Source organism: Canis lupus, chromosome 10 (assembly GCF_048164855.1).
Source record: "Canis lupus baileyi chromosome 10, mCanLup2.hap1, whole genome shotgun sequence".
In the NCBI taxonomy this organism is placed as follows: Eukaryota; Metazoa; Chordata; class Mammalia; order Carnivora; family Canidae; genus Canis; species Canis lupus.
The window spans coordinates 27,345,379-27,454,890 of NC_132847.1; the positions used below are offsets into that span (position 1 = coordinate 27,345,379).

Below are 109,512 nucleotides of genomic sequence, written 5' to 3' on the forward strand. Positions count from 1 at the left end.
TCATCACTTATAAAATGGGCACACCATCTACCTCCATGAAATCTTGAGTTACAGGGATAATGTAAATTGAAACAGCTTTTTAAAAAAGGGACAGGTTTCCCTTTGGTGGACATGTGGAATCAAGGAAACTACAGACTAGTTTCACCCCAGCAACGTGAACCTTCACCTTCTGATGTTAACTTTGGGATCATGACCTCAGGCATCTTTTGCATATATCCTTCCAAAGGCAAATGCAACGAAGACAACTAGAATCACACCTTGGAGAGCTCACTCATACTCTGTGGTTCAGACCTCGCCAGGGAACAATCCTAAAGAATCTCAAGCACACAAAGTATATTCTTAAATATGGTTTAATACTCTTCTCCATTTCTGTACATCACAACACCAAGATTTCGCTGCTTAGGATCTCTCTGTAGAGGCTATAGAGAATGCAAAGGCTACGGTTTTCACCCCCTCTTATTTATGTGTTTGTATGTGTAAGTGTAATACATATCAGTATATATTGATACACACATCAATATATAATGCAATATATATCACCAAAGAGAACACATTGATTAAAGAAATACAAAAATTTGGCATCATTTCCAAACTTAAATAGTAAAAATAAAAACTACAAAAGGAGCTGCATACCCTAAATGTATCATGTGAAACAACAAGCATATTCAAAAATGTAAATTTACATCCAATTTCTCTGGTCTTGTCATATCACATTAGACCCATTTACAATGGCAAAACCCTAAGGTACTGCTGTGAAGAGAGCATGTTTGCTCGCTCTTGGGTGTTCTGCAAACAAACAGCAGAGCCCAAAGCAAAAGCCTGTTCCGGTGAAGCCTCCCACGTTGGTGAATACCAAAGAATTGACTCTTCTCACTGGGGGTTGAGACATCAGGTTATACATTGAAAGACAGTCATTTGGACCTCAGAGTACAGTGTGAGAACCAGAAGCTTTACATTTAAGACATACTCCCTTCATTCAAGTGAAACAGGATTATTGGAACGATAGGCAGGTCTGCAACCTGGGAACAAGGAGCTGGTTCAGACCAATAAAGCTACGAGTGACTGAGTCAAGTCAGTGAAGAACAGCAGTCAGGCACTAAAGTGTTAAAAGTACCCAATTTGAAAACCAAATGCACCCCACTACCCTATCAGTGTGGGAATGATACCAATTGACTTTTAAAACCTTTGGTCCTTCAAAGTCCATTTGGTATACTTTTTTTCCATTGCTACCACTGGGCACATCCTATACACTTTATTCACTGTCACCACCTTGGGCATGCCATGACCTTGCATGCCAGCTGGGGTCAAGTCCCACTTAGAGCCCAGCTGTGAAGCATAAGCTTCAGGTTTTCAGGCCCACTTTTGGATCCACCATATAGTTAAGTCCTTGGTGCCAGAAGCTGTGTCCCATCCCTTCCCACCCCTGCCCTCCCCACCACCCCCCTCCCATAATTTCTCATATGAGAGGTGCTTGTAAGTCCCATATTTGAAACAGATGCTCCAACCCCACCAGGAGGCCAGGGGTTTATAATTACATGCACAGTCATACATGTCTTGTCAGTCGTTCCTGTGAAAAACCTTGCAGTTCATTTAAAAAAAAAAAATCAAAACATTCACATAATCTCATGCCATCCAACACAAGGAAAACACGACCACCTCCCTTTTACCAAGGACAGACCCAAGCAAAATAAAATATTCTTTAAATTTCTTTGCGTCCACTTAAATTGCATGTTTTATTTCTCCCAATCCCAGCAATAGCACAGAAGCCCCATCATATCCATCCCAAACTGGTTTCTAGTAGGCTAAGATTATGGGAACCCTTGTCAATGCAACTGCAAAACAGATGGAAGCAAACAGTGCACTTGGCCCAAATGCTTCATGTGTCAGTTTTGACTTTGCAATGCAGTTTGCATCCTTGAAACTGACAGTCTGGAGGGGGAGGAGTAGTGTGAGGGAGTGAAGTTGAAATTGCCTCCTATTAGCTCACCCTTTCAACATTAAACAGACCAAGAGAGAAACGGTTCCGACATTTCACCGCGTGTATTTCTTCTTATGCAGTCTAAGCTGAGAATGCCATGTAAATGGGTCACTGCGAAATGCAGCAATTTAATTTTTCTCCAATCAAAATAAGAAACAAACCAGTATGATCTCATTTCTATTAACTTTTGAAGGTTTACAGCAGTTAAAGTATTTTTGATTCTATGTATGAAGGTTAAAAAAATCATTTTTTTTTCATAAAATACAAGAGCAACCAATTTCACCATCGAGTAAAAGTAAAAACTGGGATTCTTTTTTAAATTAGTCCAAAGTGGGATTTTAGGAACTTAGTTGTAGGCTGCTGCGCTGACACCATGACAAACCAAAGTGTAGGGTTGGGTCTCGTTTTGTTTCGGTTTTCTTTTCAATATCCAATGCTCATGGATTAAGTTCTGGAAATGTTCCAATTGTAAGGCAGGGATCTGTTTGGATTCCACCACGGGTATGCTCCTTGGGTTGGATGCTGGAGGGTGAGGCACATTTTGCCGGACCCATGTCGACTACCTAGTAGTCATCAAGGTCAAAAAATTCATCATCTCCTCCTTGGTATTCCATTCCCTGGAAATCTACTCGGTACCGCAAGATACCTGGGGAAGCAAATCAAAGAGTCAATCATCTGTGTCTGTGTTCTTGCGATGGGGAGGGTTTGCTTCGATAAGGAAAGCCCAATTCCCTTGTAGAATTACAGGAAACAAAGAGATGGTAATAAAAAATAGTCCCAACCATAAGGCACCTGCATGGCACAGTCGGTTGGATGCCTGACCCTTGGTTTCGGCTTAGGTTGGGTAGTAATCTCAGGATGGTGGATTGCGCCCCATGTCAGGCTCCACACACTCAGCACAGAGAAGGCTTGAGTTTGTCTCTCCATCTGCCCCTCCGCACCCACCATGCATGCAGACTCCCCCTCCTCTCTAAAATAAATCAATCTTAAGAAAAGGGTCCCAACCAAGGAACCCACGACCATGCCAAGTGTTGCCTCCACCCACCTGCCTTGGTGGGTGATAAGGACACCTTGCCTGAAGTAACTTGATTTTGGGATAGACAGTAAAGCTTTGACCTGAGACCCTGGACTTTAACTTCCTTCCTTGCTACTCACCTCCAATTCCACCAAATCCTTTCACAAACTGGGATCCTTCTTGTGACTTATCTGTGACAATTTCCAATGTAGCTCCAAATTTTTTATAATTGTTAGCAAACCACTCCAGCAGGGGCATACTCTCAATCAGCTCATGTTCTTGTCCTGTCTACAAGGGTGACCATGAGATACAGAAAAAATGGGATCAAGATGTATCAAGACTTAGCGATCCTAGCTTCCCCATCCGCCATCATTCTCATTCTCCCTCTCATTGAGTGGGTATACAACTTTCTATATGAGTTCTGGTTTCTAGTGACATAATTCTGATAGGACAGTTCTTTTTCTTTCTTTTTTTATTTTTTTTATTTTTTATTTATTTATGATAGTCACAGAGAGAGAGAGAGAGGCAGAGACACAGGCAGAGGGGGAAGCAGGCTCCATGCACCGGGAGCCCGACGTGGGACTCGATCCTGGGTCTCCAGGATCGTGCCCTGGGCCAAAGGCAGGCGCCAAACCGCTGCGCCACCCAGGGATCCCCTTTCTTTCTTTTTTTTTTTAAAGATTTTATTTTTTTATTCATAGACACAAAGAGAGAGGGGCACAGACACAGACAGAGGGAGAAGCAGGCTCCATGCAGGGAGCCCGATGTGGGACTCAATCTCGGGTCTCCAGGATCACACCACAGGCTGCAGGCGGCTCCAAACCGCTGCGCCACTGGGGCTGCCCAGGACAGTTCTATTTCCAATAACATTCCTCCTAAGTCTCTGGTTTAGTGATGAAATGTCAACACACACTTAGTTTTTCAGCTTCTAGTTCCTGTTGTTTCAGAGTCAGACTGTAAAGTGTCTCTAGGCAGTACTCGTTTAACAACCCAGAAGAGACACAACAGAACTGCTTTGGGAATAGCCTTGTAAAAAATAAAGTCCTTCAAGACACAATTTGAGGAAGCTACTACCCCTAAGGGATCTGTGCTGGGCAGACGACACTTTAAGCTATGGTGATGGCATTTAGACCAAACCTATAGAAGCTGTTTCAGTGTAAGAGCTGATAAAGTCAGTGAAGCAAGCAGCAGATTCACAGTGCAAAAGAGATTTGACTAGTCAGTCAAATCTTCCTCTCTACTACTTCAAGAACGAGAATGCTTAACTAGGGATGCCTGGGTGGCTCAGCAGTTGGGAGTCTGCATTCAGTTCAGGGCGTGATCCTGGGGTTCTGGGATTGAGTCCCACATTGGGCTCCTTTGCAGGAAGCCTGCTTCTCCCTCTGCCTGTCTTTGTGTCTCTCATGAATAAATAAATAAAATCTTAAAAAAAAAAAATGCTTAACTACTTTAAAAATCCCAAGCAACAGTAACTATGGCATAGCCTCCTTTCTTAGAATCAGACTGGCATGTTGGAGAAAAGAGGTGACCACGTCCTGTTGCCCACCACTTCCCAAGTGCCAACAGTATGAAGTTCAGTTTCCTAAGGCAGATACTCTACACTGTCAGTGCTCTAACATGGATTTTTTTTTAAAGATTTTATTTATTTATTCATGAAAGACAGAGAGAGAGAGAGGCAGAGACATAGGCAGAGGGAGAGAAGCAGGCTCTCCACGAGAAGCCCGATGTGGGACTCGATCCCAGGACCCTAGGATCATGACCTGAGCCAAAGGCAGATGCTCAACCACTGAGTCACCCAGATGCCCCTCTAACATGGATTTATGTTTCCATGCATGTATCACCAAACTAGGAAAACAACCACATACCTCTTTGTCTGTGAAATGAGATTTATCCTTCTCTTGTTCTGGAGTTAGATAGAGAATTTTCTCTTCTGTAGTATTGGGGAAAAAAAGGTGTTAACCTGGTTCTCATATAGTAACAGATCTAAGTCTCATGAGAAAAGTCAGGTTAGGTGAAAGGGATTCTGAACTCCCATAAACCTTCTTTTCATAAACATTAGTCCACATGCACTGAATGGCTAACAGGTACGCTGCTCCTACTATAAGTAAACACCAAAGACATTCAAGATTCTTGTTCTCAGGAAACCTAAGTCTTAAGCAGACATTTATCACTTCAAGCAAAACAATTTATGAAAAATGAAGCCACCTCTTCCAAATCGCCACCCAAGGTTTCCAGAACACAGAGGTCACTAAGAAATAGCAGTCTTATTTTATTTTCTAATTCACATACCTTCTGTGCCTTGGCAATGAAGAACATATCTCATTATATCCAGATTTTCATAGACTATTAGAATCTCTACAGCTCCCATTTCTAAAGCCTTTAGTGTATCTTCAACTCCAAAACAGTACTTGCCCGTGTCCTGGCTGATTTCATCAAAGTATCGTCCTGTGATTAGGGAGAGGTAAGTACATATGTTAAGGTTTCCTTTGTAGATACAGACTTTCTTGCTCAAAATCCAAGAGAGAGAGAGAGGGGGAAAAAAAAAAAAAAAAAAAAAACCTTAAAAAATGAGTTATGTGCCAAAAGTCAGTGAAAAATTATTACTACTCTAGTCAAGACTCTAGAATTTGACTCAAGAGGTTAAGAGCTGGACCAAAAACACAACTGTTTGTAAAAATATGTGTGCTGTTAAATCAGAAACGAGGCCAAATAATGGCCAGATTAATCTCTAATTAAGGGCCTCTATTTACCACTCTCTTACAAGGGATAATCTGCAAAATAAGACTGAAGTTTGGTTCCTGTTGCCAAAGGGTAGAAATAGTAGAAATGTGAACCCATTTATTAGAACCCATGACTAAAAAAGATGGGTTCCACTGAAGAATTTTTTTTTTTTAAAGATTTTATTTATTCATGAGAGAGAGAGAGGCAAAGACAAAGACAAAGACAAAGGCAGATGGAGAAGCAGGCTCCATGCAGGGAGACTGATATGGGACTCGATCCCGGGTCTCCAGGATCACACCCCAGGCTGGAGGCACTAAACCACTGAGCCACCGGGGCTGCCCTGAAGAACTTTTTAATACAAATGCTAAATCTAACTTTTCCCTTTTCACCATCTTGTTACATACATAAAATCACGTACACACAAATATACAGATAAAAACATTTCAAAGAGGAAGTAAATAAATTGTATTTCACTGATACCTATTAATTTCTTCTCTTGAATGAATTTCACGTTGGAAAGGACTTCAGTAGATAACTCAATAGCTTGGTTGAATCCATTTTCGCCACCATAGGAAATATCAACTAATTTTAAAACTTTTGATTGCAACCTCTGACAAAGATATACATTAAAAAAAAAAAAAAACAAAACAGCATCATTAGTACTTCAAAACTCTTTTACCAAGATCCACCATTTTTTTTTTAAAGATTTTATTTACTTATTCATGAGAGAGAGAGAGGCAGAAACATAGGCAGAGGGAGAAGCAGCCTCCATGCAGGGAGCCTGATGTGGGGACTCGATCCCAGGTCTCTAGGATTACACCCTGGGCTGAAGACTAAGTTTCTTGGTAAGGAAAAAGGAGACTGTTCCTGCCATCTAAGTTGGTAGCGTACACCACCATTTTGGTTGAGACTTCTATCATAATGCTGCTCCCTCTCCAGTAGAGCAACTTGGAAATGTGATTATGTCCCAGCCCATGTCATAAACCAAAGATATTTCTGGATCAAGTCAGCTAATCAGCTCTGTCATATTGCTAAGAGTTTTAATGCTTTATTTACCTCAACAAATAAATCAGAAAAATCAGCCCTTAGTTTCTTTGAAATCATACTTCATTTGGAGGCCAATTATCCACTATACTAGGAGCTGCCATAGGACCAGAATGATTCTATCTAAAATGGCTGGTTTTAAAAGAGAAAAAATACCGAGAAAAGTACAGGAGAATGTTTCTTCACTCCCTGCTCAGGAACATGATGTGGGGCTCGATCCCAGGACCTCAGGATCATGACCTGAGCTAACGGCAGATGCTTAACCGACTAAGCCACCCAGATACCCCTGGGGGAATGTTTTTTTTTTTTCTTTTAAAAAATATTTTATTATTTATTTTTTCATGAGAGACAGAGAGAGGCAGAGACACAGGCAGAGGGAGAAGCAGGCTCCCAGTGGGGAGCCCAATGTGGGACTCAATCCTATGACCCTGGAATCACGACCTGCGCCGGAGGCATACGCTTAACTACTGAGAGACACTCAGGCGTTCAGGGGGGCGGGGAGGGACGGGGGGTGTTTCTTAATAAACACCTTAATTCTGCCAATTAGAGCTAGGTTCTTTTTTCTTTGTTTTTTAGAGCTAGGTTTTTAAACACGAAATATATCATTTGAAAACCCAAAGAGATGCACGTGTTCCAGTACTCAAAAGACGCACTTACTACCGCCTAGCAATTAAAGCATCTACTTCTCACTTACCTGATCAAACATATCAGATTGACTTAGTTCAGTTTTAAAGTCCGCTGATCCAGCTAAAACAAGACCAGCCACATTCACTTTGTCCCCAGAAATAAACAGCTGTACAGCAGTCTCAGCTACTTTCCGAACATAGTTATGTCGCTTTTCCATTCTTAAACGAGCAAAACGCAAGGCTGATTGACCTCCTCTACCTTTGACACAAAAAGTGGGGGGAGAAAGGGCAATCATTAAAAAGCATAAAATAACTTGCTAAATAAAAACTAAGCAATCATGCTATTACCCAACAAAAGTACAAAGAGAAAAATTACTGTTTCCTTAACTAAATGTTTGGCATAAACTGGTAATAGTTACCCGCTTAAAACGTTTAATTATCTTATCAAAAGAAGGAGCCAGAGGCACCAAGGAGTCATGAGTCCTTTCATGATGTTTATCCTATCACCTGGATTTATTAAAAAAATATATATTAAAGTAATCTCTACCCCCAATGTGGGGCTTGAACTCAAAACTTGGAGATCAAGAGTTGCAAACTCAACCAAATGAGCCAGTCAGGTGCCCCTACAGGCTGACCCTTAAATAATAAAGGTTTGAATTAAACTGTGTGGGTTCACTTATATGTGGATTTTTTCAATAAATACAATCTAGTTCTGTAAATATATTTTCTCTTCCATATGATTTTTAAAATATTTTTTCCTACTTTAAAAATATAGTAAAAAAAAATAGTATAATATAACATTTATAATGTGTTAATTGATGGTTTATGTTAATGCTAAGGCTTCCCAGTAATAGTTTATTAGTAAAGTTTTTGGGTAGCCAAAAGTTACATGCCGATTTTCAACAAAAGCTATGTGTGTGTGGGGTCAGTGCCCCTCACTCCCATGTTGTTCAAGGGTCAACAGTACTATTTGTTTCTTTATTGCTAGACACAGATAAAATGGGCTTGTGTTCTCTTCTTGTGTTACCATGTTTCTTTGGGAGATCCACAGTGAACTTGTGCAAGACTTCTCTTGTGTTTCCTTGGAGTGTGCCAAAAAGTGCACCACTACCATCTATTACAATGAAGCCAAACTTGCTGTCATCTGAAAGTAGTGCTGTAAGAGCCTGAAAAGCAAACATAAGTACCACACAATAAATACCTAAGCTTTGCTAGGGTAAAGACAAAACCCAAAAGCAGGTATACTAGCCCTTTTACCCCACCCAGAATGGTATGAATACTTAGAGAAAAGCCATTTTATGGAAGAATCTGGAATTCAGCTATAAATATGTAACCCATATGTACAATTCTGAACCAGCTGCAGGGGAAAAAAACCCAACAATATTGACGTGAAGCCTTTCAACAAACCTGACCTGGACACATGAATACAAACCCAAAAGAGATGGAGGATTCAGGTTCATTCTAGTCTTTGATTTAATTTAGAGTGATGGCAATTCATGAAACATAACAGTTAGAAGTCTAACCTAACAAAATAAGTCTAACCTCCAAAAGCTGACTTTCTGTAAAAGCCCAGCATCAACAGGCAGTATTCATCATAGCAAAGAGTATCTTGTAAATCAACTCTAGAGTAGGAGTATATGAGTAAAAAACCCGGAAACAAAGTCTATAAAAAGATCTAGTTTGGAAATTTTTCATTTAACTCCTATGTCTTGAGCCTCCTTAATGGTATCAGGATATAAAACTCAATCTTCTTTTAAAGGTATTATATAGCTAAATGATTTGGGTTTTATGGGGGAAAACCCTCCTTCTGGGTTAACATATAACTGTATCCCCATGGTTCTGCCTCCTGAAAGAGCAAATATTTAAATAGTCCTGGGCAAGAGTTTTCATGATGGGAGTCTACACCTGATAGATGACTAAATGCTAGATGCCAGGCTTTTCTGGAGCTAAGAAATATCCATTCCATTTTAACTAAGGAAGAAAATTTCTTTTAAGAATTGACCAGAAAGCAGATTAATCATTAAGGGTCAATCTTTATTTTTTTAAATTTAATTTTATTATTTTTTTAAATTTAATTTTATTTTTTTTTAATTTTATTTATGATAGGCACACAGTGAGAGAGAGAGAGAGGCAGAGACACAGGCAGAGGGAGAAGCAGGCTCCATGCACCGGGAGCCTGACGTGGGATTCGATCCTGGGTCTCCAGGATCACGCCCTGGGCCAAAGGCAGGCGCTAAACCGCTGCGCCACCCAGGGATAAGGGTCAATCTTTAACCAAACCATGTCTGATCATTAGCATTAAGACATGAATGTTATACACATTATGTCACAGTGTTTGGTAGCTTAATTTAGGTTTTCAGGAATTCTCATTGGGGAATACTTATCCCTCATAAGAATGTATAATCAGGGCAGCCCGGATGGCTCAGTGGTTTAGCGCCACTTTTCAGCCTAGGGCGTGCACCTGGAGACCCAGGATTGAATCCTACATCGGGCTCCCTGCATGAAGCCTGCTTCTCCCTCTGCCTGTGTCTCTTGTGAATAAATAAAATCTTAAAAAAAAAAATTGTATAATCATCCTGATTACACGGAACATAAATTGTGTTGTGCAGTAGGTCACATTCATATGTACTTATCAATATATCAATTAAAAGCCAAAATAAACAGAGCTAACAAGATTAAACAGTACCTTGTAAGAGTTAAGGTTTAGAAATACTAATGAAGCTAGCTTAATAAGTTAAAGCTAAATAATATGCATACCAGGTAGCATTTAAATTAACAAGACTTAAAATCTGCTTTCATGAAACTAGATACAGGTAAATGGGACTAGATAAGAGCCTTCCCAATGAAGCTTTTCCCAGAAGGAGACTGACAAGATAGCCAAGAGAACAATCTCAACCATCTATGCAACAAACCAAGATTCAACTGGAACTGGACTTCCTGTCAAGTTAGCAGAAATCATCCATTGTAAACTGTGTCGACAAATGTCAGTTCTAATTCCACTGTAGAGGTTTTTCCCTAGGTCGATGAAAAGCAAAAGACTGAACTAGGAGCCAGCTGTGAATTCCTGATTGTTCTACTGTTGACTGATTTAGGTCACTCTAATGAGGCTTCCTTTCCACCCTTAAAATTTTATCTTATGGCAGCTCTGTCACTCAAAAGTTTTATTGGGGTGGGGGGGAAGCTCTTATAGTCCTAAAGATTTTATCATTTGTGAGCTGATAACTAAGGGTGCTAGAAATACAACCAAGTTCATGTGTGTATGTATACATACATACATATATATAAATATAAATATATATATACATATATATATATATATATAGAGAGAGAGAGAGAGAGAGAGAGAGAGAGATGGAGATCAGGTGGGCAGTTACATCTTTACCTCTAACTAGTTCTCCAAACCCAATTTAGCACTTTCCTCAAACATGCTAAATGCTTATGTCATTAAGTGTGTCACAAAGTATTTTTATTTTTTGCTAATAGCCAGCCTTGTGGTACAATGACTTAGAATCAGTCTGACGATTCTCCAAAAGCTTAAACAATTACATTACCCAGAAACTCCATTCCTTTTTTTTTCTTTAAAGATTTTATTTAAAAAAAAAAAAAAAAGATTTTATTTATTTATTCATGAGACACACACAGAGAGGAGAGAAAGAGAGAGAGGCAGAGACACAGACAGAGGGAGAACAGGCTCCATGCGGGGAGCCTGCTGTGGGACTGGATCCCAGGTCTCCAGGATCACGCCCGGGGCTGAAGGCGGCGCTAAACTGCTGAGCCACCAGGGCCGCCCAGAAATTCCATTCCTAAGCATACACCTGCCCCTCCTCCATGAAAACACACTGTCATGCAAAAATGTGTACATGTTCAGAGCAGCATTATTCCTAATAGCCAAACAGTGGAAATGACACAAATGCCCATCAAATCATGAACAGATACATAAAATGCAACAAATATCATTTCATAACAAAAAGAGATGAAGTACTGATGCTAAGTTAAAGAAACCAGTCACAAAAAGCTACCCACTGTATGAAATGCCCAACATAAGCGAATCTAGAGACAGTAAAGATCAGTCATAGCCTAGAGGTGAGAGGTCTTGAGAGGGTGGGAAAGAAGTGAGGATTGGTAATGACTTCTAATGGGTATGTGGTTTCTTTCTAGAATGATGAAAATTTTCTGTTTGAACTTCTTACCTCTGTATGGAATTTGTTGTCACACAAATACAATGACGTATTAATTGGTTTAAAAGGTTCAAAGTCAATGTTGACTTTCTTTTCCTTTCCTTCTTCTGTTACAATTGTACCACAGTAAACAACCAGGCCATTTGGAGGTACTGCAAAAAAACACAATTTCTCTACTTAAACCTGCAGCTAATTTTCCTCAATTAACAGAAAATATTCCAACAGTCTACTGTCCCTGGTCCTTTATTTTCAAATATTTTTTAAAAAATTTATTTTTAGTAATCTCTACACTCAATGCGAGGCTCAAACTTACAACCTGGAGATGAAGAACTGCATGCTCTACTGACTGAGCCAGCCAGATGCCCTATGTCCCTGGCTCCTTTAAAGCTTAATTTATATAAGGCAGAAATATTTGTCATCTTTCCTGCAGAATCCTTTCCCTAATTTTGAAAAATTCTGAAATGTTTTAAAAAGGAGGATTTATGTCTTTAACTACTAAAGAAAAGTAACTTAAAAAAAAAAAAAAGGTTAAATTCCAAGGCCGAAGGGACATTGCTGATAGATGTCTGAAAAAAACAAAAACATTAGTAACCAAAGGCATCATGGCAGGATCACAGTGGAAAATATAACCAAGATAAAGTAGAGGAGGAAAATGATTAAGCTCTAGATTACCTTTGTTATAAAGTTTGAGTCTTTGTTGTACAGATGTAATGGCTCCCAGGACTGAAAGGCGGTTTACTCGTGACTTAATGTTAGATGCAGTTCCAAACTCATCTGCTAACATTTTTGCCACTCGTGAAATCTGGTCTTTGGGAGGAATGATCAATGATATCATGCTTGTGCCATTGCTGTGGAAGAAAGAATAACATTAGAGGTTCAAGTACCACATTAGTGAAGAGTTTAAATTCATGTTTATCATTGTTCAGAATATGGTAGGCACTCAATTATTTGTTTTATTTTATTTAAAGATTTTATTTATTTATTCATGAGAGACACGCAGAGAGAGGCAGAAAGGCAGAGGGAGAAGCGGGCTCCATGCAGGAAGTCCGATGTGGGACTTGATCCCAAAGACTCCAGGATCATGCCCTAAGTCAAAGCCAGATGCCCAACCACTGAGCCACCCAGGTGTCCCATGTTTGTTTATTTTTATTTATTTACTTTTAAAGATTTTTAATTTATTTGAGAGAGAGAGAGAGAGAGAGAGGCAGGCAGAGACAAGCAGAGAGAGAAGCAGGCTCCATGCAGGGAGCCCGAAGTGGGACTAGATCCTGGATCTCCAGGATCAGGCCCTGGGCTGCAGCTGGTGTTAAACCGCTGAGCCACCCAGGCTGTCGCCGTTTATTTTTATTTTATTTATTTTTTTTTATTTTTATTTTTTAAAGATTTTATTTATTTATTCATGAGAGACACAGAGAGAGAGAGAGAGAGAGAGAGAGAGAGAGAGGCAGAGACACAGGCAGAGGGAGAAGCAGGCTCCATGCAGGGAGCCCGACGCAGGACTCGATCCCGGGTCTCCAGGATCACACCCTGGGCTGAAGGCGGCGCTAAACCGCTGAGCCACCAGGGCTGCCCCCTGTTTATTTTTAAATAAATATTTTATTTGCTAGAGAGAGAGTGTGTGTGTATACATGTGTGCGGACAAGCAGGGGGGAGGGGCAGAGGAGAAAGACAGGCAGACTCCCTGTTGAACCGGGAGCCTCATGCTGGGCTCAATCCTAGGACCCTGAGACCATGACCTGAACTGAAGTCAGTCGCTTAACCAACTGAGCTCCCCAGATGCCCCCGTACTCAAGTATATGAATGAATTTTAGCTATGTAAAGAAAAAGACAGCCCTCTAAGAGATGCTTGGGAAACACCTCATTCTTCAAGGGTCAAGAGAGAAACATTCATTAGGGGGTGACAACAGGCTGGAATTTGACAGAGTCCATGGCAGAGGCCTAGAATCTTGTGGTTCTTCAGTGGGAGAAGCTGTCACAGGATGATGTAACCAGTTTTTACCAAGCCCAGATGAAATAACAAATGAATATTATCCTGTCTGCCCTTACCCCCTTTAAATTCCAGGCTCACTATGAATTTATAATCACTAATTTAGCACCCTAAGTAATCTGATAATGGGAGTGTCTTGGAATTCACACATATTCCCAATTAAGAAATCACACACATCTATGTGTATCTCTAAATGTGCTTTACATATTAATCACTTAAAAAATATTTTATTTACTTATTCATGGGAGAGACAGAGACACAGGCAGAGGGAGAAGCAGGCCACACACAGGAAGCCCGATGTGGGACTCGATCCTGGGACCCCAGGATCACGCCCTGGGCCAAAGGCAAGTGCTAAACCGCTGAGCCACCTAGGGATCCCCGTATTAATCACTTTTGATTTTGAGAAGATACACGCGCGCGCGTGCACACACACACACCATACACTAAGAACCTGGTCAATTCTGGGTGCTTAAACAAATTCAAGCTTTTTAAGCTTCCAGAATGAAAAATGAGGACCAAACTCTGAACTATGGAGGACAAACACTATTACCAAGGCCTTGCCACATGGACGGACCCTTAGGAGTAGCCACCCACTTCTAACTGATGCTGATGCCAATGACATCTTTTTTAGCTACGTTATCTGAAGGTACATTAAAAAGTTTTTTTTTATTTTTTATTAATTCACGTGAGACAGAGAGGGAGGCAGAGACATAGGCAGAGGGAGAAGCAGGCTCCATGCAGGGAGCCAGATGGGAGACTCAATCCCAGGACCCCAGGATCACGCACCGAGCCAAAGGCAGACGCTCAACCACTGAGCCACCGAGACGTCCCTTTTTTAGTTCCACTTTATTTTTTTTTAAAGATTTTACTAAAATTAAAAACTTTTATGCTTTAAAGGACACCATCAGGAGTGCCTGGGTGGCTCAGTGGTTAAGCATCTGTCTTTGGCTTAGGTTGTGAACCCAGGGTCCTGGGATCAAGCTCCCAGGCTGAGCCTGCTTTCTCCTTCTCTCCCTTGCTCGAGCTCTCACTATCTCAATCTCTTGCAAATAAATAAAATCTTAAAAAAAAAAAAAAAAAAGATAAAGGACACCATCAAGAAAGTAAAAAGCCAACTCAGAATGGGAGACAATACTTGCTAATCATTTAAGGTTCAACAGTTAACCACATGATACAACCAATCCATCCATACCATCTGAGGTATATGCTCAAGAGAAATGAAAACAAATATGGGTATGGGGAACCTTCTTTCTGGGTTGATAAAAATGTTCTCAAATTAGATAGCGGTGATTGTTGCATAACTCTTAAGAAACCAGTATGCTGTGTCCTTTAAAAGGGGCCTAATTAAGAGGTTGACCAGCTGGCTCAGTCAGAAGAGAGTGCAACTCTTGATTTTGGGGTTGTGGGTTTGAGCCCTGCTGGGTACAGAGATTACTCAAATAAATAAATCTTTAAAACAACAAAAGCAGGAAAACCCCATCCTGCCCCTAAATGATGAGGGGAGTAATTAGAGGTGCCTGGCTGGCTCAGCTGGTGAAGCATGGGACTCTTGATCTCAGAGTTGTGAGTTTGGGCCCCATGTTGGGCACAGAGCTTATTTACTTTAAAAATAGATATTTAAAAAGGGAATAATTTTTACAGTATGTAAAACCGTGTATGAATAAGGCAGTTTATAAAAAAAAAAATCGGCAGCCCCAGTGGCTCAGCGGGGGTGTGATCCTGGAGACCCGGGATCCAGTCCCATGTCTGGCTCCCTGCATGGAGCCTGCTTCTCCTTCTGCCTGTGTCTCTGCCTCTCTCTCTCTCTCATGAATAAATAAATAAAATCTTAAAAAAAAAAAAATCTATAGGAAAGACTCAGAACAGGTTACTCCTTTTAAAATCTCTTGGACTTTTAACCTGACAGCTTACTAGAAAAGCCAAGGTTTCTCTGAGAAATGTTAATTTGTGTTTACTAAATTAACAATAAATTGTTATTTTTGTTAAAAAAACTAGGTCATCAGTATTATTAGGAAGAGTGGCAATATGAACAGAATCAACTCTGTAATACATATATATAGGAAGTTATGAGCCCCATATCTAATAGCTGGCTTTCTTACAATAGCTACCTATAAACTGAACCAATTTATATTATATAATATACATAACTGTATTATATACAGTAAAACGAATTTCACAAATTTATTTTTCCTCAGTATTAGTGATAGAAAGGGACCTCATTTACAGAAGACCCTGCCCTTTCAAAGTTTCCTCCTAGTGGTAAATACCACAGGTTCTCTTGACAGGTTTTCTCTATAAGCAGACAGGCTGCCTATCTAGCCTTTCCAACTATCAAATAGTTACTCTCAGATTATCAGCTTTTTTTCTATCTCTGAAACTGGCACTGTTTCTGCTGAGGTTTCTATTCAAAACCCAGAAGGCATGTTCATAACTTCCGCAATACTTTCCTCAATGAACTACAAGTTGATCAATGACAGTACACAGTAAAGTATGCTATGTGCACTGCTGCCACCCCTCGGGTAGGGGAGCAAATATTCTAGCCAAACCAGACAATCAAGCCGTCTTACAGAAGAGCAGCTTCACTTGGCATTACAAACATAATCAAAATGACCACAAAGCAAAGATGCTTCAAAACAACCCTTTGTGGGCTCCTGGGTGGCCCAATTGCTTAAGCATCTGCATCTGGCTCAGGTTATGATCCCAAGGTCCTGGGATGGAGCCCCACATTGGGCTCCCTGCTTGTGGGGAGGGGCGGGGGGCTTGCTTCTCAGTCATCCCTCCCCCCCCCGCTTGTGCTTCCCACTCTCAAATAAATAAATAAATAAATAAATAAATAAATAAATAAATAAATAAATAAATAAATAACTTAAGAAACCAAACCAAAACAATCCTTTGCTCATGTGCAAACACACATTAAGTCAGGTTTATCACTCTCTTAAATGTTTTTCATATCAATTTTCTCAGTACAACTACAAAAAGAAACTTTTAAAAAATATTTTATTTATTTAGGGACACCTGGGTGGCTCAGTGGTTTAGTGCCTGCCTTCGGTTCAGGGCCTGATCCTGGGGTCCGGGGACTGAGTCTCACATTGGACTTCCTGCATGGAGCCTGCTTCTCCCTCTGCCTGGGTCTTTATGTATTCATGAGAGACAGAGAGAGAGAGAGAGGCAGAGACACAGGCATGGGAGCCTGATACGGGACTCGATCCCAGGACTCCAGGATCAGGCCCTGGGCCGAAGGCAGGCACTAAACCACTGAGCCATCCAGGTGTCTCAAGAAACTTTTTCTAAAGGAGGACAAAGTGTCTAGAAATAAAAATTTCTACGTACTGATCTACCTGTGGCCATGTTCCAGTTTCTGAACTAGATGGAAAAAGAATTCCCAAATGAAACAAAATTGGTATCTTGTATTAAAAAAAAAGAAAAAAAAAGCTTTTACAGTGAATCTGTTGGATCCTATTTTTATTTTTAAAGCAACCAACTGTAACAAACTGCTATTCTTCCAATATTTATCTTGCTAGGTTTCCTTCCCTTTCCTTTCTTTCTTTCAAGATTTTATTTATTTATTCATGAGAAACACACAGAGAGAGAGAGAGAGAGAGAGAGAGAGAGAGAGGCAGAGACACAGGCAGAGGGAGAAACAGGTTGATGCGGGACTCAATCCCGGGTCTCCAGGATCACACTCTGGGCTGGAGGTGGCGCTAAACCGCTGAGCCACCTGGGCTGCCCTCTGGCTAGGTTTCTAAGAAGGAAATTTCCAAAGAGCCTTTCTGATAATTTCTTATGACGTTATGTCAAACTCTACAGATCAAGGAGGAGACGAGGTGTTTCCTCTGGGAGGGCGTGGAAACATTAGGCAGGTAAATTTAACTTCAAATATGGCCTCTTATCGTAGCTACCACCTACCTGTCTCTACACAGGAGCCTGTCAATTTATGCACATGCACAATATGAAAATATAGAAGATGGGGAAAAAAGACATATATTTTAATACCGACTTTTACTAGCTTGTGCTAGTTTTTAGATTAATAATTCTCAAGAGAGCATATTTCTCTACCCTATAAGCTCTTGGAAATCTTTACAGACTAAGAGTTATTTCTCAAAAGGGCTCAGTTTTTAAAAGCTTACGTGCTCTGATTTACAGAGTAGTTTCCTAGGAGATGGAACTAGCAAAGAGGCAATCAGTAGGGAATGGAATGAGAAGGGGCTCCAAGGATAGCAGGGGTGAAGCTCACTCAGCTCAGGAAGCAAACAGGCACCAAACCCCAAAGGATGAAAAGTTTGACGCTAAAGAGGATGTTGGGACAAATTCACTGAGTGAACTCAAAATGCCTGAAGGAAATCCTTAAAGCAAGATAATCATGCAGAGGACAAAGCAATGACCTTAAGATAAGCAGCTATTTACTTTCCACTGCAGATAGGTTAAGCAGATAAGCATTCATTAAGCAACTTCACTGTATAGCACCAGAGCTGGACAACCAACTTTACACTTACATCCACGTAACATTCTAGAGAGTACAAAGTAGTGAAGATTCCTGAGGAATAGGTTTCTACTTAACTAATTCAGAAATGTAGCTTGCAAAAAAAAAATCGTCGTATTTCTGCCAAGTTGCTCAATCTCAAGCACCACCTGAAAGTTAGTTTTGGCTTCTTACTCCTTTGGATTTTGATTAACACTCAAAAAAGTACCTTTCACTAGTTTCCGTGAAACTATCCTATGTGGGATGGTGGTGGTGGAAACAAACACCTAAAGTTTTTATTTTATTAATTTTTTTAAAAATTTTATTTATTCATGAGAGACACACACACTGAGAGAGAGAGGGGGGGGGGGCGCAGAGACACAGGCAGAGGGAGAAGCAGGCTCCATGCAGGGAGCCCGATGTGGGACTCGATCCCAACTCCAGTCACGCCCTGAGCCGAAGGCAGAGGCAGACGTTCAACCACTGGGGCACCCAGGTGACCCCACCTTTTAAAGTTCCTCTTTATTTGAAGGCTACTTTATAATACCTGGTTTTTTGTTGTTGTTGTTGTTGTTTTTTTTGTATATTGGCTTTAAGAGAAATAAAGTTTTTCCAGTAAAGCTTCCAAACAAAATAAGCACTCATTTACCCCCAAGGCAAGCCAATCAAAGCTGTTAGACCAGTTTGTGTAAACACCAAAATAAAATCAAGGAAGTTGAATATTTTATTTTAAAGCAACCCAAGCAACCCACAGGGAAGAAGGAGAAGTAAACCTTTCACCAAGGAGTTGCTGGACACATCTGCAACATATCCTTTTAAAATTTTAATAGGTTTTCATCTACTGTTCTGCTTTGTCACTATATCCTTTACCAAAAATCAAAAGGCTCTCATTCAAGAGTCAGTGAATTATGCAGCACAGCAATGATTCACATGCAGGTTGTAAAGACTGGGCAAAGCAAGACAAAGCATTTAACAATGTGGTACATAAGGCTTTCTGGGGCCTCTGCTCTTCGATTCCTTCTTGTTCTCACCATATTTGGGGCACTTTCCCTTATCAAAGAAGGGTTTATCAATGCTTCCAGAGGACTAACTTCTGAGCAACAAAATAGCTGGGAGACAGAAGGAAGAAGTAGTTGTAAATAGACTAAATGCAGACAGTAAATAAAGCCAGACAGAACTCCGGAAGGAAGAGAATTTAAATAAAGAGCTGACAGCTCTTCCTTCCTTCAGTCTCACACCGCTGAAGGAAAAGTTTCCCTTCCTGATGTGGGAAGTTACGATAGTGCCACCAGTTATTCATCCAAGGTTTCCTGAACCCTGAGCAATATGGACAGGGCAGCATTGATAAAGTCACTCTATGGGCCAGGTCTGAAATACCTGTAAGGTAGAAAAAGCAAGGTGAGCAGAGCAGAGCCTGTACTCCGGGGTGTGTAGAACTTCAGGTATCACAGAGTTGCAGACTTTGGATTCAAGGTACCTTCTGACAAAAGACAGGCAAAGACAATCTAGGCACTCTGACTTGTATAAGTTTTATCAAGTTCATCAATGATGCTCAACACTTTAGAAAGGTAGCTGGAAAAAAAAAAAACTGTGGTTCATGCAAGGCTGTCTACTGAACTATTTGCACTTCAGTGCAAGTTTTCCTTGGGAAAACTTTCTAAAAGAGCAAAACAAAAAAATAATTCTCATACACAAAAAGATCTCCCCTTCCTGGGCAGCCCCAGTGGCGCAGCGGTTTAGTGCCGCCTGCAGCCCAGGGCGTGATCCTGGAGACCCTGGATCAAGTCCCACGTCGGGCTCTCTGCGTGGAGCCTGCTTCTCCCTCTGCCTGTGTCTCTGCCTCTCTCTCTCTCTGTGTCTCTATGAATAAATAAATAAAATCTTAAAAAAAAAAAAAAAGACTGATTCAAATACAATCATATCAATTCTGATGTGTAATAGGGCTGAGAATCACTGGGTCTGGCTTGCTTTCTGCAACTTGAAGCAGAATTTCTTGGCCAGCTGAAGCCAGGGATTCTAGGACTCTGTCCCCAACTAGAGAAGAGAAACTCAGAAAGCCACCAGCTGGAGGTAAGCAGATGTCATTTGGCCTAGCAGCAGTACAACCACAATGAACTGTCCAACTTTTCCCTGACAGAACACCCACTACCCCCAAATGCCCTGCCCACCCATCTCATCACCCCAACTTAACAGAATTACTTTCAGTTTAGGACCAGGTAGTAGACTGCCTAGTATACTCTGTAGTTGGGATTTAGAGTGTGTGTTCCCCAAGGAGCTATCATATCAATGTTTGATGACTGGGATTGTGCCTAGGAGATGAGTAGCCAAAGCTTCCCACCATCCTTTTTTAAGCTCAAAAAAGCTCAACTTAAATCTTATTCAAATCATTTTTGGGAATCGCTAAGCTAGCCACATTATATGGATCATCGGGTATAAAGCAACGAGTTCCTCTCTAATTTCTACTGCCTTTGTCCATATGTTGTTTTTTTAAGATTTTATTTATTTATATGAGAGAGAGCTAGAGCAAGCATGAGCAGGGGGAGGAGGAGAGGGAGAGGAGCAGACTCCTTACTGAGTGCAGAGACCGCAGGTCAGGAGCCAAAGTTAGATGCCTGACCGACTAAGTCACCTAGGCATCCCCTGTCCATATTCTTTTTTTTTTTTTTTAATTTTTTATTTATTTATGATAGTCACAGAGAGAGAGAGAGGCAGAGACACAGGCAGAGGGAGAAGCAGGCTCCATGCACCGGGAGCCCGACGTGGGATTCGATCCCGGGTCTCCAGGATCATGCCCTGGGCCAAAGGCAGGCGCCAAACCGCTGCGCCACCCAGGGATCCCCCCTGTCCATATTCTTTATTCACCATGGGATTTCTATTTTTCTTTTACCAAACATGCAAAACTAAGTTTATTATTTATTTTTTTAAGATTTTATTTATTGATTGATGAGAGACACACAGAGAGAGAAAGAGGTAGAAGCAGGCTCCATGCAGGGAGCCTGATGTGGGACTCGATCCCAGGACTCCAGGATCACGCCCCTGGCTGAAGGTGGCGCTAAACCGCTGAACTACTGGGGCTGCCCGCAAAACTAAGTTTAACTTTGAAACTGTAGATATCTTTTTGATATGGGCCTAATACAGAAACAATGTGGGAGGTTGGTTAGGAGTATGGATTTTTGTTTTATTTTTTTATTTTTATTTTTTATTTTTTTAAAATTTTTATTTATGATAGTCACAGAGAGAGAGAGAGAGAGGCAGAGACAGGCAGAGGGAGGAGCAGGCTCCATGCACCGGGAGCCCAACGTGGGATTCGATCCCGGGTCTCCAGGATCGCGCCCTGGGCCAAAGGCAGGGGCTAAACCGCTGCGCCACTCAGGGATCCCGTGTTTTATTTTTTTAGATTTTATTTATTTATTCATGAGAGATACAGAGATAGAGAGAGGCAGACACAGGTAGAGGCAGAAGCAGGCTCCATGCAGGGAGCCGATATGGGACTCAATCCCGGGACTCCAGGATCACGCTAAACCGCTGAACCATCCAGGCTGCCTGGATTTTTGTTTTTTTAAATAAGATTTAAAAAATTTTAAGTAATCTCTACACCCAATATGGAGTTCGAACCCATGATCATGACATCAAGAGTCACATGCTCTTCTGACTGAGCCAGCCAGGCACCCCAGGAGCACAGATTTATAAAATCAGATTTGGGTTCATGTCATGTATTATCTACATAACCTACAGCAACTTACATAAATCTCTTTGGGCCTGAGTTTCTACTTTCTTCACAAGGTCATGAGGATTCTGTAATATATGTCAAGTGCTTAGCGTGCATAACAAATATTAAGGGCTCACTAAAAGGTAACTACATGGAATTCTAGCTCCTTGTACCCTATCCCTCTGTTCTTTAATAGTATAGTCAGAAAGAATTAACATCACAGCAGAGGGAGGGGGGAAGCACGTTAGATGGTGTGGTAAGTCTTACTAGAGTCTGAGTAAGTCCAGAGATAAAAGGGGACTTGGTAGTAGGTGGTAATTACCTTTCTTGGATTACAGGTCTTACCAAATCTTCCAATAGAACAAATAACCAAACCAAAAATGCAGTTCAAGATAATATGGCAAGAACACTAGTTACAAAATGGTTTTGTAACTTATCATAAGAAATACAGAAATCCATTTCCCTCTGAAACTTTAAGTAACTTTATCGTACAGCTGTGGCATGGGTTTTCATTATTGTGACATAATCCAGAGTCAGTCACCACTTGTCTGGTTATCAGTCACTTCAAAGATCTGAACCCATTTTCTCTTCCACCAAGTATCAAAAAGTGAAATAACGTGTTGCTTACACTAGGTCTACATAACCTTAAGGGCACAAAAATTTTAGAACATGAATTTGATGAATACAGTTAATTCCTAACATCAGAAATAAGATCTTCTCTACATAGTCTCTTCTAAGCAAACACCAGAGATTTATTCTAAACTACCATACAAAATACCAATTAAAATTTTGCTAGTCTTTGGAGAGGAACTAACACTCCCCAAGAAATGACTGTCTCAGCTTTACCTTTGCCAAACCCCTCAAACCATTGTTAGTCCTTAATATAACAAAACTAATACTTCCGAAGTGTCTTCTTTTGTTCACCCTCAACTTGATGCCCTGCCCCATCATCTCTTATGCTGGTTGGAGGTGGATGGGGCCGTCTTTTATGAAGAGCTTGCAGAATATCAAACTAGGAGGGAGGATTCTGTTACTGTTCAAAAGGCTAGACAGTTACCTGAAATTGATTTATGCAATTGACCTTAGGGGTCAGATGCCATTACCAGATGGGACAAGGTCCAAGATCTGAACATACTGAGACATTAAAGCAGCCTCTGTCATAAAGAGTAACTCACATGTCCCAGCAAAAATTTCCAGCACAAAGTTTACAAAGGTTCATTTTCATACTTTACCTTCAACATTAGGATTAGTCATCCAAAACAAAAATGTATATATCTGGTGTATTACTTTTTCTACAATTTATAGGCATTTACTTGGTCTCAGAAAAACTATAGGGGCACCTGGGTGGCTCAGTCAGTTAAGCATCCAACTCTTGATTTCAGCTCAAGTCATGATCTAAGGGTTGTGAGATCAAGCTCCACATCTGAACTGGGTGTACAGCCTGCCTAAGATTCTTTTTCTCCCTCTGCCCTTTGCTCCAAAAAATTTTTAAAAATACATATAAAAAAATTATAACAACTTCACAAAGCTCACCTAGTGGAATGTTCCACCAGGAAGCAGCAGCTGGAAACTTTCTCTAGCATTCTTTCATCAAGGCAAAGCCTAGAGATATCAATCACAACCAGCATTAGTGATCAGCGTTCTACATGGGACCTTATAAATGAGACAATTTACCTGATATTTATCACAATGCAAGTACTTTTCAAATAAAACAAAAGCCACTGCCTTCCTGTTACTGTTCTTTCTAATACACAAAATGAGCTTCTGGAGAAGGATTTCAAAGCAAGTTATTTCCCTCACCAGTGATGCTCATTAAGAGTATGTTTGGTACCCACGTTCTTCCTTGGGTAGATTTGCAAAAAGCATGCCTGTTTTCCTTTTATCTTTGTTTCTGGGTCTCAGCACACCTGCTCCCTCTAGTAAATGCAAATCTCCTTGGATAAGAGTCCTTTCAGAAGGGAATGGGAGATGTTTTTACTTAGCAGAAAAAACACTAATCAAAGAGCAAGGCAGTATGGTATAACAGGATTACAGGCTCTGAAATCAGAAAAGTAGGAACAGAAAATCTAACATTGCCCCTTATGTAAGGTTATGATATCATGAAAGCTACTTAATCTCTATATTTCAATTTCTTCATCCATGAAATGGTCATAGTTTCCTCAAAAAGCTGTTATGAGTCAAAATGTATGCTATTCAACTCATCTTCAGAAAACTAGTTTTATAACTTCATTAAAACATATCCCAGTCCTGAACCTCTAACCTTGTCTTTCCTGAGGCTGCTCCTTGCTTAAGTGAAGTCATCAAGGCCAGAAGATGCCAGAGAATGGGGTAGCCAAAAAGGGAAGAAAACGCTTTTTCAGTAAAAAGCTAAAGATATCCAGAGGGTAATTGGGTGATGGGCATTAAGGAAGGCCCTTAATCACATCATGATGTGATGAGCATGGGTGTTATACTGCATGTTGGCAAACTGAAGTTAAAAAAAAAAAAAATCCAGAGGTATTAAGGAATTCATGTTTGGGAATCAGCACATTTTCATTACTTGCAAACTAAAGTTTATTTAGGTTGAAAGGCAAACTGTTGGGATTGTCTTCAGCTATGTCATGCCAACTTTATGAACAAGGCACACATGCACAAATGCTCTGCGCTATTTCAATACCCCGACAGCTCACCAACCATCAACCAACACAAAGCTCTTGGATCTAATTTTAGGCTAACTGGCTTTCAATCAAGAATGAATTTCAATTTCAATTTCAAAGCTGCAGATCAGTTACAGCTCCACTCCACCACTGTATCAAAGATACTGTATCAGCCAAATAACACTTCCCTAGGTGACATTCTAAAACGCTACTTGCCACCCCTAGGAAATCTGCCTGAATAGTTATACAATGTCTTGTTTTTTTGACAATGTCCAATACCTTGCTCAAGACCCTATTCATCTGCTTACACCATGTCCCACTTCAACATTTACTGTGTTGTTCTGTATTTACTAACATGGATCTGGAAATGATTCATATCAATCCAGGGTTGTGTGAGACCATGTTCTCATTGTATCACACGTTTCTTCCAAATGTCCTGTGTCCAACTTATGGAAGATATTTGATGAAGCTTCTAAGCTGACTGGTTAGTAGTTAAAATGCATTTATGGGCTTCTTTTTCATATACTTAGATGTGAGTTTGAGGAAAAATCTAATTTAAAGGCCCCAAATACAGCAGGGAAAAGACAATCTTTTGTTTTGACTGGGATCATTCTCCTAAAGGGGACCTTAGAGGATATCAAATAAAATGAGAAAACAAAGGAGCATATGCCCAATATTCCTGAGTTATCTGCATGACAAGAAGTTATCAGGCATCTGAAAATGGAAAGATAGTGACAAAAGACAAAGCATAAACTGGATGAAAACTTCATGTCTGAAAATTACTGTTAAGAGATACAGAACAGGGCAGCCTGGGTAGGTCAGCGGTTTAAGCGCCTGCCTTCCACCCAGGGCGTGATCCTGGAGTCCTGGGATTGAGTCCCACATCAGGCTCCCTGCATGGAGCCTGCTCCTCCCTCTGCCTGTGTCTCTGCCTCTCTCTCTGTGTCTACCATGAATGAATAAATAAAATCTTAAAAAAAAAAAAAAAAAGATACAGAACTTGGAGGGTTTAAAAAAAAAAGAACAATGCAAACTTATAAAGCATCCATTAACATACAAATTAAGTAGATAAAAGAGAAAGGGCTGGATCACAGAAAATGTGATCAGTGTATAATGTATAAGAATGAAATCTGTTTTCATCTTTGCATCTATGAGAATGATAATAAATAAAATCTTAAAAATAAAATAAAAGTTAACAGATAACATCCTCTAGGTGCCTGGGTGGCTCAGTTGGTTAAGTGTCTGCCTTTGGCTGGGGTTGTGGTCCTGAGGTCCTGCAATAGAGCCCCTCATGCTTCCTGCTCAGTGGCGGGGGGGCGGGGGGTCCTGCTTCTTCCTCCCCCTCTGCCCCTCCTCCCCACTTGTGTTCTCAAAAACAAACAAAACAAAACAAAACCTGTCTGTTCAGAAAGTGACAAAAATATGAAAAAATGGATGTTTCCATCTTAACAGACAGCAGACAGGGTTTAAAGTGTGTCCAGTGGTATAAGATAAAGCTGCTATCAAAGGGAACCTTCATGTTCTTTGAGGAAAGTACCCACAAGAAACCTTTTTTTTTAAAAGATTTTATTTATTCATCACACACACACACACACACACACACACACACACACACACACAGGCAGAGGGAGAAGCAGGCTCCATGGAGGGAACCTGACGTGGGACTGGATCCTCTGTCTCCAGGATCACACCCCAGGCTGAAGGCGGCGCTAAACCACGGAGCCACCCGGGCTGCCCAAGAAACCTAATTTCCAACCTGTTGGAAAGGAGAGGAGAGCCTTGAACCCCTATAATCACTTCTCCTCCTCATTAAGATAAGAGACATCTATAGAATGTAGCCTATGAGAAGGTTTTATTCTGAGATTGCTAGAGAATTCATTGGACTCTGAAGAAATTTCTGCTCTTCACCTTCTCAGTTAGACAGTTCCAGCAGTGGGTCTAAGGAAAAGAGGCACATTTCTCCTGAATCTTCAAATACGATTTAAGGCCATTCAGCCCTGCTGCCAAACTTATTTAAGTTTTCTCACAACAGAGGCAGAGACAGGTAGAGGGAGAAGCAGGCTTCACGCAGGGAGCCCGACATGGGACTCGATCCCGGGTTTCCAGGATCACGCCCTGGGCTGAAAGTGGCGCAAAACCACTGAGCCACCTGGGCTGCCCAGGTGAATGTTCTATTAAACAATAATTTTGGGATCCCTGGGTGGCTCAGCGCCTGCCTTTGGCCTGGGGTGTGATCCTGGAGTCTCTGGATTGAGTCCCGTGTTGGGCTCCCTGCATGGAGCCTGCTTCTTCCTCTGCCTGTCTCTGCCTCTCTCTCTCTCTAATGAATAAATAAAAAAATCTTAAAAAAAAAAAAAATCAACAATAATTTTCACTTGGAGTAGGTATTCAAACACATTTAATATAAAACCATATTAATAGCCTGTCCATCTTATTTGTCTCTATGGTTAAAATAAGCCCATTCATCTCACAAAATTACTTTTTTAAAAATTAGACTCAACACCAGGGCATGGAGCCTTATAAAAGGGCTTGAACTCATGACCCTTAGATTAAGAGTTGGATGCTTAACCAACTGAGCCACCCAGGAGCCTCTCACAAAATTACTTTTAATCCAACACAATGTGAAAAATTCTGTATAGATTTTAAAAAATGGCTATGTGCTATAAGAAATGTATTTGGTCTTTGTCCACAGCTTTTTTTTTTTTTAAGGTTTTATTTATTTATTCATGAGAGACACACACAGAGAGAGGAAGAGACAGGCAGAGGGGGAAGCAGGCCCCATGCAGGGAGCCTGATGTGGGACTTGATCACGGGTCCCAGGACCATGTCCTGGACTGAAGGCAGGCGCCAAACCGTTGAGCCACCCAGGGATCCCCTGTCCATAGCTTTTGACAAAGCTTCTAAAGCCCTTAAAATGTTCTGGGTGATGGGTTTTGCTATTCATAAGGAATATCTATGGAGTACACCTGAGTTTATGATAACAAAGTGACTTAAGGGTGGGGCCACTGGGATCACCAGGAAGACTACCTAACTGAGGGCTGGAACTTTCAGCTCCATCCACAGATCTCTGAGAAAGGTCTGGTGTGGAAGGAGAGTCTGCAGATTAAGTTTTACAAACTCGTAAGTAAGATTTAGTGAACTTCTAGGTTGGTAAACCCAGGCGGTATGCCCCAGTTCCACAGCAACAGAAGTTCTTGTACTCAGATGCTTCTGACCCTCACCCTATATAATCTTCATTTGTATTCTTTATAAAACCAGTCAATGTGGGGGCACCTGGATGGGTCAGTGATTGAGCCTCTGCCTTTGGCTCAAGTCGTGATCCCAGGGTCCTGGGATTGAGTCCTGCACCAGACTCCCCACAGGGAGCCTGCTTCTCCCTCTGCTTATGTCTCTGTCTCTCATGAATAAATAAAATCTTAAAACAAAACAAACAACCCTCCCCCCAGTCAACGTAATAAAGTGTTTCCCTAAGTTCTGTGAGCCACTCTAGCAAATTATTAAATCCCCAATTTAATGCCCATAGGTCAGAAATAGGGGAGGCCCAGACTTACCATAAAAGGGGGCAGTCTTGTGGGACTGAGCACTTAACGGGACAGATGCTAACTTTATGTAGTGCCAGAATTAAACTGGAGGACACCCAGCTGTTATCCTCTAAGAACTGGAAAAATGCTTAATGTGGGGGAACCCCCTTTGCCCCATCTGTTATCAGAACTACTTAGAGGAGAAAAGAAGCTATGTATTTCAGGAGAGGAAAAGCAGTCAGTAAGCTAGGTTGTTTCTATTTCCTTCAAAGTCAAAGTACCTACAAATTGCTTCTAACTAAACAGTAAGATTTTAAAATGCCCAAGACCACCACAGAAGACCCAAATAAAGTCTACAAACTGGGCAGATCTTAAAACATGGGTTATCTGACTAAGATTATTTCTGAAATATACAAGGTTCCTTGGTCAAGTTAAGTAAAAAAACATTCGAACACTCACAGATGCAACTTAGCCCAAATTATCCTTGTCTGTCACATTTACCACTGCTCTTAACTAGAACAGGCTCTGGCAATGATTTTATTACATGAAAATTATAAATCTCCCAGCCTTATATTTGGAGCTACTTCTTGCTGGTTCAGAAAACATCAGCAGGAAAAAAAACACCAAAATTTCCCACCCATCTTTCTTTTAAGATATATTCACCTGCTTTAGTTCCTTATCCAAAATATCCACAACCACAGTTCCATTCACGTGGCTCTAGTTCCAGTTCTGGCTTATGTACACATTTGTCCTCATTCAGCCAACGGTGAAGAATGTACCAGGAGCAATCACACACCAGGAAGAACTTCCACTAAACCTTAAGTGGGATTTATGTATACCAAAAGTAGTGGCAGGTTATTTTATTAACATACAACCTAACATTCTATTAGACTTACATGAGACTAAATAGGTATGTTCCACAAACCGAAATTTAAGTTATACGTGTAATACTTCTTTCAACTCAGAAAATTAAGTATGACGAGGGCTACAAAAGCCTCCACCAAGTTCCCTATTTTAGCCATTTTGGCTCTTACGAATGCTCTTCCAAAGACATGACAACATTACGATAGTCTGTTATACGCGCCTGGGTGGCTCAGTTGGCTGAGCACCAGACTTGTGGTTTCTGCTCAGGTCCTGATCTCAGGGTTGAGATCTAGCTGAGCCCATTGTGGACTCTGCTCAGTGGGGAGTTTGCTTCTCTCTCTCTCTGCCACCTCCTCCCCCAACCCATGCTCTCTTTCTAAATAAATACAATCTTTAAAATAAAATAGTCTATTATAGCTTAGATTACAATTTGAGTGAACCCAGCCTTGTGTTTTTGGAAAAAAAAAAATATATTCAATGCATTGTGTAACACAATGCTTCAAGTCCTGAGCTCTGCTACACTTCAGACACCAAGTTATTTCCCTCTCAGCCTCAGTTGCCTTGGCTATCAAAAGGTGGCAATACTTCTTGTGAGGATTAAATGAAATAGTGTCTTAACAGTGTCTATAATATACTACACACTTAATAATTATTGTGCTTAGCAACTTCATTCTGTTCAGATGTACTTAATTACTGGGTCCATTTTGCAGTGGTTCCCTTTCAAAGCTACATTTGGGTGATATTATCAAGAGATAGTCATAAACCGACTCTGAATTTCAAAATTACTCTTATCCCAGCATTTCTTATAGTTACTGTTAAAAACAAACCAATCTGGTTTTCGTGCCCAGAATTCTATACTGCTGGGAGAGTTAAAAAAGAAAACAACAAACAAAAACCCCACAAAACTTTATTTCAAAAACAATTCTATAAATCCAACACTAAGTTTTACTAGTGCTAATAACCATGCTTGAAGACCTCAGTTTTCTCCTTCAGCCCAAAGGCTACCTGCAAACACCAGCACACAGATTGTCATCCAGTTTTTTAAAGGTCATGACATTTCTCCTTAAAATATTTTAGCATTAGGTAAAGAAAACATTTCTCATCATACAGTATGATGATCTGAGTCTGATTTTAATACAATATAGCCATGAACACGCAATCTTCCTATTTCTGAAAAGAAACTGATATGTACTGGGAAACTTCAGAGCCAAACTGAATACAGTTGTGGCTCCTTACTGATACCCAGAGATGGCAAAGATTTAAAATTTTCATGGGATCAAAATGCAATCAAACCCTGAATAAAGGCAAAGCAGGACATGATTATCAACCACATTATTTGTTTAAATGAAGACTACTCCCAGATAGTTTAGACAGCTTAATCCTTATCTAAAATGTTCAAACTAACTCCATCACTTAGAAGAAAAGTTATGCATAAGAATTTCATTTTAAGTGTGCTTAAAACTTTACTAATCAAAGGGATAAAGCCTCTAAAAGCCTTGAAGAGGAGCTTAAAAGTTTCAGGTAGCTAGGTAACATGGCTAGGGACAAATATGAGAATGAGCTTCCTTAAGCAGAAGGGAATACTGTTACTACACAGTGTTATTTTTTAACGTCACTACACTCAGACAGCAGGGAAACTACCGTCGTAAATGTACACTTTAGACTTCTGCAGAGAATATCAGGTATGCAGATTCTAATGCCCCCAAAGTAAAGTAATAAGAGAACAAATATACAGGTCATATCCAACTTTAAACACTGCAACAACAATCCATAAAAGCCATACTCAATTGAAAGTAACACAACAGAAGATCCTAGTGAAATAAAAGAATCTAATTCTTGGTAGTGCATCATACATAATGGGTCATGACCTGTACTACCTACCCCCCCTTGTAAAATATGCTCACACTTGGGGACTAATTATTCAATCTAACATATATGGCAGAGAACCACTTGTGTTCAAGTTCCTGTAAGATTATTAAATAGGTCTGAGTATTTTATTAAATTCAAAGAAACAAACTTAAGAAGTAAAAAATAAGCTGCTACTTTCAATTTGTACTAGGGAAAGGGTTAGCAAAAGCCCAAGTCGCTAAACTGAGAGCCAAACTTTCAGGAGCTTCATCTCAAGCAGGACTGTCACTAATTTAGTAAGTACAAAACACAAGGCAAAACCAATCTATTAGCTCAGGGCCGTCCATGTAACTAAGTACACCTTATTTCATATAGTAACAATTAAAAGCTTGATTAATTCTATCACTGCAAACCAACCAATCAAGAACAGCCCTGGGATGGAAACCAGAATGTCCAATTCCTGCCTTGAAAACAAACTTTCAACATAGCCTGGAGCAAGGCACTCTGCTATTCTAAGAATGCTCAGACATACAAATATGTAATGTTCCAAACGCCTTTTTTTTTTTTTTTTTTTGGGCCACTTCCTGTAAGCAAAAAGTTCCTATAACCAGGAAAGGAACAAAATAAGTAAACTAAAAAAATGGGAATACCTCTGACATACATTCCCAAAACAAGTAATTCTTTTTTAATCTAAAAAAAAAAAGCACATACAGCCAGTTTCAATGTAATCTTCCCCTGGGCCCACCCAGAAAACTTACAAAAGGAGACCAAAAGCCCACCTAATTCAGTTCTAAATTTCAACAAGCATTAGTACATCAGGCACCTCTATCCCTGGAAGTTCCAGAGAAAGGCCGAAGAGGACCCTGTAGTTAACAGTTCACTTCAACGGCCTCACAATCCAATTTCTCCTGAATATACAGATACGCATTCGTCAACCAAAATCTTCTCTCTATCCCCCCCTTCCCCCCGCACACGTTGGCATTTTCATTTCATAGGTGGATACTGTAACAGCTAACACCAGGAAACTCCGGGATAATTAGAGGATTTGGGGGAAGTCATCTTGGGAGTGTTGGAAGACCCAGAGATATCAGGAAGAGTCATAAAGAGGTTGTCCCTCACCACCTCTCCTTCCTGTCCCATCCAAACTTCACCCATACCGGTATTAGAAGACCGGGAGGGGGAGGCCATTTTAATGAGACCTGGCTAAGAAACGTGAAGGAAGAGAGGAGGAAATCAGGGAGGGGCGTTCGGAAAGGAAGGCCGAGCCCTTTTCCCCAACAGCACCCGGGCAGGGTGGCAGCACCTGGAGCTAGAAGAGAGAGGTGCTGGATTCAAGGGTCTGGGAGAGATTCAAAAGTATCAATGGCCTTCCACGAGGGGGTCAAGTGGTCCGAGCCCCGGGAGCGGGGCCCCTTACCCCGAAGCAGGGGAAGGACCCCCTTCTCCCGCCAACCGCGCAGACCCTCGCCCCTGGGTTGGGGGCTACTACCCAGAGATCCAGAAGGCGGGAGTTGACTAGTGCCTGGTTCTCATCCGGCCATGCGGCGCGGGGGCGGCCATCCTGAGGGGTCCGGGAACCAAGAGGGCACGGGGGGGCCGGACGCGGCGCTCACCCGCGGGCCGCCTCCAAGCTCTTGATGAGCTTCTTGATCTTCCAGATCTCCACGTTCCTGTCGGCAGCACTGGGGTCGTCCGCCATCTTCTCGCCTCCTCCTCCCTAGAGCGGCCCGGCGGGGCCCGGAGACACCAAGACCACAGAGTTAGCGCCGCCGCTGGGGCAGAGCGGCCCCCTTCCTTGCCACCCCCAAGAGGCCCTCTTCTTCCCGCCCTGCGCGGTCCGCCGCGGCGGTCGCTGGCCTTTCCCTCCCTCGGCTTACCTAAGGGCCCAGTCCTGGGCGGCAGCGGCTGCTCCTCCCCGGCGGCGGCTCCGCGGCGGCGGCTCTGACGTAGGACACCGGCTCCCTCTCTCCAGGCAGCTGCATGTGTTGCAATCCGCTCACATGGGGCCTGTGACATCACTTCCTCCGCCAGAGGCTGAGTGGAAGTCAGCGGGCGGAAGGGAGGGGGCCGGTGCGGAAGAGAGGAAGCTCTGAGCGCGCCGCGACTTGCCATTGGCTCTCTGCGCCGCGGCCTACAATAAGCTCTCTGATTGGCCTCAGTGGGGCCGCGCTGCCTTGTGAGGTAGGGCCCGGGGCGGGGAAGTACCGCCTTCCTTCCGGTCCGGCGAGCCGAGCGGAGGCAGCGGGCGGAAGCCGGTGGCTCTCGCGAGGATTCATTCAGCTACCCGCCAGCCTCCAATGGGGGTGTTTTTTTAAAGGGCGAGGCGCCGGCGTCGTCGTCTTTTCGGTCTGTTTTTGGTGAATGGAATGGGCATCTGGAAGTCTACGACGCACGGCGAGGCGCTCGGGCCGGGACGCACGGTTTGAGTTGCGCCTACGAAGTCTCGAAGAAACGCCTCAAGCTTCGTGGGTTGATAGCTGACGACGTGCTCCGGCCGACGTGCGTCAGTCAGTGTTCGCGGACTTGTGCCAGGCTCCCAGCATGGGTGTCTGGGTCAGGAAACTTTCCCCGGGTGGTCTGGGACCCCGCCACCCGCAGGGGCAAAGGAGGCGCGTTTCGTCTCTCCTCAGGGCTAGGATTGTTCAGTTTGGACCTGGAACCTTGTGGGGGCGGGAGGGGAGAGTGGGGGCTGCGGGAGGTTGGAAACCTTGAGGTACCTGAATAGGTCACCAAGGGTTTAGGTTTAGTCTGAGCTTTTGAGAGTGAAGGTGGGACGGTGTTGAAGCAATATGGGCAGCTGTATAAATTAGAACTTTATCTTTTTGAGTTAGGGTTTTTAGTTGACTGTGTGTGAATTTGTTCAAATATTTGGGCCCAAACTGTATGGCAGACCCGGTTTCTCTGAGGATGCTGAGGTGAACTGTCTATAACGGTGCTTACCTCCGTGGAACTTTCAGTTTCGTTGCGACGGCACTTGTGATTGTATACTTTTGTATAATAAATTAGCTGCATAAAAGCGTAGTTACTGTAGTAAAAGAGGGCCTAATTTTGGAATGAGACCCAAAGAATGAGTAGGGGTTTATCAGGAAGGAGCATAACACGTTTTAAAAAAAAAAAAAAAAGTGTGCATAAAAAGCCAGTGTGTTGAACAAGAGCAGGAATGGGTAAAGTGGCTTGAGGAGCAGAGGACAGTCATTTAGGGCCTTGAAAGCCAGGTTTAGGAGTTTGGCCTCTTACTCTTGACCTTGGACAGCTTAAAGAATTTAAGAAGTAGGGAGATGACATGAAGATATGGTTATGTTTTTAAGGAGATGGTTCCGTTTGGATTGGAAAGAGCAAAAGTGGAAGCCTAGGGATCATTTTGGCGGCTGCAGTCATTCATGTGAGATAATTGTAGCTTAGACTAGGGTGAGGATAGTGCAGACAGAGGTCAGTGATACACAGAGGGTTAGAATGGATAGGACTGGATGATGGATTGGGTGTGGAGAAAGCAAGACTGGGGGCAGCCCGGGTGGCTCAGCGGTTTAGCGCTGCCTTCAGCCCAGGATGTGATCCTGGAGACGCGGGATCGAATCCCACGTCGGGCTCCCGGTGCATGGAGCCTGCTTCTCCTTCTGCCTGTGTCTCTGCCTCTCTCTCTCTCTCTCTCTGTCTTTCATGAATAAATAAATAAACCATCTTTAAAAAAATTAAAAAAAAAAAAAGAAAGCAAGACTGTTTCCAGAGTATGAAATGGTTACATTTACTGAGAGGGGAAAGATGAAGAGCAGGTTTTGGGGGATGGTCGAAAGTTTTTTCTTGGGCCTGTCAAGTTTGAGATTGGTGATGTCAGGCAGTTGGATTTGTGTGGACTTTGACTCCTTTTTCCATCTTACCTCTACTTTGCTCACACCTTGGAGATGGGGGTATCCCCATTTAATCGATTGGGAAACTGAGGCAAAGAAAGGTGAAAGGGATTTACTCAGAGTCACACAGCTAGTTTATGGCTTCTAGACTCCACGTTCATTGTCCAGTGCATTTTATCATGCAGCAGCCCCATTACCTCTTTTGCCATAAGGTGAGGATGCATTTTCTACATGGGTAAGTCTCTTCCCCAGCAAATTAATTCCCAGGGTGGAATCTTTTCTTTAGGAACCATTTTGTAATTCATGGCATATGTTCATTTATTACATAATAGTTACTGTACTTCTGTGTGCCATTTTCTGTGCTTAGTAGTGGACTTTCTTAAGGTAAATCATCATAAACACTGTTACTGACTGGGTGTGTACTATGTCCCAAGCTTTTCCCTGCTTTGTTTCCCTTGCCCGAATTCCTACTTTCTTCAGTTGGTTGCCTTGATCTACCTCTCTTCGTTTTTATGTTTATAGGATTTCTTCAGGTCCATGTCTCATGCTTTATAGGCTTTCTAGACCAACTCACAGGCTTGCTTTTATATGTGATTCACCCTGAAGTAAGATGGTGACATCTCAGAATTGCTGTTGGTCAGCCTTTAAATCCTTCAAACTTGGTAATCACTGAGATATGTAGCTTGTTTCTTGGAAACTTTAGTCCCAGGTAGTTTAACTGTAGCTCCGGAAGCTTACTTGCCTAGTTGCTGTAAATTCACCATCTCTGCATTTAGAATTGGAAACCAGTGTCTTAGAGGCAAATCCTGGCATTGAGCTCTAGCAGAAGGGTTTGGAGGATAATAGAATAGGGATGCTGTTTCCTTCATCAAAGAAGAGGGTTTGAAAATGCAACCATGACCATCTGTGTTCAGGAAGAACCTCCTGTGACATAAGAGTGATACAGATTTTATCAAAATGTCATATGATGAGAATAGAGTATATAACCTCTCTAGACAAAGGTGGTCCTTTTCTGAAAAGTGAAGGATTTGTACTTGACCTCAGAACTTCTTCTCCAGGTTTAATGTTAGATAATAAAGTTAAATATTGAGATATAGATAATATTCCTAGTTAGTGGTGCAGGTCAGGGAGGGAAGGAGAAATGGATTGTTTTGATGATGTTGAAAATATCAATAGCAGCTTGAGAACACAATGCCATTAAGTACAGAATGAGATAATTGGTTGCCAGTGTGCAGACCAGTTTTAAGAGTAGCCAAGGTGAAGAAAGCAGAGGAGGAATGGTTGTGGAAAGACTTACTAAAGGCTGTACCCTTTGACTCTTCTGGAAGTCAGTGGGGTTGTTAAAGGAAAGATCTCTGGAGCTAGGAAGCCTTAGGATTGAACCCTGACTTTGCTCCTTACGTTGGGCAAGTCACTTAAATCTTGCAGAATCTGTGTTTTTAAAGATGGGGATGCTGTCTGTTGTGTGCAGTACCTATGTCAATAGTGGATGTTAGTTCTCTTTTTAGTTTCTCCTAATATGTTCTGTCCTGTTCCACTGTTTTCAGTATCCATCTGTTGACCTGTTACACTACTTCTAGCAAAAATTGAAGTTGAGAGCCTAAAGGTAGAGCAGGTCCAAATTACAATTCCTAGGGATTTTTTTCTCCTGGTGAAAAGAGGAACCCAATAAAATGGTCTGTGGGATCTTTTTCCCTGTTTCAGTGGCTGGTGTGTTAATAAGTGTTAGAAATTTGGAACTTTTCACAGCTAGAGGGTAAAATATTGGGGATTTATGTGGGGAGGGTTGTGTGGGTGCCAAGGAACAATTGTGGTGGTTTAGGGCCTAGAAATTGGGCCTTAGGCTGGTCAGCATCTGATAGTTCTTGGATAATGCCTCCTTTATACTTACTGTGGCCATGATATCAATCACAAGTGTCTTGTTGCTTTGTGGCAGGATTTTTATGTGATTTGGAAACTATTCTTGGGCTGCAGCAAACTTTTTGAAGCCTCAACATTGTGTTTGTCTTAGCTATCACAAGGGTCTCTAACTAGATATACTTATCCCTGTTTGTTCCTTCTCTGTTACTGTTAAACATTGTCAATTTGCCCAGCTTGGAGTTGTCTGTTATATACAAGGGTCCCATGGTTATAGATAGAAAAGCAGGAATTTCCTGATGATGTTTAATATTTAATAGCTTAGGGCAGCCCCGGTGGCTTGGCGGTTTGGCACCGCCTTCAGTCCGGGGCGTGATCCTGGAGACCTGGGATCGAGTCCCATGTTGGGCTCCCTGCATGGAGCCTGCTTCTCCAACTCTGTCTGTGACTCTGTGTCTCTCAATAAATAAATAAAATCTTTAAAAAAATATTTAATAACTTAAGGAGAGAAGGTCTTTTTTTTTTGCTATTGCCTAGGTGAGTAGTCTGAGGAGGGCACAGGTATCATCCAACCCAGGTAAGACTTAGGGAAGATTCCCCTTGGAATATCCTTAATGTTTATTGGCTTCTAACTACTGTGGTGGGTACAATATTAAAATTTGGAGATCTCAAGTTCTATGTTCATGGCTTTTTATTTACCCTAACTAATAAACATCCTGATAACTATTTATAGTATAATGAATTATTTTTTCCTGGGTATCTTCTTAGTTATGTGTTTTCCCTGTCTTTGATCGATCAGAGTTCCATGTAAGATTTATTTAGGGGCTCCTGGGTGCCTCAGTCAGTTAAGTATCTGCTTCAGTTCAGGTTGTGATCCTGGAGTCCTGGGATCCAGCTGCATGTCAGGCTCCCTGCTCAGTGGGGAGCCTGCTTCTCCCTCTGCTGTTCCCCCTACTTGTGCTCTCTTGCACTCTCTCTGTCAAATACTTAAATAAATATCTTTTTTTTTAAATAGGATTTTATTTCAAAAGAAAAAAAATTGCCTAAAAATAGTTAAAAATAATTTCTGAGTTAGGCTATCTGTGAAGTGGGATGTCTGGATGGCTCAGTTGGGATTAAATGTCTGACTCTTGATTTTGGCTCAGGTCATGATCTCAGAGTTGTGAGGTTGAGTGGGGCTCCTCAATTAGTGGAGGGTCTGCTTGTCCCTCTCTCCCTCTGCCCTCCCCCACCTCGTCTTGTGCGTGCACTCTCTCAAATAAGTAAATCTTAAAAAAAAAAAAAAAAAGTGTGTAAGTGCTTACCACTTCATGAAGTAGGTGAAGATCAATAAAGAACATGTCTAATCTGCCCTCAAGGGATCCCTGGGTGGCGCAGCGGTTTGGCGCCTGCCTTTGGCCCAGGGCGCGATCCTGGAGACCCTGGATCGAATCCCACGTCAGGCTCCCGGTGCATGGAGCCTGCTTCTCCCTCTGCCTGTGTCTCTGCCTCTCTCTCTCTCTCTGTGACTATCATAAATAAATAAATAAAATTAAAAAAAAAAAATCTGCCCTCAAGTTCTTGGATGTACTTAAGCATGATGAATTTGAAGAATGCAGTTCCATCCCATAGATTCCATCCTTAAATAAATGAAATCTTACAGTAAGTAAAAGCCAATGAAGAAGACATACTGGTGTAATTTAAAGCTCAAAGGTTTGTGTAAATTGGCGTAAGATCCAGTTGCTTAACTGGATTACAGTGTATGAAAGTGACTTGAAATGGTCAAGTATAAAGTACCATTTATACTTGAACACAGGAGGTATAATATAACCCTTTAGTGGGATGGGTGCTACAACTAAGGAAGAACAGTAGTTTCTTTTCTAAATGATCAAACATCTGTATGTGAATTTGTAATCTTGTTTTTGTTTTTTCTTTTTTTTTAAAGATTTTATTTATTTATTTATTCATAGACACAGAGAGAGAGGCAGAGACACAGACAGAGGGAGAAGCAGGCTCCACGCAGGGAGCCCAATGCGGGACTCGATCCCGGGTCTCCAGGATCACACCCCAACTCTAGGAAAAAAATGCACATAGAAAATACTCATTCTTTCTGTTCTGGAATTTTTTTGAGTTCCTGTTGAGGGGCGCCTGGGTGGCTCAGTGGTTGAGCATCCGCCTTTGGCTTGGGTCCTGATCCTGGGGTCCTGGGATTGAGTTCCACCTCGGGCTCCCCGCAGGGAAGCCTGCTTCTCCCTCTGATTGTGTCTCTGCCTCTGTCTCTGTGTGTCTCTTGTGAATAAATAAAATCTTAAAAGAGTCCTGTTGAAAGGAGCACTCACTAGCTGATACACTATCTTCCTATAGCATCAAAGAAAAATTAGCAAGGTGAGATTGAGTCCTGCCCTTTGGATCATCTGGGGAGGAGATAAGTAAGTGTTTAATGTTTCCAGTGGTGCCTTTCTTGACTCAGTAGACATTGGTAGAATAGTGAGACAGATGATAATTTTTAAAAATATTTTATTTACTTGTTCATGAGAGACAGAGAAAGGCAGAGACAAGAGAAGCACAGGCTCCCTATGCAGGGAGCCCAATATGGAACTCAATCCTGGGACCTTGAGCCGAAGGCAGACATACTCAACCACTGAGCCCCCCAGGTGTCCCCAAATGATAATCCTTTAGTTCAATTCCATAAATACTTAGTGGATACCAGTTTTATCTATAATGTGGTGAAAAACTAGATGTAGCGCAGTCCTTATGGTCTCTTTTAAGGGGAAAAAGAACAAAGGAATATTAAATAGGTAACTGTATGAAAAGAGAAGTAGCTGTTTACAAGACTGAGGCAGAAATGATCAAGATGAGCCCGAAATACCTTTTTATATGTTTAAGAAAAGAAATTATCAAAGACTACTGGGGCCTTTTTATTTTTTCTTCTTTTTTTTTAGATTTTTATTTATTCATGAAAGACACAGACACAGGCAGAGGAAGAAGCAGACTCTGCGGGGAGCCTGACGTGGGACTCGATCCCGGGTCTCCAGGATCAGGCCCTGGGCTGAAGGCGGCGCTAAACCACTGAGCCACCCTGGCTGCCCCCCTTTTTTTTTTCCTTCTATGTAAGTATTTGTAACATCTTAATAGACTTTGACATATAATTGACATAAAACATTGTATTATTTTAAGATGTACAATATAAAGATTGAATATATATATTGTGAAGATGATCACCATAGTAAGTCTAGTTAACATATATCACTGTACATTGTTTCCATTTTTTTTTCTTGTGGTGAGAACTTTAAGATTTACTCTCAGCAAGTTTATTTTTTATTTTCTAAAAGATTTTATTTATTTGACAGAGAGCATAAGCAGGGGGATGGCAGGCAGACAGAGGGAGAGGGAGAAGCAGGCTTCTTATGGAGTAGGGAGCCAGATGTGGAGCTCAATCCCAAGACCCTGGGATCATGAACTGAGCCAAAGGCAGACTCTGAGCCATCCAGGTGCCCCTCAGCAACTTGCAAACACGCAAAAATTATTTTAACTATAGTCACCATGCTTTTCATCCCTAATATGTAGTTATTTTATAATAGGAAGCTTGTAACCTTTTTCATCCACCCCCACCATGCCCCCCTTTTCCACCCCTGCCTCTGGCAACCAGCAATCTGTCCTCTGTATGTATGAGCTTGTGATTTTTTTTTTTTTTTAAAGATTCCACATGTAAGTGAGATCATATATTTGACTTTCTCTTATTTCATTTAGCCTAATGCCTTCAAGGTCTATCCTTATTATTACAAATGGGAAGATTTCATTCTTTTATGACCATAGAGTGTTTTATTATTTATATATATAGTATAGGTGTGTTCTTGCTCATGCATCACAGATCTTCTATATTCACCACCAGTGGATGCCTAGACTTTTTTTCATATTTTGGCTGTTGTCAGTAATGCTGCAGTGAACATGGGATGCACCCCCCCCCCACCGCCTTTTTTCAAGAGTGCACATGTGGCACATATGCCAGGCAGGGTGGAGAGGGGCAGAGGGCGAGAGAGAATCTTTTTTTTTTTTTTTTTAAGGTTTTATTTATTCATTCATGAGGGGCACAGAGAGAGACAGAGACACAGGCAGAGGGAGAAGCAGGCCCCATGCAGGGAGCCCGATGCTGGACTCGATCCTGGTTCTCCAGGATCACGCCCTGGGCCAAAGGCAGGTCCTAAACCGCTAAGCCACCCGGGCTGCCCGGCGAGAGAGAATCTTAAGCAGGTTCCGTGCCAGTGCAGAGCCTGACCCCAGTGCGGCGTTGACTCGGCTCCATCTCATGACCCTGCAATCATAATCTGAGCAAAATCAGAGTTGGACACTTAATTGAGCCACCCAGGTGCTCCTGCAAGTTTTTTGAATTAGTGTTTTCATTTTCTTTGGGTAAATAACCCAAAGTGGAATTCCATGGATTATATGGTATTTTTGTTTTTAACTTGTTGAGGAACCTCCACACTTTTCCATGGTGGCTGCACCAATTTACATTCCCATCAGCAGTGCACAATGTTCCCATTTCTCCATATCCTTGCCAACACTTGATATATCTTGTCCTTTTTTTTTTTTTTCCAAGAAGGGGAGAGAATCTTTTTTTTTTTTTTTTAAGATTTTATTATTCGGGACACCTGGGTGGCTCAGTGGTTGAGCATCTGCCTTCAGCTCAGGGCATGATCCCAGGGGTCCTGGGATCGAGTCCCACATCAGGCTTCCTGCATGGAATCTGCTTCTCCCTCTGCCTATGTCTCTGCCTCTCTTTCTCTGTGTCTCTCGTGAGTAAATATATAAAATCTTTTAAAAAAAGAAAAACCCTTTTCAGATATTTTACTTATTTTATATTCATTAGATTGCCTTTTTATTTTCTTTGCTGTGCATAAGCTTTTCAGTTTAATGTGGTCCCACTTTTTTCCTGTTGTATTTTTGTTGTTAAATCCAAAAATCACCAAGACAGATGTCAAGGAGCTTAAGGCCTTTATTTTCTTTTGGGAGTTTTATGGTTTCAGCTCTTAGAAGTTTTTAATCCGTTTTGTGTATGGTGTAAGATAGTGGTACAGTTTCATTTTTTTTTTCTTAAAGATTTTATTTACGTATTTATGAGAATACACAGAGAGGAGAGAGAGAGAGGCAGAGACACAGGCAGAGGGAGAAGCAGGCTCCATGCAGGGAGCCCAACCTGGGACTCAATCCTGGGACTCGATCCTGGGGCTCCAGGATCACCCCTGGGCTGAAGGCGGCGCTAAACTGCTGAGCCACCCAGGCTGCCCAGTTTCTTCATTCTTTTGCATGTGGCTATCCAATTTTCCCAACACCATGTTTTTTTTTTTTTTTTTTTTAAGATTTATTCAGAGAGAGAGAGAGAGAGAGGCAGAGACACAGGGAGAAGTAGGCTCCATGCAGGGAGCCTGACATGGGACTCGATTCTGGGACTCCAGGATCACACCCTGGGTTGCAGGCGGTGCTAAACAGCTGCGCCACCGGGGCTGCCCTCCCAACATCATTTATTGAAGAGACTTGTTCTTGACTACTGAGGTCCTATCAAAAGAACTTAAGAGTCAACATGAAGAGCTTCCACAGGCCAAAAATAGAACAATTTCAGCATCATTATGAACTACAGTGAATTGAAACACATAAAATCTGTGAGCTCACACTGACACCTAAGAAACCTCATTGGTCTCACCTTTGAATAATACAAAACCAACTCATTCTTAAAACCAATACATAAAGAATCCTGTATGAACTGTACCTCAGGGTAACTAAGTACTTCTTATGAGGGCAAGTTTCTCACTACAGACGTATCCCAACTAAAAAGTGAAGATAGGATAGTCCTACTTTTTAAGATTTTATTTAGAGAGCACGCCCACGAGAGCTGGGAGAGAGGGAAAGGGAGAGATCAAGATCATAACCTGAGGCAAAACGAAGAGTCAGACACTTAAACAACTGAGACACTCTTGTGCTCCAGGCTACATTACTTTTAATGAAATTAGAGATCTAGGTTAATAGTCATCAGTGGCTAACATCACGTAAGAACCAACCAGAATTATGTACCCTCTGATGGAAATATGCAGCACCTATTCTTGTCAGGAAGCTTGAATCAGTTCACAGTTGGGGATGGAAGAACATGTTAAATGTCATCACAGGGATGCAATCAGTAAAATGTACTATGTGGGATATTATAGGACAGGTGGGCCAGTTTCTTAACTAAATTGCGGGTCATGAGATTGAGCCCTGTGTCTGGCTCTTTGCTCAATGGGGAGGCTGTTTGAGATGCTCTCCGTCTCTAGAATATTATAGAGTAATCCCTCCCCCTTTAGAATATTATTTTAAAACAATAAATTTTTATAAATAAATAGCAAAGTTGCGGGGGGAAAGGAAGCAAGGAAACGTATAGTCTGAAAGTCTTCAGGAACCTATCAACCAATATAGGATGTAGCCTTTATTTGGTTTCTGGTTTAACATTTCAAAAAGCTGTGAACCAGGCGTCCAGCTGGTTTAGTAGGTACAGCATGTGAATCTTGATCTCAGGGTTTGAGCCCCACATTGGGTGTAGAAATTACTTAAAATAAGCTCTTAAAGTTGTGAAATGGGTAAATTTGGACATTTGGTTGCTATTAAAGAGTTGCTCACGTTTTTTTATGTGATCATGATTTTTTTTTATAATAATCCTTTTAGAAATATTAGAGTAAAATTATGAGTACACAGCCAGTGTGGTTAAGGCTTAATGAAGATGGATAAGGATGCTTAAGAAATACAAAAGCAAAATTGATGAACTGGCAAATGCAAGGGGGACATGGACCAGAGGAGTAGGTCTTGAATTTATTAAGCTAGACCAGTAAAGGTGGAATGAGTTCCCATCGAGGAAAGCAATGGTCTTAACCCATTTTGGTCAGGTTCCCAAGAAATCAGTAAAAGCAACAGACCATTTCTTCAGAAATATATTGAATTCTAGAATTAGTGTTTTATGGACTCCCAGAAGTCACTCATGTGGACTCCCTGTTTCCCTATTACTTCAAACCTCCACCTGTTGGGTCAGGAGTACAAGAACGAACCTGTTTAAGAACCTGTGATTTAAAAAAAAAAAAAAAGAACCTGTGATTTAGGTTGAACTTTTTCTCATTTTTAACTAGGCTCCACACCCAGTGTGGGGCTCAAACTCATGACCCCTAGATCATGGTTGTATGCTTTGCCACTGAGCCAGCCCATTTGTCCTAGGTAGCAATGTTCCTTTCCTGTTGCCTGATCTCAAACTTGAAGCTCATAATTATTAAAGGCTGATTCAGCTGCCAGTTCTCTTTAGAGTCAAAATTTCTGCTTCTTGGAGCACCTGGGTGGCCATCAGTCAAGCATCCAACTCTGATTTCAGCTAAGATCCCAGGGTCATGAGCTCAAGGCCAGCATTGGGTTCTGTGTTTGAGCCTGCTTAAGACTCTTCTCCACCCTTCCCCCCAAATTTCAGCTTCCTGACTGTGCTGCAGCAGAAATGGGTTTGAGGATGGTACATTGTATTAGGCTTAACCATATCAAATTGTTGATATTCAGTGTTTTTTAACCTATGGAAATGGCTGTTTCAGTGGTTCTGTAATTGCTAAATTACCTCCATGCTGTACAGATTAATGTAGGTCACCCTATAGTTCCTCTATCTAAAGCTTTCACCCGTTTCGTTGTTCTGATACTAGAGGAGACATAGCTCTTACAAAGCAGTCACGGTGGTATCTGAGTTTCCAAAATCTGGCTCGTCCCTTCATTCTATCTCATGTGCCATCTATAAGAATTCACTTTTATTCTTAAAGTTTCTTCTTGCTATGGAATCTCTAGTGTAAATGTTATACTGAAAATCAAGCCACCGTAAAAACTTATTAAAAGTAGTTTCATAACGAACAGGCGTGGAGCATAGCAGTTTATCCTCCCTGGTAATGAATATATCGATACACCTAACGCCTATGTGGTATTTCTACCAATACTACGTACAGGACTCCGAACTCAAGGAAATCATCAGGTGAATACAAAGGGCCATTCTATAAATGAAATGGCCTATACTCAAAAATCAGTGTCCTAAAAAAGTAAAGAAACTATTATTACCTAAAAGGACAGATGCCACATGGTTTTTAAAAGATTTGACAGGGGGCGGCCCCAGTGGCACAGCGGTTTAGCGCCGCCTGCAGCCCAGGGTGTGATCCTGGAGACCCTGAATCGAGTCCCACATCAGGCTCCTTGCATGGAGCCTGCTTCTCCATCTGCCTGTCTCTCTCTCTCTGTGTCTCTCATGGATAAATGAATAAAATTAAAAAAAAAAATAAAATATTTGACAGGGTGTGCATGTGTGTAAGGGGAGATGGTAGGCAGAGGTAGGGGATCTCATGCAGACTTCCCACTGAGCAGAGCCTACTGGGCTTAGGGTTTGATCCTACAACCCTGAAATCATGACCTGAGCCTTAAGTGACACTCAGGCACCTGGAAATGCCACGTATTACTTTTGATTTGAGGACTACAGTGGGAAATCACCAGTGGCAAGGGTGTGACTTTATTTTTTAAAAAGACTTTATTTATTCATGAGAGACAGAGAGGCAGAAGCAGGCTCCATGCAGGGAGCCTGACATGGGACCAGATCCCGGGTGTCCAGGATCATGCCATGGGCCAAAGGCGGTGCTAAACTGAGCCACCCAGGCTGCCCCAAGGGTATGATTTTAAATGGGGAAAACTACTAACCAGTAAATTACACTCAGTGGTAGGAGGATGGTTCTGGGTGTACTTGGGGCAATGACTAAGATTTGACGACTTTGTTTAGGCATCTATAAGCAGCTTATTTAACTGGGAAGACCTCTTAGCAAGGTAAAGAAGTCCTTTGGTGCCCAAGCAAGCAGTTGTCACTACAGAAGGGACAATGGATCTGAAAAATAAAAAAACTTTGTCTTTCAAGGTTGTCTGGACCACTATCATTTTTACTGGTAGGTAACTGAAATACTGTCCCATGTGTTCACTACACATGGGGTAGCTTGAGATGTTATTTGAGTACCTTTCCAAGCAGCAGTTTTACCTGATAGCAAGGATGAATCTGTAATAAAAAGGCACTGGTTTATAACTGGGGTGCTTTAGAAGTCCTTGGAGGCGGGGGTGCTTATTATCACAATGATTAGGATACTCTAGAGGCATTCAGTGGGGAAAGGCTGACAAAAGATGCTACAATATGTCAAAAAATAATCTTTTACAAAGAGTTACTGTGCATCCCACAAGGTTCCCAAGTATTCATGTAGCTGAAAATTTGAGCCTAGGATTTATTTTTCATAGGAATCTCCACAAGTGTTTACATGGGTGTTAAGGAACACTTAAAGTTTCCAGGAATGTAATTACTGTGTAAACAATCTCCTTCACATTAAAGCACTAACTATACTGACTTAATTGTACAGCAATTTCTAGATATCACAAAATAAAAGGAGGCATTACATCTAACAGGATCTAAGCCCATGTTCTTGAACAGTAGATTCCTTTGAGCACAGTATATGGCAGTAATCCATGAAAAGGGGGGGGGGGGATCTGCTGGAAAACTTTTGGAAAGAATTCTTCACATTTAAATAAATAGGAAAGATATTCACCCTTCTTCTGAAGGTGTCCGCATGTAATTCCAACTACATGACAGGATATGGGACAAGGCAACTCACTCAAGATTAAACAGGAGAAATGTTGGAAGCATCAGTTCCTGATGGACTTGTTCTTGGTAATTAATGCATATTATTTCATCAACCAGCCCTTCCAAATCCTGAATTTGTATTTTCAGCTGATGTTAGAAAATCCTGTATTCCACTCGAATGGCTTTAGGTCAGAGAACTTGGGGAAGTATTCATGTCCTATTCCTGAAGCTAAATCTCAGAGCCTCACTTCTCACAAACAAGAGATCAAGATACTTTTTCAGATTTATTAAAAAAAAAAAAAAAAAAAAAAAAACCAAAATGATCAAAAAAAGCCATCAACAAGGAAGCCAGACACAGGCCAGAAGGCAGCTAGAAAAATATGCCTTAGGAAAGTCAGGGAGCCCTATTACCTTTAAAAATACAAAGCTGTACGTAACAGCTATTTTTCTGTTGATCTAGCTACTCCTGCCCTACCCTCCAACATGGCACTGCTGGCTTGCCTTGTAAGGCCTCAGTTTCATGAAGAATCCCATGTACACATAGGCTGGTGTAGTAGTTCTTAATTCACTAGAAGATCTCATCCCCATATAGTCTCATTCCAGGTGTGTGGCCGACTACCTTCATCGTTCTCAGAAATGGTATGGTTTCACCTCTTGAAAATACAGCTACTAAAGCACAAAACATTGTTTTTATAATGATCAACAAATCTTCCCCTCCCTTTACATGCAGATGATAAATGACTACAGAGTACTCTGAATTTTGTACGGTTGAAATTCTCATTAAATGATCATTAGCTTATGGTCACTAAATTTACATATTAAGGAAATTATATATAGAATACTGCAAAAACACAGTAAAAGATTGAAGTTTGCCCATTTCTGCTCAGAAGTCCCTTCACTCCCAAGCATCATATTTCGACTCCAAAGTTTGGCATTACTGTTTTTCCTCCTTTTGATCTTCCTTTTGTTCCCCACTGCCAGAACTTCCAGAGCCTTCTCGCTCAGATGCCATCTGTTAAAATATTTGAGAGCAACTCATTTAATGTTAAGGCTGACAGTTTGCACTTTGATAAACTAAAAAATGGAGGCATATCCTGCCTCTTCCACTCCCTCCCCTCCTTGTACACACACTACTTTTGGCTTCTGTGTGTCCTTCCCTTTGGCTGCTATTACCCTCCCTTCCAAAGCAGAGTCAAGAAGGCAGGAAAAGTATTTCCAACTCCAATACTGTTTCATAAATGGCCATATACAGTGCCATCAATGATAATAATCAACAGCAGTTCTGTTGAAATCAAGTTAGGGGCAAATTCATTGCGCAAAATGCCCTTCAGCCCACATACCTTTTTGTATGCCATTTCAAAGAGCTTCAGTGATGCTTGCTGAAGGGAAGATGCTGCCTGCCTTATGTTTTCTCCTGTTTCACTGTCTTTTCGAGCCAAAAGTTCCCTCATTTTGGAAATCTCTTCTTTCAGCTTGTTGCACTTAAAAAAAAAAAATTTTTTTTTTTCCCTGGGTTTCTTATCCCATTTTATGTAGCAGTAATACTCAGAAACATTAAAAAACAAATTCCTAGGGCAGCCCAGGTGCCTCAGCGGTTTAGCGCCGCCTTCAGCCCAGGTTGTGATCCTGGAAACCCGGGATGGAGTCCCATGTCTGGCTCCCTGCATGGAGCTGCTTCTCCCTCTGCCTCTCTCTCTCATGCTCTGTGTCTTTCATGAATAAATAAAATCTAAAAAACAAAACAAAAAAAACCAAAAAAACCCCCAAATTCCTATCACTGACAGAACTTGTCCTTAGAATTCTATCTACATTTTCTTATTTTTAAAAAAAGATTTGGGAGTGAGAGCAGGCATGCACGTATGCGCCCACGTCCATGCATGAACAGGGGGGAGGAGCATAGGGAGAAGCAGACTCCCCGCTGAGCAGAGATCCTGATGTGGAGCTCAATCCCAGGACCCTGGGATCATGACCTGAGCTGAATACAGACACTTACCCAACTAAGCCACCCCAGCGCCCCTCCATTTATTTGTGAAATGGCCCCAAATGAATAAACATTCATGAAATGTGAAAATATGAAAAAGAAATATAAAGCCTCTCAGAAACAAAAACTACTGCCAAATGCCTATCAAGACCCACACAGAAAAACAAACTTCATTGACACTGGTGACACTACCTCTTAACTTCATTTACTATTTTAAAAGAAGACTCACTTCCTCAGCAGGCAATTGGTCCTTGAATTCTTCCATTTTTGTTTCTGTGTCATGAATGATTCCTTCAGCCATATTAACTGCTTCAACCCGTTCCTAAGAGAAATTAGAAATTTAGTATAAAGACTTCCCAAACAACCAGTTGGCTGAATGTCCCCATTGAGCAAGACCACATGCTAAATGATGCATACAGTTACAGAATAAAAACAAATTACTGTGGTCTGAAGTAGTCTAGGATGTCGATAAGGGATTTTAGCTGAGATAGTAGAACATAAGAATTCTGATACGGAAAGACTGAGAGAAGCATTCCACACAAAAGCTTCCAGCAAAGAGGGAAGGAGGATAGATTCCAAGAAAGATTACAAAGATGATCAAGGATACATCTCCAAACTCCCACTTTCACCTCCCAGCTGCAGAGGCAGAAAGTAGTTACCTTCTTTCGCCGGTCTTCCTCAGCATACTTTTCTGCATTTTTAACCATATTTTCAATATCATCTTTGCTTAACCCACCGGAAGACTGAATCACAACTACAGTGAGGGAAAAAAAAGGCATCCTGTTATTTTCCAAGTAAAATCTTCTGCTTCTTACTCTATCGTATTAAGAAAAATGAGTATTTCTGTTCAGAGTAGCCGATTTTGAGGTGTATTATAAAAGACAGGAAAACTTTGTACTCCTACAATAAAAAGAAAATGAAGGGTCTGAAATACACAGACCAAACTGACCTGCCTGCTTACCAAAACTTCAATAATCCAGAAGCCCAGTGTTTGCTTATCTGGGGTAATAAACATCACACTTGTTAATTTGAACCTGCCAATCCAAGAGAAAAGAGGCAAAAAGGACTGACTCCTCTCCCCTAAGGCTGGGGGTAAAGATATGTACAACCTATTAGGTGTAGTTCTCAACCAGAGGAACTCCAAGGTCCCTCGCCTCACTCTAACACTCTGATAAATAAGAGTACTTACTCTGCTGCTCGCGTCCTGTACCCTTATCTTTGGCTGAAACATGTACAATCCCATTGGCATCAATGTCAAATGTAACTTCAATCTGAGGGACTCCACGAGGGGCTGGGGGAATTCCAATCTAAAATAAATACACAGTATTAAGTTTCCCCCTAAGAGGTCCCGTGTTCTTTTCCATATCTGTACAGTTTTCTGGGTAAACAAGTAACTTGTTCCTGGGAGGAACAAACAACAGTTAAAATAAAATGTACAAAACCACAAGTTTCTAATAAGGGTAGAAGTTTCATTGCTACCTGAAATAAACAGGGCTCAGTAAAAGATTCACCACAGCAAGTAACCATAATGGCTTTATGTACCCAAGGACCTAGTGAATGAAAGGAAAAGTCTCCTAGACTTTTCATCTCCCAAGAACTAATAAACAATGCTGACAAAAGCCAATAGCATATATCTTAAATTAGCAATCAGGAATTTTTCCTGATTAATATTGTTTATGAATATTTTCCTGGCTCTTGTATTTATCATCTTCTTGATGAAGTTCCTAAGACACAGAGAACAAACAAGACTTTCAGGTAAAAATTGAAGCCATGGGTATCCAGCTGCAGAATTCATCTGTACATTGAACTAAGGTAACAGACTAGGTCCTTGTGTTTTAGTGTTTTGGTTATCATTAAGGGTTAAAATATAGTTTAATTGTATAGTAAAAGGAATGAGCAATATATTATCCATGATTCCTCATACCCACCAAAGTAAATTGTCCAAGAAGTTTGTTGTCTCCAGCCATCTCTCTTTCACCCTGACACACTTTAATCTCCACTTGAGTTTGACCATCAGCAGCTGTAGAAAACACCTAGGGAGAAAGAAATTCTCTGGATTGGCAGTCTGATCAGGCTAATTCCCTTATATGAAGTGCAAGCCAAAGAAAGAAATTCACATCTCAACACTTTAGAGTCCAAGGCGCAGGATGTTCCGAACAAAGGCTTATTAAATCTTTGCAGGGAACAGGAGTAGGATTAATTAGCATAGTCAAAGGGTATACAATAGCTACTGTTTCAACTAAGTAAATGCACTATACAAAGCAGGAGCATTCACAAAAAAGGCTTCAAGAGGAGGAGCTAAAAAGATGAAATGTTGAAACATGCTCATCTGAAGAGATAGATCAGAGACCATGTCATTTATTTTATACTCAGTCACAGAAGTCACCACAGTTTTCTTCAGAATGATGTGTTGGCAATATATCACTGAACAAATAGCAATATCCGTTAGATATTAACAGCTTTTCAGAAAAACTTCAAAATTGGGAAAGGCAAGAAATAGTTCTTAATCTAAGACAGAAAAAAAAAAAAGTGAGCCACTGTCCAACTAGCCCTGCTTGGTATCTAAGGAACCCCCGCCATCACTCACCCATAAAACAAGTACACTCCCCTAATCTTGGCCAGTTCCTTCTCTTTACTGCCTTTCAGAACAGTACAGAAGAACACAGGGAATTTAGTCCCAAATGATGAAGTTCCTTCTGTAAAGTTATTTTAATCTGGTGAAGGAGACTACTGATACCCTCCCTACAATCATCACTATTGACAGGTAATAACTTTTTCAGGAACAAAAAAAAAAACCTCCCAAAAAACAAGATTCTTAGCACCCACTCAACTATTATGGGCTCTCAATACAGAAAGCAAAGTATTCTAGGAAAAGCTCCACAAGAGGGGGTGCAATCACATCTATCAGAGACCCTAGTATCTCCATGACAATGTAGGAGTAGGTGACTCTTACCTGGCTTTTCTTGGTTGGAATAGTGGTGTTTCTGTTGATAAGTTTGGTAAAAACACCTCCCAGAGTCTCAATACCCAGAGACAGAGGAGTGACATCCAGGAGCAGCACATCTGTGACATCACCAGCTAACACACCTCCCTGAATGGCAGCTCCGATGGCCACAGCCTCATCAGGATTGACAGCTTTGCTTGGGGCTCGGCCAAAGAGATCCTGTACAGTCTGCTGAACCTGAGCCATCAAGAAAAAAGAACCTGTCATTCATTACTAAGTGGCAACTACTCAAGAAAGGAAGAGTACACGTGTCCCAAAAATCACAGCAAAATCTCAGGACAAGCTGCTACAGATCCAAGAATATTCACTCAAGTTACTATTTCATATTTTAGTTTTTCTTAAATGACCTAAATGTGCCAAGTGGGTAACACTCAAATATTTGACTATCATTCATAGCCCTTTTAAGATTTGAAAAGAATTTTTGTTACTAGGTTTCCCACAGAACACATTAAATTAGAAACAGAGGTGAAGGGATGCCTCGGTGGCATAGTACACCAAATGCTGGACTGTTGATTTCAGGTCAGGTCATGACCTCAGGGTCCTGGGATAGGCCATGGAGTCTGACTGTCCCTCTCCCTTCGCTCTTCCCCCAGCTCATGTGCTCACTCTCTCAAATAAAATCTTAAAACCAACTCCTGATCTCAGCTCACTCAGGTCTTGAGCTTCACTCTGGACAGGGAGTCTACTTAACAAACACCAAGAAAAAAGAAACAGGATACAAGACACTAGAATTCAGATATACTCCAACTCCTCTTTGTACAGTTCAACTAAAAACTAACTTAGGGATCCCTGGGTGGCGCAGTGGTTTGGCGCCTGCCTTTGGCCCAGGGCGCGATCCTGGAGATCCGGGATCGAATCCCACGTCGGGCTCCCTGCATGGAGCCTGCTTCTCCCTCTGCCTATGTCTCTGCCTCTCTCTCTCTCACTGTGTGCCTATCATAAATGAATAAAAATTAAAAAAAAAAAAAAAAAAAAAAACTAACTTAAAAGCACCAGCGGGGATCCCTGGGTGGCGCAGCGGTTTGGCGCCTGCCTTTGGCCCAGGGCGCGATCCTGGAGACCCGGGATCGAATCCCACATCGGGCTCCCGGTGCATGGAGCCTGCTTCTCCCTCTGCCTGTGTCTCTGCCTCTCTCTCTCTCACTGTGTGCCTATCATAAATAAAAAACAAAAAACAAAATACAAAAAACAAAAAACACCAGTGGTTGGGGCAGCCCGGGTGGCTCAGTGGTTTAGTGCCACCTTCGGCTTGGGGTGGGATCCTGGAGTCCTAGGATGGAGTCCTGCCTCAGGCTCCCTGCGTGGAGCCTGCTTCTCCCTCTGCCTGTGTGTCTCTGCCTCTCTCTGTCTCACATGAATAAATAAAATAATTTTTTAAATTTATTTATTTATTTATTTGAGAGAGACAGACAGACACACGCGCACAGAGACAGGCAGAGGGAGAAGTAGGCTCCATGCAGGGAGCCCATCGGGAGACTCAATCCCGGGACTCCAGGATCACGCCCTGGGCCGAAGGCAGGCGCTTAAACCGCTGAGCCATCCAGGCTGCCCTAAATAAATAAAATTAAAAAAAAAAAAAAAAAAAAAAAAAAAAAAAAAAAAGCACCAGTGATTAATTTAATAATTCAACACTGGTGCTAATGTGAGGTTTGTTCTTCCCTCCTGCTTATTTTACTAATGCTAGAAAAAAGTGCTATTTAAATAGCTTCTGGGATAATTTGTTAACCCAAAGATATCTTACTGGTCCAAAGCCTCTTATTCTTAGTGTTTATTCTTTGCATATTTTCCTAAGCCCAGAAACCCCAAGAGAAAAACTACTACCAAGGCCCAAGATAATTCTATTCAAGCTATACAAGAATTACATCTTCAACAGGTTCTGTGCTCAGTCATTAGTTTTCCACACACCTATCTTATCAGAATGATGTGTTGATAAATAAAATCCATCATTGCACAAGTTTCTGTTGAAGAGATAGTTAGAAACCCCAAACACCATAGTGCAAAGACACTCATGCCCATAATCGCCTCTACAGGCTAGATAACTACCAGTTTTAAGCTATGTCTGATCTCAAACTTTGTTTCATTCCTAAAAATACTCCAAGAATGAAGGCCAGGATCCTCCATGCTACCACCTCAAAGACATCCTTGCCCTTCCCAATCCTTTTTCTGACACCTTTTAATTAAAGAGAAAAAGAAAAAAAGGCTAAAAAAGAACTGTAGTGAGGGCACAAATTCATCCTTTCAGCTCACTGTGGCAGGAACACCACATACTCATGTCCCTACACAAACCATTTGTCTAGAAAAAACATGTGCTTGCCCTCTCTGCTTTTCCATGCCAAGGATTTTATGGGTCCATACCTTGGGCATCCTAGTCATGCCACCAACAAGAATCACTTCTCCAATGTCACTCTTGCTGACTTCTGCATCTTGCATGGCTTTTTGGCATGGAGCAATGGTTCTCCTGATTAGATCAGTGACAATGCCTTCAAACTGAGCCCGTGTCAGCTTCATATTCAAATGCTTGGGTCCAGAAGCATCCATAGTTAGATATGGCAAATTAATGTCAGTCTGCAAAGGAAGCAGAGAGAGCATGCGTAGTGGTGACGTTTCTATATTACTTCAAATAAAGCAAGACCACAGTCCCACATTAGGAAGACTTTCAAAGTTACTGGGAGAGTGATACCCATTTTGCATGAATGGCCACCAAAGACAATGACTCTTTAAGAGTCATTAAGATTCGAGGTCTTCTATTCCCAAAGGCAAAAATTCTAGAATCTGTTACCAACAATGAAGATTTTGATAGCAAGGAAAATCCCCCTTCAGGACACAAAGAACAGTTCCACTAAACATACTTTAAGAGTCATACCACTGTTTTCTGTAACCATGTTTTCAAAAACTCTGTACACGCACACAATAAAGTCAAAGGCATACTTTGAACCAAATATTCTCCCCACGCCAAGGCTTTTTAGTTTCAAGAATATGGGAAGAAAGCTGTAACTGAAATGCTAAAGGTAACTCCAAGGACTGACTTTACCACCATCGCATTCATGGTAAGCAGTATACCTTGCTACAACCATACCAGGTAACAGCCATTATTTAATAAAACCCAAATCCTAAAAAGGCCTGGATTCAGAATATTTAGACTAAATAAAACTCATCACTAAACATGCCAAAACCTGTCTCAAGGTAGACCCTCAAACAAAATTACTTTCTACCTCCCCTCCAATTTCACATCAAAGCATGGCCAGGGAGAAAGAGAGAGGAACAAATCCTTAACCATCTCTCATCAGGTGAACTACCCTAGCTATTTAAATGCTTAATAAATAGCAAGACTTAAAACACAACCTTCTGTAGAACACTGGTACTGAGTACTGCTTTAAAGAACACCACGGACAATTTCCTTCTTTCTCTTGCAAAATGTTAATAAACCAAATAAACAATTTAATGATCTAAACCAATGCAATCTGGGACTCCTGGGTGGCTCAGTGGTTGAGCGTATGCCTTTTGGCTCAGGGCTTGCCCCAGAGTCCCGGGATCAAGTCCGACATCCCTGAATGGAGCCTACTTTTCCCTCTGCCTGTGTCTCTTATGAATAAATAAAATCTTAAAAAATCAAAAAACCCCACAATGCAACCTAATACAACTTTCTACAATGGTAATTTGTGCTGTTCAATTCAGCAACCACTAGCCACATATAGCTCAGCACTTAAAATATAGGCTGTACAAATGACAAACAGCATTCTAAAACTTAATTTTAAAACCCTCACATGGACACTATTAATGACAGTTCAAACGCTGTACATTAATGACAACCTGAACTCCAGGACTTTCACCTCTTTAAAACCAGTTTGTCACGAACTTTTGTCCCCCCCTCTCAAATTCAACACATTCTATCACACTCTAGTCCCAGTCCTTCCTCTCACCACCAGCTGATCGTGTACCACAACAGCGTCTCAACCTTGTACCACCTCCACCAAGGCTGCCTGTGCCACAGGACCCCTCCCAGAACAAACCTCTATTCCACTTCTAACAGAGCACTGCTCATAATCTCTTATCTGACCATATTACTGCCCCTAAATTAAGTTTTCACCAGGGTGCCTGGCTGGCTAGGTGGCTATGAGTCTTGAACTTGGGGTCAGGAGTTTGAGCCCCATGTGGGGTGTAGGGATTACTAAAAAAAATTTTTCCCCGCTGGTTTATACTCATTCTTCTCAGGATAGACCTAAATCCCATCTATAAAGCATCTAGTCTCATGATGTTCCATTTTCCCTGCCCTTCTGCTCTTCACACACTAGCCCTTTCTCAGGTCACTGCAGGGCCTCATACTTCCTTGACCCTTTTTTTATCTTTTTCTGATCAACTCATCTCTCAGCATCTGTCAATTACAAATCTAACTTTGCTCTTTTACCATATTAATGACACTTTACAGTACTAGTTAAGATACGTCTTAACCACATATCAATTCAGGAATCCTTACAACTCTAAGAGAGAAAGCAGCACCATTATCCTCATTTTAAAAATAAGAAAAAACAAATGCTAAATAATTTATCACAGGCCACACAGCTATTAAGTGATAAAATATGACTTTAATCCCAGCACTCTGTCTACAGGGCCACTCTTTTTTTTTTTTTAATTTTTTATTTATTTATGATAGAGAGAGAGAGAGAGAGAGAGGCAGAGACACAGGCAGAGGGAGAAGCAGGCTCCATGCACCGGGAGCCCGACGTGGGACTCGATCCCGGGTCTCCAGGATCGCGCCCCAGGCCAAAGGCAGGCGCCAAACCGCTGCGCCACCCAGGGATCCCTACAGGGGATCTTAACTTACTGCCATTACCTTTGGCTTGACAGTTATTAATATAATGTCCTAATTAGTATCTACCTCTTTGGGGTGCCTGAGTGGCTCAGTTGATTGAACATTCAACTCTTGATTTCAGCTCACAATCTCACAATTGTGGTGGACTTCCACATTGGGCTCTGCACTCAGCAGGGAGTCTGTTTGAGATTCTCTCTTCCCCTCTCTCCTCCCCCACATCCTCTCTAAAGTAAATAAATCTTAAAAAAAAAAAAAAAAAATCTATCTTTCCAAACCACTCTGTAAACCCCACGAAGGTGAACACTTCTAGGAATTTATTCTATAGATTTATAATCACACATGCACAAACATTAATATTCAAGAATGCTCAACATATTTTGCTTCAACAGCAAAATGGCAGGAAACAATTCAAATGCCCATTAATAAGAATCACGCTAAAAACCACCAACCTCTCCCTTCCAAAGTGTCAAACTCGTGGGAAGAATTTTAAGCGCTCTTGCAGCACTATGAACTATGAACTACGTCACATAGTTCACCTCTAACCCTAACCATCACATGTTGCAGTTCTGCCACTCTGTGTGACAGCAGGGATAAAGTAACACCATCATCCTGGAGGACTATATGACTTTGTTACTCCTCACAGCTACTTTAAAAAACTTTTTTAAATCCAAGTCTCCCCACACTGGATAATCCATGGTCAAAGTAAGAACTAAAGAAGTCACAGGTTCTGCTTTCCTGCTGCTGTGGCCTAAGAACCAAGAAACAAATCTACCTTCCATCTTGTTGCATCTCTGACCCAGACCCAGCAAGCTTTATACAGTTCTATTCCTAGTGGTTAAGGCAAAGTGAAGCTTCACCTCTCAGACTGGAACAACACAGGCTGATACCTTCAACAGATGCCAACAGAGAGAAATGTATGTAAGTGTATACACCCCAGCCTTCAGCCAGGTTTCATAGCCCACTTTCTGGATTGGTGATCCAAATAATCATGAGACAATTAGAGACTCCCACAAAGAGGGATCTTAAGACAGTAGCAGTTCCTAGAAGCTCCTATTATTTCTAGGCTAATGATTCTAATTTTGCACAACACCAGTATAGATCTTAAAAATCAGTATGTTAATTTAAGGCAAATAAAACATATTCAGTGTCATTCAAATCCTAATTATTTTTTGGCTCTGGTATATAGAATCTTACTTGGGTGGTTAACAAATTCTAGCTCATCCTTAAAGAAATACTACTTTGTTTCTGGAAAGCCTTTTACTACTTTATGAAGGTTTTTATACTTTTACCAGAAAAGTCTAAAAAGATTAGATGGACATTACACTAATCAGAACATGCTTTTCAAATAAACTAAGGCTAAAAACATCAAGACTATTAGGATTTGTCCACATCCCACCTGCACAGATGAGGAGAGTTCACACTTAGCCTTCTCAGCAGCTTCTCGAACCCTCTGAAGTGCCATGTTGTCTTTGGTTAAATCAACCCCTGTCTACAAAATAAAAACACACAATACTAATATTAGCAAGGTGATAAATACTATTTCAAGTATAGTGATAACATATAACAACATAAAACAGAACTGTACCTTTATAAACAAGCATGAATCATTTACTACCCTTAAAAATCAGTAAGGAAAAGAAATCTTATTTTGCAAAGCCTATCTGTGCCTGGAGTCAGAAGGCTGAACTAATCATATTTCTTCCCAACCACCGGGTTCTGGCTCAAAAGAGGAGTTCCCAGAATTCCTTTGCGAACATTATACAGAGTACCATATCCTTTTTAATTTGTTTATTCCCAAACTGAAACTACAACAACCACATGTTTCAGTACACCCATGAAAGTGAAAAGCAATTATTTCAGCATTCTAGTCAATGTTCTATTAAGAGCAAAACATAAAGCAAAGATCCATCTGAATAAAGAAATTCTCAACATCCCAATGTCTACATATTAACTATACTGGTAACTAACCTCTCTTTTGAACTCCTTCACAATGTGTCGTAGCAAGGCCTGGTCAAAGTCCTCACCACCTAAGAATGTATCTCCATTGGTGGACTTCACCTCAAACACTCCTTTCTGAATCTCCAGAATAGAAATATCAAAAGTCCCACCACCTAAATCATATACAGCAATGCTAGAAAGAAAAAAGACCGAAAGGAATTAACACCTGCTGCAAGGGTATAAATTTTAATAACCAAATGAACATAAACTTGATGGTTTCCCTGAAGTATAATAATGAAATCCAAGTTTTCTTAGGCAGTAACAAGTATGTTAAAATGTGGGCCTAAGAGCTATTGGTAAATACACAGTTAAAATACATTTTTAAGGGAATCCCTGGGTGGCTCAGCGGTTTAGCGCCTGCCTTTGGCCCAGGGCGTGGTCCAGGAGTCCTGGGATCGAGTCCCGCATCAGGCTCCCTGCATGGAGCCTGCTTCTCCCTCTGCCTGTGTCTCTGCCCCGCCCCCATGAATAAATAAAATTAAAAAAAAAAAAAAAAAAAAAAAAGCTTTTAAAATATTTTTTTAAAAGCAAAATTGACAGTACTTTTTTTTTTTTTTTTAAAGCAGTCTCCACGCCCAACTTAGGTTTGATCTCACCATCCTGAATTAAGAGTCACATACTCAGGGCAGCCCTGGTGGCTTGGCGGTTTAGCGCTGCCTTCCGCCCAGGGCGTGATCCTGGAGACCTGGAATCGAGACCTAAATCAGGCTCCCTACATGGAGCCTGCTTCTCCCTCTGCCTAATAAATAAACTAAAAAAAAAAAAAAAAAAAAAGTCACATACTGTACCGAATGGGCCAGACAAGTTCCATTGACGGAGTCTCACAAACCTAGGTGGAGTTTACTACACAAACTTACATCTTGTCTTCTGATTTATCTAGACCATAGGCCAGCGCAGCAGCTGTGGGTTCATTAATTACTCGAAGCACATTTAGTCCAGATATCTGGCCAGCATCCTTAGTGGCCTAAAGGAAAAGAAAAAAGCATTTTCCACCCTGTGTCCTAAGTACCATTACCTTCCTGAATAAGAACACCAACTGAACTCACCTGTCTCTGAGAGTCATTGAAATAAGCTGGAACAGTGATCACAGCATTTTTTGCTGTATGCCCAAGGTAATTTTCTGGAAAAGAATTAAAAAATGAAATACAATCATGAGACTCTGTCAGATGAAACAGCTAATACAATTACTAATGCAAGCTAACAATCTGTCATCCTCTTGGAGCCACAGACAATACTCATGAGTTTCTTTGTATGTGACCTAATACAGAGAGACCTTTTAGGAAAACACTCAAATTAGATAGTAGTTGAAGACCCAAGATCTCACCTTTAACATTAAGTGAAGGTTCACCAGCTACAATGACCTACTCTTAAGACTTAAAACAGCCACTGGTTTCTCCAAATGAGAAGTTTTATCTAACAGAGCCCAAAGACTATTATGTAGTCTTTCAGCCTTCAATACAGAATACCACCCCTCTATAGTGGAAAAGATAGACAAATCACCATCAGGAAACTCTGAAGATAAACTCAATATGTACGGTAATGTGTAAGCAATAATAGTTTCCCCATTTCTAGGTTTTCTGTACAACACCCACCATAGTCATCAAAGGGACATAGGGTATTTGAGGAACCATCCAGTTCTTTAAACTTTCCCAGATGGGATCTAAACCTTCTCACCTGCAGTCTCTTTCATCTTCATCAACACAAATGCTCCAATCTGACTTGGAGAATAGAGTTTTCCATGAGCTTCAACCCAGGCATCTCCATTGGAGGCACGGACAATTTTAAAGGGCACATTTTTACTGAAAGATATAAAAATTGTATTTGAAAAAATGTGCCCGCACAACCTACCATGACAAGGTGACCATACACCATGAACGTCCATCCTCTATCCCAAGAGATTCATGGCCAACAAATGAAAATTTCAAGAATCCATTTAATGAAAACCTTTAGAAAGCAGTCATTAACACGTAGAAACACCCTGATGAAACCTGAACATTCTTTACTTCCTGCCAAACACAAGATTTGTGCCCCTGCTCTGGAAGTGATTAGAGAATTACCAATGGACCCAGCAAGTCCATTACTAGATATCTAGCAGAGAGAAACAGAGATCCTTACAAAAACTACATAAATGTTTATGCAGTATGCTTTCGAATTTATTTAAGATTTTACTTATTCATGGGGGGGGGGGGGGGCAGAGACACAGAGAAACAGGCTCCATGTGAGGAGCCTGATGCGGGAATCGATCCTGGGACTCCAGGATCACACCCCAGCCATGAAGGCAGGTGCTCAACTGCTGAGCCACCCAGGCGTCCCTCGAGTTTATTTTTAGTAATCTTTACACCCAAAATGGAGTTTGAACACCCACAACCCTGAGAGATCAAGAGTCACAAGTTCTTTTGACTGAGACTGCCAGGCACCTCTGTAGCAGTATTCTTAATAGCTCCCAGATGCCCATTAACTTACAAACCAATAAATAAAATGTAGTATACAGCTAACCCTTACACCATGGGTTCTAAATGCACTGGTCCACTTATATGTGAATATTTTTGGGTAAATACAATACTGTAAAAAGATTTCCTCCTCCTCATGGCTTAACATTTTTTTTTAAATCCTAAGGTAGTTTACTAAAACATGATAAACAATACACAATAAACATTCGAAATGTGGTATCAACTGCCTATGTTATCAGCAAGGTTTCTGTTCAACAGTAGGCTATCAGTACTTTTTGGGTAGTCAAAAAATTATACACAGGTGTTCAAATGCATGAATGGTCAGCCCCACAATGCCCTGTGTGTTTAAGGGTCAAATGTATATGCATACGATGTAAATGTAATCTGGCCATAAAAAAGATACGAAGTACTGATACATATTACAGCACAGACAAATGCTGAAAACATCGCTGAACAGCACATGATGGGGCCTAGGCCTTATATGCCATCAATTTATGTGGTCCCTAAATGACTAGCCAAATCTTCACGTCATGCCAATACATAGTGAAGACCTATTATCTGAAGGCAGGAAAAACGTTTTTGAAGGAGACACCCTTTTGGTAGGGGCAGGACATGCCCGCATGGACAGTATGTAAAACTCCAAAATTCTTAGATGCTCCAAGAATCTTGGTGAAAAGATTCTCCTCATAGCCTCTAGAAGTAACTATGCTTTTCCTATTACTCACATGTCTTTCTGTACTTCAGGGTCATCATATCGCCGGCCAATGAGACGCTTGGTGGCATAGAATGTGTTGTTTGGGTTGGTGACAGCCTGTCTCTTGGCTGGCATGCCAACAAGTCGCTCACCATCTGATGTAAAGGCCACAACTGAAGGGGTGGTTCTTGCACCTTCAGCATTCTCTAGCACCTAAAACTCCCAGAGACAGACAGAAAATGAGGTTCCAGTCACCACTAGTCTTGCTATTGTTTTAAGACACAAAACATCTGTCAAATCACAAAACAAATGTTCAACAATAGTACTAATGGGCATGCTTTTATGCTGTGAAAGCTCCTAAATACCTCCTCTTTGAGGTACATGTTTTAAGTACTTTTCTTTACTTTTTAAAAACAGACTTTATTCATTTAATGTATTTAAGAGAGAGACATACACATGCACACACAGCTGAGTACAGAGCCTGATGGGCTCCATTTCACATCCCTGACACCATGACCTGAGCTGAAATCAATATTTGGGACACCTAACCAACAGAGTTACCCAGGTGCCCCTAAAAGTATTTTTAATTCTTTACTTTTTATAACTAAAAACAAAAACACGAATAAATATCAAATCTTTCACACTAAGATAATGGAACAAGGTACTCTTTCCTTTTGTAGGGAAAATTAAATCTACTTCAATTTTTTTTCATGCTGCTACAAGTTTCAGGCATTTAAAAAAGAAATTGCCAAATAACAATTCAGGAATACCAGGTGCTCTGCATCTTATAAAGAAACCAGTGGGAATAAAGGTTTTATGAACAAACCAAGGAGGTCCTTCAGGAGGAACAGCCTCTATCACAGTAAAAGCTCCTAAGATGCAGCCTACATGTTATGTGGAGATTCACTTGCTTCTAGACTCTTCTTGCACCTTCAGCCATGGTTCATCTGACTTATAAAATGCATGATTCTGATGATAGAAATAATCCACAGAGCAAGTCATCCCAATTGGTCCTAAATGGGAACAGTCCTATCTCTATGCTAGGACACCCTTAAATCCTGGTGTCAAATCCATGCACTTTACAGCATCTTGCAATTAAGTACATAGGTTAGCCTCAAAAGAAACTTAGGAACTTAGAATCAGCTTTTAGAATGTCCCTTATCTAAGCCAAAAGGCACAGAATCCCAGATTGGATACTAACTCCTATTTGAGATCCAGAGCTTCCAAACATGCTCACCTTTGCTTGTTTACCTTCCATAACTGCCACACAGGAGTTGGTAGTACCCAAATCAATACCGACAACTGCTCCCTTGATTGCTTCTGATCTGTAAGACATTTAAAAAAATACTATGGTTATTGTTATCTTAAGTGGTCTCCAGAATGGTTGCAAGAATACACACACACAAAAAAAAGACTACTTGATACCATGGAAATAGTTGTGCCTTAAATAATGTACAAATTAAAACCAATATGTCACTTTTTCCTTGGTGGAAGAGTTAATCACAAGTTTAGAGACCACTACTCTAGAGTTTAGTATTTTATTATTTCTCAAAGAAAGTAAGTTACACTTACGCATAGTCCCGCCTTGAAACAATTCTAAAAGCCTCATGACTAAGGCCATTCCATCCATCCTAAAAAACATCAACAAAGACATGAAAATTTGAGCTGCTTCTCATTATTTTCCTGAAGAACAAAAAAGTGTTAACTTTCATTCTGGTAACCACATATTGAAAAGAAAATCTTATATGAGTTATTGTGGAGACAAACTTATTTGAATAGAATTCCCCAAATAATGAGGGATAAAAATATAAAATTGTGTCGAATGACATTATTACAGAGCTTCTCAACCTTAGCACTACAGATTTTTTTAACCAAATCTTCGTTGTGGGGGGCTGCTCTGTGCATTGTAGGATGTTTAACAGCATCCCCAGCCTCTACTGCTAGAAGCCAGTAGGCCCCCCAAGTTTTTACAAGTTATCTCCAGATATCCCCTTGGAAGGCAGAGCTGTTCTCCCTCGAAAATCACTGCTTACAAAATACTATTCAGATACTTCTCAATTTCATAATCAGCAGCAGGGTACAGTTATCTAAACCCGACTAGGTGTGTTCCAGCTGCAGATCTCAATCATCCAAATGTATTTCCCGATCTAGTCAAGCTAACACCGCAAGGGAACTAGGATCGGCAACAGAGGGGAGTCACTTTATAAAAACACTTTATGAATGGCTTCAAAGCAGGATCAAACCTAATTTCAGAAAACTTTCAAGCCTTCTTTTTTTTTTTAATATCTTATTTATTCACGAGAGAGAGAGAGAGAGAGAGAAGCAGGCTCCATGCAGGGAGCCCGATGCGGGACTCGATCCCGGGTCTCCAGGATCACGCCCTGGGTCGAAGGCAGGCGCTAAACCGCTGAGCCACCCAAAGATCCCTTCTTTTTTTAACCCCACGTTGAGTGCGAAGAGACAGTTCCCGTTCTCCAAAGATATGTTCGGTCTTACACGATAATGACGAAAACTACTACTTGGCCATTTCCCGATCTTATTTTTTCTTTAAAAAAAAAAAAAATCTTACACCAAAGATTCTTTTAGAACTACAGGCAAATGTTCCTAAGTAAGAAAATCTGTGCTTGACTTTCACTTTACTAAGATGCTTTTCTTCTTTCTTTCCACAATAACGGGATCTTTGCACAGTATTTTAGAGAAAAGTAGCAGTCACCCTTCGTCTTGTAGACGTAAACGAAACCTACAATATCGGTTCCCTCCCAACTAAAATCGCGTCCCTCGCCCGCACGGCCCAAACCGTACAATCAGCCGCTGAACGTCCGCTATCCGCTACTCCCCAAAGTAAAACTACATGCTCGTAAGGGGTGTGACTCAGCAGAGCCCGAGACACGGAAGCCGAACCCTGAGGTAGGCCCTGCAACGGTAGCACTAGTTACTGGAGGCTGCGTATCTCCTTCCACATCCCACCACTGCCGGCTAATTCTGTCTCTGAAGGGCGAGACCTGCCGCGGGAGGTCAAGGCCGGGAGCTCCTCGGAGAAGGCCCGACAGTTCCTTACCTTGTGGCGGGCGGCTGTGGGGCCCCGGGAGGCTGCCGCGCCGACAAGACGAGCTGCCGCGGCTCGGCTGGCACTTATCATGGCGGCTGGACGGTGGAAGTATCGAGGGCAACACGCGACCGGACGGACAGGAGCTGCGCAGCGAGACGGCGGTAGCGCTTCTGGAAACCTCCAACCACGTGGGGTGGGGGGCGGGGGCTAGTCGCTGAGGCCCGGAGGACCGCTCTTCCGCTGAGACGCCGCCCGCGCTGCCTGACCGGAGACTACCTGACAGCCACTCCCGGAGTTAGGGTACATGGCTGATACACATCGCGGCATGACGGCTGGAAAAAGCGTATCTTTTCGTTCCGGCTACCACAAGCCTGGGCTCGGGGAGTGGCGAGGGGGCTAAGAGAGGTGTACAGGCAGTACGCTGGACAGCCCCGGGCCTCGGCGGCAGGAAAGACTCAAGGTCACACGACTAAATTACGGCCCCGATTACAGTGTCCTTGCGTCAGTTGCGTGAAAGGAGGAGCATGCTGCGCCTGCGCAGCTGGCATCCTGCTGCGTGCCTAAGGCGCATGTGCGCAGGGAGCGGCGGAAACCGGGATGGAGCCTAATCGCATCGCTCATTGGCCGTTCCAGCGCACGTGAGCTGGCCCGCGCGTAGCCCCGGGGAGCCCTAGCCCGTGCGTCACCCGCTCGCCTTGGCGTTCTCCTCGCCCGGGCTTTTGGAGGAGGGCGCGGTCGAGTCCTGGGCCTTCGTCCAATGAAAATCTCTGGCTCAGAACGTTGGTTGCCTGGTCTGTGCTCGTCTTCTGGTGGCCTGTTGCGGGGGTTTGAATTGCGCCTGTTTACCGCAGGGCTCTCTGGTTTCGAACTATGAAAGACGCCTTTCGTTCCTGCGGAGTGTTAGGTTGAGTTAGGCTAATTATCGTGCAGACTCTCGAGAGAAGAAAATACTTGAGGCTCTTAGGCATCCAAGCTCCTCCCCTGCATCTCAAACCGTGTGCTGGTTCCCAGGGGCAGAGCTGGGGGGGGGGGGGGGCTCTACAAAGAGATGGTAGTGGCCCACTGAACTGTGACCACTTCTGTTTGTTTGTTTGTTTTTTAAGATTTTATTTATTCATGAGAAACACAGAGGCAGAGACATAGGCAGAGGGAGAAGCAGGCAGGCTCTGCGGGGAGCGTGATGCAGGACTGGATCCCAGGACCCCCCGCAGGTCAGGACCTGAACTGAAGGCAGGCAGGTACTCAACCACTGAGCCATCCAGGTGCCCCTGGTTTTTTAAAGAGATGTGATTTGCTGATTGAAAAAATATGTACTGGAGTGTCTACCATGTGTCGGACATGATTTTAAGTGGTGGGAATACAGTGGAAGCAAAACGTGAATTCACTGATAAGGTGACAGTGAGATTGTGCTTGATTTTAAAGGTGAAGCAACTTGTCCGTTAAGTCCTATTTCGAAAGAGAAGGATGCTCCCCCCTTAAGTGATCACGACTGTGTGAGGAATTCTGGAGGGACTGTCAAGGCAAATTTGGGAGGGAAAGTAAGTACCCAAAGACTTTTCATTGTAAGGGGATGGGAATAAGAAACAGAAAAGCCAAACACAACATTGTAGGTGAAACCGTCTTTAGAAAAAAGTTACCCCACATTCTTACTTAAGTCTTATCTATTATGTTATTATTCTTACTAGCCTGCTTAATATCTTTTTATTTCTCTTATATTTTAATTCCCTCGGAGGTAGGCATTTATGGGGCCTTCAAACTTACAAGCTAATGACCCCTATTTGTAGACATTTATATGTCTACAATATACCAGGGGTGTCTGGGTGGCTCAGCCCTTTAAGCATCTGCCTTTGGCTGGGGTCTTGATCTCCAGGTCCTGGGATAGAGCCCCGCGTGGGGCTCCCTGCTCCTGGCGAAACCTGCTTCTCCCCCTCCCTCTGCCTGCTGCTTCCCCTGCTTGTACACTCTCTCCCTGCCAAGTGAAAGCAATCTTAAAAAAATTTTTAATTTTCTTTAATTAAAGTAAGACAATATTCTGTTGGAAAATAATGTAGAGAAGAGGGCAGCCCGGGTTGCTCAGTGTTTTAGCACCACCTTCAGCCCAGGGCCTGATCCTGGAGATCCGAAATCGAGTCCGGCGTCGGGCTCCCTGCATGGAGCCTGCTTCTCCCTCTGCCCCACTCCCTGTCCCTCATGAATGAATAAATAAAATCTTTAAAAAAAAATATAGAGTGGGCCGACATATAGTATTAAACATTGAAGAAAAATAGAAATGGGTAACTTTACAACCTTGTGTTGTTTATGACAGGGAGGGAGGAGTTCAAGTGGAATAATTGGAGTACCAAATTCTCAGTTCCTTCTTTTTTTCAACCGGTTCACTTAAGAGTTATTTTTCCCCCCTGTTCCGTATACCTGAAATCCACAAAGTATTAATTAAAAGAGTCCTGGAATCAAATGATGTCGGCTGTGGAGTGTCTGAGATGATTGATTCTGTGGGTACTAGAGGTTCCTGGTTTTCGCTAAGAGCCTGGCGAATACTCTCCATGACCACCAGGGGGATGTGGTGAGCTCTAGATGATTCAAAGCTACAGCTTGAGAAAGGGACTGTGTAGTCTTTGCCAGTGTGAAGGACAGGTTTCTGGACTGCTTTGCAAATTAACATGGCCTACAGCCTGAAGGCTTGAAGAAATGAGCCTGAGTCTAGAAGGAAATAGGGTGCAAATGAATAAGAATGGACAGTTAGATCCACAGCCAGGTGGTGTAATTCTTCACCATACGGCGCAACACTGTATTTCATTTCTCTGTTGTCATCTCAGTGTCACACTGGAAAGTGAAAGGAGCCAGAATATAACTTGCATGTGGGTGAATGTTTACCAGACAGAATAGGCAGCTGTCCAATACCTGTGTGTACTATATTTCAAATTATGTTCTAATTGGTATGTTATTTTAGAATATTTGAAGACTGGAAACTAGTTACAATTTTTAAGTGTTTGACTCCCAGCAATTAATAGGAATTGTTACTAGAGAGTAATCATTAATACTTGTTAAATGTTCACTTAAATGCTGCATACTGTCCTAACGCTTGATATACATTGTGTAATGAGCCCTTACCACAGTGGTTTCAAGTAAAATTCTATCACTATTGCCATTTTGCAGATGGCAAAACTGAGTTTTATTTTATTTTAAGATTTTATTTATTCATGAGAGAGACACAGAGAGAAAGAGAGGCAGAGACACAGGCAGAGGGAGAAGCAGGCTCCATGTAGGGAGCCCGACGTGGGACTCGATCCCAGGCCTCCAGGGATTGACCCCGGGTTGAAGGTGGAGCTAAATCGTTGAGGTACCCAGAGATCCCGAAATTGAGTTTTAGAGTCATTGATGTGTTATATGACTCAGATAAAATTTCTGGTAAAGCCAGAATTTGGAACCACATTGTCTGACTCCAGAACCTATGCTGTGAACCACTAGGCCCAGCTGACAAAATGGGTCTCATCTTTTATCTCCACTTAGGTAGAGAAGTTGAGTTTCATAATACTGGCCTAATCTATTATTAACAGCAGTTATTTTAGGCAGTGGAATAACAGAGTTAGAAATACTTAAAGAAATTTTTATGTAGTTTAGGTTGCAGAACAACTATAAAATTCAATCTGTAATAACACTCATAGAATTAAGTTTATATTTTTATTTGTTATTTTAACTCAATTTGCCAACATAATGAGCCTTCCTTAATGCCTGTCACCCAGTCACCCCATCCAACTCCCCCAAGTTTCTATTTTTAAAACAAAGTGTCTTTAACCTGGTGACTCAGATGACGTTTTATTCACTTTTCCCATAGATGAATATCTTGCTGTGGCACCTTCCATCTTCATGAAATAAAAATGTGACATACTTTTGTCACTTTTGTTCTTCTTGTCACTTTTGTTCTGGGAATTTTTTGTTCACTTTTGTTCTCCTTGGAATTTTTCATGTGCCTGCAGCAGATTTCAGGAGCCAGTTCCCATTTCTCCATGTTGGCATTAGCTACGCTGTATTGCAGTATACTGCGCGGTGTCACTCCACTTAAGTTTGATTCAACAGAGATTGCCCCACTGAAGCGTAGGAAGTGTTATGTCAGGTAATGTCTCTGTCCCCATGGGTGGTGACGATTCACAGGTTTTACTTTATTTCAAATACCTGGGTAGCCACCAACCTGCCCACCTTCCAAAAAGAGAAAAGAGAAATAGAGGATGACCCTGAAAGTGAAGTAAGGCAGCAATAAATAAAAAAAAAAAAGATTAAATAGGACATTTACATTCCATTGATACTGAGGTCTCATTGCACAGGGTAAAAATCAGTCACCTTCACTCTGGATTTTCATTCAGGTTTGGGAGACAATTGGCTTTAGATAGATCAAGGACCAATGTTTGAAGTTCCCTATTTGGAGAGGGAGGAGAGATGACAAAAGCAGAGATTTGCTCTTCGTGAAGATCAATTTAATAGTTAATTTTTAAGGATATAGGAGCATTTTCTGAATTTTCTAGTTGAAAGGGCCAGAATTTTAGTTTATTCTTAATCAGCATGGTATAGTGGAGGGAACCCTGAGCTAGAGGTTGAATCTGAACTTGGGTTCTAGAAACACAGAAAAGACCTTAAGATGCCATTTAAAATCTAACCTTTCATTTAATAGACAAAGAATAGAAAGAATAAATGAGTTGTCTGAGGTCACAGGGACAATGTTAGCTTCTGCTCTAGGGCCTCCATTTTTACTTTTTAAAAATCACCCACATAAGGGGCCCCTGGATGGCTCAGTAGGTTAAACATCCAGCTCTTGATTTCCACTCAGGTCATGATCTCAAGGTGGTGAGATCAGGCTCTGTGCTGGGCATGGAGTCTGCTTAAAATTCTCTCTCTCCCTCTGCTCCCCGTCCCACGCCAGTTACCCACATGATTTCAAATTAAATGTTCAATCAATACAAGCCCCCTTTCAAATGCTCACAGGTAACTCTTACTTGTACATTCTCCTATCTCATCCTATTCCTTGAAGTACGTAATTAGTGAAATTATCTTCCCTATCTTTTTGTTTCGCCTGGATTGACAAGCTACGTGAGGGGCTGTTGGTTTCTAAGGTTTCCAACCCCTGCTCAACAGCCATCACGAGAGGAAGTGCTTAGATTTCCTTAGGTGATGAAGGTTTCACTGAAGCCTAGTTGGGGGAAGTACAGGCATTGTTTCAGCATTCGCAGAGCCAGGGTTCTGAAAGAACAGGGAGGATGACTCTCTTCCTTGGTCAGGCCCCAGTAGGACCTGACCTATAGTGACGACCATTTATTGGTCTTTCCTTCAGGAATAGGCTTCTGATGTTCCGATCTGCACTGATTCTGCCCTTTCCGCAGCTTGGCTTCTTTATCCCTGCTTCTCTAACTTTTCTTTCTTTCTTTCTTTCTTTCTTTCTTTCTTTCTTTCTTTCTTTCTTTCTTTCTTTCTTTTCTTTCTTTTCTTTCTTTTCTTTCTTTTCTTTCTTTTCTTTCTTTTCTTTCTTTTCTTGATTTTATTTGACAGAGAGAGCAGGCATGTGAGCACAAGCACAGGGAGCAGGAGGCAGAGGGAGAGAGAGAAGCAGGCTCCCTGCATGAGACTCAATCCTTGGGGTCATGACCCAAGCCGAAGGTAGACGCCCAAATGACTGAGCCACCCAAATGCCCCTCCCTAATTTTTCTATTGTGCTAGTTCCCAAACTTCAGTAGGCATCAAACTGGGAAACTTTAAGCATTCCACTCCTAGAGATTCAGGTCCTGTAGGTCTGGGGTGGCTCTGGGAATCTGTGTGTTCAGGTTCCACAGGGAATTCTGATAGGGGTAGGGGGGAGTTTAAGGACCACACCCCAAGCACCATGGTGTCCTCTGGTCTACAAACTTTTTTGTCACACATCCCTATTAAAAGAATATTTGGGGGGTACCTGGGTTACTCAGTGGCTGAAAGTCTGCCTTCAGCTCGGGGTGAGATCTCAGGATCCTGAGTTCGAGTCCCACATCGGGCTCCCTGCATGGAACCTGCTTCTCCCTCTGCCTGTGTCTCTGCCTTGCTCTCTCTGTCTCTCATGAGTAAATACATACATAAATCTTAAAAAAATATTTGAGCACACACCTCCATTATGTATTTATGTCTTTATAACCTGTATCAGTACATAGATATGATACTATTATTGAACATATATTGAATAGAAAATAAAAGTGGAAAAGAAAAAAATACATTTGAATATTTTCTTTCTGTGCCCCAATGTATCCCTGGGGCTGCTTGTACTACCCTGGCTACCTTTCCATGTGGCTGGAACTACACCATTCATAGGGAGGATCTTTATTGTGCAGAGGCACAGAAAAGTGCCAAACTGTCTCAAGGGGCACTGGATGAGTTTGTAGACCTTTGGTTTAGCTGTCAATACCTTGTTTTATTTAACCAGCAGTTGAAGTGGGGTGGAGATGGTGACTGTGCATGTGACACGGTGGGAAACAAGCAGGTTTACCTGAGAGGAGCCCTGAGACTGTTTCTTTAGGGGCAAGGGGGAATCTGTGAGCATGGTAGCTTCTGTGGGTCCCATGAACACCTGTCTTCCACCATGGAGTGAGGAACTCTTTCTGAGCCTGGCAAAGTACAAAGCTAACTCTCAGCTGTGGATGAGGCCACCGTGTGTGTGTGGTGCTTGCCCACTTCTCTCTTATTCCATTTATTGCATGACTCCCTGGCTTGAGCTTGGGAGGCAGCCCTCAGGATTAGAGGTAGTCAGTGGAAGCCCAGTGCCCCGAACCCTGGAGAACAGCACCTGTGTCTGAGTGGTTGCATGTCTACAGGCAGCTTATTTTTTTTTAAAAAGATTGATTGATTGATTGATTGATTGATTGATTGATGATAGAGAGAGAGAGGCAGACACAGGAGGAGGGAGAAGCTCCATGACGGGAGCCCAACGTGGGACTCGATCCCGGGACTCCAGGATCACGCCCTGGGCCAAAGGCAGGTGCCAAACCACTGAGCCACCCAGGGATCCCTACAGGCAGCTTAATGAGAAGTGTTAACTGAGTCTCTGAGCTCCAATGCCGTATTTTGGTGTGCATCTACTCTGCTCTTGGATACACTCCCAATAGCCAAAGAGGCTTCACTTCACCTGATGCATTTGTGGTTCTTTGATACTGGTCTCTCATCCTAGGGCACCATTTTGTGTGAAGAGCATCATTTCCCTGAGTTAGAGCAGCTGCATTGGGACAAGCAGACATAAGTTGTGATTAGAACTGGACAAATCCAGGATCCCTGAGTGGCTCAGCGGTTTAGTACCTGCATTTGGCCCAGGACACGATCCTGGAGTCCTGGGATCAAGTCCCATGTTGGGCTCCTGGAATGGAGCCTGCTTCTCCCTCCTCCTGTGTCTCTGCCTCTCTCTCTCTATGTCTATCATAAATAAATAAATAAATCTTAAAAAAAAAAAGAACTGGACAAATCCCAGATGCATCTCAAAAATTAAGTGACTTAACTATTAAAGTTGGAAATGGGTTCCCCACATTCCTTTTTTTCCAAGTAATTTTCTTACACCTCCTTGGAGACTCTTCACATTTTCAGCTTTCTTCTGTTGCCTTAAGTATTTGATTGCTGGGTGTTTTATACTCTCAGAGGCCTGGAAGTGTGGAACTGTTTAGAGCTCTACGGAGAGAAGAGGGATGGAGTACTTCTTGCATTCAGGGCAGTTAGCAGCATGTATATGTCTCCATTTCCTGATTGATGGGGTTATTTGAAAATACGCTATTTAGAATTTCATTATTTTTCATTTCACTTTATACTATTGAAAATCTCTAGGCTGGAAACACTGTTTTCCCTGTCGCTTTGCCTTTTTCCTGTCAGCAGGTATGCTTACCATTTTTGTATTCTGTTTTTTTTTTTTTTTATGCTTATCTTGTCTAAAGATGTTTGCTTGTCAACCTGGTCCCATATACCTGTCATCTTTAATGGCTGTCTATATAATCTGATTCTTTCTTGAGATTCATAAGTTTATTCCACTGAATCCTCTCTGCTCCCACTTTTTTTGCAGAGTTTGGGGAGAGATCTGCTACATTTCTAAAATATCTCTGAAAACAGGCTGCGTTTCAGAACCTGCACCAACATTGGCTTTTCTTCCCTTTGAGGGTGTTGGCAGGAAGCCACTGGGCACACCGGGGTGTTGAACTGCCTTCTCTGAAGTCCATGTCTGTAGGTCTGGCTAGGCTACTTGATAAGAAATCTAGGAAGAGATCTCAGACACCAAACCGGGGAAGAATTAAGCTAACAGACTACCAGATATTTCCGAAGAGTCATTTAGGCTCCGTCTATTACTACAGTGTTCACAATGTAGACATAGTTCAGTGCTGTGATTAAAGTGACTTTTGGGATCCCTGGGTGGCGCAGCGGTTTGGCGCCTGCCTTTGGCCCAGGGCGCGATCCTGGAGACCCCGGATCGAGTCCCACGTCGGGCTCCCGGTGCATGGAGCCTGCTTCTCCCTCTGCCTGTGTCTCTGCCTCTCTCTCTCTCTCTCTCTCTCTCTCTCTCACTATCATAAATAAATAAAAAAATAAAAAAAAGTGACTTTCACCGTTAGCCTCTTTGTTCCTGTACGACAAAGTGGTGAGCTATGGCCGGTTCATCATATGAGGGTGTAATGGTTAGCTAAAGCTATTTTTCTCCAAAGGGCCGGTTATTTTTTTTTAGTTTTTCTTCAAAACTTCAGCTTTAGCAGGAAGGAGCCATAAATTCTGTGACATAGCTGCCTCCTTATCTGTGTCAGGAGTTATAGACGGCACACATAAGACAATTCATGTACCTCTGCATAATGAAGTAAGTTTTATAAATCATAAATCTTCACTTAACATGCAGGTGGTGTTGGGTGCCAGGTTTAGAAAAACTGATGTAGTTGCCAAGTTCATGAATGTCATAAATCATTCATGCTAAGGTAGCCCAGAATCGTGCTGTCCTCTGAGGGAGACTAATTTCAAGGTGGTTGTTAAACACAAAAATGTGAGGATCGGTGATTGTTCTTCAAAATCAAATGCACTTTTTATTTGAAGGGTAAAACCAGATTACCTTTCTTTTTTTGTAGAAGTCAGTTTTCTAAAATCCTACCTTTACTCTAAAAAAAAAAAAAGAAAAAAAAATCTGTCAATAATAATACCCTGTCTTCCGGGATTCCTGAAATCTATCAGAAATACATCGCAATATATTACCTGTTCCTTTGCAATCCAGATCTTTAATGTGCTGAAAATGAGATTCAGATGTTTCAATAAATCTTCAGACGCATTTAAGAAAAAACTCTCTGAAGTTCCTTGGCAGGGGTGGGGGGTGTTCTTGTGCCATGTTTCACATGAAGTTACTGTGGATAGGAGGGAAGCATAGCCCTCTTTCACACTGGCTTTGTCTTCAGGGCCAAAGATGGGGAAAGAGTGGGGCCTAAAGCGAACTGACCCTCAATACAGAAGCTTGAAGCTATGTGGTGGGGTGTGCCCCTCTAAGTTCTCAGGCTTTATCCAGACTCTTGGAATATGGGTATTAAACTGTTTTCTTTATAAGTTGTTCATGTGATAGATGAAGAAGGCTATGAGGTTGGGTATTATTGAGGAAGGAAAACATGCTAGCAATTTTGGGGAGAAGTCTTCAGAGAGGGGCACCTGAGTGGCTCAGTTGGTTAAGCATCTGCCTTTGGCTCCAGTCATGATCCCAGGCTCCTGGGATGGAGTTCCACATCGGGATTCCTGCTAAGTGGGAAGCCTGCTTCTCCCTCTCCCTGTGCTGCTCCCCCTGCTTGTGCTATCTCTCTGTCAAATAAATAAATGGACTCTTAAAAACAAAAAACAAAACAAAACAAACAAAAAAAAAAAAACAGCCTTCAGAGACAAAAATGGAGTTTGGTCTCAGGGTATTAGGTTCTCTACAGGTAGTTAAGTGTCTGTATCCCCTAGTATCCACATGAGGCCATACACCAGATGACATGTAATTCTCTTTGGTATATTTCAGAAGTCCTTTTGGGATGAATATGTTAATGACTACCCCTCCTGAGTTCATCATGTGAGTAGCCTGCCCTTGGTTAAAGATCATAGGGTCCGGTTCTAGGCAGAACAACTTTTTCACAGAATACAATTGAATTTTCTTCTTTGATGTGATAACCCCACTAACTCTGTGAGTCTCCACTCTGAGGCTTAGAAATAGGTCCTAATCTCCTAATGAATTTGCCGAATCATTTATGTGATCTTTGTAATTGAATTAATCTTGTGAGAATACTGGGGGGCTCATTCTTAGGAGTTCTTTTTCATCCCTTCTCATCTGCCCCTACTGCAAGCTCCCTATTTCTTTACGCCTCCATGCCTTGTGTATACTTTTCGGCTTACCTGGAGTGCTTTTCTTTTCCTAATCAAAATGTTGAACTCCGGGCAGCCCGGGTGGCTCAGCAGTTTAAGCGCCTGCCTTTGGCCCAGGGTGTGATCCTGAAGTCCTGGGATCGAGTCCCATGTATGGAGCCTGCTTCTCCCTCTGCCTGTGTCTCTGCCTCTCTCTCTCTCTCTCTCTCTCTCTGTCTATCATGAATAAATAAATAAAATCTTAAAAAAAAATGTTGAACTCCTACTCATCCTGTAAAACCCACTTAAATCTCACCTTTGTAAAACCTTCTCTGGCTTCCTGAAACAGAGCTTGTTACTCGATTCCTCTACAGCATTTATCCAGTTCTGCTATGACATGCACAAGGGGCAGTATGCCCATCCTTTCTGCTAGATCATATTGCTGGTACCTACCATATCTACCATTTGACATGAAGTGGAAACTCAGTGACTAAATCTCATATTATTTTTATTACCCAAGCACTAACATACAGCCTTGGGAGAGCACAAAGCTTTTTTTAAGTTGCATTTCATCATAACTTACGGATGCTAAGACTAACTCGTAAAGCATTTGCTTGAGTCCCCTATAGGAATGCCTAAGGGTAGAGAGTGACAGGGGCAAAGAGAAACTTCCTGCATTCTCAATGTGCCCTGGGATTTTCTGGAGATTCTGGGCAGATCAAGTCCTGTTCTTTATTCCTGCATATAATATCTCTAGGACTTTTATGTCTGCCTTTTCATTGCAGTCATTCTAATCTAGGTGTCATCCCTTCACACTTGAGCTATTACGCTTAAACAGGTATGACTCTTAGTTGATAAATTCATGTGTGTGGGGAAGTATCACATTTATTTATAATCTTAAATAAAAATACACTCCAATTATATGCTTCTATCCTATCTGACTGGTGGGAAGTTTAACCTCACCTATTTCTCATCTTCACGTTTGAATTGTAGTTCCAGGGTCTTATATTTTGCCATGAGATTAGAGAGAACTTTGAGTTACTGGTTATCTCTAGACACCCACTGTCCAGTCATTTGGACAGTCCCTTCCGGTCCAGGTACTGAGTGTCCACTCTTCATGCTTGACTCACAAGATTCTTGTGAGGCTCTGAATCCTGCAGCCTAGGGTCCTGTCTCCTAGTTGTGTTACGTTGGCCAGTCTTCTTTAGGATCATATTCCCACCTCAGGTGCTTGCAGGGAGCAAGGCTTAGGCCTCCCTTTTCCAGGTCCTACAAACCCATCTTCATCTGCAACCCAGGGGACTCTAATTCTAGTCTGCTTGGAGCGCTTCCCTGCATCATGCTGCTTTGAGGCCAGTTTCTTCAAGCTCTAGCTTCTAACTTACTCATTTACAGAAATCTCAATGGTCTTATAAATCCCAAATCCCTATCACTGCAACCAAAACTTTTTTTTTTTTTTTTTTTTTAAGATTTTATTTGTTGTGACGCCTGGGTGGCTCAGCGGTTGAGCGTCTGCCTTCAGCTCAGGGCATGATCCTGGAGTTCCTGGATGGAGTCAAACATCGGGCTCCCTGCAGGGAGCCTGCTTTTCCCTCTGCCTGTGTCTCTGCCTCTCTCTCTGTGTCTCTCATAAATAAATAAGTAAAATCTAATAAATAAATAAGTAAAAACAAGATTTTTATTTATTCAAGAGAGAGGGAGCATGAGGGGTTGCGGAGGGGGCAGCGAGTCTGAGAAGCAGACTCCCCACTGAGCAGGGAGCCTGATGTGGGGCCCCCGACTCCAGGATCCTGAGATCATGACCAAAGGCAGATGCTTAGCTGACTGAGCCACCCAGGCACCCTACAATCAAAACTTTTATCTTTTTCTTTAAATTTCAATGGGAGGTTAAGGGAAATGTCTGTAATCCAGTTCTCTTAGGGAAAAAAAAAAAAGAAGAGAAGCTAAAAGTTATCAAATCCTGCCATATGCTGATCTGAAACTGGCTTCCTTGCCTTTTTTCCTCTTCTCCATTCAAATTATTTTGCACATTCCAATCACAAGAGTTATTCTAAAACTCTTGCCTAAAAACTCAGTGGCTTCTCACTATCTGCAGAATAAAATCAAAGCTTTAAGCTCTTTATTCTACCATTAGGGCTTTTCATGATTTTCTTCACCTTTCAAATCTGACTTCCCATTACTCCTTTGTCAGAAGTCCCTGGTCTAACCCTGTCCTTCTACCCCCATGCCTCCCTTCCCTCCCTCAACATACACACCTTTCCCATCTCCTCACCACACCTGACTTTGATGCGACACCCAGATCAGTACCAGCTCCTTCAGAGAGCTTGGGGCTCTCTAGTGATCTGGTTCCACAGTGACCCTACAGTGATCTAGTTTTCCATAATGCCTGGGTTTTTCCTTATGTACCTATGTAGTACTATGTAGAGGTTATGGTTTATCTTCTGGTGCATATTTCTACCTTCCTCCTCTAGGTTTATGAGCCTCTCATGTATAGAGACCTCTGCTTTCCTATACTCTGAGCCACTATGGAGGTCTTCATAGTGTGGAGTGCTTACTAATTGCTGATTAGTGATGATGATGGCAAGGACTTGGGACCCTTCCTGAGCACACCAAGCCATGCCATATAATGAGAAGCAGGAAAATGAAGGAGAAAGGGGGGCCAGGTTTCCCTTCTGCCATAGAAACATGAAGGTTCTGTTGCTTTGTAGCACCCAGGAGTAGCCTCCATGTCCTGTGTCTGGTACAAGAAGAATCATTTGCCCTAACAGTGATGAACAAAGTCCAGAATTAGAGTGATGGGCAGTCTGCCCAGGTGGTGGGCACTCTGGCTTTGCTGTTCTCTGGCTTCTCTCCAGGTTGCTTTGCCTGGCCCTCCTCAATGGATTTCTCTGTCCTGAATGTAAACTAGCCAAACTCTCTTGAACAAACTGCATTCCTGAACCTGCTCAAAGTAATTCTCCACCCACCAAGCTGTGGTTAATAAACGTGAATTGCGGCTTTCCGCTTCACCTTGGCTGATGCTGTGAGGGTGTCTGCACAAAAACAGGCAGGCTGATGAACCTGGCAGCCTGCATACAGAGAAATGGAGCCAAGAACTTTCTTACCTCAGCCCTCAGGGCTCCATGGGTGTTTCACTTGCTCCCTTATACCAGTCGCCTGCAACCCCGTGGTAAGCCCTTTCTGGCCTCCATTGATACTGATCCAGGAGGAGGGAATGGGCAGACAGGATTCTAGCCTCATCTGTTTGGTTGCACTAGATAACCTTTAAATTTCCTTCCAATCCTCCAGATCTTTGATCCTATAATTCTCACTTGCTTTGTTCTGAATCAACATTTAAAATTCCGAGCTTGGTGCTGATTCCTCCAACCTCCTCACCCTGGCCCCATTCCTGCTGCTTCGTAGATGGAGTCCTTCTAGCCACACAGGCCTTCTTTCAGTTCCCTGGATGTGTTGTTTCTGCCTTCCCATTTGCCCTTTCTTCTCACTAGTTCCCTTTTCTCCCCACCAGCCATCTCTCTAATGCTACTTAGCTTTCAGGCCCCCACTTGACATGTTACTGGTATAGGCAAGCCTCTCAAACCCCCACTAGATTAAGTTCCCCAGAGCAGTCCTGTGTATTATCTTCTACTGCATCTCTCACATTTATATTCATTAACCTACTTTTTAGTAAGTATTTGTTTAGCATTTATTTTCTCTGGCATTTTGAAAGCTGCGTGTGTGTGCAAGCCACGTGTCTTTTGTTAAAAATTTTGTTACCAGAACCTAGCCCAATGCCTGACATCTAGTAGCTCTTCAGTAATCACACACTGACTGCCTGTTTTTGCTTCCCATCTCAATCATGCATCTCCCCTGCTGTTCATTCATGGATTCATTTCTGTTATTTACATATTTATGCTTGTCTGTTGAATGTTATCTGTCTCAAGTTGTACTTTCCTGGAGGGCAGAGAATCCATGTATACATTCTCTTTGTATGTGGGTGTATGAGTATGCATCTCGTCCACCCCAGACTGCAGGGGGAGATTGAGAAGATAAATGTTACCATGGAAGAGACTGTGAAACTGTCGAGATGGCTTCTAACCCCGTGTTGTCCCCGAGGATAAGCAGGCTATGGGACGGACTGCAACAGCACAGGGAATTTTAGGACACTGTTAAAAGTATTTTCTCTCAGGAGTGCATGGCTAGCTCAGTCGGTAGGGCATGTGGCTCTTTATCTAAGGGTTGTGAGTTCAAGATCTCAGTTAAAAACAAAAAACAGGGCAGCCCGGTGGCTCAGCGGTTTAGCGCCTGCCTTCGGCCCAGGGCCTGATCTTGGAGACCTGGGATCGTGTCCCATGTCGGGCTCCCTGCATGGAGCCTGTTTCTCCCTCTGCCTGGTTCTCTGCCTCTCTCTCTCTCTCTCTCTCTCTCTCTCTCTCTCTCTCTGTCTCTCATGAATAAATAAATAAAACCTTTAAAAAAATAAAAAATAAAAAAAAATAAAAACAAAAAACAAAGGAAAGTAGCTTCCCTCAGAACCGTGGTATATAGCGCAGGGTGACAGGAGGGAGTAAGGGATGCTTTGGGAAATCAAGAGGAAATGGACAAGTCGGCAGAGCTTGAATCCACAGGCCTCATTTTCCACAAGGACATTAGTGTGCTGTTAAGCCAAGGAGAACTATTAGGCCTGAGAATAGCTCCTCTTGTTATGATCCCCTTGGTGGTATTTTTATTACCTTTAAAAATAGAGATTGAAGAATAACTTTTACAGTTGTGACTGGAACAATGACAAGCAGGACTCATGATGTGTAACCATAAAAGAAACTTTGTTTTTGGCTCCCACTATTACTTTAAATTGGCTCAGTAGTGGGGCGCCTGGGTGGCTCAGTGGCTGAGCATCTGCTTCGGCTTAGGTCATGATCCTGGGTCCTGGGATTGAGTCCCACATTGGGCTCCCTGCATGAAGCCTGCTTCTCCCTCTGCTTGTATCTCTCTATGTGTCTCATGAATAAATAAATAAAATCCTAAAAAAAACAAAACAAAACAAAAAAAAAAACCTCTGTTCAGTAGTGATGGTTCTAACTGCTCCTGGACAAATGCTTTTCTTGCAGGTTAACCAGGAAGCCCCACAGTGACTATATAGTAAAACATGATCTCAATTAGGTACTTAACATGTTCAGCCCAGGTATTATCAGTGTTTCCAAATTTCTTGAAGATTAGCTATTTGTCCTCCCTGATCTTGGGCTTACAGCAAGTGAAGGGAGGGAGTGTGGTCCTTGTTTCTTTCCTGAAGTTTCTGACCCACCAGGACTAAAGCAAGGAAGTAAGAGGTGGTAGGAAATACTGTACTTGTCTCATGTTGTTGAACCAGGCCTTTTTAGATTTTCAATTTTTAAAAAAAGATTTTATTTATTTATTAGAGAGCACAAGCAGGGGGAACAGCAGAGTGAGAAGCATGCTCCTCTCTGAGCAGGGAACCCTGGCCTAAGCTGAAGGTAGATGTTTAACCAACTGAGCCACCAGGGGCCCCAAAGCTGGCCTTTTTTTGAAACTAGGAGAGGCCAATATTTAAATCTGGCTTTTTCCTGGGGCACTCTTGTGGATTCTTCAGAGATGTAAACTCTCCACACACATGCACCCATACTTGACCTGGGCGAATACATTCTTCTTTGTCAGCTGCTTCCTTCCTCTAGAGCCCCAGGTAATTCAACAGTCCATTTCCAGTTTCTCCATGAGAAATAAGTTCTTTGCTCACAGAAGCCCTAAGACTACGGGCAGATCCCAACACTGCCAAGCAGCTGCCAGCCTATACAGTGTTTTTTCTTGGGCTGGAGTCAGAAATTGGTCCACTTTGTCCTTCTAACTGCAGAAGACACATATCCTGTCCTCTGAGGGATCCCCTCCTTTAAAAAAAAAAAAAAAGATTTTATTCATTTATTTATTTGACATACACAGAGAGAGAGAATATAAGGGGGGGGCAGCAAAGGGAGAGGGAGAGGCAGACTCCCCACTGAGCAGGAACTCTAGAGGGACCACAGGCTTCAGGGAATAGTTAAATAATCTGTAGAAGCAGCATTGTTCATACACAAGGCAAGTAGAGATGAACAGTTTGATAGAAAGAAGAAAAGAAAATGCCCATTTTCATCAGCATTTTACTAAACTCCATTCTAACTCCTCCCCTCCTGCCTCCGTTCAGAGCTGTCTTCTTGCTATATGCAGGTCCCTGTTACAGCCCCAAAGCAATGCTTGCTCACAGCAGGGCCAGCTCCTGTTAGATCAATAATCCTTGACTCTGTGTTTTCCAGCTGTATTTGTGTCTCTGTCTGTGGGTTTAAGTTTGGAAGGGTAGATGTCATCACTTTTGACAAAATGGCTGAATATCTTTACTCTATCATGATGAAAAGACATCTTGGTCTCCTGGTTTAGAGCCAGAGCCTGCCTTGCAGGAAATTCAAAGGCTGGACCCCAGAGCTGCTGTCAAGCCAGCAGATGGAGTTGCAATCCTTTTCTGTTTATCTCTGGGCCTACACGGGCTGGTGAGCTCAGTGATACTGGACCCCGCTCTGTGGCCAGGGGGGACAGGGAAATAAATACAAATGATGGCACCCTATTGCCATAACTGTTTGTCTGCAGAGGAGTTTGGTAACATATGATCCTGGGAAAGTTGTTTTCATGTGTGTCTCTGGAGCTGCTGCAGAAGCAGTTGTCAGGAGTGAGTGCTTGTGTGCCCGAGACAACTGTAGGGCATAAGGGAAGGGAAGATGTAGATATCAGAATGAAGTTCTGGGCAGTGGGGGAATATGGCACAGTCCTCTCATTCTGGGACACCTTGGGGAGAATCCAGGAATACAACCAGTGATTCTTGGTGGGAAAGGGCAGCCTTCAAAGGAGAATTTAAACAATGAAGCTGAGTTATTATCTGCCAAACTCTTCTGGCTGAACTGTGAGCACTGAGGTCCCTCTTACTGAAACCTGGAAATTGCTACAGGTTTTTACTTTGGGGCCAGTAGTGGAATTTGAGTTTCCCTGAGATTAGTTCTTTATATTTTTCTAAGAATCCACCCCACAGCTGTATGTATGGCTGCACTTAATAAATAATGGAGGCATGAATGGTGCTTTCATTGGGAACTCTTTTCTGTGCCCTAGGGCCCCTTCTGTGAAATGGAGAGTCCTCCCCACCTCCTGCCACGGGGCTCCAGAATGGAGGATGGGGCGAGGGTGGATGCCTACTCTCAGGGGCAGGGCCTGTGACCCTCCCTGCTGACTATCTCTATAAAATAATCCAAATTTGGAAGTAGGGGTGGATTGGGGGAACTAAGCAGAATAGCCTCCATAACCCAAGGCTTAATCCTTGCAGACTGCCCAAAAGGAAATCGACTTCCTAGCTGGTTTTTTGCTCAGTCTTAAAGTGACCAGAGTCAGAGGTGCTTGGGTTCTTGGCCACAGAGCAGGTGGCAGTCTGTTCTTCATTGGGAATCCAGAGGTGTCTGGCAAGTGTCTTGGCCACATGCTTCCCTGGAGCCCAGAGCTCTTTAAAGAGAAGAAAAGGTTCTAGGAACAAGAAAACTGCTGCTCTTGATGAGGAAGTCAGAAGGGAAGAAAATGAGACTAACAAGGGCTGAAGAGAACGTTCTGTGACTGAAGAGAATGTAAATGGCTCTGCTTGGGAACTTCAAAGCCTTAGCTGGATAGTGTGGCACACAGATGCCTCTGCTGTCACCTACAAAATACTTAACCAAGGACTGAGGCTTGCAAGCAATCACAGACTGACTTTCCCAGGGCAGGAAGCAGTGCCTGTTGAGACCTGGAAAAGAAGCTGTTGGGAGATCCCAGGCCTGGCTCAGCCCATCAAGGTATAACTTTTTTCTTCTGCATCAGTCCATAGATGGATTTCTGGAAGATCTAAGGTGCAAGTGAAATGGCCCTTCTAGAACAAATCTGGCTTACAGTTGTCTCTTTTCCCTGTTTACAAAATGGTTGTGCTATGGACTGAATTGTGTCCTGTCAAATTCAGATGATCAAAGCCCTAACCCCAATGTGATGGTATTTGGAAGAGGGCCTGTGGGAGGTATTTAGGTTTAGATGAGGTTAGAGGGAAGGCCCCTCATGATGGAATTAGTGCCCTTATAAGACGAGACATCAGAAGACTTACCTTGTGAGCCTTGTGAGCACACAGCAAGAAGGTGGCCATCTGCAAGACAGGAAGAGAGCCTTTATAAGAACTCAGCTACTCTTGTACCCTGACCTCCAGCCTCCAAAACAGTGAGAAAATAAACTTAAGCCCCCCAGTCCATGGTAATTTGTTATATCAGGCAGAGCTGATTAATACAGTAGCCCAAATTCTCTTTACCACATCAGTGTGTCCATGTCTCCGGCTGCTGCATTGGGTTCCAGTAGGTCACAGAAAATTGCTCTTGGTGGATGGGAGACCCCCTCTTGCAACCCACTCTATCTTTCAGCCAAGGGATTATGAAGTCCAGCCCCTTTTACCCCAAAGAAGGACCAATTCCTTGGTGCTCTTCATGCTCCTGAGCTCCCCCATGGGGTCAGGCTGAGGCCAAACACAAAGCTGCAACCACATTCTTCTTTCCTGCCATCTCCTGTTTTCTTCATTCTCTTTCTCCTGAAGGCACACCTCAATAATTAATATGACCTGAATCCTGTCTCAGACTCTGCTTCCAACTTAAGACAGCACCTCTCCCAAGTGGTAGAGTATTGAGTATACAAATGGGTTTGTGAGTATAGTGATGATGATTAATGCCCCATGATTATGGAAACTGGGAACAACACCCCATATTCCTGTGTCCAAAAAGTATAGATGAATAAAGGTCTACCGAGAGAAGATGAGGATGTGTTCTAGCAATCAATAGATGGCTTCTTCAACAGGCATCTGGCAGACAGCATTGTTCTCCTTGCCAACAGGGTTTAAATAGCCTTGTTAGCATAGAACCACAGGCTGAGGTTCCATGGGTTTAACCAATTATGAAAGCATCTTGACTACAGGAACCCTTGAGCCATGAATAGACAGCATAGTGAATTGGGCAGGTCTGTGCTCTTTTTGGGAGTTAGCCAGGCTCCACCTCCCCTGGGCTGCATCCAAAGTTGTCTGAAAGGAGAAAGTCAGCACCTGCCCAGGGAACTGCCAGCTGTAATGGGGGGCTTCAGATGCTCAGGTCCTGGTATGTTTTGCTCAGTCTGTTGCCTTCTTCATGTTGCTATTTTGTGCTTGGGAGATTATTTTTCACTCATTTTGTAATAGTTCCCCTTGGTTTCCCTCTTTCTTCCTTTTCTACTCCCTGCTTTCTTCTCTGAGATCAGGCTTCATCATTAGAACCTATGAGATTTGGAACTGGCTCCATCTTGGGAGGATGAGGGTGGATTCTTACATTCTTGCAAAGAAACTTCTAAAAGACAATTCCTTAACTGTTTCCAGTTACCTCTTGGAGCTTAATTTCCTTTACATTAACAGTGAGGGTAGGGAGGGATGGAGTAGGCAAAAGAGCAGAGAACTCTCTGTCAAATGTCACTGGGTCCTGGCATGCCACTGCCATGTCTTAGCCCATCTATTTTGATAGTGGATGCAGGAAAACATGAGAACACAGTAATTTCTTTTCCAATATTCCCTGCCTCAATGTTGACTCACTATTTTTAGAATGAGAGTGGTTCCTGATTCTTGTTCTCAAGAGATCTGGGATCTTTTAGGTCTGGAGGTGAAAGGGGAATTTTCTCCCAATATATTTTGTGGGAGGTAATAAAACTGAGTTAGTTTAAGGACCTTATATCAGACCAATGAAAGGCAGCTGTTTTATTTCCAGACATCTCCAGTGAAGAGTAGACTTGCTTCAGGAAGAGTAAGTCCATGAGATCAAATGATTCGTCAAGGTGTAGACTACTTCCATCATTTAGCTTTGCTTGCTGCTGCATTGCTTTATTCTTAGGTAGGCTCTCTACATGTGGCAACCAGATGACCCCCAGAAGCCCCAAAACAGTACTATGCTTAGAACTCACCATTCTGGAGGGAGAAAGCATGTATCTTTTCCCACAGCTCCTACAAAAACACAGAGAAGACTGTGACTGGTATGGTTTGAGTCCTGTGTCCTCTGAACCAGTTGCTGCAGAGTAATCTAATGAACTAAGCTTGGGTCGTGTCCTTACTCCTGAGATTGTAGGAAGCATCTTGTGCCTCCAGAACCATGTGGTCTTAGAATAACTAGGGAATGGGAGAAATTGATTCCCTAAGGAAGTGATGTTTGAGGAGGAACCTGTGTCCCTTATATTGTGTTGTCTATTCTCCTCTTTAACTGTAGAGTACATGTAGCTCATACAAATGAAATTTCTTACAAAACAGATGATAGGTTCAGCAGCTAATTGTGAATGGCACTTTCTACACTCAGGTGTGAAGAAAGGCAAGCTCAGCTCAAGAAAGGCTCAAATCAGTCTAGCTCCTTGGAGGAGCCTCTGGTTACAGTGTCTAGGGAATCAGGTGGCGATGTCCGAGAACCACCAGGAAGAGGCAGTCTTGGCATGAATCCAAGGGCTATGCCAGGAGGAGCAGCCTGGCACATGGTGGCACTGAGTTAATACTTGTGGAATGGATGCTCTGAGAATTGTAGGTCAAAGAAAAACCTGGGAGAACCGAGAGCTGAAACAGACTCCTGTGGTAAACCAGAGTTCCACCCTTGACCGTGTTGTGTTCCCATAATTTGCTGGATTGTTTATAGTGGATATTCTAGGATTTTCCCCTACTATGATTAAAGTTGTTTTGTTGTCTTTATTCTAAACAACTGGCAAAGTGTATGACTTAACTCAAGTTGATGGACAAGGCAGGTACCAGGTAGCAATGATAGGTGGATGCTGGTCTCAGGTCCAAAGTCTTCAGAAACAGGCAGTGTTTTCTTAAGAGTGGCTTTTAGGCTTTTTGACATTGTCAGAAGTTGTCACAATTATAGACAAATACCAAAGAAAGATTCCATAATGGGGGCCTTATAAGCAACATTTTCTTGGATATCAGTGGACTTTGGGAGATGTGTGCTGACTTACCCTTCCTTCTGTCTTCCCTCCCGCATCTCCATGCACTATTTTTGTGGCTGGTAGACAGGCAGGCATCTGTGTGTAGCCCAGGGAAACATGTGGGCTCTCAGACCGAGAGTTGGCATTCAGTGACCTGGCTGAGGCACAATGTGGAAATTAAAAGATAAAAACCTGAGATATGTGATGGGGGCTATAGTTTGGAATAAATTGGTTCAGGCCCTCTGCTAAGTCAGCCTAACATTCTGGCAGCTGCTGCATTTAATAGACGACTCCATTAACACCTCCTAGTATGGAGGGAAGGAAAGGGAGGGAATGAGAGAGACTTGAGTGTGTATGTGTTTTGGGAGAAATAGAAGAAGCTTGGGGCTTTCCTCCGAGTCCTTGGGGGAACTTTGTGTGGTCCCCTTAGTCTGTATGCCATCACAGGCTTTGACAGCTGGGGTGGAGCTGGCAAGGGTAGTCATTTGGGTCGGGTAGGATGAGGGCTCACACCACTTGCCTTCATGTCCTCACAGCACAGGGAGGATGAGAAGGAATCTATCCTGCCCACCTGCCTCCACTACAGTGAAGACTTTGTAAGTCCTGGAATTCAGAGGTGAAAAGCATGAGGGGAGTGCCTAGGTGGCTCAGTTAGTTAAGCATCTGCCTTGCCGCTCTCCCTGCTTGTGCTAGTTCTTTCTCTCTCTGTCAAATAAATAAATAAAATTAAAAAAAAAAAAAACACTTAAAAAAACATGAGGGATGTAGGGGTGCCTTCTGAAAGATCCTGTGATAAAGCTGGTAGATGAGGTGAGGGCAAGGATGAGGGCAAAGATGAGGGCAAAGATGAAGTGAGTCCCAGGATTCAGAAGCTGGTACCTGAGTGAGAAGAAAGTGGTTCTTACTGTAGGAGGAGAGGATCTAGAAGGGAAGATCAAGGAGGCAGACAGCCATCTTCTCCCTGAGGGTGCCTAGGCTGGCCTCCAGAAGCTAGAGAACACTAGAAATGCCTTTGACCATGGCTGAGGAGTGAGACTCAGAACCTGTTAGGTATCGAGGTGTCTGAGACTTCCTGAGTCCCTGGCACACAGAACACGGAGATGCGTAATAAGAAACCACTTTTCCACGGAGGGATTTTCAGCCTTGATATCTTCCCACTCCAGCCTTTTAGCTGCTGTCAGACCACATCAGGGCAGAGTATTGAAACCAACCAGATCACCGCTGCTGGAGATCTCCCCAGAGGAGAGCATGCAATAAGAGGGAGCAGAACAGCTCTGATCCAACACTCTGCTTCTGGCACCCGAGTGCCTTCACCCGCTTACCTCATCTCAGAAGTCATTTCCAGGGCCAGAGCTAGGTATTTCAGGGTTCTGCCTACCCACAGACTCACAGAACTGAGTGTGACCCTCAGAGACGACTTCTTGGTCAGATAGAGGCCCTGCTTCTCAAGTATATGAGCCTGACCCAGAGTGCTAGACTGGGATGGAGGCCAGACTGGAGGGTGTAATGAACAGGCCGCTAGCTCAGAGGTCAGAAGTGCTAGGGTCAGGGCCTAATGCTATGTAGCTGTGTGAGCATGGGCTGTTATTTTAGTTCTTCATTATTTTTTGAAGATTTTATTTATGTATTTGAGAGAGAAAGAGAGCACAAGGAGGGGAAGCAGCAGGCTGAGGGAGAGGGAGAAGCAGGCTCCCTGCTGAGCACAGAGCCCAATGGGGATCTTGATCCCAGGACCCTGATCACAACCTGAGCTGAAGATGTTTAACTGACTGAGCCACCCAGGTGCCCCTATTTCAGTTCTTTAGACTTTAGGGTTTTTTGATCTCTAAAAAATGAGAATACCTTCCTCAAAAGGCTATTATCAGAATCAGGTAATATGCATTTTAAAAGCAGCTTGTAAAATTCTGGACTGTTTCCCCATCCCTTCATCTTGCCTTCCAAATCCAATGGCCTCTCCTTGGAATGTGAGATAGCTATTGGGTTCAGGGTAAGCACTGGAGAGGTATATGTGTCCTGGGGGCAAGGAGAAGAATGGGGAGAGGAAAGGGTGCAGTGAAATGGTGTCCCCTGAGTTGTGGAGGATGTGACATGAGCTTCTTACCCATACAGTAAGAGTTTAGAAACACCTATTGAGTTAGTACCTGTGGTATAATAAGAAATACATATTTGATCATTGTCCCTGGTTTCTGACAAAAGCTCCTAAAACCCCTGTAATTTCCTGACTGGTAGGGGATATAGCAGCATCTTTTGTTTCTGACACACAGCTCCTGAATCCTTTGAATTTTCAGGGGGACAGGGGCCTCTTTTGTTCTAATGAGACAACTCTTGGTGGGATTTTAGATAGCTTCAGAATGGGGCTGGTCACCAGAACAACTAAACTTTCACTAGGGGCCTAGAACTTTCATACCCACTCCACTGGAGATTGAGTAAACGATTGATTGTGCCTCTGTGCTGAAACCTCCATAAAATCTCCTAAATGACAATGTTCGGAGAGCTTCCAGTTTGGTAAATACATCCTTGTGCCAGGAGGGTGAGGTACCCGAAATCCAGGGGGCCAGAAGCTCCTGTGCTTGGGACCCTTTTTGACCCTTTATAATGTTCTTTATAAATAAACTAGTGAATGTAAATAAAGTGTTTCCTTCAGTTCTGTGAGCTATTCCAGCAAATTCCTGCATCTGGAGGGGGGAGTTGTAATAGCCTCTAATTTATAACTGGTTGGTCAGAAGTAGAGGTGGCCAGGGATTTGTGATTGGCGTTTGAAGTGGAGGCAGTCTTATGAGACTGGGCCCTTAGCCTGTGAGACCTGAGGCTAACTCCAGGTAGTGTCAAAATTGAATGATGTTGTAGGACACCCCTCTGGGGTCCAGAGAGTTGGAGAATTGGTTGTTGGTGTAAGGAAAAACGCTGCCCATTTGATGTTTGGAATGTTCCATAGGTAGAAACAGATCTTAGTAATAGTACTCCAGCCAGGAAGCCACTGGCTTGAAATACCTGAGGGCCTAATGCTTCTCTGATAAAGGAAGGTCACAGATAGGGACCCAAGAAGATGAGAATCTTGGCCCTCAGAGGGAGGGGCCGATTGTAGACTGGGTCCTTGCTGTGACCCTTCAGGCCCAGCTATCCATCCTGGTTCTTCTGTCTACTGTCCTGTCAGCCTTCATTCCCCTGTTAATTATATAGCCCCACGTTCCATTCCTACTTTCCCAGAGAGAGAATTGGCCCTCCTTACTTCTGTGTACCAGGCCTTGCGAGGTTGCCTCACTTCAGAGCTATGGTTGAAGGGCTTGGGCTCTCATCATAGAATACTTGGTTGCGTTAGATTAAAAAAAAAAAAAAAAAGGCACTGCACACTGAGGGATTACCATGCACTAGCCACAGTGCTATATGCTCTTCAGGGCTTATCTCACTAATATAGTCTTCCAAACAACCCCACTGAAGTCGGTTCTATTTTCCCCATTGTGTAGATAAGGAAACTGAAGCACAGAGAGATTGGATAACTATTAAGTGCTAGTATTTGAATCCAGGCCTACTGGCTTCAGAGCCACAGTTTATAAGCAGCTTCTATGCTGCTTCTGGGGTGGGGCAGGTGAAGTTACTTCTCTAAGCAAGGGTGGTGGGCAGGCAGGCAGTGTGCTCCACACATGCATTCCAGAAACATCACGCTGGAGGCAAGGCAAACAAATTTGACTGTAGCGTCTTCTAGCTATTTTGTGAGTGCTCCATTAGGAGCTGCAAATGGCTATGACATGAAAAGGGTCTACTGCTAATTAAGTTGACAAACACGGGTGGGAGGAGAGGCATGTGGCCCCCTTGAGATACTACAGTAAAGGAACAGCTCTGTCCTTGTTGAATCTGGAGTCTCCCGACATTATCTGAGCAGAGAACTCAGTTGTTTTCTTTGCAAGATGCCTGTAACAAACAGTGGACCACTGTTCTAGGGCTGCTAGTTTACAAAATGCTCTCCTAGACTTTCTCTCTCCCCCCAACCACTGAGCCTCCTGGAAGTAACAGTAGCACTTAGGATGGGGGCTAGGATTTCTGCAGAGAATGAAGTACTCCATGGCCAGTCTGTTCAGACGGCAACCACACGATGCTACCGAACCAAGGCCAGGCAGCTGCTGATGTTCCTAGGCCACACGAGGAAGCCATCCAACAGGGCTAGGTGTTTTATTTCTTGGTTTCATGTCCCCTGTCATGGCCCTGGTCTAGACTCTTTACATGTGAAGTCTGGACTGTCAAAACAGCCTCCTGGCTGGCCTCCTGGCCAGCTGGCTCTCCCCTAAGGTCCATCCTGTACAACTGGCCACATGTGTCTTCCTAAAACTAGCTGCTTTGAGTTTGCCACTCTCCTTTACCAAATGTTTATTTTTTATTTTATTTATTTTTTTAAAAAATATTTTATTTATTTATTCATGAGAGACACAGAGAGAGAGAGGCAGAGAGAGAGCAGGCTCCTCTCAGGGAGCCCGATGTGGGACTCGATCCCAGATTCGGGGATCATGCCCTGAGCTGAAGGCAGACGCTCAACTGCTGAACCACCCAAGTGTCCCTTTCCCAAATGTTTAATTCAGTTTTCAAGACTGTCCTGCATGGCCCCAGCCTACCTTCCTTATTCTTTCCTTATGCCCTACATTCTAAATGAAGCTGAATCAGTCTGGAGCCCCTCTGTGCTCTGTATGTGCTGCTTCCTCCAGCCAGTGCTTAAGAAGCATCCACCTGGCGCCTCGGTAGCTCAGTCGGTTAAGTGTCTGCCTTGGGCTTGGGTCATGATCCCAGGGTCCTAGGGTTGAGTCCTGACTCAGGATCCCTGCTCCCTAGAGTCTGCTTCTCCTTCTGCTCCTCCCTTCATTTATTCTATCTCTATCTCTATCTATCTCTTTTTTTTTTTTTTTTTTTTTATGATAGGCACGCAGTGAGAGAGAGAGAGAGAGAGGCAGAGACACAGGCAGAGGGAGAAGCAGGCTCCATGCACCGGGAGCCTGACGTGGGATTCGATCCCGGGTCTCCAGGATCGCGCCCTGGGCCAAAGGCAGGCACCAAACCTCTGCGCCACCCAGGGATCCCTCTCTATCTATCTCTATCTCTTTCTCTCTCTCTCAAATAAATAAATAAAATCTTAGGACACCTGGGTGGCTCAGTTGATTAAGCGTCTGCCTTCAGCACAGGTCATGATCCTAGGATCCTGGGATCAAGTCCCCCATCGGGCTCTGTGCTCAGTTGGGATCCTACTCCTTTTTCTCCCTCTGCCCACCCCCCTGGCTTGTGGTCTCTCAGATAAATAAAATCTTTAAAAATAATAATAAATAATTTTTAAACCTTAAAAAAGCATTTGCCCACCTCCTCTGTTCCCTTCTGTCAGAATCTTGTGTTCTCATTCATTCATTTTTCCATTCAAAAAGCATTTATTTTGTGCCTCCTTTATGCCAGCCCCTATGCTAGTGTAAGACACAGTCCTTGATCTCAGCTAATACAAACAGGTAAATACATGCAGGGTGATATGTGCTGTGGTAGGGTGATGCTCTGGCTTTCATGGGCAGGCCCACCTATTCCTGCCTGGGGCACCTGAGGCAAGTCAAAGTAGGCTTTCTGGAGAAAAGGTGAAGCAATGAAAAGGCGTTGGTCATGTGAGGACATGTGGGTGGCAAGAACTGGCCAAGAATGTGTTGGGTACTGGGCTCTCTGTTCCAGGGCAAACTAGACATGTTCTCCTGAACCTCCCTACCCTCAGGGAGAATCTCAGGCTGATCCTGTTGACCTGGGGAAGACAGGTGATGGGAAGCACTTGTACTCATGTGAGAGTGGGATCTGGGCCTGGAAGGAGGAAAAGAGGACAAAGAAGGTTCTCTGCGCCCTGTGGGTTAGTGACCTCCTCCAGCTCCCGAGTCTCCTCTAAGACACGAATGCCACTGGAGCAGTTGGGTTGCCAGGGACAGCCCCGAAGGCAGCCTCATCCCACTGGCAGTCACTGAAGCCCCTGCCCCAGGCCTCATAGGCTGACTCTGATAGACAGCAGGTGGGTAGCTCCTCTCAGCCATTGCCCTCTGGGAGTGGCGGGAATAGGCTAATACACTCAGGTGGGGGGGGGGGAGGGAAGGGCGGGGAAGGTAGCCCTCGCAGCCCCTCTTCAGGATCCTGAGAGAAGACTCACAAAACCATACGTGGCATTTAATCCCCACAGATACTTAATATGAGTAACATAACCTGTTTTTCTGAGACATGGCCTAATTTATTTGGGGCCTCGGGCTTAGTAACTTGACCTTGCCAACCCGCAGTTCTGATGCGCCTGCATACAGCGCTGAGATTGTGGGAGGGGTGGATTTCTCTTGCTTGGTGTTCCTCCTCTGCTCCCACAAGTCTCTCCTGTTCCTGAGCTAGGACTGGCGACCCGGAAATACATGGCCAATCTAGGGGAGAAGGCAGAGCACAGAGGCTCCTCTGAAGACAGAGAGTGAGAGGCCTGGTGCAACCAACAGTGATTCAGTGTAGCTCGGCCTGGCTGCTTTCCCTGCATCCTGGTGTCCTTCCTGCTTGAATTTCTCCACAGTAAAGCAAGCTGGGACTACTAAACTCAAAGCACCTGGGTTTCAGATTCTGTTCTGTGACTTGGGTAATCATCCTGAGCCTCAGTTTCTTCACCTGTAAAACGGAAATGGTAACACCTGCCCTACCCAGTCACAGGGTTCTTATGTTCAATGAAGTGACTTATTAGAAAGTGTTTTGTAAACTGTAAATAGCAATGGTAAGAATAAGAAGAGGAAGAGAAGGCAGCACCTGCTAGTTATTGAGCATTACTGTACTAATTGCTGGCTCTTTATTCAAATTATCTCCTTTTATTTTTTAAAAGACTTTTCTTTTCCTTCCTTTTTCTTTTTTTTTCTTTTTCTTTTTCTTTTTCTTTCTTTCTCAGAGACAGGGAGAGGGAAAAAGAGAGCACAAGTAGGCAGATCAGCAGGCAGAGGGAGAGGGAGAAGCAGGCTTTGAGCAGAGAGCCCCATGTGGGGCTCCATCCTAGGATCCCGAGATCATGACCTGAGCTGAAGGCAGATGCTTAACTGACTGAGCTATACAGGTGCCCCTTTATCTCCTTTTAATCAAGATACCATTATTTTTATTCATATCTTCTCTCTCTTTTAAGATTTTATTTAAGATTTTATTTATTTATTCATGAGAGAGAGAGAGGCAGAGACACAGGCAGAGGGAGAAGCAGGCTCCATGCAGGGAGCCCTATGTGGGACTCGATCCAGGACCCCTTGGTCTCCATACCCAATGTGGGGCTCAAAACTCATGACCCCAAGATCAAGAGTCACATGCTCTTCCAACTGAGCCAGCCAGGCACCCCATATTCTCTCTGTCCTTCACTCTCCCATGAGAACTTCCTTGTCAGCTCTTGCTCACGTTGGTTTCTGGCTTCTTTAAACTAGTAAGCACCATCTATGTTAACCTCCCATTATTTCTTATGTTTAAGTTCTCTTTTCCCAGCTGGATTATAAACTCCTTCAGCATAGGTACTACAGACTCTACCTCATTTGCTTTTCCTAAGATATCAAACGAATGGCAGGTACTCTAGAAAACCTGAGATTGAAACTTTATGGCCATGTAACTATTGCATAAGTCGAGAATTCCATACATTTTGCAAAGCAAAGCTTTGGATGGAAAGTTATTCATCTCTGTCTTTGTCACCAGGAAAGGACCCATCTGCTCAATTCAGATTGATAATCATCGTCTTTACAAAGCCTTCCAAACTCCTAGACTGAGAACTCTGATACATGAACTGCTTCTAGAGACACTAATCATGTTAGCCCCCACATCTCCTTCCATACTTTGGTCCTGCTCCACACCTTTCTCCATGCTTATACAAATGTATGCAGCAGATGCAGATGAATTCTATTAATAAAAGAGTAGCCCCCTTGTAAGACTCAGGAGGATGCAAAGAAGACTAGAGTGAGATATCAGGATGGACTTCCCTCTCACCCCCCATGGTGGAAACTCAGGAGCAGGGATATAAGGACACTAAAGAGTCCTTAAAAGGAGACTCTTCCTGCTTCTTAATTCTCTCCAACTTCTCTCCAGTCACTGCCCTCTTGCCCAGTGGGCCCCAAACACATTAGCCTCCTTTCTCAGCATTGGACCCACCAGGTTTATTCCAGCATCGGGGCCTTTGTATTAGCTATTCCAAAATCTTGGAAGCTGCTGCTCTGAGATCTTCGCCTGGCTGCCACCTTTATATCGTTTGAGTCTTAGCCTAAATTATAAGTCTTTCCTGATCTCCCAATTTAAAATCGCTTCCTTGGGGTGAAAATATAGACTATACACATGTATTTGCTTTTTATACGATAAATTTCTCTGGAAGGGTGCACAAGAAATTAACATTTGTTGTTTATAGGGAAAGAAACTGGAGAGCTAGGAACCAGAGCTGGTAGGGAGGCTTCTCTGCATATCCTTTTCTATTTTTTCGTTTAAATTTAGACTCATTGAATATATTATCTATTCAAAAATTAATTTAAAAATACAAAGAGAAAATAAAGTAGGCCCCTGCTGAGTGTTCTTTATTTACTTTATAAATTTTATTTACCAAACTGGAAGTGGGCGATAGTTTGCTGATCCAATCCCTGCTCTATAATATCTTCTTATTTGATATTCATCCTAGCCTGATTATTGGTTGCTTGTGTCTTATCTGCCTTCTCCCACTAGAATGAAAGCACAATGCTTTTCTGTCTTTTACCAGCATATTCCTGCACTGGGAATGGTTTCTGGCTCATAGTAGGTACTCAATAAATACTTGCCAAATAACTGAGTAGTTAATGAATTATGTTTGTCAGGCTGAAGGGAGAAGCACCCCTCCTGGGATGACTTTTAGTAACTTGACCTTGCCAACCCATTTACTGATGGCTCAGTTGGTTAGGCGTTCCATTCTTGATTTCTGCTCAGGTCATGATCTCAGTCATGAGATCTCAGATCCAGTCCTGTATGGGGCTCTGTGCTGGGCACGAAGCCTGCTTAAGATTCTCTCTTTCTTTCCCTCTGCCCCTCTCCGTCCTTAAAAAAAAGAGAGAGAGATAAACTTTTTGGGTACCTGGCTGGCTTAGTCCGTGGGGTGCATAACTCTCAATCTTGAGATTGTGAGTTCAAGCCCCATGTTGAGTGTAGAAATTACCTTTTTTTTTTTAAGGGTTTTATTTATTTGACAGAGCAAGAGTGCAAGCACAAGCATGGGGAGCAGCAGGCAGAGGGAGAGGGAGAAGCAGACTCCCCATTGGGCAGGTCGCCTGTCGCTGCTGCAGTTGCTGCTGCAGGGCTCAATCCCAGGACCCCAGGTCATGACCTGTGCTGAAGGCAGACACTTAACCAACTGAGCCACCCAGGCACTAGGAAGGAAGGAAGGAAGGGAGGGAGGGAGGGAGGGAGGAGGAAGGAAGGAAGGAAGGAAGGAAGGAAGGAAGGAAGGAAGGAAGGAAGGAAGGAAGATAGATAAGGCTGCATCTCCAGGAGGAATAATCTCTAGTTTGGTCATCCTCAACAAAGCCAAATCTGTCGTTCTTGCCTCAAGGATTGCTGCTCATGCCTGCTTCCTGAAAGCAGATGGAAGCTGAGTACCTCTGAGGACCTGTTCCGTAGCTTGTGAAACAAATGGATTCACCACTTGACGGTTCAGGAAGAAGAAACTTTCTCAATCTCTCTCTCTCAGTCTCTCTCTCTCTCTCTCAATCTCTCTCTCTCTCATGCACACACCCCTCCACCTCTGCCCCTGAGGGAGTTGAGGGAACAGGACTCCCACTGCCAGAACCTGGGTCACAGCCAGGACCTGGGGAGGAGGAGGAGCTGGGGAAAGAGGAAGGGGCGGAGGGAGTTTGGCACATTGTAACTTAGGCGGTGCATTGCCCTGAACAAACAGCCTGCATCACCATGTGCTGATTAATTTTTTAAATGTTTCTGAATCAACACATTCCTTGCATGTGCGGAGCTGGGCTTTTTGCAGCCATGCAGCACACTGGCCAAGAAAGTGTGGGGTCCGGAAGAAGAAATAGCTCTAGATGAATTACCCATGCCACAGGATACTACTGCCTACCAGGGTAGCACCCTGATCCAGAGGAGCTGGGCCCATCCTACAATGCTTAGAGGTCAAGTAGAGGGGCAGTAGATCCAGGCTGTACTACTTTTTTTCTTCCTTGGAAAAAGGTCCACAGGCAGGTTCATCTTTTACCTCTCCCAACACTATCTTCACCACCAGACATGGCTTCATGCTTACTCAGAGGCAGATGAGAAGGCTCCCAGTAGAGTACTCTGGAGAAGCAATAAAAAGGGTGAAGGGGGATCCCTGGGTGGCGCAGCGTTTTGGCGCCTGCCTTTGGCCCAGGACGCGATCCTGGAGACCCGGGATCGAATCCCACGTCGGGCTCCCGGTGCATGGAGCCTGCTTCTCCCTCTGCCTGTGTCTCTGCCTCTCTCTCTCTCTCTCTGTGACTATCATAAATAAATTAAAAAAAAAAAAAAAGGGTGAAGGTTTTGGAGTTGCCCAGGTGTGGGGGTAAATACTGGCTCCTTCACTTGCTAGTCATTGAATCTCCAGTGAGTCGTGTAAAATCCCTGAGCCATAAGCTTTCTTTTTTTCTTTTTTTTTTCTTTTCTTTTTTTTAGCCATAAGCTTTCTCACCTTTCTCTACAATAGTACTTTGTAGAGTTATTTAAATTAAAATAAAATAATAGGGTGCCAGGCTGGCTGAGTCAGTAGAGCATCCCGGCTCTTGATCTCAGGTTATGAGTTCAGGCCCCACATTGGGCATAGAAATTACTTAAAAGAATAATAAGCATAAAGTACAAGGAATTGCATAGATGCCTATTAAAGAGGTTTTAGGGAGGCAGAAAGGCAGTGTGCTTGCCCAGCAGTGTCTAGGAAGGAGGACTGACCGTTTTAGACTGACTACTAGCAGCAGAGCTCATAAAGCCTCATTTCAAACAGTTGAGAACGTCCTTTGGACTTTCCTGATCAGGATCTAGCCTGGTAGTGTCGGATCCTCTTTGTTTCAGCCTCAAGTTCAGATGTATCCGCTGGCTTTCATTGTCTGGTTCTTCTGCAGCTTTGAGAGGTACTTAAATCCTCTGTCCTTTGTTCATATAGAGGGGCCTCTCCCTCAGACAGGCTCTGGACTGGAGCTGAACCTGAGGGAAGGTGAGGAGGCCCAGCATGTGGGCTGTAGCTCACACTTCATCCCTCCCCACCTGGGATGTGTGTCTGTGTTTCCAGGGTGTCCTTCTAGAGCCCTGGGAAGGAGCCCATGGGTGCCCTGAGTGGAGACTCCGGAGGAGAAGGTTGAGCAAGTGTTACTGAATGCGTGGCCGTGCTGGCTGAGTTCTAGTCCTGTGGGGGGTGGGAGTGGGCTTGGGGGGCTGGCTCACAGCATTGTGTATGTGCAGATGCTCTGGGTATGTATGAGGTTCTATGTGGGGCTTCTAGGATTTGTCTGTAGCTTATCCCACCCCCCATTCCTGGAGGGGGAGCTGTAACTCAGTCCTCAGGCTACCTACTGCGTTCCCCTTCCCCCAACCCACCAGCCTCTCATTCTGTCACAACAAGGAGGTTTGGCAGAAAGAGAGGCAGCGTGGGTGCTGCAGAGAGAAAAACACCCCAAAGTTTCAGTAAAATGGCAAGAGAGATGCCAGCACACAGGGAGAAGGAGCCTTCTGTTTCTCACAGCCTGCACTGCTGGGCTGGGGTACATATACCATGATTTCCTTTCCTTCCTTCCTCTTGCTTTCTCTTCCTTCCCATGTCATATTCAGGAAATGGAGAACTGCAGAGAAGGGAAAAAAGGAACATAGATGCTTTTCCCTGGGATCAACATCTTCTCTAACCATCAGAATAGGCAGTTCTGTGCTTCGCTTGCTCTAGGCCAAGTGGGTTTGTGTGCATGTGTGTGTGTGTGTGTGTGTGTGAGAGAGAGAGAGAGAGAGAGGGAGGGAAAGAGAATTTGAGTGTGTGAGTATATTAGTACGTGAGTATGTGTGAATGTATGTGTGTATGAGTGTGTGTGAGAGAGTAGTATATCAGTATGCAAGTGTGTGAGTGTGTGTGTGTGTGTGTGTGTGTGTGTGTTGGGGCAGGGCAGTAAAGATAAAGAGCAGATAAAACAAAAGCAAATATAGGTTGGTGAGATGTTGACCTTGGATAACCTACACATGAATAAATGAAAATTTACTGCATTTGTGCAATAGTTGGGCCATTATCCAATATTTTGCAAGATTACAATAAAGATATATAAAAGGAAAAACCTCAAGTTAGATATTTTTCCTTGTGCTTTTGAAATCAGGGCATTTCATGTGAGCAATAATGGCTCCTTGTTTATAGGGTAAAACCCTCATTTAGTCAAAAGTTTTGGAATATAATTTTGTGATCATTTCACCTAAATAAGAGCTGGAGTTCATCTTAGTGCTATTTGCTTACAAAATATTTGAGTTTGAGGGCAACCTGGGTGGCTCAGTGTTTTAGTGTCACCTTCAGCCCGGGGCGTGATCCTGGAGTCCTGGAATCGAGTCCCATGTCAGGCTCCCCACATGGAGCCTGCTTCTCCCTCTGCCTGTGGCTCTGCCTCTCTCTGTCCCTCTCTGTGTCTCTCATGAATAAATAAATAAATAAAATCTTTACAAAATATATATTTGAGTTTGTAAACAAGATCCCAAGGGGAATGTTTGTCCCACTCAAGAAAACAAGTTACTTTTCGCCTCTTTGAAGTATCTATTTGCATTCCAACAATACCATACTTATAAATCACTTCTTTCCAGCAATTCATTAAAGCAACTCCTAGAGACCCGGGATTGAATCCCACCTCGGGCTCCCGGTGCATGGAGCCTGCTTCTCCCTCTGCCTGTTTCTCTGCCTCTCTCTCTCTCTCTCTCTGTGTGACTATCATAAATAAATAAAAATAAATAAAAAATAAATAAATAAAGCAACTCCTAGAGACAATAGTTAAAGAAGAAAGTAAGGCTGTGTTTGTTTGTTTCTTTCTTTCTTATTATTTTTTTTTAATTTTATTTATTTATTTGCCCTGTTTCTTTATTTAAAAGCCTGTGATGCAGGGTAGGCCCGGTGGCTCAGCGGTTTAGTGCCTCCTTCAGCTCAGGGCCTGATCCTAGAGACCCAGGATCTAGTCCCACGTTAGGCTCCCTGCATGGAGCCTGCTTCTCCCTCTGCCTGTGTCTCAGCCCCCCTCCCTTTTATGCATAAATGAAAGTCTTAAAAAAAAAAAAAAAAAAGGCCTGTGATGGGTTTGAACAGTTTATCTGACCTAGGTCCATTCATGTATGATCACAATAATTTCTAACATTTATTGAATGGTCATCATGTACCAGGCACTATTTGGTACACAACCAAATAGGGTGGTATTACACTTTATAACAAGGCATAGAGAACTTGAGTAGCTTAACCAAGTTCATACATGTAATAAATGTCAGGGCAGAACTTAAATTTGGGTTTTGGCCCCAAAGTACCATGCCTTACCCCACATGCTGAATTGTATTTCTTTATATTTACTGCCCAAGGGTGTCAAGCATTGCTGGCAAAAGAAGTGATTACACAGGTGCCTACACAAGATCTGTCCTCACAGAATTCTTGGTTTTTGATCCAGACCCAGTCTGTAGGGTCAGTGCCTTGGCATTTGGGGTTAGCCCAGCTCAGAAATAACAATTCCTTTTGTTGGAATAGGGGAGGATAAACTCAGCTAGGTTGTAGCCCATGAATCTCCTTGGAGAATTTTTCAATTCTCCCTGGGAGACCAAGTTTTGTAGTGTCCATAGATTTTTGGCCTGAGACATTGGCATGAGGAAATCGGTAAATGCAAAGCATATGATAAAGAACATATTTAGCACTGTGATCACCAACCTAGCTGAGAAGGCTGTCAGAAGGCCCTGGGAAGAGTGTAGAATATTGAGGAAGGCCAACAGCCCTGAATTCCCTCTGGAAGGGATGAGGGAGAGGATACAGAGGGAGAGTGATGGCAGAAGTGGAAGAGAGGGCAGGACGTGAGGGCATGAGTGACAGAGAGGAAGCCTGCAACCCTTTCAATAATGGAGAAGAGCTGTATTACTCTAACTATATGGAATAAGAACTGGCCTGTGAAGGTGGGGTGGGAGTAGCCTGGGAATAAATGGAATGAGAAAAGAAATTGAAGCCATCGTTTCTGGCTTGCTGATGGCCAGATATCAGCATGTCCAGGGTCTCATGCTGAATTCAGTGCTTTTCCAGAGATAAATGGTATAGCTCCAGAAGGTTACAGTGGGGACTACATTGAAAACTCAGAGGCTCAGGGATCCCTGGGTGGCGCAGTGGTTTAGCGCCTGCCTTTGGCCCAGGGCGCGATCCTGGAGACCCAGGATCAAATCCCACGTCGGGCTCCCGGTGCATGGAGCCTGCTTCTCCCTCTGCCTGTGTCTCTGCCTCTCTCTTTCTCTCTGTGTGACTATCATAAATAAATAAAAATTAAAAAAAAAAAAAAAGAAGAAAACTCAGAGGCTCTAGAATATTTTAGTATGAGAAAAGAGGACTAGTCATTTAGACTCCAAAGGATTTTTTGTTGTTGTTGTTATTTCAATGTGTTATTTCACTATTAGCACTGGATTTAACTATAAAACTTAAGAGAGATCAAGTAAGAATTTATGAAAAAGGAAGTTATAACATGGCAAGTTCTCTACCAAGATGGCTCTAGGGGTAGATTGGGGAGGGGGGAGAATCTAGAAAGGAAAGAATTGGAAACTTCACCAAGCCATTGAGAAGCCTAGCAGAGCAGAGAATATTTGGAGCAGTCCTTGCCTGCAGGCCTTCCCTTAGAAGACGCTAGGCCAAGGGTCACTCAGTCAGGTCATAATCCTGGGGTCCTGGGATTGAGCCCCACATCGGGCTCCCTGCTCAGTGGGGAATCTGCTTATCCCTCTCCCCTGCTCATGTACCCTCTCTCTCAAGTAAAAAAAAAAAAAAAAAAAAATCAAATCTTTAAAAAAAAAAAAAAAGAAAGAAAGAAAGAGGTATGCCAGAGTAGAAGGGAGAGACCATTAAGCCAATAGCTACTTAAAGGGGATAGATGTGAAGCTGGTGCAAGGACTGTAAGGGATATAGCTCTTGTGCTGAAATTAATGAGTTCTAGGGAAGACTCATTCCCTGCAAAGGGAGACGGGCAGAGTGTGCACTAAAGACCAGGCATCCTCATCAAAAATTCTTCATTTGAATCTCTTCTGAATCCAGCCACTTGATTTATTTTCAGTTAGGAGAAGTGGGCATATATCACAACTTGATGAGTGTTAACCATGGTCTGTGACCTCCTTTGGGATGACTGGGCCCAGCACAGGGAATGGCTTTGCCCCTGTGTAGATCCTGCTAACTCAAAATCTACCAGAGCCTGAAATCCTGCTCTAATAGACGAGATTGAGAGCCTAGGATGGAAAAAAATTAAAGGGTGCCATGAATGCCAGAACCCCAGTCCCAGGATCATGCCCAGCTAGACCCTTAGATTCTAATATTGAAAGGTTTGTCTGTACACAGTGCTGGAGTCAATAAATACTTATTGAACACTTTGGGGGTGATATAGGGGATGAGGCTGCCCCTCCTCTTGAGGAAATGAGCAGATGGCCATTTCTCCTTCAGCCCTTCCCCTCTTCATTATTTTCACCCTTGTGATCCTTCTACCTCTATAACCTCCCTTCTCTTTGTTTTTTGGCCCTTTCCTGCCCTCTTTGGTCATTTTCCTCTCTGAATATCTCCTTCTCCCACTTGGTCATTCCTAACCCCCTAAGCTCATCTCCTGGTCTTCTGCACTCCCCTCCTGCCCTGGAGTGCTGCAAATCAGATCGCTCTGTTGGCTTCAGATCACTCTATGGCTCTAGGGGAGGTTAAAATTCTGTCATCTTGCAAGTGTATCTGCACCTGTACCTGCACAGGCACAGGTATCCCTGATTTCCCCGAATTTAGAAATTGTATGAATGAACTAATCTGTTAGAGGCAGATGGAGCCTGGGCCAGAGGAGTCTGAGCTGTGCCCAGGTTATATTAAATATACGAGTCAAGGGGCTCCTAGGTGGCTCAGTCAGTTAAGATCTCCTTTCAGCTCACATCATGATCCCAGGGTTCTGGGATTGAACCCCATAGGGCTCCCTGCTCAGTGGGGAGTCTCCTCCTCCCCTTCCCTGTGCGACTCCCCACTACTCATTCTCTTTCTCTCAAATAAATAAATAAAATCTTTAAAAAAAGAATGAGTCAAGAAGCACATCCTGACCCCATGTTTTGAGTATAATGGCTAAAAGACCTGGAGCAAATTATTGTGAATTATTGTGTGAATCATTAAATTTATATTAGGAACAAGCAAGAAAGACCATAGGAAAGGATAGTGTTGTGGGTGAGATGTTTCTCACATTTTATCTTTTGACAAGCGTATTTGAGAGTAATCACATACTGAGACTTTATTCACTCTCTGTCTATAACTCCAATTTCAACAAAACCTAAATTTGAAGCCCTCAACCCAGACTTTGTTCCATCACGGAGCACCAAATCCCATGATGGTTGCTCTTGGTACTGGTAACTTCAGGGGAGAGTTGAATGTGTATGCTTAAGTGACTTTATGGGGAAATTATACCTAAATTTCTCTTGCACTGCATTTTCTCAGGGAAAGATGCTTTGGGGTTTTGGTCAGGGAATGGCTTCAGAATGGCTCAAGTGGCTTTTCATTCTCTATGGAAAAAGGGACCTGAATTTACTCCCCTAATCCACAGTTGCCTGAACTCTGAACTGCCCAGCAAAAAAAGGTTAGCTGGTTAGTTCACTGTTTTTTTTCCCCCCATTCACTCATTTATTCACAAAGAGTGTGAAACACAGGAGATGTAAGAATGGAAAAATCATGGTCCTTGTCCTCCAAGAGGCAGTCTTGTGGGGGAGATGAGCATAGAAATAATCATATTCCAGGTTGCTAATTGCTATTCCACAGGACCTGGGAGGAGGGAACAGAGAACTTGAAAGAGGAAGGGAAAGAGGCACTTAAACCACATTTTTTCAAAGAATGAAGTAGGAGTTGGCTAAACTGAAAGGAAGGAGAAAGCAGATTCCAGGCGAGGGAACAGGGATTACAGAGGCACAAAGGAACACAGGGGAGAATGGGGAGTTTAGTATTGGGTGGAGATAAGGGATGTTCTGTGGGAGTGTCTGAAAAGAAGACTAGAAAGAGAAGTCAGCGACCAATTAGGAAGTGACTCGTGTACTCTGCTTGGCTTGGACTTGATCACACAGCAGTGGGGAACCACCAAAGACGGTTAAGGGAGCAGGATAATCAGCTGTTCGCTCTATAAAGAGGTCCCAGAGTAGAGGCCGGTACAGACAGTTTGCCCCAGGGCCCTATGGGCAATAGCTCCTGACTGCCATCTCCTGTCAGGATGTGCCAGCAGGGGAATTTTTTCCTCCCACTGTTCCTCTCATCTGTGTGGTGAGCACTTAACAGAAGCCAGGCTCTGAGTCAGGTCCTGGGGAAACACAAACGAAGAAGAACCACTCCTTACTCAGACGAGCTCACAGTCTGGTTTAGTTTTTCCCAAATCCCATACTAGAGTATTCACTAGCGCATTTCACTACCATGGTGAATTGGGGGAAAAAAATGAGGACAATGTAGTGAGTCTTCAAAGAAATCTAAATATATTCTGTACAAAATCTTCTATAATGGGAGGTTATATTTGTATGTGCGTATTTCCTTGAAAAGAGATAGTAGATGGAAGGCTTTGTTGTGTTTTGTTTTATGTTTACTTGACAAAATGAAAAGTCAGCAATATTTTGTCAGATCTCAAAAACTGTACGTGTGAGAGAAATTTGCTGGTTAAAGCTTAATTTCCTCATTACAATGGTGGGAGAGGAGGCCTTTTTCATGCAAAAGAATGGACCTGTGCAGGGAACATTGATTTACCAGACATGACTGAGGTAAAAAAAAAAGCAGGCTCTCACGGCATTTCCCACCCTCTTTAGAGTCAGATATGGGGGAAGGGGAGAGTCCCTGGTTTGGAGAGTCAGGATTTAGGAATTTCCTCTCTAGAGAGCAGTCGCTCTTCCTGAGAGCATAGAGAGGATGGCTGATGTTCTAGGAGCTTACAGGCCCGGGAGCTTTGAAGTCATCAAATCTGGCTGGGGAAAGGATAGCACTTATGCAGACAGGTCCAACAGGAAAAGCTGTTGAAATCGAAATGGGATGCTGCGAAGTGAGGAGCCTCTGGCCTTGCCTTACAGTGTAGTGGAATGTGGTTACCAGCTTTTATCACAATTAGCTGGGCGTTCGGGGTTTCCATGGCCAAGGCATAAATAACCCACACATCAGTCCCTGCAGTCAAATCGCCGAGCCAATCACACTCCTGCTAGCAATAAAGCATTAGCCCCTAAGCTCAGCTCACATGTCCTGCAGCAAAGCTGCAATCATCCTGTTTATGACTTAAGGCTTGTAGGTTTAGACTAATTTAGGAATCAGTGGAGAAAGTTTTGTTATGAAGTGGCAGTTGGTCTAGTAAATAGGATGCAATGCGTGCTTGAAATCCAGAGGTTGGGAGCTGCTGCTCTCATGGTAAAGTCAGACATGTAAGCAATGATTTCCATACAGGTAGTAAATACAAATCCAAAGGCACAGAGAAGCATGGTGTCGGGGGAGAACGGTGAGTATAGTAGATATAGAAGTAAGGTGCATCTTGGGATCCCTGGGTGGCGCAGCGGTTTGGCGCCTGCCTTTGGCCCAGGGCGTGATCCTGGAGACCCGGGATCGAATCCCACATCAGGCTCCTGGTGCATGGAGCCTGCTTCTCCCTCTGCCTGTGTCTCTGCCTCTCTCTCTCTCTGTGTGTGTGACTATCATAAATAAATAAAAAAAAAATTAAAAAAAAAAAAAAAAAGAAGTAAGGTGCATCTGGTTGGCATGTCTGAAAGGTGGGCTAGAAAGGGAGGCTGGAGGCTGATTGAGCCCGGCCAGACCAGGAGTAGATCCTGTGGAGCAGAGCTATGGAAAGAGCTGCTGAGCCAGAGAGAGGGAGGATGGGGGAGGCTTTCCTGAGGAGCTAGCTCCCAGGGTGGTTCTGTTGCCTAGCCCCCTGCCATAAGGCCCTCTTCCCTCCTTCATCTTCTTCTGCCCCACATTTCCTGTGTGTGCCGGGCCCAGAACATCCTCTCAGTCTGCCGCTCTAATTACTTCATTCCATTTTAATTCTGCTGAGTTAGGAGCCTGTGAACTCAAGAGGAAATTCACACAAAATACCCCACAAATTGAATGTGCTGGCACTTCAGAGACACATCTGACCTGATCTGCCCCTTCACATTCCCTTCCTCTGACATCCACACACCTCGGACTGAAAAATCAAGGGTAAGATGTGCTGACCCAGAGAGGTGGTGAACTTACAGAGTAAGGTGTTAGATTTGACTGCCTCAGCCATTATTTTCTGGGGGAGGGGACAGGGACAGGATGGGGGCTTCCTGATGGGGGCTTTTCCTGGTCCCTTTTGAGAACTGGGGCCCATGTCTTCAGCTCCAGAACATCGTGTCTATATATGAGTTGTAGTGTTTCCTCTTCTCTAGAGATCTTTATGAATTAGGAGAGATACCTTATTCCCAGTTGTTTGTTTATGGAGTTGTGTAGAATGACCTCTTAAAATGAGGGGATTGCAGTTTGTAAGTTAGCAGGTCTCAATCTTTTTGGTCTTAATGTTCCTTTATACTCTTAAAAATTATTGAGGGTCTCCTAGAGCTTTTAGGTAGATTAGATTTATTGACTTTACTGTATTAAAAATTAAAACCCAGAAATTAAAATAATATTTATTAATCCATTTAAAAACAATATCCATTATATGTTAACATAAATAACAAATTTTGCTGAAAAGGGAGCTATATACTTTCTGAAAACAGAACTATAGAGATCCCTGGGTGGCGCAGCGTTTTAGCACCTGCCTTTAGCCCAGGGCACGATCCTGGAGACCCGAGATCGAATCCCATGTTGGGCTCTCAGTGCATGGAGCCTGTTTCTCCCTCTGCCTATGTCTCTGCCTCTCTCTCTCTCTCTCTCTGTGTGACTATCATAAATAAAAAAACAAACAAACAAAAACAGAACTATATTTTTAATTTTTTTAAAGATTTTGTTTGTTTGTGGGCAGCCCTGGTGGATTAGCGGTTTAGCGCTGCCTTTAGCCCAGGGTGTGATCCTGGAGACCCAGGATCGAGTTCCATGTCGGGCTCCCTGCATGGAGCCTGCTTCTCCCTCTGCCTGTGTCTCTGCCTCTCTCTGTGTGTGTGTCTCTCATGAATAAATACATAAAATATTTTTTAAGAAAAGATTTTGTTTATTTATTTGAGAGAGTGCACAAGCAGAGAGAGGGAGAGGATCTCAAGCCAATCCTGCAGTGAGTGGGGAGCCCCATGCAGGGCTCAATCTCACCCTGAGATCATGACCTCAGCTGAAATCAAGAGGCAGGCACTCAACTGACTGAGCAACCCAGGTGCCCTGAGAACCATATTTTTTAAAACAAAATATGTGTGGGATGCCTGGGTTGCTCAGTGGTTGAGCATCTGCCTTTGGCTCAGGGTGTGATCCTGGGGTCCTGGGATTGAGTCCCACATTGGGATCCCTGCCGGGAGCCTGCTTCTTTCTCTGCCTATGTCTCTGCCTCTCTCTGTGTGTCTCTCATGAATAAATAAATAAAATCTTAAAAAAAAAAAACAGAACATTGGTGATAGATTGGCATGTTTTGCGTTTTTGCAAATCTCTTTAATATCTGGCTTAGTAGAAGACACCTAGATTCTTATTTCTGCTGCTGCACGCGTTCAGTTTCAATCTGTTGTTTTGGTTGAAGTATATGAAGAGTTGAAAACTCATATAGTTGAAAAAGAATATTTTAGCTTTTAAATAACTGTAGATCTTTTCCTTTGATACTACACTAAAACTCAACATATGGTAATTTCTTAAAGGTTAATTACAATGTGGAATCTGAGACCATATCAAATAATTCCTACTGTATTATATTACATCCATTGGCTTCTCTTGCACTTTAAGCAGATTTTTTAACATCACATATTGGTCATTTGGAAAATATAGATCCTTTGAGTTACGTAGATCTTCCAAATGTTGATACATTTCATTATATAATATTTTAAAAATCATATTCATTCTAGTACCATCAAATCTCATCAGAAAAATCTTTAAGCATTGGGAAGCTGTCAAGCTCATTGTGGCAGATACAAGTGTTCCAAAATTCTAATTTTTGCTTGAAAGCTTACATTTTATCATTGGCAACAAATGCTGTCAGTTGTTTTCCGTGGAGTGACAGGCTTACTTTGTTCATTTTGGGGAAGTGGTCTGCCAAACACCAAATCTGAATAATCTTAATTTGTCTTTCAATCATTCTTTCAAGTGAAAATATGTCCCATGGGGCAGCCCTGATGGCCCAGCGGCTTGGTGCCACCTTCAGCCTGGGGTATGATCCTGGAGACCCGGGCCTACGTCAGGCTCCCTGCATGGAGCCTGCTTCTCCCTCTGCCTGTGTCTCTACCTCTCTCTCTCTGTGTCTGTCATGAATAAATAAATAAAATCTTAAAAAAAAAAAAAAAAGTCCCATAGAAAAAGAGGCTAACTCAGCTTGAAACTCAAACAGTTGCAGAAGTGCTTCCCCTGGGAACAACCATTATATTTGGGATATAGCAGAAGTGCTTTACGTGTATTTTGTATTTCCTCAGACATAATATTAAAAAGATGTACTCAAGGGATCCCTGGGTGGCGCAGCGGTTTGGCGCCTGCCTTTGGCCCAGGGCGCGATCCTGGAGACCCGGGATCGAATCCCATGTCGGGCTCCCTGCATGGAGCCTGCTTCTCCCTCTGCCTGTGTCTCTGCGCCTCTCTCTCTCTCTCTGTGACTATCATAAATAAATAAAAATTAAAAAAAAAAAAAAGATGTACTCAAGAGTTCAGATAGATAGATAGATTGATTGATTGATTTAAAGATTTTATTTATTCATGAGAGACACACAGAGAGAAAAGCAGAGATACAAGCAGAGGGAGAAGCAGGCTCCATGCAGGGAGCCCGATGCAGGACTCGATCCCGGAACTCCAGGATCATGACCTGAGCTGAAAGCAGGCACTGAACTGTTCAGCCACCCAGGGATCCCAAGAGTTGAGATTTAGAGGCACATGGCTGGCTCAGTCTGTAGAGATATGACTCTTGATCTCAAGGTCATGAGTTCAAGCCCCGTGTTGGCCATGGAGCCTACTTAAAAAAAAGAAAAAAAAAAGTTGATATTTAGTAAAAATTAATAATATTTACTGTTTTATCAAGGACATTCCTAAGTGAAAGTGATTTTGTTTTTTGACTGCATGTGTGTGACAGTGAACAATACAAGGACTGCTAGCACATTTTTGTTCTACGCTTTGATTTCTGCTTGGGTGCAAAACTATTTTACCACCCATTGCTTTTGTACTATCAGTACAAATGTTAACACAATGAAAAAGGTGAATAAATGTCTTAATGGTATTATGAAAATAGTTTTGACCTCGTGGACCCCTAGGGTCTTGGAAAACTCCCAAGGGTCCTTGGATCACACTCTTGAGAAATACTGCCCTAAAAGACTGAGTTCCTTAGTGTTTGACCCTAGTCCTCTTTTCTTCTCACTCTTTACTCTCTTCTTATGTGAACTGCTCTAGTGCCTTTGAACTACCTCTGAGCAAATGACCCATATACTTGTTTTTCTAGCTCTAACCTCTCCTTGGAGCTCCAGACCCACGTATCCAGCTGCCAATTCAACATTGATATTGGATGTCTCAAAAGTTCCCCCAGGGCAGCCTCTCTAAGACTGCACTTGTGGTCTTCTCCCATGTTGTCTTCCACACAGTTATACAAGCTGGAATCCTTGTCCTAACCATATTCCCTTTCCCCGCCACATCTAGTCAATCATCAGGTTCTATTAGTTTTACCTCCTAAGTATCTTTTTATTTATTTTTATTTATTTTTTAATTTTTATTTTTTCTAAGTATCTTTTTAGTCATAACTTCTCTCTGTCTCCACCATTGCCACCATTACCAAAGTCAAAGACATCATTATCTCTTGCTGGAATTACCACAGCAGTCTCCTTTATTGTAGTGGAGTGATCTTTTTAAAACACAAATCTAACCATGCAAAACTGCTTAAATCCTTCAGTGACCTCCCACCGCTCTCCAGTTGAAGATTAACATCTCACACATGTCTGACTCCTCAATTTACATCAGGTTCTTTGGTGTATGCCCTCCTAGAAAATGTTCCTTTCTTTCAAAAGGCTCACTATGGTTTGGTTTGTAATTTTTTTTTTCAAGATTTTATTTATTTATTTTAGAGAGTGTGCATGAGCATAAGGTGGGGGAGGGGCAGAGGCAGAGGGAGAAGCAGACTCCCTATTGAGCATGGAGCCTGATGTGGGGCTCAATCCCAGGACTCTAGTATTATGAACTGAGCCGAAGACAGATGCTTAACCAACTGAGCCACCCGGCTGCCCCTGGTTTGTACTTACATATTCATGTGGGATTGTTTGATTAGTGTCTCTCCCTGATGAGATTGTAAGTTCCATGAGAGCAGACATTTTGTGAATATTTTCTGAGTCAATGAGCACATGAGGCCTAGGACAATTTCTCTGAATATAGATTAACCACTGAAAAATCAAGTATTTTCCCCTGCATTGGGGGAAGACCTGTTTTTATTTTTATTGTTTCATAGCATTTCGAAGAAAAATGTTGCCTTGTCCCAGGCTTTCCATCAAAATGTCCTTCTAATCACAGGGGCACATTTATCTTCCTTCTGACATAGGAGTCCTTTTTGCTCTCCATCACTCATGCTGCCCAATGGTTCTTAGAGAGGGTTAGCTAGCAATGCTGGCCCTTCAGGGATACAAAGGAAGGTGCCTCATCTCTCTCTCCCACTAGGTGATTGGCTGGGAGGCCCATTTCAGCAAGAGAGAATAAAATATATCAAGTGGAGGTGTCAAGAGGAAAACAAAAAGAGAATGAGTCATGATGTTTGTCCTCAGGGAGAATTCAGTCAGCCGCAGGAGACAGAACCCGCTTTTGGAATTTTTTTTTCAGCGGAGGTCAATATAGCACTGGAAGTGACCCTTCCTGCACAGCACGTGCCAGGCACTTTGACTTTTGTCCTCCTACTTAGCCTTTATAACAACAATATGAAGTAGGAATTATTGTTCCATTTGTATAGATGAGAAAATAACTGAGACCCAGAGAGTTTAAGTAACTTATATACTTAACATACCATATTAGACCTGTTTACCTATGCTGTAGACAGCCCCTTTAAGAGAC

The 109,512-nt window shown here is 42.8% G+C and overlaps 2 protein-coding genes, 1 long non-coding RNA gene and 2 other non-coding genes across 8 annotated transcripts; 1 reads left to right on the forward strand and 4 right to left on the reverse strand.

Annotated features, from left to right (window-relative positions):
- Nucleotides 1–334: 334 nt before the first annotated feature.
- ETF1 (eukaryotic translation termination factor 1) lies at nucleotides 335–32,628 on the reverse strand. 3 transcript variants are annotated; one of them, XM_072841216.1, is made up of 12 exons: nucleotides 32,464–32,621; nucleotides 32,200–32,303; nucleotides 23,251–23,319; nucleotides 12,235–12,410; nucleotides 11,575–11,714; nucleotides 8,412–8,550; nucleotides 7,453–7,643; nucleotides 6,195–6,324; nucleotides 5,283–5,438; nucleotides 4,859–4,923; nucleotides 3,134–3,281; nucleotides 335–2,624 (listed from the first exon to the last, which is right to left on the reverse strand). In XM_072841216.1, the coding sequence occupies exons 2-12, from the start codon at nucleotides 32,283–32,285 to the stop codon at nucleotides 2,542–2,544; spliced, it is 1,383 nt and encodes a 460-aa protein (XP_072697317.1). In that variant the 5' UTR covers nucleotides 32,286–32,303; nucleotides 32,464–32,621; the 3' UTR covers nucleotides 335–2,541. The 3 variants fall into 3 exon arrangements, with proteins under 3 accessions (XP_072697317.1, XP_072697318.1, XP_072697319.1); XM_072841217.1 differs by lacking the exon at nucleotides 23,251–23,319 and having other exon boundaries at nucleotides 32,464–32,628; XM_072841218.1 differs by lacking the exons at nucleotides 23,251–23,319; nucleotides 32,200–32,303; nucleotides 32,464–32,621 and adding an exon at nucleotides 19,386–19,406.
- LOC140641416 (uncharacterized) lies at nucleotides 32,206–37,594 on the forward strand. Its single transcript, XR_012037920.1, has 2 exons — nucleotides 32,206–32,767; nucleotides 32,904–37,594. It is a non-coding gene; the product is annotated as an uncharacterized lncRNA (long non-coding RNA).
- A 4,648-nt stretch (nucleotides 37,595–42,242) lies between these two features.
- HSPA9 (heat shock protein family A (Hsp70) member 9) lies at nucleotides 42,243–64,104 on the reverse strand. 2 transcript variants are annotated; one of them, XR_012037918.1, is made up of 18 exons: nucleotides 63,906–64,104; nucleotides 62,420–62,478; nucleotides 62,085–62,172; nucleotides 60,879–61,060; nucleotides 59,378–59,502; nucleotides 58,750–58,823; nucleotides 58,561–58,667; nucleotides 57,674–57,836; nucleotides 57,102–57,194; nucleotides 53,251–53,460; nucleotides 50,845–51,072; nucleotides 49,820–49,924; nucleotides 49,081–49,198; nucleotides 48,551–48,645; nucleotides 48,121–48,213; nucleotides 47,251–47,391; nucleotides 44,888–46,922; nucleotides 42,243–44,507 (listed from the first exon to the last, which is right to left on the reverse strand). XR_012037918.1 is itself a non-coding variant. In XM_072841215.1 (17 exons), exons 1-17 carry the CDS (start codon nucleotides 63,984–63,986, stop codon nucleotides 46,845–46,847), a joined length of 2,040 nt encoding a protein of 679 aa, XP_072697316.1. In that variant the 5' UTR covers nucleotides 63,987–64,104; the 3' UTR covers nucleotides 42,243–46,844. The 2 variants fall into 2 exon arrangements, 1 of the variants encoding a protein (XP_072697316.1); XM_072841215.1 differs by having other exon boundaries at nucleotides 42,243–46,922.
- Nucleotides 50,256–50,321, reverse strand: LOC140642049 (small nucleolar RNA SNORD63). Its single transcript, XR_012038629.1, has one exon. It is a non-coding gene; the product is annotated as a small nucleolar RNA SNORD63 (small nucleolar RNA).
- LOC140642048 (small nucleolar RNA SNORD63) lies at nucleotides 52,773–52,847 on the reverse strand. Its single transcript, XR_012038628.1, has one exon. It is a non-coding gene; the product is annotated as a small nucleolar RNA SNORD63 (small nucleolar RNA).
- Nucleotides 64,105–109,512: the final 45,408 nt, after the last annotated feature.

Bases quoted from the DNA above. Each gene is read 5' to 3' on its own strand.
- ETF1 (XM_072841216.1), bottom strand. From the start codon at position 32,285: ATGGCGGACGACCCCAGTGCTGCCGACAGGAACGTGGAGATCTGGAAG. The intron at 8,551-11,574 runs GTAAGAAGTTCA...TTTGCTTTTCAG, and splicing joins ACAACAAATTCCATACAGAG to GCTCTTACAGCACTACTTTC. The intron at 6,325-7,452 runs GTAAGTGAGAAG...TATCTTTGTCAG, and splicing joins AATCTGATATGTTTGATCAG to AGGTTGCAATCAAAAGTTTT.
- HSPA9 (XM_072841215.1), bottom strand. From the start codon at position 63,986: ATGATAAGTGCCAGCCGAGCCGCGGCAGCTCGTCTTGTCGGCGCGGCA. The intron at 62,173-62,419 runs GTAAGTGTAACT...AATGTCTTACAG, and splicing joins GTTTCAAGGCGGGACTATGC to ATCAGAAGCAATCAAGGGAG. The intron at 46,923-47,250 runs GTATGTGGGCTG...ATATTTTAACAG, and splicing joins TTGAAATGGCATACAAAAAG to ATGGCATCTGAGCGAGAAGG.